The following is a 108,693-nucleotide window of genomic DNA, read 5'->3' as shown; positions in this document are numbered from 1 at the left end:
ATAGGTTTACCACTTTATGTTTTGGTATTTTAGCAACGGTTTCTCACTTATTGACCTTCTAGTATTCATATTTGTATTACGCCTACAACCAGACTTCTGACTCCATGATATCCTTTACCAGCTATGGAATGGTGGAATGTAATAATAGATTCAGTTGTCACAGAAGTTGCAAAGGCAGAACTGAACTGATGTTGAAAAATTGTGTATTTATGTATACGTGTACATACAGGATTTTCTGGAAAAAGTTGCTTAGGATAATGCGTTTATAAATTCACTAAACTTGTAGCAGAAAAAAACTAGTCCCAGCCTATAACTATTTATGCTTTGTGACCTGTTTTTCATAGATAACACTTTTAGCACAAAGTTAATTTATATTTAAAGTTAACTAAAGACCGAACAGGTATTTCAGTTACTAAAATTGATGTACTGGTTATGGCTTGTCTATGGTAAGTTAATCTATTCATATTGACTACAGATGCCAGTGATTGTAACATCCTAGAAATGCAATTGCAGATTCATAACAGTGAAAAACATGCAGTTGTTTAAATTAGAAATTGTGGCTGAATGCACATTACTGCATACCGATAAAAACTGCTTGCTTTGTGAAGTATTGCTGTCATTACTAGTATGACTGAAAGAATGCTATTAGACTGGAGTACACAAAAATGAAGAAGCTTATGGATTTTAGACTCAGTTAAGATGTTATTACAAATTGAATAATAACATTGTAAAAATACAGCTGTAAAGTACAAAACTTACTGGCACAGCTATCAGGTAGATTGTCGTGGAAATCAACGAAAGCTTTTCCGTTTGTGGATATTTATGTGTGGAGAAAATTGCAACTTTTTTGTTGCTATTAGCACCATAATGTCCTACACTACAGACAATGTCGGCAGTAAATGTGAACATCAAGACTGATGGATTATGAACATCAGGATAAACACCTCGAAAACATGGATACGGCTTGGGTACTTCTGTTCTACATACTAAAGGATAATCACAATCTGGTGTATGCAGTAAATGATGATGTGGTGCATCATCAGTAGGAAATGTACAAAGATTGAGTTTTACAACTAATGGTTTTTAAGACCTGTTTTAACACAATTTATACGATATGAAATAGGATGACGCTAATGTGTGTTCCACAATGTAGTCAACTTATAATTGTTTTTCTCACAACATGCAGATATTTTAACGTGTATACAGCAAGGACAAAAAGCTACCATTGAACAGCTGCAACCCAACACAACCTGGTAAAAAAAAATATCCTTTAATATTGCAAAATTTCTTGGATACATATGACGGTAACTGACATGTGCTCATTCTTACCAGTTATTTCATACAATTGGACAACTATCAGTTTACTTGAAATTTCAGTACAGTTAAATTTTCTAAAAGAAGGTAGAGATTTTAACACACAGTAACTGTTTTAACTGTTTAGTGGGTTGCGTTTATATAGCGGTTTTTAACATTACATATTTCACAATCTTTTCAATTACATTTGTAAGTAACTGCGAACTTGCAAAATTCTTTCTCCCATGTTATTGTGTCAATTGATTTTATTAGAACTTTCTTGCACTATAAATTGTGTCCAGCTTTGTATTTGGCTAAACCACATAAAACATCTACTGGATCCATTGCAGAGATATGCTCAGTTATCTTCAATAATAAGCTTATATTTAAGTTCTACCTTTCTCTAAATTCACACTAAAGGTTTAGGCTGATGGGTGGACAAGATAAAAGAAAATACATGAATGCTGAATACTGTCATCACCCACTATTTTACAGTTGTTGATAAGGGCGAGAGCTGCAAAATGTCTTTATAGTGCCACTGCATCAGCATTAGTTTGTTACTTTCAAGATTTGTGATATCAAATGAGAGTGATTGTAAGAAGTACAGTGTTCTACTCTTTTGTAATCAAAAAGCAATCCCTTATCCAGTCTGCTTTTGTGAATGTTGATACTGGTGGGAAAGCTGGTCTGTGGGCCTATTCTAGTTATTTACAAATTCCCTTTGATTTGAACTACGTGTTCAAGTATTTTTAGATTAAAGAACAGAAAATTCATTTTCCCTTCTTCAGGGAACTTTAACATGTTTGAATACTCTTGAAAAGTATTTCCTTTGTATAAGTTTATAATGTTCTTAATTGTGTACAAGTTTAAGTTGAAAAACATAACTACATGTACAAAATAAACTATTTCCTTAATATTGTCTTAAAATTCAAAAACTTGACCTCTGCCTAGTAACTCTAGTTATTAAAACTGGGTAAATATCCATAATTTATTTAAAGAACACCTAAAAGCCCCAAAATATTCACAACTCTTTATGACAAATATCTCATTGGCAGGTTCCCTCTGAATTATTCAAAATTCATCAGCTCGATCATCATCTTTAACTTTCGGGTGTTTAATTCTGTAGTTATAATCAAGTGAAAAGTATTGTTTCTATTCATAAGCCCTTCCAGTCAATTTACCAACAACTCTCTCGCTACATGCTCTGTCGATTAGGATGATCATGTGACCCAAACTGATTATTAGTTTCTTTACTATACCTTTGTATTTTCACGAAATATTACAAGCTTTCAGCAGACAAGGCTGTTGTAAGCTATATATTTTCTATATTAGCATTCTGACTAAAATTTTGTCCCTGAATATGTAATAAAGCAAGTAATGACTGCTCTGAAACCAAAGTGATTTTCATTTTAAGATTAAAAATAATTTTCTTCACATGAAAATTTTCAAACTCTGCATAATATATAAAACCTATTAAATAAACATTAGACTTAGTTTTAGAAAATCTGCATTTTATCTGTTGCTTTCTCTACTCAGACTCTATAGAGGGCCTTAAACTTATCATAATTTTTCTGATTTTCTAAGTGTCACAAATCTTTGAAAATTAAACTAAGCTCATTGATGCGATTCCCGTGGGAAATAATTTCAAACTCAAAGACAAAATAGACAGCATAAAAATATATTATATGATAGTTAAATTTTGGCTTTCTATTGATTACAAATAATATAGTATTAAACATCAGAAAGAAAGTCAGTTTGTGAAAGATACATGTCCCAAGAGTCTCTTCTGTTTTGTCTCCATAAACAAATAAGATTGAGAAATATAAAAATTTTGTCTGAGTAAAGACTGTATTATAATGAGTATGAGAGGCAAATAAGGCAGGATCCTTCATACTGATGTCTTGAGTTAAGTATTTAACTGTTATGGCAGCAAAATGACAAAGCTGCACGGTAACTAGTGCTTCCTTCAAGCTGCGTAGCCACACAACAAGCAATCACATGCCACGCACTTCATTCTTACAGTCGCTCACATTCTCAGTAATGGTGAGAAGTCTCAACATGTTGATGGCCTCAGTGATACTAACCTAAATAACGAACTAGTAGCATTGCCAAGCAATAGTCTAAAAATACCTACTGCCCCTGAAAAAAAGACTGATAGCAGACACCATTGCTTCGATACTGGTGCACATGAAAAATCATTTTGCACGTTGAAAAATTAGAGGAAGCATTGATGGTAACTTTCAAATTTAAAGCAATAGAAGTTGAGGGAAACCATGATAACAGAATGGCGGTACAGGAATTTGATGTGGACAAGATAAATGTTCGACATAGGCAAAAATCAAAGAGCAAGCTGAAGTCCCAAGGTAAGCAAACCAGAGCTCCTGAACATGTAATAAAGGTTCAGTACCCCCAGACTGAACATCAACTTCTGGAATATATTCACTAATATTGGTCAAGTGGATGTGCAGTTGACGCTGTGGAAATTCGTTTGAAAACTTTTCATGTTATAAAAGGTTTCGATCCCAGTACCAACTTTAAAGCATCTCTAAAGTGGTGCTACCCCTTCATGCTAAGGTATGGCATATCTATACATTGATGCACTTGAAACGTGTAACACCTGTCTGATGTTTTTAAAAATAAATTATGCAAGTACTATTGTTACATCAGCACTAAAAGAAACACCAGTACAACATTTCTCTTAATGTCAATACAAATCATACACTCCAAACATCCGACTTTCTGTTTAGTGAAACTAGGGTTATCCAAGGGAAAAATAAACCACCTTAATATCAACTGGCAACAAGAACAATTGCTTCACCATCATGCTCGTGCTGTATATAGAAATAGGACAAATTTGTCATATATTATATTCAGAAGAAAAACTCTTCCAAGGAATATTACATAGCCACAAGGTGTAATCATCCATATAAATGAAAAATTGTTGTATGTGAATATTTGGCCAAAAGACTAGTTATGCAACGTGTAGTATAAAGGCCCCTTTACAAGAACGTTTTATGCTAGGCCTGGACGCTACGATGTTCATGCATTACAGATATCGTGAATGAAGATCAAACAGATCTTACCATCATTCCAGGGAACATGGTAGGCCAGTTACAAGTGGTGGATGTCAGCTACAAACAACCATTCAAACAGCAAGATGGTAGAGAAGTTTCACTGTCTATATAGGGACAGTAATTTTAACTCAATTTTTTTGTTTTGAAAATCAAATGCAATGCAACAATAACTAGTTTTGTATTTCGAAACATTTCGAAGTGTGTATGTAAACAACTCTTAGAAATCACAAACTTGTTTCTTGATCATTTTATTTCAAAAATCATGTTTAAAGATACTGAAAACGGGAGACAATTTTCACTTATTATTTATCTGTTTCTAAAGCGTAACCCACCATTGAAATAAAACATTTCTGGCTGTAAAAAAGTAATTTAAATTTATCACCATATAGTACATGCACCCTAACCATTGCATAAAATTTTAGGGGAAAAATTCAGAAATTTTTGAAATATTATCACATCTACACATTAGTCTACACATCAAATATACTAATATACTCATAGTGAAACTTAAGATATATTTCTCAGTATCTATCCACTTTCATCATGGGCCTAGCTGAAGAAGTCCAAAAAATTGAAAAATTTTGTTTTTAACGACACGCTTTAAGACCAAGTAGATTGAGTTGCAATGGGTTCCACTCTTTGACCAAACTTTAGTAAAGATTTTCTTCTGTTACCATAAATTCATATGGTTAAACTACCTACATATTATTATTTACAGTTATTTCTGCCACTGAAGGTGGAAGCAGATTATGTTTTCAAACCTGTGTGTATATGTATGTTTGTCAGCAAAATTTCTTGAAAACGACTGAACAAAATTGAAAAAAAAAATAGACATATGAACTATGACCCACCTTGAAGTGACAATATTTTGGATCAAGGTCACGAAATTTAAAAAACAAAATCGTTATTTCTTAATACGGAGACAGATTTTTCACACTACATTTGTTCCGTAACTCAGCCAAAAATAATTGGAGTTTGATGAAACCCGGTAAATGAATGTAGAATATCATTCCTCATTGTCCTGTCAAACATGTTTTGTGTTTTGATGAAGACGAACTCGCGAACACATTTTCATACTTTTTGAAAGCCAAAAATAATTAATGCTGCGTGTCAAGTGGATGCGCTCTGCTGAATGTCCCTCTGATTAAATATGCACTACATTAGCAATTTTTTACTCTTTCATTTTGCTAACATGTTTTAAAATTCCTGGCCTATTTGAATTCGCAGCATCATAAGATCAAATTCACTTCTGAACTACACTAAAATCGACAGCTTTGTTTTCTGGATACCAAGATAACTAAATCACATAAGTTTTCAATATAATGGTTTGGAACTTCAAAAATGTTTTGATCATTCATCTTAGAGTTAATCACACTTTATTTGAGGAATTTTTATAAGTCACTATCACATATACTAGCTATAGTGCCATGGATATGTTTAAGCATATATTTCATTCATAGAAAACTTACCATCTGACAGTCAAATTCTGCCATGAGTAAACATTTAGCTGAAGAGAAGTTTCTAAGGTAAAATATTCATGCACTGAAAGACTGTTTGCAGTTATTAAAACAAGAGGAACAACAAAATATTAACTGTTTGCTGAACTCAAGCACTTCCACTGAGTTTCTGTTGTACTAAATATGAAGATGAATAACATTTTGATGTTTTGCCTCTGATTTATCTTCTGTTGCTCTTTGGAAATAAGTTTAAAATATATTTTTGACTTTGTCCTAACTAATCAAATGTTATACATTCAACACATACAATAAAATCCCTTAACATGACACCTAGAAGCAGCAATCCATAACTAGAACACTACAGATACCCTTACAATTTTTTTTTCTTATTAAATAGGTTTCACATGCAGAAAGTACATAAATAAACAAAATTCTGAGTCTAAACATGCCTTTACTACTCAGTAACACAATAATTCATATATTTTTCTTGTGCCACAAGAAGTAAACTATAATTCATTTTGACTACCTTCATTTGATTATTGTTTATGAAAACACACTTGAGGCAATATCAGCATGTTGGGTGGAATTAGATATCTAGAAAAATAAAAACAACATGTTGCTGCTTTTATATAAAGTCTTTATTTTAACAAAATAATCTCCTCAAAGAAAGGATACTAACTGTTGGTCACTTTTGTGACCTTTTTAAGCTACAGAAAAATGCACAAGTCTTTCATAAAATATTAAAAATAAGAATAAGGATTTCATATCTCTTCAGTTGCATCACTGGGACACTTATAACTTCAAATTCACTCCTTTAAAGAAGAAATTACAAATACAAATGTACATAGCAAAATAGGTTCTATGATTAAACTTTCTTAAACTTTTATCTTACGTAGCCAATAAGAACCAAGTGAAATATAAATATATTAAAGGTACTTTTGAATGAGAATGTCTACTAATTCTTTGTTAACATTCTTAGCACTTACATACCAAAGGTTAATTGGAATACATCATGGTGTTTCTAGTAGCTGACAATACTATTGTTTAAACAAAGCCTATTACAATGCATCATGTTTTATCTAATCAAAAGGAACAATTGCATCACTCATTATAACCTGATACTTCCAAGTCCCTAAAGTTGAAGTCACCTTTACATCAGCTAAAACATCACTGAATAAAACATCTAGCATTTCTGGTCAGGAAGAAAGATAACTGGATCAATAGCCAAGCATTCAAAAATTTTAAGAATCCTATTAGTTGAAAAAATGAACATTTTTCAGTGATCTTTCTCAGGAGAGTGGAACAAGTACTTCTACATTCTCCACTGTTACATCACAGAAAAAACTCATCTTACTGAATTTAACCCTGCAACCAAGTACTTCAGCACATGTGGAGAACAAACTAATTTACAGCTGCAGATAGACTACTTACATTAATAAGAACAGCTAACAGATTAAACAACAAATTATAACCATTATACACAAAAACAGTATATCATATTAGATAATCACATCACAGGGTTAATTTTTATTTTTGATCTACATAAGTAGCTTGCTCTAACTGGAAGTTAATGCTAAAAAATCTAGACCTTAATAACTTTCAGTAGCACTAGTTCTCTGGCAATAACCAAATTAAAAATTGGTTCTACAGTAAACAATGTTGGATATTATAAAAGCATGTTAGTACCAACAAGACAATCTAAAACCATTAACAAGAATTAAGGTCACAAATTTAGAAGATACTTAGTTTTACTGAAAATATTTTAAATATTGAAACAGTAAAATAATGTGTTTATTGGAAAAAGAAGTTTTAACTCAGGTTTTTAGTATCCATATCAGCTGTCACTACTATGTGAACTTTTTGTTTTTTAACCTTCGGTATACACTTGCAAAACTCTTTTTAAATAGATTTTTATATTTTTTTTTTTTACAAACATTATGGTCAAATGGTATTACCATATTGTCTGTTATAACCATAGCTTTTACTCATTTCCCATCACTTACCAGCAAAATACTACCCTATATCACATTCTACTTATTGTTATACAAATTTTTGAAATAAAACTACAGAAAATTATATTTCAACTGTACTTTTTATCCCAAAACTTGGTTAAAATAATTCAAGTTACATTAAAATACCAAACCTCTGTTTGACCTTTTCATCTGAAACAAATCAACATATTCTACCTTCAAAACACTAACTTTTACAAAATATATAGTATTACCTTAAATATAAATTTCAAACATCTAATTAGATTAAAAGTAAATGTATGAAATTTTCTTAACAATTATTTTTTCTTCATAAAGTATACAATCTCTTTAGAATATACATCTTAACAGGAACAAGCAATAGCCAATATGAAAGAACAGTGATAAAATACCATTCTAAAAAATTAAAAGTAAATAATGTACTTATCACTTGTTTTAAAAACAGTTTAAATAACACAAGCTAAAATACAAACTATCATCTATTTCCTTTCACTTATAAATGATTCATATTTAATAAATTTTCTGAAAATAAAAATTAGTTTGAATTTCCACACAAAATGTCAACGTTCATATTTTTTAAAGCAATTAAAAAATAGGTTTTCTATAACATTTTTGAATCTAAATAAGTTACTGTGATTGTTCGACACATTTTATAAATGTAAATCGCTTACAGCAACAGACCATCATAAAAATTTCACCTTAAGAAACAATTATGATTTGACATCAATAATAAATGCAGAAATGCCAAACAATTATTTGGTAGCTGAAATACAAGACAAAAACAAACCACTTAAAGTACAGCACACTGGAAGTTGTCTATGGAACTATTAAATATACACCAAAGATCTTACTCTGAAGGAAAGCATCTCGTCTATGATTTAGTTATAACCTTTACAAAAATTGTACTGCACACAATTTTTTCCAAATCCTATTGTAGTCATTTACAGAAAATGAACATAATACAAAATATTGTTTCAACACAGACTTACAAATAATACACAAACTATCCAAGCACTTAAAAAACCTGAGCTTGCTTTTCATTGTATTTATGCTTTCAACCAACACTTTTGAGTCCAATCTATATTGTGGTACCAAAAGGTATCTACTGCAAACATAATTTAGATTACATTAGGATATAACAAGGACAAACCATTGCTAGTATAGTCAAACTAACATAATAAGAAACAAATACTAAGCAATGCCATGTTAATAAAGACATACCACTGCTACTAGGTAGTCTAGTCCAGGTTATGTCATGGTAACAAAGATCACTGTCAACATGCTAATTTAGTCCAGACTACATCATAACAGAAACAGACACCTATCAATACATTAATCTTACCTATTTCATGGTATCAAAAATTCAACATCATAAAAGCTTATGTCACAACAGAAACACAGAACAATTCTGATAGTATTAATTTTAGAAATGTAAAGTCCATTGCTGTATTTTTATCAGTATATTGTATACTTTTTGTACATTTGTACTCAACACAATCATAATACATCAGTTCTCAATCAATACTACTGATAATAAAAGGAGTTTAAAAACTGGGGAAAACATTCAAGGAAAGACCTCTGAATAAAACCAATGTGATTAATAAAAACTATATTTTGTAAATATGAGAAACAAGAAAAAGAAGGTTGAAAATACACTGAGATCTAGGAAAGTGAAAGCTTGGAGGATATAATGGCACCATGATTTAAGAGTTTTTATATAAAAAAAGTAGCCTTTATATGACTTATTTACCAGCAAAAGCACACACGCACGCACACAGACGTCACAAGCAAAGATTACTCCTATTCCAGTAATCACAATGAAGATGATTTTGGTATACTGTACATAACTTGACTTTTTGTTTGAAATTACATGGCTTTCATGACATAGAGCTACATGGTATACGAGGAGAGCCCATCTGGGTTAGAACTCTGTCCAACCATTGTAGTGGCCCATTCAGGTGCAACTCAATCCAACATGGTGTAGAAGTGACAGTCTGTCGCCGATATTCTGCACCCCAGCCCTTCACAAAACTCATGCGAATTGTGCACATCCTAGTAAGCTGATAAACAGCTTCAAATCCCTGGCTGACTGACTGTGCTAATAATGCTGCAAACTCTTGATTGTTGAAAATCTTCAAGTTGCATCCTATCAGATGGAAGAGAACTTAATAATGCATTAAAACACTTTTCATACAAGATTTTCAACAAACACAGCTTTAGTTTAAAGGTTCAAAATGCAAATGTTCTAAGAAATAAAAGAAAATAACATCTATATTATTTTCATTTCACCTTATAAATAAGAATTCTAAAGTACAGCAAAGGTTTCATGGTCACACCCAATATGTTATTGGTGAATCCAAATATATTTTACATACATTTTTAGCATGTTTAACTGACAAGACAGCACAAACAGAAACCATTATAACTTAATTTCACTTCAATATACAGTTCTTGCAACTTAAAGCAATTTTCTTTCTCCTTCCTACTTTTAACAATGACATATGTACATTATTTTCTTGGATAGCATATAGTGAAACATGCCATAAAAATTTTTAATCCATTCACTTTTAAGTCACATCATAATTTTTCTTGAAATTGTACATTCCATGCAATGAACATATAGTTTCTATGTCAAGAATAATTAAGCCAGATAGTCACACTATTTATTTCATCATATGTAGTTTTTTTAAGAAATCTCTGGCTTATTTGAATATAAAAGTTACCACTGACTTACAGCCTGTATAACTGTTAACAATGGTTCTTGTTCAGTTTTACCACTATGAATTTATTTTCTGACCTTAGTATATAAATTCTAAAATATTTCTTATTCAACAGAGAGTTGAATACTCACTGTTATTTCACAGTGAAAAACAACCCTGAGCTTAGAAAAAATTAAATTTTAAGACTATAAATTCATGCTTTATATTATATATTTAATATAGCCCACAGCACAAGATTAGAAATGAAAAGCTTTTAAATTCTTAAGAATATAAAACAATACATTCATATTTCTTCCCCAATACAGACCTACTGTCAAAACTGGTTTTGGAAATTTTTCAGTTCAACTTAAATCTATAATTTGTTCAAGGTTTTAAGATAACATTTTCTTTTTGTTTATGTGAAGATAGTTCTGTTTACTATTGGAAGTTAGTTATATGTGGTACCTTTCAATATGGAATTACCTCACAAAATCAAATAAAAATCAACTTGGAGAGGTAAAAAACAAAGAGTCAGAAACAATAACTAATATACATTGAGAACTACAATTATGTAAAAAAAAAAAAAAGGTTCTTAGATACAATATGAAATGTTTAACAACCATCATTATATGAACATGTTAAACAATAACTTCAAGTGGAAGTTGTAAAAAGTAAAAATAACCTAACACTTCATGAATTTATGGAGAAGGAAAAGTGATTACTGATAGCAAATATTTGAAAATAGAATTTTGTTCATCTTATCACAGTGCCTGTCATGGAATACCATTGAATAACTTACTGATACTGACCAGGTGGGATTTTACAAACAGTTGCTGGGTGCCAGCCATATCTCTGGTTACAATTAGGGCTCTGAACAAAGATGCTGCTATCACTCAGACACTCTGCAAATACTTCCCCTCCAATGTAGTAGAGACGGACTCCTCGACCTGTTCAATTTTAAATATTTATCCTTCAGTATTTGCAATTCCATAAAAAAACCAAAGAAAAACTAAAAACTTACAATTTGCAGATGTTATCTGTCATGTTTTTAACATATCTTTATTTTTCTCCAATTGAAAAAAACTTAAATATTAGCAGCCAACAGTATTCAGAAAACTAAAAATAAAAAAATCCAATAGTCTGTATTTAGATATTTAACAATTTATATAGTTTGTTTAGTTGTTACAGCCTAAAGTTACACCTAGTTTTCTGTGCTGTGTCCACCATGGGTATTGAAACTCAGTTTTTTAACCATCAGACTTATCCCTGAGTCTCTTTCATGGAATAGTTAGTATTAAACTTGGTTATGACCAACCAGTATTGTATGAATGCTACTTTATTAGTTTCAAGTCAATGAAATGAACTGTATAATTCATTAAAGAATGTTCCTAGCAATCAAATTTACAAAGATATAAAATATGATGTTGATTACTAAACAAAAATGTTGTTTTGTGATGGCAAAGTAAAATTATCATACATTAATAACTATGTCAACCAAATGAAGGTTAAATGCACTTTAATTAAAAGGATAGTGTACCTGTTCCACAACCAAAATTACTATCTCCACCACTGTGCTTAATCTTACAGCCATTATTTCGCACAATTTGACAGTGCAATTCCAAAGCTGTGCAGTACAAGACTATATCATACATGTAACACCCCTCAATTAACACAGATTTATCAAGCTCAATATTTTCATCAAGTAAAGTATGTACACAGAAAGACACTCAAGTAAACAACACAAGTTTTCCTTACTCTAACTGCACACGAACCAGGAGCATGTTCATTGATCATTAAACAAGAAAGATATCTAACTTCACTCAGACAAGCAGACAATGTTCTTTTCTGTCAGCAAATAACAAAGGCCCAGGGCTTGCCCACTCCTGTTTTAGAGGGCAGACAGGTGTCCATATACATATAGATAAAATACTATATAATTGATATTTTACAAACTTATTGCTTTAACCTACTTTGTTATAAAATATAAATATCTATAATATACTAACAATACAATCACTAACTTCAATCATCACCAATCCAATGTGGTTGATATCATTTCAACAGAGCCATTATTTGCTCGAGCAATCACCATTATTTCATTTCTTTCTCCTACCCTTTAAAGCTTTCTGCATATTAAGTTTTCTAAGTATTATTCTTGGTTTACATTTAACCCTCACCAATCCTTTACATTCTAATATTAAATGTTGTAACATACATCTATTTTCTTGGCATAAATCATGTAGCTTTATCTTCTTTTAGCCAATATTCATTTAACTTCTGCTAAACCTTGTAATTGTTATTTAATTCCTTCTGATGAATGATTGCTTTTCAACAGGTTGTCTATATCATATCTTTTTGAATTTCTTTATATACTTCATTATATTTACACTCTTTTATATTTTCTATGAATCACCTATGTGTCTCCTCTAATCAACTACTCTGTTAATGTCATGAACATGTTAATGTCATGTTAATGTCAATGTCCACTAGTTTTTATATTTCAGAGTTCTCTATCAAAACAAACAACCTACTTCTGCACTGTCTTCACTCAATTTTCTCTTCCTTTTTCCTTCTTGCACTTATTATCCAGTATAACTCTGTTCATCATCTTCTCATACATCACAAGTCTCAATTAATGCATCAAATATTTTAACAACCCTTACTTCAAGATTATCTGTAAAAATCATTTCTGAGTTCACCGCCATCTGAACACCTATCATTATGTATTACATTTTATTTTATTTGGGACTTCATTTTCATAACAATTTTGAAAATTTAAAAATGTAAATATTTATTTGGAAAGAACCCTTAATTTTCAAACAAGTCCCTGGAATGAGTTCTAATAGCTTCAAGGACTCCTTCTGAGCACCATATGGGAACTCCAATTTCAAATATCTAAATACAGATTGTTTTTAAATACCAATTTTTAAGTTGACTCAATCAATCCTGAAAATTTCCAGAACACTTCTCATTCATCGTACTGTAGGGGAGAAATTTAAATATATTTGTATCTATTATTACTATTATTACTACTGAAAAAATCAAAGTTCTCACACCACTGGATTTTTCTTTTGCTCCAGTGAAAATTCAGGCAGAATAGACACTGGTTTCCAAAATCTAAGAATGCAGTCCACTAAAATTCTGAAACTTACTTTTAAAGATTTTCAACTGTGAATAAGCAAATAAACTCACTTTATTATTCACCACTATGCAGAATTCAAGAGAACAAAGACAGCTTTGTGTTTCATAAATAATTCACTTATGTCCATGGTCTTGCCTGCAATTATGGAATTTCAATAAAATACCAACAGTTTCAAGTATTAATTATATCCCTCAGTTTATTTCCAAATGTTAATATTTGCCTACAGTGAAAATATATTTCCAATGCATACTTACCTCTTCTCACAAAATAGGATGAATCTCACAATGAGCATATGGAGGAAACAGTGTAAAAGTTACCTAGAAGAACCTCATTCAAAAAACATCTGCAAAGTACCCAAGGAGTGTGTCATCTCAAGGAAAAGGAAACACTTTCATGAGAGATTACACCATATATGAACCAGGTATACTTATTGCACTTAATGAATAAACATATTGCAAAATGGGCAGTAAAGAGATATATCCAAAACAGAAAAAATGTTTGTGGTGTAGAATGACTATGGCACATCAGATTGTAAGCAGGAAGTCAATTCCAGTGGTGCCAAGATGGGATAAATTGGCTCATGGTAGGAGAAGAGTTCTTTACTACTCACTTCATACCAAGGAACCAGAAGAAAATAACTTCCAATTCCAAAACCCAAGTTATGATGTTTGCATATACAAAACAGCCAACATCTGTATCCCATTGGAACCCACATTAAGATGACAGTAGGAAGATGGAAATGCAACTCCAATGCAAAACCATACAGCATTGGTAGTGTATTGTCCAGTGCACAGTAGGAGGAGGGTCCCAGCCCACTCACATGTGAAGACTTATGTTGACTGGTTCAACTCCAACCAATACCTGTTGCACAAGAAATGACATTTAGGCAGTAGTAAAAAGGAATTTCCAGGCAGAGAAGTGAGCTGCTTATGCAAGTTTGATGGAAAAATCTATTCCACAGCAAACAGTATCTGGAAGAGTATGCCAGCCTCAAGGTAAGTGGTGTGACTATCTTCCTACAAGGTAGAACATCACTGTCCTATTATCAACTCACTGAAATTGAGCACAGCCTGGAAGAAGCATCCCATGCCCACCACTTTAAGTGACTAGTAGCTGGTAAGCATTAAGGATTCCTGTACTTTAACAGAAGAAGGTGGGATGCACTAAAGAATACAGAAGAATGCAATATCAGAGAAAGTGCAATGGGTGACTAAGAAACCATATTTTGTAAAGCATAATATATCCAATCGATACAATCAAGCGGACAGCAGCAACCTCATTTTCCTTTACTCATACCCAAAGCAAGACACTGCAAGAAAATATATACAAGCAGACCCACAGAACACCCATTTCAACAATGAGCATTATTAACTTCATTGGTTATACAGTCAGAATTTAAAAAAAGTTACACCTGGAATGGCACCACTTGCCACCTAGTGAGATTCAATACAGTGGGGAAGAAAATATCTTGTTGAAAAAGAAATAGACAGATGATAGAGATATGTGACAAATGTATGATAAGTGGTCCAAATGCTGGTCTGGATAATCTCCTTCAAAGAACGATGACGAATAGCAGCCAAAGACAGTGAAGTAAATATGATGTGAAGAGACATGAAAAAGGTAACGAGAATCAGAAGACAAGGAGGAACAGGTGATATGTACAAGTTGCATAACCCAGCCAATCAGAGTAATAAGAGAAAAGTCACGTAAAGTTGAAGGATTCCAGTGTATAAACAATTCAAAATGGAAACAAGGAGGGAGCCATGCAAGCTGCATAACTCCTCAGCACCCTTACTGGACACAGAAGACAGTCAGGATCAGTATGGGAATACATATATAGAAACTGAATTAAAAAAACATTGCATTCACAAGCAGAAGCAGTTTTAAGGAAAAAAGTGCACTCAAGATAAAGGAAAACATACAATTTATGGTAAAGGGTATGAGAGATCTTGAGTGCAAACACATCTGACCATCAGCATCCACAGGCCCATAGGAGAAGTAAAAAGATCTTTAAGGATAGGTAATGTATAAAACAGGAAACCAACAGTTTGAATGGAGAAACAAAAAGGGCAAGGAGGATAAAATTAATATCCAGTACGTGCGTGGTCGAGGCAAATGACAAAAACAAAAGAATCAAAATGAACAATGGTGGAAATAGGAAGAACTAAAGGTACAGGTAGAAAATCAGAAAGGTGAAGAAGTGATGAAACCCCAAAGGAGAGACCAACAACAAAAAATATGCTATTTACATTAGTATGCTAACAGAGTATACAGAGTGGGAAAGAAATGACATTATCTGTGTGGAAAACTCACAACCTCTAACAAGGAACATGACAAAAGCCATAAAAAGCAGGATTGTGGAGACAGATAGCAATGTATTATCAACTAAGATTCACAAAGAAGGGAAGGGGAAAGGGAAGAAGTAAAAGTGATGACAACTAAAGAGGCATAAGTAGAGAGAACTGAAGATGAGCTGCTCAATGTAGCCACCAGTTGGATCCAACACTGTAGCTTGGATAACAAATAGAACTCTGGAAAGAAGATGGATACTGAAGGTATAGGTATGAATATCAAAACTCAAGGATAAGGAACAAGAAACTAAAAAAAAAAAAAAAAAAAGGATATGGGGAATACTGAGCTGAAAGCCTAGCCATTTGAAAACCTGAGGGTTGAGGGACCACTCCATAGGAAGAATTTTGTTAAGATGGGTGTATGCCAGTAAACAAATGTGATGGTAATGGGCCAAGAACAGAAGGTCAACGAATGAAAACACAGGAAGCTTGCTGCATGATACAAGAAACAACTACGGAGTTGTATGGATGGATAATTACTAATTTGCCCCTCAAAATCAACAGGAAATGAGCCACTGTGTGTAAAAGTGTTTGAAATACCAGAAGATTGATATAATCAGTGATGACAAGAAAACCCACTTGTAAAGAAAAATATATGTAAAAACGGCTGGTTTGTGTTGAATAAATGTTTTATGTAAAAGAACGAACAACATTTCGAACTTCTTCGGTCATCGTCAGGTTCACAAAAAAAAAAGAGGTAACTGACCGATAGCTGACATGTTTGAAGGGGGTTGTGTGACTGAGTGTAGGAATGTAGAGGGCATGCTTAGATGTATGAATATATATTCAATATAGGTATAAAGGTGTTCCTTTGTATTGGTTTATTTTGGACTGGAGTTGTTGTACAAGTAAGGCTTCTTTAACTTTGCATTTGTTTATGTTTGTTTATTTAGTATTTGGGTGTTTTCTATGGTAATGTTGTGTTTATCTGATTTGCAGTGTTCGGAAACTTGTGAAAGTGACTTTTTGTGTTTTGAGTCTCGTTTCCATTTTTCTACTTGTTTCTTCAATATAGAAGTCGTGGCAGTTATCACATTGTGTTGTGTTTGTCAGTGTAGTGTTTACATAGTATAGACCTTAGTTTTATGCCTGGTTTTTGAATAAATTTGATATTAACTGGAATGTCATTTTGTTACTAGTTTTTGCCAAATGTTAGTTATTATCCTGCTGATGTCAGCAATATATGGTATGCAGCAGTGTATGGTTTCGTGATTTTTTTATTTCGTGGGATATATTTACTTTTGTTAGTTGATTTTACTTTTTGTCTAGGTGTGTGCATACAATATTTTCTAAGGTTTGTGGAAAAACTTAGTGATGTTGATGAAGTATTGTTTTATTTTGTCCAATTCATCGTTAATTTTATCTGGCGAGCATAGTTTTATGGCTGTATTTATTTGGTTTCTTGGTATGTTAAGTTTTTGTTTTGTTTCACATGCTAAGTCCCAAGGAATGTACAGTCCAGTATGGGTGATTTTTCAGTGGATTTCTGTTTGAAATTGTGTAACAAATGACATTTGATTGCTTTCCTCCTGTTCACATGTGAAGTTAATGTTGGGATGTATAGAGTTAATGTGATTGAAAAAATTAAGCGTGTGTTCTGTAGATGTGAATCCCATAATCGTGTCATCTAGATATCTGTACCAGTATAGTGGTGGATCTAATGCTGTGTTAATTGCTTGTGTTTCAACTTGTGTCATAAAAATATTGGCTGGAACTGGTGATACTGGGTTGCCCATGCTAAGGCCATTTGTTTGTATATAGTTGTGGTTGTTGAACATGAAGTTTGTTTTCACTGTGGGGAATTCTGTGAGGGTTGCTTATTGGTTGCTGGGAATGTCTATAGATGGGTTAGGGTCTCAGATATAGAGTTCTAAGGCTATCTTGCAGGCTTCAGCGGTTGGGACTTCTGTAAAGAGGGATGTGACATCGAAACTGGCCATTAGGGCTTTATGATTAAGTTTCAGGTTAGACTTGAAATTAAAAATCTTTGATGAATGAGCTGGCTGATGTTACATATTTGGAGAATGCCCATGCTATGTATTTACCAAGACTGTAATTAAACAATTCATATATGGACATTATTGGTCGTAATGGACAATCTGGTTTATGAGGTTTGGGGATGTCGTATATTTGTGGTGTGCGTGAGTCGGTCTTGCGTAGGTAGGAATAGTGTTTTTAAAATTGTGTTGGCTTTTTCATTTTTAGTAGTATTTTGTTTAGTTGCATTTCGTGTGTCTTTGTTTAAATTTGTTAGTGTCTGATAGGATGTTCTTCATTTTTTGGATGTATTCATTCGTGTTCATTATAACCATAGCATTTCCTTTATCTGCTTTTAGAATTTTTATGCTTTTGTCTTGTTTTAGGTTTTTAATGGAATTAATGTCTCTTTTTGTAAGATTGTTTTTTTAGTTTTGTGTTTTGTGAAATTATGTTGACAGTTTTGTGAGAAAATTCTTTGAAAAAATCATTTAAGATGTTTTTAGGTGTTTCTGGAAAATATTAATTTTTAATTTTTTCTGGGAAGTTTGGCTGTTGGATGTCAATAAAATTGTTGAAGTTGTCTTCCTTTTTTGGTTCTTTTCAGTTGTTTTTGTTTTCTGTGAAAGTATCACAAGTCTCCTGGCTAGGTCTTTTAAACATGTTTTTATTTCTAAGGTTGGAATGTACCTCAGTGGTATTGCAAAGTTTAGTCCTTTGTTAAGTAGATGAATCTCGTCCATGTTTAATTGTCGGTCGGATCTGTTAATTATGAGGTTAGTCAATAGTTTGTTGCGTTGATGTCTTTTCTGTTGTTTGCATCTTAGTTTCTCTAGTTTTTTGTTGTGGCAGATCTTTTTGTTCCTGTTGTTCCTAGTGTTGATTTGGTTGATGTTTCGTTGTGTAAGTCTGTAAATATCTGGTTTAATGCAGCATGCCACTTGATGGTCTGTTTATTTTTTGTTTCTGTAAGTCATGTAGTTTTTTGTATTTTGTGTTCAACATGGCTTTAAAGTAGTTTTTTCTGTAAATGTTGGATAATGTTTGTGCATTGATTAAAATTTTTTGATAGTTTTACTTTTACAAAATTAGGGTTAGTTGTTCCTTTCTACATTGTTGAATGAAATAGATGTCATTTCTTCTACTGATAATTCTTTGTTTTAAGTTTCTTAGTTTCTTTACGATCGTATAAGCATGTACTGTCGATAGTGGTGTAAGGTACATTATTTCAGACATAATCATTACATAGATAAGTACAAATACATAAAGAAAACACAAAAAGACTTGCACTTTTTGTACAATTGCCGTGATGAAATAATAATCAGTGATGATGAGAAAACCTACTTGTAGAGAAAAATATATGTAAAAACAGCTGGTTTGGGTTGAGAAAATTTTTTATGTAGAAGAACAAAAATGTTTTGACCTTCATTGGTCATCCTCAGGTTCACAAAGAAAGAGGTAACTGACCAATAGCAGACCACATGTTTGAAGGGGGTTGTGTAACTGAGTGTAGGAATGTAGAGGGCATGCTTAGATGTTTGATTATATTTATTAATATAGGTATAAAGAAGATTGATATTAAAAGTCCACTTGACCAATGACTAATGATCCAAGATTTCTTGGGCATCACAACACAAACCCTAGCCCAATAAGCAAGCATTTGTAAAAAGATGCATCTCTGGTTGTGGAGGAGATAGAGATACAACAGTAACTGCATTGTCCCTGGTAAAATCAGTTTGGAAGGATAGATGAAGGGAAACCAGGTTATCCAGGGGATTCCTAGCGAGGTTCCACTTATTTTGAAATACCCAATGAAGAGACTTCATGCTAGTCCAACTAAGTGGAATAACGGGTGCCAAGTAAACCCAAATCCCAAAAAAAGAAAATATCTTGCCAAAGTAGAATAGGTGAGGAATGAGCCTTTCAAGCAAGAAGCTCCACAGAATGTAGTTGGCTCAGCCCAACTGAGATGAGAAATGAAGAATATCTAAACAAGCAAGTATACAATATACCAATATTATAATTATGAATAACTACCAGTTGATTTTCCTTCTATTAATATATTTCAGATGTAAGCCCTTAAATATAGGTTGTAATTATTTCTGCTTTATCTTTTGATTATTGATAAAGAAAATTTCACAACAGAATAATGTAAAAGGGAGAGGTTTGCCTTCACAAAGGTCCACACTTTTATCATCCTACTAAATGCATTACATCACACAATTTAAGACAATAATAATATATATTTATAAATACTTTAGTTATTGATATATTTTGTAAGTCATTGAAAATTTTTGATTTCAGTCATTTTTCTTGTGAGTGAGAACACCTCTATCACAATGAATTTGAATTCAATATTTCATTATGTTTAATGCAAATCCTTTGACTCTTTCCCTGAAAACATATTTTATGGAACACTTTCTATTTTCAATATATGAAGAAAAACATTTTCTATGCAACTAGTAAAAACAGAATTAAATAACTTTAAAAAATGTTTAGAAATTGTTCAGAAGAAAATTAAAGTTGCTTACAAAAAATCTTCTTAGTATTCACAAATAACTACATATACTTGTTGCTCTTTATGATCGTAGACCTATTTTTCTACTAGAATCAGTCATTATCTTCTCTGTCAAAACAGGTGAAAGATTATCAAGCACACAAAAGAAAATTGACTGGCCTTATAACCACCAAAAATTGAAATTTTAATTACTTTTTTTTATTTCTAAAATGACTTCAAATTGTAACATGAAACTACATTCATTTATCCTAAGTAGCTTTAAACTTGCAACAGTATAAAAATATTTAATTTTTTTTTATCACCCTTTGAGCTTTCAAACCACTATTCTCACTATTGTAAGTCGTAAATGACTTAGGGAATGAAAAGCTCATTCATGCTATTGAATTATATTACCTATAAACTTGCTCACATGAATGTTTCACGAAACATTTTTATTACTATCTGCTTTACCTTATCTAACCTTAACTAACCTAAATAGATCCATATTTATAATTTAAATACTTTTATAATAATAAATACAGAATAAACATAAAAAACAAGAAATAAAGAAGTCACCTAAATCTTTTTTCTTACTGTCATTTGTTGATGACACGTAACCATACTTTTTAAACTAATGTTTAATTCAATAATGCACCAAAGAAGATAGAATAATAACATTCAAAATACAGACAATTTCCCTTAACTCTTACAATTTTTCTGGCTTCCTAACTATGCAATAAAATTATAACAAAATAATTCAAACTGTTATTTTATCCATGGGAACAAAGCTTGTACTGGCAATTAAATTTGCAATTCTTCATTCAGCAAACAATTACACAATGCATCATTTGATAGATGAAAAACTTGGTTTTCTATTAGTTATAGGTAATATAGAATTAAAACATAAGAGAGAACTGTTAATAAATCCTGAAAAAAATAATGTGACAGGTGGATGTGTCAAGAAAGATCTATTAGATGGCTCTGTAAATAAAATTGAAGGCTATCAAAACTATAGTGTGTCTAAAAAATGGCAATTTTACAGTGAGTAATTTATATTGAATTTTGTACTTATTGGATGGGAGTTGGATAAAATAGAGAAGATGCTTAAAGAAATTGTGTCACATGTCACACAAGGGGAAAATCTAGATTTTTAAATATTACTTTATAAAATTAAGAATTTGAAACTTGCAAACAATTAAAATATGAATAATTAGCTATGATTTTATGCTATAATAACTGGTACAACACATTCAAAATTTTATTAACATGTATTTTATTTAAGTCACGCCATGCAAAGAAAAGGATGTCCGTGGCAATAGGGTTAATTACCACTAGTTATTTTGATAAAAGAAAGACATCATTCCCTGCAAAAATGTATACAGTGGATTTAGGTTTAATTAAAATGATAGGACTGTAAGATATCTGGATGGATGATTACATAGGTAATCAATGGGCATGCCTATAAGATGTTTGAATCGATGATTAAAAAACTCACCAATATGTCTTCTTGTTTGTTCGACCACAGGATTCCTGTTAACATTGGACAAGAGTCCCAAGCAGAAACGTTCTGAGCTTGAAGGATCGGTAAATCCATCTACAGTCAAAGATGGCTGAGAGGCATGAAAGGTTTCTCCAACACGTGTATTGAGCTCATAGTATGAAATAGAGCACCAGAAAGCTGGTTCAGTATATGTGACTGGCTGAACATCTAAAACAGAATCAGTTATAAATGGTCTATCTGCACAGCACAAGTAAAACTGAAATTTGTTAAATCAAAATATCAGATTTTTTCAAAGCATTTATCAGAAAAATTCTTAACAGATAACTTATTGGGAGATTGATGGGATTTAATAAAATTTAAACATATTCAAAGTATAATTTAAATATGTTGTATTGATAAATTTTATTATTGCAGTCCATTAAACAGTTTAGTTCTCACCACCAAAACATAAACACGCTTGATTGGAAGCTCATATATATTTATAATTTAGTGACTTAAATTAACACCTTCGGCTTAAAGAATTTTCAGATTCTTTATTAAAGACTTACCATGCGAATTAGAAAATAAACATTTTTTTTTTTATACATAGCCAAAATACAGAAGTTCATCTAAAATAATAAAAACATTTTGCCAATTTAAAATGATGTATTGATGGCAATGCCAAAGAAAATGCAAACAAGCATATATGGATGATACAGCTGAATAAAACTCACCTCAACATAGCTCTGAATTCTAATACTTGATGTTACACTACAAAATGCATGAATGCAAGATGGTTACTAGGTCAGTGAATTTGACTAACCTCAAAAAAGAGTTTGTAATAATCAAAACCTGTTTTGATTCAATTTCATTTTCCTTGTACACAAGTCCTAGGCTCTTAGTTACACTCTGACATGACCATGATATTATGATAAACTGAAAACTAGCAGTCAAGAATATATAACTCCCAACAGGAGTAATATTAAAGTCAAGTATGCATTGACAGCCTAACTTTAAATTTTAACATTGAAAGACATGTAGGGATGACCTTTGTTAGTTGTATTATCCCTATCTTCTTGTTTGCGTTCTTCTTGGCTCTGCCATACCTACATCATTTTGAATTTACAAAATGTTTTATTACTCATTTTGTGACATTTTTTACCTTGACTAAATGTTAGTGTTTTCTATGAATATGTGAAATAAAATTTAATATTATAGTTTTCTTTTATTCTTTCACTTCATATGTAATATAGGAGTTTGGCTCCATAAATACTTCAGTTGTAAAGTGTACAAAGCACTGAGTGTTCTACATGTTCAAGTAATATACTAAAGCTCATCTATCATTGGTGGGTAATTCCCATTTCATCTTCTACTTGCATGTTTTAAATAAACACCAGATTTCTATATTTAAAAAAAAAAAAAAAAAATTCAAGATGCAATGATATCATTTACACTAGAATTATTTAATAACTACTAATTATTTTGATTAAACAAAGACAACGTGTCCTGCTAAAATGCAGAGTGGTTTTAGTTACATTTTATCTGTTATTTTCACTGCTGTATCTCTGTACATATACCTAACTAATATTACTGAAGTTGCAATGATGAGTCACACATACACTCATGTTATCATATCCAATAACATAAAACTGGCCTTTGCCTGTCATTGCTGCATTGTAATACTCATATTTTATGAACTAGTCACACTTCATTTATAATATGTTACATGTATATCCATTATTACTATTCACAAACAAGTACTTAAAATTATTTTTCTTAAAACATGGAACAGTAAATAAAGTATGGCATACTATTATCTTTTCTAGTTGCCAACTCTGTATTCATTTGCTGTTTGCCGTAGGTTGCTAAGCCTTATCAAATTTCACACATGGAAGATAATGAAACAAAATTTTTTTAAGGTTTTATATATATTTTGAAATAACCAAAAATCACAAATTAGTACATTAATAACAGAATTCCACTATAATTTATCAAGCTTTAGTAAATAAGGTGGAGTTGGGTATTAAAAAAATTATGAAATTTCAAGCTCACTAATTTCTTACCTTTTGGAATCTAGCAAGAAAAAAAAGTTTCCCATGCAAATACTTTGCAAAAGCTGAGAAAACTAACAGGGAGACACACTTTGAGCTTTTGATTGGTTATACACACGTCAATGGGTAAAGTAGGTGTATGTAAGCATGTATTTTTAGAAATTGAGAAAGTGGGTGGAGCTACCTTGGTTGACTCAATAAATATATTAGTATTACAGAAAACAGAAAAGATAGGAGTTTCATATTTCACATTCTAACTTGTCAATATTGGTAACTTGAGTATCTAATTTGTAAAAACTACAGACTTTGTACAAGGATATCACAAACATCTGATTTGAACCAATACTCCCATTCAACATAACACATGACATCGCCCCCCCAAAAAAAAAATATTTAGAATTCCTTTTATATTTACTTTTAAATTAAGAAATTAACTACAACATAATACTAAAATCTAATTATAATCTCCAGTTTGATACTAAACTTATTGACATATACTCATGGAATAGTAGTTCAATAAGATTTTGAATGAGAATCAACAAATGCAATGACATGGCCTTTGACCCATATCAGTTTAGTAAATCTCTGTCATTTGTTGATTTTTTTTTTAACATGCATACTTGTATCATGCTTATTTAGTACCTTGGCCATCCTTAAATATACTCTACCAACTCAATGAGAAAATGTTGTCATGTAATATTTGAAATTCTTTCACTTATTTGAATAACCAGCCAAACAAAATTAATGTCTTACCATAAATTGTTCAGCAGAAAAAAAGTATTTGAAGTTTAGTTAATATAATGATAAATAAATAAATAATGATTACCATCCACTCTGCAAGTGATGGAGACATGTTTCTAAGAGCCATTAGTTAAACCAAAAGAAACAATGTTGTAGCTTGTCATATCCATTGCCAGCAAAGCATTTCATCCATTACCAGGGCTCATAAGGCTGAGTGGGGTATGACAGATATAATAGTACACAGAGTTATACATATCAATTTTCATGAACTATTACAGTGCAAACCAGATTATGCAACTGAATTGTAATTAATAGTTTCATTTAAATCAATTCACAAATCAGATTTTCAGGTAAGAATTAATAACACAACTATTTTACTTAACACAGTTTCTTTGCTTTTATTGTATGTATTTTTTTTAAGTCAGTATACTATTAACTGTACTGTCATTCACAAGAGCTGACAAACCAGCCAGCTCATCATCTTGCTCTAAAGTAAGTCATGTAACTAGTGCAAACAGAAGAAATCTACATCAGTAAAACAAAGCTTGTTAAAGAAAAATATAATACACTCTTTTTACACAACTTTAACCTGTATTGCTTTTTAAATGCTGTAAGAATGAATAGCTCTCTCACCAAAAAATTGACTTAGTAACCACTTTTGTACTCTTACATTTTCCATACTAAAACTTTTAATATATTTTGTGTATCTTCACAAACTTTGGTAGACCTGTTGTAAGCATTAGGTCTTTTCTAAACAAACAAATCAGATTTTTCAATGAAGTATTTTTACTAATAACTGCCCATGAGTACATAGATTACTTCAACATACTATTTCAAGTGCTGAGTAATTTGTACATTAAGATTGAAAATACTTATTTGCATAATCTCCAAAACCTCCTAAATGAGCTTCGTATGTTTTCTTTTTCAATAAAACTTTGTATTTTAACTGTTATTTCTCTATCAGTGTTATTTCTCTACAATGTTGGACAATTTAGGTGATTTCATAACCACAAAATCTAAACTATTTTTAGAATGATTTCAGATTATAATATAAATACTACATTTCTTTATTCTATTCATTCATTCTATTGCCCTTTCAGCCCTGTTTAATAACTATTTACACTGTAAGTTGTAAATCACTTGGCAATCATGTAGCACCCATTACTCAATTGAATTACATTATGCACAAGCTACTTAAGAGAATATCTCATGAAAAAACTATTATGATATTATTTATGTGAACTAATAGTTAAATGAAGTTCAGTGATATATTTATAATCAGTAGAAAATCAAGGTGGACATGGCAAGAGGGGTTTCATTGTCTATTTCACAGTTCTGAAACCAGATAGCATTGAAGGCTATGAAAATTATGCTTTGTCTGAGAAATGATAATGTTACAATAAGTAATTTACATTAAATTTTGTACTTTTTGGAGAACTGTTAAACAAGGGATGCCAAGAGAGAAAATGTTACAATTCTCACAATACAGAAACTTCAAGACTTTTTTTGAATACTGCATTATAAATGTAAAGAGTTAAAACTTGTATATCAAATAGATAGACTATCCACTACAGTTTTAAGCTATAAAAAGAAGGTAGTGTAATAAATTTTGAATTAAAAAATTTTATAAAAATATTTCCCTTCCCAGAGTGAATAAAAAGTCATAGATGATGTATAATTAAACTTCAAGCATTTCTGAAATAAAGTCACTGTGAATAATCAACATGGTAAAAAATATTTATGAACTTATTCCTAACTTACCAAGTGGAGGACTTGGTGATGACAGGATGCTTGAATCTACAAAAAATACAATACTCATAAAAATGCACAAGTAAAAAACTGATTCACAAACAAAAATTAATCAACTTAAAATGTCAAAATGGGATTAAGAAAATTACTGGAGCACTACAAAATAGGTTATTTAAACTCACAAAGGTATTCAATAAAACTATGTTATTTCAATTTGCTCTCTGCTATTTGAAGTGTGTTTTAATATATTTGTTTATTAATAAGTAAATATACACTAGTTGCATTATGTGCATGTGCACACACACATGCATCTATGTTTCAATAAAATGAAATAAGATTCTCAATATGTTTTCAATATCTATAAAAATTTTTAGAAATTTTATTTGAAAGTAATCATAATAAATCTACTTATTTGATCAGCTACAAGACTAAAGCCCATTGCCATTAAGAATACATATAAGCATTTGTTTACCATATCTTAAATCTGTTGCTTCTTCATGTTTAGAAACTCAAGTGGGAGAAGGAAAATGTGAAATAAATTGATGCATGTTTTGTACTTCAAACACATTCAAAACTTTGAGTCACATAGTTATTAACATCAGAAGAACAAATCCACATGGAGACACTATCAGTATTCAAAAGTACTTAAGTTCTTTGCTATTATGAGTCACATATCTAGAAACATAGTGATTATAAAAGTTAATAGAATTTACAAAAACAATTACCTGACTTTTCCAGGAGCTCCACCTAAATTTCTAAAATTGCACCACACAAGACTAAACTTATATTTTCCAGGCATTTTCATTTATCAAATGTGAAATCAGTGGAAATTTCAACAGTCTTGGGTCTCTCAAATATTCACAATAACCAGGATAAAATATAAACAAACTTGATTACAATAACTAAACATTTTCATTGTTAAATTTCTTTAATTAAGCCAATTATTTTATGGTTATTTTTTTTACTAAAGCTGAAAATTCAGGATCATGACTTAACTGTACAGCAACATTTAAATCACAAATACATGGGTAGAAGCAAATCACTTTACTGGTGCTAAACCTATCCAAGCAATCATAAATAAACCTTTCCTTCTGGCTTTGCCAGCATATGAAACTCTCACTTCAAGTACACTTGTACAATAAGTTACTGCAGAGTTATGTTTTAAAATGATTCAAATACAAAAAAGCCAACCAAGCATCATGATTTTTTTATTTGCAAGATTTGTATGCACTGGTTCCATTATGACAAAAAAAAAGGGGAAGGGGAATTTCTGCACCCAATTCAGAACAATCATAAAAAAACAGACAACAGAGCCTACTAAGAAATTCTAAACACCCATAACTGAAAACAAATAAAGATACCTAATAATATGATAATCATTCACATCTACCTTATCCAGTTCCAACAAAGTCCTTCTCCCATTAGAGGGCTCAGAAGACTGTTATACGACACACATATTAGTGGTTCAGGTACTATGTACATCATTAATTTTCATACACAACTTTTATATGAATGACATTAAGCATTAATATGTAATTATCATATTTTTTTAATTAAGTTTTTTAATTGATTTAATTTTACTGTCGTTCATGAGAACTTACAAACCAGCAAGTTGGTCTTCTTGTTTCCAGAACAGGTCTAGCAGTTACAACATAAGCAAAAAACAATGGCTATTCTCTTCATCCAGTTCAAGGGAAACTCGGTTTTAAAATCTGTCCAAATTTTTCATTTTATTCTTTTTGTTTCAAAACCTTTGACATAACTTAACTTTTATCAGCAACATCATGATGTACAAAATAGAAGTGTTAAAAAACTGATGCAATGTTGTAAAGCTACTTTCTTGTGTGTGCATCACAACTCAGAATTCAAAATAACTGTTTTACATTATTTCTGTAGATTTTTGACATGCAACACTGTGACAAATAGTATAGCAAATTCTAAAAGCCTGTAATATGCATTTTATATAATAATAAAGCATCTTTGACACAGTAATGCTAATATAAATCTTCATATTCACTTAATATCAGGCCACCTAAAAATATATAACACAAATGGTAGTTATATTCAACCGTAATTCTCAATTATTCTCTTTTAGCTTTACTGAAACCTTGTAAGCTCAACACAATACCAGATAATCTAATGGCCACTTTAACACAACAATTGAGCTGCATTGATTTTGCATTGTATTTGTTGTTGATTTCAGTGCCTCAAGGTAAATGGAATAATATCAATAGTTATCAAAAAAAAACTGCTTACATATCTAACTAAAAACATCAAAAAATACAAAGTATCTTACGATTCAAGTTTCATAACGCATTTATTATATATATTTAAAAATGGCTGGTGTGGGTAGATAAGGCACTACAAGAGGACCGAATAACATTTCAACCTTATTCAGTCATTGCCAGGTTCACAAAGAAAGAAAGGGTTACTGACCAGTAGCTGACCACATGTTTGAAGGCGGTTTTGTAATTGAGTGCAGGAATGTAGAGGGTGTGTTTAGATGTTGGATATAATTATTAATATAGGTATAAAGGAATTTCTTTGTATTGGTTTATTTTGGGCTTTAGTTGTTGTATAAGTAAGGCTACTTGAATTTTGCATTTGTTTATGTTTGTTTGTTTATTTAGTATTTGGGTGTTTTCTATGGTTATGTTGTGTTTATTTGATTTGCACTGTTCAAAATCATCTGAAGGTGACTTTTTATGTTCTGTGAATCTGGTTTCCATTTTTCTACTTGTCATTATTATTTCATCACGGCAATTGTACAAAAAGTGCAGGTCTTTGTGTTTTCTTTATGTATTTGTACTTATCTATGTAACCATTATATCTGAACTAACATACAGTACACCACTATTAACAGTACACGCTCATACGATCGTAGAGAAACTAAGAAACTTAAACCAAAAACTTATCAACAGAAGAAATGATATCTATTTCATTCAACAATGTAGAGAGGAACAACTAACCTCTAACACTGTAAAGGTAAAACTATCAAAAAATTTTAATCAATGCACAAACATTATCCAACATTTACAGAAAAAACTACTTAAAGCCATGTTGAACACAAAATACAAAGAACTACATGACTTACAGAAACAAAAAAATAAATAGACCATCAAGTGGCATGCTGCATTAAACCAGATATTTACAGACTTACACAAAGAAACATCAACCAAATCAACACTAGGAACAACAGGAACAAAAAGATCTGCCACAACAAAAAACTAGAGAAACTAAGATGCAAACAACAGAAAAGACACCAACGCAACAAACTATTGACTAACCTCATAATTAACAGATCCGACCGACAATTAAACACAGGCGAGATACATCTACTTAACAAAGGACTCAATTTCACAGTAGCACCTAGGTACATCCCAATCTTAGAAATTAAAACATGTTTAGAAGACCTAGCCAGGAGACTTGATACTATCCACAGAAAACAAAAACAACCAACAGAAAGAAGACAAATCAGACAATTTTATTGACATCCAACAGCCAAACTTCCCAGAAAAAATTAAAAATTAATATTTTCTAGAAACACCTAAAAACATCTTAAATGATTTTTTCAAAAAATTTTCTCACAAAACTGTCAACATAATTTCACGAAACACAAAACTAAAAAACAATCTCACAAAAAGAGACATTAATTCCATTAAAAACCTAAAACAAGACAAAAGCATAAAAATTCTAAAAGCAGATAAAGGAAATGCTATGGTTATAATGAACACGAATGAATAAATCCAAAAAATGAAGAACATCCTATCAGACACAAATTTAAACCAATACACACAAATCTAACAAAGACACACAAAACATAACTAAACAATACTACTAAAAATGAAAAAATCCAACACAATTTCAAAAACACTTCATTCATACCTACGCAAGACCGACTCACCCACACCACAAATATACGGCATCCCCAAACCTCATAAACCAGATTGTCCATTACGACCAATAATGTCCACATATGAATCGTTTAATTACAATCTTGGCAAATACATAGCATCGGCATTCTCCAAATATGTAACATCAGCCAGCTCATTCATCAAAGATTCTTTAATTTCAAATCTAACCTTAATCAACTTAAACAAAGTTTTGATGTCACATCCCTCTTTACAGAAGTCCCAACCGCTGAAGCCTGTAAGATATCCTTAGAACTCTATATCCAAGACCTTAACCCATCTATAGACATTCCCAGCAACCAATAAGCAACCCTCACAGAATTCTCTACAGTGAAAACAAACTTCATGTTCAACAACCACAACTATATACAAACAAATGGCCTTAGCATGGGCAACCCAGTATCACCAGTTCCAGCCAATATTTTTATGACACAAGTTGAAACACAAGCAATTAACACAGCATTAGATCCACCACTATACTGGTACAGATATCTAGACGACACAATTATGGGATTCACATCTACAGAACACGCTTAATTTTTTCAATCACATTAACTCTATACATCCCAACATTAACTTCACATGTGAACAGGAGGAAAGCAATCAAATATCATTTGTTACACAATTTAAAACAGAAATCCACCAAAAAATCACCCATACTGGACTATACATTCCTTGGGAGTCAGCACATGAAACAAAACAAAAACGCAACATGCTAAGAAATCAAACAAACACAGCCATAAAATTATGCTCACCAGATAAAATCAATGACGAATTAGACAAAAAACAATACTTCATCAACATCAACAAGTTTCTTCCACAAACCATAGAAAATATCATATGCACACACAGCAAAATCAACTAACAAAAGTAAATATATCCCACGAATTAAAAAACCACAAAACCATATACTGCTGCATACCATATATTCCTGACATCAGCAGAAAAATAACCAACGTTTGGCAAAAACTCGTAACAAAATATGATATTCCAGTTAATACCAAATTTATTCAAAAACCAGGCACAAAACTAAAGTCTATACGATGTAAAAACTACACTGACAAACAACACAACACCAACATTCTTTACAAAATACAATGTGATAACTGCCACAAATTCTATATTGGAGAAACTAGTAGAAAAATGGAAACCAGATTCACAGAACACAAAAAGTCACCTTCACACATTTTTGAACACTGCAAATCAAATAAACACAACAAAACCACAGAAAACACCCAAATACTAAATAAAGAAACAAATAAACAAATGCAAAACTAAAGAAGCCTTACTTATACAATGACTCAAGCCCAACATAAACCAATACAAAGATACACCTTTATACTTATATTAATAAATATATCCAACATCTAAGCATGCCCTTTACATTCCTACACTCAATTACACAGCCACCTTCAAACATGTGGTCAGCTACTGGTCAGTAACCCTTTCTTTCTTGGTGAATCTGGCAATGATCAAAGAAAGTTGAAACATTGTTCACTCCTCTATTAGTGCTTTCTCTCCCCATACCAGCTGTTTTCAAAGATATAATTTTCTCTAGAAGTGGGTTTTCTCGTCATCACGGATCACAATGCATTTAATTTAGAGGATACAGAAAAAACTAAAGCACAAAATCAACACAATAAATATGTCACAAAATTATGTAACTGTCAGGGAAATAAAAGTACACAACATGAAATGATAGAAAAAGAAGTTACCTAATCTTCATTTCTACCCTATCATTTGATATCTGATGAAATTTTTTTATTGTAACCATATCAGTCTTTAACATAATAGAAATATATAATAAAAATCAGCATGATAACAATTTTTTAAACAAAATGTAACTTTGCAATTCCCAACAAAACCCTCAATTTGAAATTCCCTAAACCTCTGATAAATGTTCAAGCAAAAATTGATTGGAATAGTTTTAAGCCTTTTAATAATTTTATTCTTGTCCCTTTAGGTAATCTATCTTTCATACATCTTAAACATACATTAGACTTAATTTAATTTTTATTTTGACTTAAATACATATACACATCAACAACAAGTAGTGAAATAATCTAAAATGTAATGAGTTTGCATCAGTTATTTAAATATTCCAAACAAGACTATCTGTACATAAACTGACTGACATTTAGTATGACCACAACTTAATATCAAGATGGATCAACCTTTGTAGCAATAATATCTTTTACTCAACACAGCAGAAGTATTTCAAGCTCAAATGTTGAAAAAATGGACTGAAATTCAATCATTATGGCTAGAAAAAACAATTACAGAATTCAGATTCATTCTAAAGATGCTCAGTTGGAGTTTAATCTGGTAACTGTGATGGTGTTAAGAATAAACAACTGAAGTCACTATTCTCCAAACCAACAAGAAACAATAGATTACAAACTTGGAAAAACCCTTTTCCATCACAACAGACTGCATCCTTATAAGGTGGATAGGACTAGCAAGAGTTAAAGTAAACCCAGAAAATTTTTCACCCTTTGAGCAGGAAGAAACATATCTCAACCACAAATCATTAATGTCTGATCAAAGCAAGATACCTACACAGATCAGAACGTTTTTCCTCCATTGTCTGACAAAGTGTCAGACACAAAGTAACTGGTGTTACATTATACATGCACTATATGATATGGACAATGACTATCACATATTTTAATATTAATATGTATGATTATTCTACTGTAACAGTCAAGAAATGCATGTGATAAAATTGTTCTCTCATAATGCTCATAAATCCTGTATATAACATCATCAAAAAGAACTGTAAAACACAACAGTAAATTAGAGGAACCTGGATGGGTGCAAAGCTTAAAAGCCCAAAAATTCTTCTGTCTCTGAAGCAGCATCACTAAAATGTACACTTTCAATATGTTATGTGAATCATTGTTAACCACAACTTGAAGACTAATCAGCTACATCAGAGCACCTGATATTCACATTTTCATCAGCTCTGTCACCTGTGCTACTTCTGCCTATATTAACACAAGCTAATTGCAATTATCCTTATGGTAGTATTTTTTTTCTTAGTACTGTTTCTAGCTTTTATCTTTTCTTTTGACTGGATGTTTCTATCTCTCCATAACTTAATTACTGGAGTCATATCACAGGAATCAAATGGAGGACCTGCGATTCTTAGTAAATGGGTTAACTTTTGCTCACTCTAATTTTGAAAACATTTTTTCTAGTTTTGTAATTCAGACGAGAACAGAAAAAATAGCAACTTTAAATAATGTTCAGATGTTCTTCCATTTTGTTGCTACATAAGAGAACTAAAAAGAAATATCCAAGTTTAGGAGGTTGTAGGTAAACAGGACATGCCATTAGTCAATAACTTTAAAACAGGTGCATCTGATGCCAGCATTACACAAGATGGCTTAAAAATGTTCAAAATAATTCACTTATTTAAAAATCACTAAATTTCTTCATTTAATATGGGGAAAATGCAGGCTCTTCCTTTGACTTCCTATGCCAAGGAGAACTGAGCTTTAGCTACCAGTGATTGAGTTTTTATACAAGAGCAATTTTCTGTAACAAATTTACAAAGTCATCCAAATAGAAAGATATGTAAAAGGATATAGACTCGATTATTCTTTTTTAATTTGATTCCATTAATTCCAGATTTTTGTCAAACTGAACAGAGTTTAATTGAACACTACTGTATGTGTGCAATCCATTTTGCTGAACAAATACTTTACATAACTTCCCTCTATTAAATGTTGAGATTACATTTTAAAGCACTAATAGAGCTCACAATATCTATTCCTTCTTCCTAAAAAAAAAATGTTGATAATTCTCCAACAGGACATAATACATCAATGAAAGCTAGATGTGCAACAACATGTCCAGTTTTTCAAATACTTTCATTGTTATTTCTAAGGGGCAAGGTTTTGTAAATGCATTGGGTAAATGCAAAATTTATGCATCACTAATTTCAAGACAGTCAATTTGAATGAAATCCACTATGCACCACATGCTCTTTTTTCACAAAGTCAAATGAACTCTTTACATACTGAATTCTTAGTTCATGCAGTTTCTCAGAAGAAAACTACAATACAAATATTACAGTCTCATAAGCATATTGTCCACTTGCTTAAAGTATGGTGGCAAAGAGCATCCTTCATATACAGGTCTAATATATGAGCCACACATTGAAAAATTAACCATAGTGATTTCTTTTGAAGTAAGGCCTTCAGTAGCTTCATCCCAACTATTCACTAAGCTTCCATCTGTACCAAATCCAAGAAGCTTTTATTAAAGCTGATTTTCTGTTATGCCCAGAGAAGCAAAGCTTGATTGAACAGGTAATTTATTTCTACTGCATCCACTTTCATCAGATCTTTTGAGTAAAGAAACAAGAATCTGACCCTAGTATGCCCTTCAAAATACAACACGTCTTACTACATTGCAGTCTGTCACTCCCCCTATCCACACAATGTTAAATTTTGCTTGTTTCAAATGTTTCCCAACTTTATTTGTAAGATATTTGCCATGAAAATTGACAAACTTGTCACAATGAATGAGACTAATGTAAATACATTACCAATGTCAATGCCAGATTTTTCTTGAATCTAAGTCTTCATACATAGTGAAGGGCAGCTGATGTTTTGCAACAACATATAAACTTTTTTCTCAAGTGTTCTTGTACATTTGTAAAATAAGCATATCCTTCAATAACATTTTTGGATCAAGCATTCATTTTTCTGGTAAATACACTAGTTCTCCTGATCTAAAACCAACATTATGATGGAGCTGGAAAGTCTGAAGGTAGCACTCAGCATTAGAATGGTCTTTTGGGTTGGATAGCTTTGAATTTCTCAGTACCAGTAATTCAGGCATTCAAAGAAATCTTTTAAAATTTATATACATTTTTTAATACTTGTGGCATAACTTGCAATAGAGCCTTTCCTAACCAAATGCTACAATTTTCTTTTGTGATGTTCTTATTAACCTGTTTTTTGAAGTGTCATTAACTTTAGTACATTTTTTTCTCTGTAACAGTATCCTGGGTTGAACTCTGTGTGTGCATGTGTCTACATACATTATATATATATAGCCACAATATGTTAGAAATTTTAAATTACTACTTCAAGGAAAAAAGTTAGTATGCAGGAAGACACTAAGAATGGCAATATACACACACACCTGTTTGATTTTGTTTTCAAATCTAACTAGTCAAATTCACTGGTCAAATATTCAGAAGCAATACTACAAACTGAAATACTGGCCATGTTTACCATGCTTAATAATGCTCAGTACCGACTCAGTTGTTCCAAACACCATTTTTTGCCAAGCAATGACTGTGCCCCGCTACTTATTTTCAGGCTTGAAACCAAACATATCTTATTGTTTTGTAACCACAATTTGTGCTCTGAACACCACTAAAGTAAAGATTTCCTGTTGGAAGCTGAAGCAAACATCTTTTTAAGTGGTTCTTGATTAGAAGATGATTTCTTTGTTATAACTTTCAACAGTGATCAAAATATGATTACTTCTCATCATACCTTGTTCTGTTATAACAAAGAAATCATCTTCTAATCAAGAAGATTCTAATCATATTTTGATCACTGTTGAGAAAATTCTTTAATTTGGCTATGACTGGATATTTGTTGCATACCAGCAATTGAAGGTCATTGTTCTTCTTTGTGTTCCATCCTTTTGACTGCCACTACTGATACTTTGATGGCAAACACCATTGAACCAACATTCAAGGAAACAGTCTCACACTATATAGATAGTTACTATCATGATCCTTTGAAAGTCAGTGAGGTTCACACTAACTCATTGTCTTGGTTACCTTTACAGAAATCAAGCAACCACCTGATATAGTCACAAAAGTTTATTTTGCATGTATAAAAAGGGAACATTATACAAATATGTGTGGGATATATAAGAGGTCTCAGTAAAGTCATAGTCAGTATATTTTATACAAAAAGCACAAATGATGTTTTTCAGCTATTCAGGCATGGGATAAATTTAAATTCATCACAATAAAACCCTCAAAATAGAATTGACTGATTGATTGATTTAGTGTTTTATGGCACAAAGCAGCTAGGCTATCTGCGCCAAACATTCGGTAAAAAGGTAAAAATAAATTAAATGTAGTAAAATACAGAAAAGGAAATGAAGGTAAAACTAAACATCATTGAAAAACAGAAAAAGCATAAAACCAATGTTGACACCTAGTTTACAATGTTAAGAGAGAAATCAGAGTAAAAAAAGTTGTAAGGTACTTACTCTAGCAAAATGGTAATGATCATAACCTGCCAGGAAGACTAACAGGTAAGTTCAAGAACCACCGTCAGTCACCTGAAGTTGGCCTTTCCAGTCCTGGTTCTGGGTTATGTGTCATAGCAGCCATTATCAAAATGTAAAAAAATCCCACGAATACCAACATGGCCTGGTATCCAGAAAAACTGGATAGAAGTAGCAGTTAATGAAAAATGAGCCAGTCGGTTTTGAATATCAGCGAGAACAGAGTGAGAGCCAACATGTAGTGATTCCAGGGCCAGTAAAAACTAAGCGAGTCAGTATAAATAGTGCAGCTGGGTACTGCTCAGCTTCAATATGATCCAGGGCAAGAGATATGGCATACAGTTCAGCAGTGAACATAGAAGCTGTAGAGGAGATTCTGCACGCAACCACCGAACCGCAGCAAACCACAGCAGAGCCCACTGAATTACCTGATTTGGAACCATCTGTATAAATGGGAACAGAATGATTGTTTGAAAGATGTTCATTAAATAAATGACAGTACTTCCAATCTGGAGTATCTGCCTTTTTCAGATGACTGAAAGAAAGGTCACATTTGGAGGCTGTAATAAGCCATGGTGGGATGAGCTGACCTGTGGAATCTGCAATGTTATCCAAGAACAGGCCCAAGCCATCCAATTGGGCCTGGATGCGAAGGCCAAACGAAGCAATGGCAGATTGTCTGTTCTGAAAAGTACAGCCCATCGAGGAAGGAAAACACATCCCCAGGTGGGATGCTTTGGTAAGGAACGAAGTTGTGAAGAATATAGTAAAGATAATTGCAAACAGCAAAGGTGCAGAGAAGGTTCATGAGATTCAACGTATAAGCTTTGAACTGGAGAGATGCAGAAAGCCTCAGTGCAGAGTTGAAGTCCTTGGTGATGAATGGGGTCTAGCATCTTGAAAGCTGAGGGTCTGGCAGAGCCACAGACCATTGATCCATTGTCGAGTTTTGATCGAATAAGAGCATGATATACTTTTAACATAGAACATCGATCTGCTCCCCAACTGGTAGTAGAGAGGACACAGAGGATGTTCAGTGCTCTTGTGCATTTGACCTGTAGCTGCTTTAAGTGTAGTATAAAGGTCAGCTTACGGTCAAAGATAAGCCCCAAGAACTTTGTCTCAGGGACCACTGGCAGTGAAACTTCACCAATACAGAGTTCAGGATCATGGTGGATACCCGTTGGTGGTAAAAGTGCATGCAAACGGTTTTAGAGAAAGAAAATTTAAAGCCATTTGCCATAGTCCATTTCAATACACAAATAAGGGCAGTTTGTAGTTGCCGCTCAATATATCTCATGTTTGACGACTGACACGAGATGTGAAAGTTGTTAACATAGAGCCCGTTTGCAACAGTGAGAGGGAGTTGTTCGGTGATAGCATTTATCTTTATACTAAAATGTGTAACACTCAAAACACAGCTGTGAGGGACCACAAGTTCCTGTACAAAAGAACGGGAAAGTGTCAAACCCACACGAACTTGAAATCTCCTGTCCATTAAAAATTTTTTAATAAACATGGATAAATGGCCACGTAACCCATATGTATGGAAGTCTTGCAAAACGCCATACCTCCATGTTGTGTCATAAGCCTTCTTAATGTCAAAAAATATTGAAACAAGATGTTGGCGTTTGAAAAAGGCTTCTCTGAATGATGTTTCAAGTCGAATTAGGTGGTCCGTGGTGAAATGCTGTTGTCAGAACCCACACTGGGTGGGCAAGAGAAGGTTGTTTGATTCGAGGAACCAAACAAGACGAGCATTTACCATCCTCTCTGAGGTCTCACAGAGACAGCTCGTCAAAGCAATTGGACGGTAGTGTGAAGGAATCTTGGGATCTTCCCCAAGTTTAGAGAAGGGTAAGATAATAGCCTGGCACCAGGCATCAGGAAAAACATTCTCCTGCCAGATCCAGTTAAAAATAAGTAGAAGAATATCAAGAGAAGCAGGAGAGAGATAGTGCAGCATGTCATAGTGTACATCATCAGTTCCAACAGATGTACTGCCAGACCGATGGAGGGCCATTTTCAGTTCCACCAGTGTAAAGGGAGAATTATAGTCAAAAAGACAGTCAGTTCAAAAGGAAAGAGGTGAATGCTCTGCCCAAGCCTTGATGGCCAAGAAGGTGGAGGAACAATCAGAAGAGCTAGATACCTGGCAAAAGCTTTCACTTAGAGTACTGGCGATGCTCTGGACATCAGCTACCTCTTGACCATCAAAGAGCAAGATGGAGAGGGGGACAGAATTGTAGTGCTCACTGACCTTTTGAAACCTGTACCCTATGACCTTGAAACTGGTGGTAGAAGATATGCTAGTTGTGAACTTATCCAAGATTCCTTCTGGCTTTGACATCTTACCCACCGAGCATGTGCACGAGCCCGTTGGAAATCGATGCGGTTCGGAAGTGTGGGATATCTACGGAAAGTATCCCAGGTCCGTTTTTGAGTCTTCCGTGCCAAGTGGCAAGCAGGATTTCACCACGGACGAGGATATCATGGAAAACGTGTCGAGGATTTAGGAATACACTGAGCAGCTGCTTGTATAATACAGTCAGTTACCGCTGCCATACAGTCGTCTATTGATGTCTGATTCACGATGGCAGGATCAAGTTCTGCAAGAGCAGTGAAAGTGGACCAGTCTGCCTGGTCCAGCTTCCACCGGGGCACGCGGGTAGGGTGGCATCGACCACGGCCAGTATAGGAAAATGATCACTGCCTAGTGGATTATTGTCAAGCCTCCATGAAAAATGGGAAAATAATGAAGGGGAGCAAATCAAGAGATCAATAGCAGTAAAAGACTGACTAGGTGCATGAAAATAAGTGGAAGAACCAGTATTGAAAAGAGAAAGATTGTGATCAGAGAGCATACGCTCTACAGAGCAACCCCTACTATCAATAACAGCAATTCCCCAGAAAGGATGATGTCCATTAAAGTCCCCCAGGAGTAGAAAGGGAGACAGCAACTGTTCAATGAGAGCATCAATGTCTGATTGATCATATGTCTCTCCAGGGGACAGGTAGAGAGAACAAACAGCGATGGTATGACCCAAGGAAACACGGATGACTACGGCCTCCAAGGGTGTGTTGAGTGACAAAGACAGGGGGGGCACATGCTGATCAACCAATAGTGCCACCTCTCCATGTACTCGTCCATCACACAGCCTGTCATTTCTGTACAGAGAAAACTGCCAAATGGTGACAGCATCAGCAGGTTTTAGAAATGTTTCTTGTAAGGAAAGACACATGGGATGGTAGGAAACAATCAGTGTTTTCAAAATAGAAACATTATTTAAAGGATTTGGCCCTTCTATATTGGGACAGTATTCACCTATTCACTAATAACATCACATAACAGACAAATATTTACCCATGCTGTCTGTTCCATTTTGTTCTTGATTATCTCCCTCTTCACTCATGTAGCCAGGAGGAAGAGTTTCTGAAAGAAACATTCACTTCTGTAAGGAGAAGAATATGAAGTTATGCAACAAAATTTATATATTTTAAATAACTGCACAGAGAAAAGGTATTATATGTATCAGAAAACTCAGTATTAACCTGTTTGTTTCTGGTTATTTTAACACTAAAATAACACCTAAATATCCTTTTATACCAAAGACTTATTTAAAATGGCAGTGAAAATGCAGCATGCTATTAACAGCTGTAATAATTTCAACACTAAAAATTAATGTATCATTGCAATATTTGGTTTTAGACACATTTATCTTTATTTTTTTAAGTATATCACTTGCAGCCAGTATTTCTATCTGTGATAAGTAAATATTACCATTTTCAAATGACTTGTATACATTTCATTCAAATGAAAAACTGATAATTAACAATTTTAAAGTAAAATAATTCAAATTTAAAAACAAACTACAGATTCATTGGGTAGAAACCTTAGTCTAATAAGGAACAAGAACACCATGGAAGCACAAAACATTTATTTGAACAATTTGGAATTTGCATATTTCATGATATGCAAACAAGAAACACAGACACACATGTATGGTACTTATAAAACAAGTACAAGTAAGTAATAAAGAGTAGAAAAACAGCAGCAAAGGATGAAGAAAATCAGTTGTTTGAGCAAAAAATTAAAGATTAAATGCTTCCTTTAATCCTACAGTGGCATTTTATCTTTCTTTCTACATGTATTACAGTTACATTTAATTAAACCACTTTTCTACCAATGTACTTCAATAAATATAATACTTTCAATTATAATGTACAAATTATTCTTTTACTTAAAATGAAACTTCTGAAACAATAATTTAAATCTCAGCTTTTTTCTCACACAAAATACTTGTGATTACAAACATCAACTTTAAGAGCTGTTAAAAAAGAAACAGTATAGACAATCTCCCTGAGACATTCAAAGTAGAGCATATATAGGTTATTTACAAGTAATTTCAGACATACAGTCATGTGAAAAAGTTAGGACACCCTATGAAAGCCTATGTACTTTTGTAACATTTTTGGATATATAGATATTTAATCTCAATTTTAACAATACTGAAAGATTATAGGAATATAACTAAACAATAAAACTGTAAAAAAGACTAAGTTCTTCTGTAAATGCAATTCTACAAAAATGCATATTCTGAGGAAAAAGTTAGGACACACCCACATTTATTCCTACTTAAAATGGCTCAACTCACACACACGTGTATCACACCAGATGTACATAAATTATATTGAATGTCTATGTTATTGATGGGTCATTCTATGTCAAATCACCCAGATTTTGGACCCCCTCAGAATGTCTTGAAAAATTTCACATGTGCTCATCTACCCATATAATGAAAAATTGTCAAAGATCAGATAAATATCTCTAATAGTTTCTAATTTACAGCCCTGTAGAATTTAATTAATTTTTTGTTACTTTTGGCAAATTCATTTTTGGGCAACATTGGCTGCTTAAAGCTGCAAGAGTAATGGTGGTAGAAGGCTGAAATTTGCTACACTGACTGAATTAATCCCACAGAATTCAAAAATGGTCTCAAACCAAGTTTATCTCTCTTAGGATTTGCATAGTGAGGCTGTAAAATCACCTGAAAACCCAAAATAATAAAAAAGAACATTGGTTTATTTAATAAGCCATAGCTCTAAGACTTAATACGATACAAAGATGAATTTGTTTTTATAGATTTCCTATAACATAACAGTTGATAAATCAGCAATTGTTGTAATTAGAAGTCTGTTAGATCTCCTGTAAAAAATTTAGCTGCATACAACTTTTTATGATTTCGCTAAAAATAGCCTTACTTCAGGCCACAGTTTGACCATGTCACCAGTTATTCAGCCTTTTCATATTTTTACCATATATTCTTACATCTCTGAATATGATCTACAAAAAAAAATCAAGATGTTGTTCAACCTACTTTTTGAGTTATAATTTTTTAAAGTATCTTCTGACCATACGTTTTGTATTGAAAAAAAATTCAGTTCAGGTGTGGTATTGTATGCAAATATATCCATACAATTTTGAAAAATACCTGTCAGAATTTTAGAATCCCACTGAAATATTCTAACCAGCCTTTCACAATGTTAAATAATGGAGTTGTAAGAAACAAGAAAGAATTAATTCATTTCTGAACAAGTTTATTGGCATAACTAGTTAGATCACATGGGAATGCAAATATACTGTGTATGCATTACAGTTATGCAGATATGGCTGAGTTTAAGATTCATAATATGATAAATACAAAGGTAAATCAGACACAAAATGCACATTGCTACAACAGGGTATAACTAAGAAAGATTATAGTCACGCCAAACTGAAATAATCGTGACAATGAAATGTTTCAAAAACTGTTTTGGTGATAAATTAACCTTAACAACATCAAATAAACATTGCTTTGTTCAAACAGCTTGAATAAATTTCTGAAATTTGAGTCTGATTATGTTGAGATCACTTTGACTTAGAACATAGTGGCGAGCACTACTGCCTTGCACAGTAGGTGCACTTATCAGACAAAGAATATGTTGGAAAGGAATCCAGCTTTCATCTTTACATGACCTTGCAGGCCATGAGAACAGTTCGTTTCTTGATTTCTTCATAAATGAATGTTCATCTGATCTATCTTTTATGTTTCCCACCTACCATTCATTTCTAGTGTTTCAGGATGATATAAGAAAAAACGTCACTGGTCATACAGTATATGATAATTAATTAAATTAATATTGCAGATGTATTGTTTATCTGAAGTTAAACTAATATCAGCTTGCTAAGGAATAGGAAAATACTTTTGGTACTTTCCCCATTGAGCTTTATTGCATTTATATATTCACTTTAAGTGAAAGTTTTTACCAAAAGTGAATTTTTGTTTAACACATTAGTCAAGTAATACTGAAGCAATCGATAGGACTATGGTTTCCTACACTGACTGCAGAAATAAGATCTCTACATTCCCAAACAACCATTTATTTTTTTTATTTATTTATTTTTTTTTTTTACAAATATGTAATTCAAATAAATCAATTATTTTATTTGGGCTGCCTGTTAATTTATTAATTTTCACAACCTTGATTTTTTTGAAGATCATGTTCAGAGATGTAAGAATATATGGTAAAGGCTGATTAGAATATTTCAATGAGATTTATAATTTCTTTCAAAATTGTATGGATATATTTGCCCACAGTAACACATCTGAATTGAAGTTTTTGTTTTCAAGTAAACAACATATGGTCAGAGGATACTTTAAAAATTTATAACTCAAAAAGTAGGTTGAACACCTTGATTTTTTTGTAGATTATATTCAGAGATGTAAGAGTATATGGTAAAATCTGAAAGGCTGAATAACTGGTGACATGGTCAAACTGTGGTCTGATGTAGGGCTATTTTTAGCTAAATCATAAAACGTTGCATGCAACTAAATTTTTTACAGGAAATCTAAGAGACTTTTATTACAACAATTGCTGATTTATCAACTGATATGTTATAAGAAATTTGAAAACAAAATTCAGCTTTGTATCATATTAAGTCTTAGAGCTATGGCTTATTAAATAAACCAATGTTTTTTTTTATGATTTTGGGTTTTCAGGTGATTTTACAGTCCTGATATATTTATTATTTTTAATTATGTAGATTCACATCCTCCAAGTGCAAAATTTAAAAGGGTTAACAACTTACGGCAAGCAGCAAATGAGTACAAAGGCCATTGTAACTAGAAGAAATAATTGTTTGCTTATACTTCTTTATTTACTATTCTATGTTTAAAGAAAAATGAGTTTAAAATTTGTCTGTAAATAGTAATATTATATATACATATAATGAATTATAATGTTGTAAACAACATCTGAAATATATTAAGAAGGTTTTTAGAGATTACATAAGTGATATTTGAGATTTTCTTGGAAAAAGAATAGATTTTAATCATAACATGAAAATCACTTTGCACTCAGACTAATAAAAAACAGACTAATATTTTCATGAACAAATTTTTAGTAAAAAAATCTTCATTAAAAATAAGACTTGTGTACAAAAAACTTACAAACTTTACTAAAAGTCTAACAAATTTTGCGAAGGTACACATACTGCATCTAAAGTTGTAGTAAAAATACTAAATTGTATATATTATACCAGGCCCATAGCAGAAGGATCAAGCCTATACAAAAGAATTGTAAAAATTACACTAATTTTAAATCCATAAGCTAACCTAACAATGTGAAATTATCTTATGACAAAAACTAAATAAAATTCACCTGTAAGAGGGAAAGCCTGGTTCTCTAACCCAACAGGGAAGTCAGTATTATCTGGGACCGAGTTGGAGTAATCATCCAGGGAAGGAAGGTTGACAGGAATATCTCCTGTCTGACGTGGCACCAGTATTGCTGGCAGGGCTAAAAACACACAAATTTATACCTATAAAGATTGGATAAAAATTAACAAACCCTGTTTCTATAAAAACTACAAAGTTTTAACTCACCTGTAAAATACTGATGAAACTATACTTTTCTTAGTCATTTTTTTTATTCAGCATTAATCTGTTAACCAACATTTCCATGTGAAACTTAAAACCCTACTTAAATCTGTTTTACAAAAAAAAATCAGATTAAACTACTAAAACAACAAAAATTAACACTGCAATATAATTGGATAGTCACACCTATCAGGTTCTGTAAGGTTGATTCTAAGAAAAATACAAACCTATATAGTCCAGTTTCCTTTCAAACAGTGTGAAATTATTACATAATTACTCCCAATAAATAACATAAGGTTAAATCTATGCTACAGTCTTATACAGACAAAAGATAAGTTGCACAGATTCTGATATGTTATAAAGCTAAGTTTTTTGTGTGACATCCTTATAGCAGTTGCTGGTCAATGTACAATATATTTAGTTTAAATTACTTGTTTCTTTAATGCTTAAAAACCCAAACACATAGCTTATAGTTACTGAAGGAGAAGCACAACTTCCCAGAAAGCTTAATCTTATTTGTACTGTGCCATACTAGAATAGTTGCTGGTAATGCAACTGTACCTGTCATGTTACAGTTTGCTCATATATACATCACCAACAACTGTAGTTAACACTGGGAAAAAAATATTCCAACCTGTCAGTCACCCATATACCACAATAGCAGAAGAACCTCATGCTGTCACTCTTAATCCAATGCTTTGGGCTGTTCTTCAGAAAATAAGCAATGTCCTTTGGGGCATCAATTGTGGTGGCAATGATTTATCTGATGTGTAAATACTAACACCATAAGAAGAAAGCAATTCTGAGCATGATGTGACAGAAACAATCTTTATCATCACTCAAAAGTGACAGCAAAATTGTTAAACTTAGATACACCTTCCAATTTCTGTTTGTGCTACTCCTATGACACCTGCCATAAATCCATCCCACCAACATGCTTTGTTCAGTAAAGTGATAGAAAAGTTATTTCCAAAGTGCTTTGGAATACTGGGATAAGAGATGCCTGTGGTATTACTGATGAAACTTGTGAATACAAGTATATCCAGTTGTTCTTTGATAGAATACATATTGATTAACCACATTGTGAATGAAACAAAAATTTCTAGGCTTATTCTACTCGTAATGCTGAACATAGAATAAAATATATAGATGCATGGGTTGATGAAATTGTACATTTTTCAAGGATTGGTGTTGATGTTACATGTTAAAAAGTATTCAATCAAAAATTACTGGTCAACACAGCCTCCGATCAACAGTTATATTCAATAAATTAATAAGTAGAAATCACTTTGTTATTTCTAAGACACACGCTGATGACTTTGATGTAAGAAACAAGATACATTAAGTTGTGTGTTTACTTACCTAAAAAACAAATTTTCTGAAATGTTCAACCTTTTTCAAAAACTAATCATTGATAAATATTTCAAGTTTTTTTTTAAGGGATGTGGGTCTCAAACAATGCATCCCATCAAAAACACAGATCTGGGATGAAGATCATCATTCTATGCAACTTTCAGAGTGTAAATTTATTAGACATGAATGTATATACTGTGAAAAATATAAACATTGAATATTGGGATCCCATTAGGATTCTGGCGCAGAGTACAGTAGTAAAAATATGTTGAATAAATATTTGGGAAAAGGACAAACTTTGCAAGCAAGCAATTGGCATACAAACCCAGAATTATGAAAGCACCTGTTGGCAAATTGCACAGGCATGTAGTACAGTTAACTCTTATATGAAACACACCAACTTTTCCTACAAGAATTTTCCTACAACTTTTCCGGGTGAATTTCATACCAAGCATGAAGACACTATTATGGCTTTGAAATGGCATGATAAATGTGATGTCTACATGCTTCATCCATACACCTTTGTAAATGTGGTTAACACTGTAGAGGTGGACTATTATACACCAAAATTTAAGGAAATCAGGTACAGAACATTCATTTGGTAGACAAAGTAGACGTCCAGATAAAATTGGTTAAGTGAATCAAGAAATCATTTTCACACATGTATAATACTGCCATGATAAACTCCTACGATGTTTATTTAACAAACATTGATAAAAAATTCACAATGCAAAAGCTTTATTTTGGAAGTGGAGGGCACAAATATTTTGTGAGCAAATGAGCTTGTGCCAGTATGTGGGTGTAGGAAATGGATAAGAAATACAAACAGAGAAAGCAAGTGAACATTTACAATTAACAACATTTTGTACTACCTCTTAAATTTAAAATGTTTTTATTTTTCTTAGTTTGTGGAGCCCCACCTTATTTTCCTTCTCCAGCACCCAAAGGATTAAAGCAACAGAATAAATCAATGAAACTGTCATTGTTTGACTTGTAACTAGCAAGTTAAAAATATATTTTTTATTTAAAGATTTTAAAACGCTTTATTATGTGTGTAAAAATGGCTTATATGGGTTCAGAAAATTTTTATGTAAAGGACCAAACAATGTTTCGACCTTCTTTGGTCATTATCAAGTTCACAAAGAAAGAAAGAGGTAATTGACCAATAGCCAACCACATGTTTGAAGACAGTTGTGTAATTGAGTGTAGGAATTTATAGGGCGTGCTTAGATGTTTGATTATATTTATTAATATAGGTATAAAAAATTAATGACGAAGTAGACAAAATAAAACAATACTTCATCAGCATCAACAAGTTTCCTCCACAACCCGTAGAAAACATTATATGCACACACCTAGACAAAAAGCAAAATCAACTAACAAAAGTAAATATATCCCACAAATTAAAAAATCACAAAACCATATACTACTGCATACCATATATTCCTGACATCAGCAGAAAAATAACCAACATTTGGCAAAAACTAGTAACAAAATACGACATTCCACTTAATACCAAATTTATTCAAAAACCAGAAACAAAACTATACTGACAAACACAACACCAACATTATTTATAAAATACGTGATAATTGCTGCAACTTCTATATTGAAGAAACAAATAGAAAAATGGAAACCAGACTCAAAGAACACAAAAAGTCACCTTCAAACATTTTCAAACACTACAAATCAAATAAACACAACAAAACCACAGAAAACACCTAAATACTAAATAAAGAAACAAACATAAACAAACGCAAAATTAAAGAAGCCTTACTTATACAACACCTCAAGCAAAAAATAAACCAATACAAAGGAACACCTTAAAACCTGTATTAATAAATATAATAAAATATCCAAGCATGCCCTCTACACTCCTACACTCAATTACACAACCATCTTCAAACATGTGGTCAGTTACCTCTTTTTGTGAACCTGACGATGATTGAAGAAGGTTGAAACATTGTTCACTCCTCTACATAAAACACTTTCTCAATCCATACCAGCCGTTTATATATATATATATTGTTCTCTACAAGTGGGTTTTCTCGTCATCACGGAAAATGCTTTATTATTATTTCTATTATTAGAAAAGCTACTATTTATAAGATAGGGCACACAAACTGCTTAAAAAAATTCCTGGATTTTGAAATACAGTTCTATGTTTTTGCTTACTCATGCACTCAACACACACAAAAATATTTCAAATCTTACTAAAAATTTCACACATTTACCACTACTTTAACTTGTAACCTGGTTATGAAGAGTAATAAATTCTTCAAAACATACTCAGAGTGATATAAACTTATTTAACAACTGCATCTTCAATACAAGTACACATTTTTTGTGAAGAGTATTGTAAACATAACATTTCCAGTTTATTTACATCAAGCGTGTTCTCAAGAGAAGTTTCCATTTCTACTTCAGAAATAGGTATATGAAACTTCTTGTAAGTGTAAAGATTCTAAAGTTTAATTTAAAAGGTTTTTCCTCTGTTACTTTAAATTATCATATTCATTTTTGATATAAATTTATAAAACTTAATTTAGATCCTATTTTTATGTCAAACATAGAATGTTCTCTTTTAAGTTTTAAAGAATCACCTCATAATTTACAGTCCATTTTTTCATGTCCAGTAATGCTTTTATCTAAATACTACACATCTGGAAATCAGTCTGCATTGTGGTTTCCACTGTTAAATTGCTATAAAACATGGTTTCCATAATCCAGCTATCATAAGAACAGCTTTATAAGACCCATTTTAAGATTTAAAAAAAAATTCTATTCATATTTTTCAGATGCCTATAAAAAAAATTTAATATTATGAAGTTTTTGCATGGCAAAGTAAGAATAAGGAATGGGGTTTAGTTATTAAATATACAGCCTTAAAAAATATCTTTTTTTTAAAGTAACATTTGATACCTTGCTAATATTTACTTTTCACATCTTTAGAATTCAAATTTCAAAATAAATAGCCAAAGAAATATTAAGTATTTGATACTTAAAATCTAGAAAAACCTCAAAATGAATTTCAATCAAATTGTAATGATTTTTTTATATATAATGCTAAAGTAATTTTTGAACCTATCAAGGAAAAAAAATTCATTAAGATATTCTTACTCATTTACACTAAAGCAAAATTGTTCAAAAAATGCAAACAAAAACAGCAGATAAAACAAAAACATTATTTGCAAATGTGTAACAATTCCCGATTTTCCAATTATTTTTATTTATTTATTACTTTATTTCAAATGTAACTGACTATTCAAAGGATATATCAATGAAATACTAATTTGCATATGTTTATATACCTGGGCTTTCAATGCGCTGGTAATGATAAGGGTTAACACACACTTCGTCTCGCTTCAAATTGAAAGCATATTCACAATTCTCTACAGCCTGTAGCTCATGGTGACTCTGGAGATCTGACCAACGCCACAGCCTGCAGTAGATTACATGAGGCAGTCCTTTACGATGTGACACCTGAAGTCGGCCATCTAGTGATCTGAAAAATGTGTAAAATAAAGAATTGCAATAATATGCAAAATATATACCTTAACACCATTTTAGAAAACAGAAAATAAGAGGAACATCAACTATTGAGAAAAAAAGCTCCATGGTGAGCATCCAACACATTAATAATAATACAACAGTATTCAGGAATAAAATGTACACTTCATTATGTAGTTAAATTTAATTGGCTAACTATATTAATTTGCACCACTCCCTCATTTAAATAAACTTGCTAAACTACACCTGCTTTTCTGTATGTTTATAACAAATTAAAAGTTCTACATTTTCTTTACAAAATTCTGTTAGTCTTCCAAAGATATTTGTGATAGGAAAATTCTGATATCACTGGATTGTTTGAAGTATTATGCTTAATGCTGCTTTCCAACCAGAAATTAATTTTTAGACCCAAATAGAGCACAGTTTGGAAACCTGGTAAATTCAAATAGTATTGGTACAGCCATTTATAATTTTATAGTATTCACAAATGCATACATTATGTTTACAAAAATTATTTTTTCTACATCTATGTGCAAATTTTGACAAGGCTCATGATGATGATTATAAACGTACAACTCATGAAAGCAAAAAAACTTCAAAACATCATAAATAATGGAAACCATTGTTTTCCAAATACTTTATTTAAAGCTATGTGTTTTAAAAACAATTTAAACATTTATTTGAAAATTGTAACATATATAATAATATGCAAATGTTTTATGATGAAATCAAATTATTTATCTCAGGACAGATGGTATGGGAATCAACACTTCTACCAAAGTAAAACAGAGAACATTGATCTTAGGTCACCTTCAAGTTAATAAAGTGTGTGTTTGCAACTGACCATTGCCAGCACGTCTTAGGGACACAAGGGTAAACAGGTACAGGATAGTAAGAGGCACTGCAGTTTGATGTTAGGTTACTAATTAGTATAGGTATAAAGGTGTTTCTTTACAGTGGTTTAAATTTGGTTTTATTTATTGTGTAAGTAGAGCTTCTTGGATTTTGTGTTTGTTTATATTTATTTCCCTACTTAGTATCTGGGTTTCCTATGGTTATGTTGCATTTATTTGATTTGCAGTGTTCCAAAATATATGGTGTTTTTTTAAGTCTTGTTTCCATGTTTCTGCTTGTTTCACCAATACAGAAATTGTGGCAGTTATTGCATTATATTTTATAAATAATGTTTGTGTTGTGTTTGTCAGTGTTGGTTATTTTTCCCTGATGTCAAAATAATCAACACTTAAAAAAAAAAACTTAACAAAAACAACATTCCAGTAAACAACAAATTTATTCAAAAACCAAGTACAAAACTAAAGTCCATACTATGTAGAAACTACACTGACAAACACCAACATTATTTATAAAATACAACAACTACCAAGACTTCAAGTTATCCCCTATGTAGTCCAACTTTAGATTCAGAATAAGAGAAATGATTTTAAAGTCTTTTAATGTTATTTAGTAAACAATGTATGTTCCATTATTATTATTAATTACTTCCTGCCAACAATTCAGAAGCTTCTAAATGCCACTTGTATAAAATTTGTGGGGTTTGGAGGAAAAGAAGGTAGAGGGTAGTTTTGACATTATCGTGACATCTTCCATATTCTCCAGACATTGTTCCATCTACTTATCATCCATTCTGAAGTTTGTAGAACTATCTTGATGGAAAAAAGCTTGGAAAATATGGAAGATGTGGAAGTTTTTTCCCAGTCTAGTTCTTCAACCTTTGCAGATGTGATCCTTGCTGTATGGGGCTGTGCATTATCCTGATGTAACATAACACCTTTACAACTGATCAAAGCAGGCCTCTTTTCTTATAGTGCAACCTTCAAGCATTCTAACTGTTGACAACAGAAGTTTGATGTAATCGTTACACTGAGTGGCAGCAACTCAAAGTGGATCACACCAACAATATTCCACCAAATGCTTAACAAGACTTTCCTAGGGTGGAGGTCCATTTTGGGCTGTGCTTTAGCCAGTTTACCTGCACTAAGCCATTGTCTCCAGTCACTAATCTGTCCAAACAAAGCGAGTTATGTTCATGAGAGTGCAAATGTCCCCTCTTGCTCTGAAATTGGATTCTGTCAAATTATGAGGGATTCATTTTCCAAGTTTTGACACCTTTCCAAGCTGTTGCAAATGACTGTGAACTGTTGCATGGCTTGAATTAAGCTTCTGTGCTAGTTCTCCAACTGTTACAGCACAATCTTCATCAAGTGCAGTCAGCAGCAAGTCATCATTAAACTCAACAGGATGACCTGAACATGGCACATCACTTAAGCTGTTGTCACCTGGAGTTCTGAAACCACCTTTGACATTTTCTTTCATTGAGAGACTCCTCACCATAAATACCTTGAATGTTTTGTGTGGTTTCTGCTGCACTCCTTTTTTAAACTCAAAGTATTATATGCCTAGTGTACTCCTCAGACACATCCATCTTCATAAGGGTTTATTTGATTTATGACCTGAAAAAGTGGAGTTGGGCTAGTTTCGTTTATTTGTCTGAACATTTTTATACATGTCCTACTACATATTTTAGTCATTAAAGCCTTCTACAAAGACAGAAATGATAATGCACTTTCTGTATTAAATTTTCAGATATTACTTATGGGATGATGTGATATATTGAAGAAACTAACAGGAAAATGAAAACCAGATTCAAGGAACAAAAAACACCTTCACACATTTTTGAACACTGCAAATCAAATAAACACAACATAAACATAGAAAACACCTTGATATTAAGTAGGGAAACAAACACAAAATCAAAGGAGTCCTACTTATACAACTAAAACCAAAATTAAATCAATATAAAGGAACACCTTTATATCTATACTAATTAATAACCTAACATTAACTGCAATGCCCCCTACAATCCTGTATCCCTTTACCCTCTTGTCCTTAAGATGTGCCTAGCAAAAGTCAGTTGCAAACTCTTTGTTAACCTGAAAATGACCTAAGAAAGTCAAAACATTGATCTCTGCTTTATTTTGGTAAAAGTGTTAATATTCATAACAGTCATCCTGAGGCACATTTTTACTTTAAGTGGGCTTCTTGTCATCATGAAGTCATAAATTAGATTTCAGACAACTTTCAAAGAGCAATCAAAGTTACAGGTGAAACAAACTATACTAATGTTTATATTTAATACAATAAAAACTCAGTAAAAGTTCCTGACCTTGGCACATGGTTAATATTTTGTGTCTCTCCCTTTTGCTTTACTAATCACAGACAGTCTTTCAGTCATTGTTGCAACATATTCAATGGAAATGTTCTTTGGGATTTTATTCCAAACATCACTAACACACTCCTATAAAGTTTCTTTAAAGATAACTTTTGATTTGCCAAGTATTTTAAACTATCAAATCCCAGACCTGCTCAGTTGTTTGAGATCAGGGCTCTGTAGATCAATTACATCATTTGAATGACTCCAGCAGCTTCTTTCTTAATTAAGTAATTTCTCCATAGGTTGGATGAGTTTTGTGGTAATTATCTTCTTTGTAGTAGAAGCCTTTACCAACAATAGGCAAACTACTGGGTATACTATGATGGATCAGTATCTGATGGTATTTACACTGATCCATTATTCTATCTATTTTGCAAATATCTCCTGATGCCTCAGCAGAAAAGCATCCCCAAACCATCACAATGCCTCCTCCATGCTTCACAGTAGGTGCTATGTATTGAAGTAAGTATCTTTCACTGGATGTACAACCTATGCTTTGAGCTAGATATTTAAAACTTTGACTTGTGTATCCCTAACACTCTTTTCTAAACATCAACAGTCCAATATTGTAAGTTCACAAATTCCAGTCTTTAAAAATATTTGGAGATTAAAGAAAAGGTTTTTTTAACTGCTGCTATGATACATTCAAACAATCATACATGTAAGATTATTTATTTTCAGGTGCTCTTCCACCCTATACAATACTTATTCAGGTCTGTATAATCATTAAATTTTGGCCAACAAGACAGGGAAATTTGCCAGTATCACTTACTTGAGAGAAAACTTGGCTACTTTGCTTCCCTGAAGAATCCACAAGCAAATGTTGGTCACATTTGTCATTGCAAGTAAAGCAAGTGTGGGTTAACCCGTCTAATTATAACACCCTGTGACCTGTTGAAAGATGTGTCATAAAGCAGTGTATATGCCTTGGCCTATTCAAAACTCAAAGTAGAAGCATTTCCATTAAATGTAAAGGAAATTGGTATGTTACCTATCCACAATCAGCCAGTTTACTTAGATAGTTAATAACTTAACATTAGAGAGTTTATTTTATTATCAGTGAAGATTCAATTTTAAAAGTGCACATTTTTTACTCTTGCCTTTCAACATCCAATCACCCAGACAATCATGCAACATGAAATACAGAAGAGAAAAAAACCCTCCATTTTTCACCCTGTACTGTTATTCAGGACCTTTTTACTATTCTGAACTGTATAATAAAACTAAAATAGTCCATCCTCATCAAGTCTTCTTTATACTGTAGATCTGAACACTTTTCTCTCATTTGGTACATGAACGAGGATACTTAAGACCAGTACCATTTTCAAATTAACCACTCACAATCTCACAGTGTTTGGGGAGTATTTCAAGTGTGTAACAATTTGTAGGAGACTCCAACCAGCATGAGGCAAAGCTTTTATTCAAACTCTCTGCCCTGCTGATAATGCTCTATGCTTCTTTAGGCATAAAGGTATGACAATATAACTTAGTATATAGTGTTAAACACTGGTTTTGTCAAGGTTTATTTGTGGAGCACTATTATATTAATTTCTTCTAATATATACCAGTACCACATGCTACCTTCTTTCTAGATACTTAAGACATTGCATGTGATATCATGACAGTTATTTCAGACCCAAACTTTTATCAGTATGTTTATTCAAGCAGAACCCTTATGACATGCCCTTGGTATAAGAATATGGGAATTCTAAAGAACGACCAGTATTCTCACTGTGGCTTATTCAGTTGTCAGTGTGTGTGTGTGTGTGTGTGTGTGTGTGTGTGTGTGTGTGTGTGTGTGTGTGTGTGTGTGTGTGTTATACACGTGTGGTAAACAAAACCTCACGGTACATTACAAAATACTGGAAGCTACATTTATTACTAACTGCTTAAGTATGGTAAAGTAGTAAACACAATGTTCATCAGCAATAAAAACAGTGTTGTACTATCTTCCAATATACATGTATTTAAGTCACAAAACAACAAATACAATTAAAAAAACAAATAAAGATTAGACTTGTAGTGAAAATCTGTGTAAAAAAAATGAAACAAAGCATCAATATTGATGACAATTCATCCAATCCTACCAACATCCAATCAAGTTGATTATATTAAAACTAAACTGCCTATCAATAAGCAAAAATAAGTGTTGACAACACCATACAAGTCTTAAGGAAGCAAATAAATTCCAAGACTAATAATAAGAGGCATGAAATAGAAACTGTAAGCTGAGGTATAATGTTGTACAGAGCAACCCATATTTCAACTGATGCCTGGTATCAAACTATTCCATAGTTTATTATAAAAGTTTGTCCTGTTAGTGATAATAATTGTGCTTACTCAAGAAAGAAAACTTAGAAAAAAAATTTATTTAAAAAATAAACTTGGGGAAAAAACAAATGTTCTAGAAAAGAAATTACATCCATTAATACTAATTAGATGACGTATATAAAACATAAGTACATCATGAAACAAACTAACCCAGGTAGAAAGGATATGGTTATCTTTTACATCCTATACACTAAACATGCTATCAAGTTTATGTGAATGAAAAAAACAAACAAAAAAACAAGAGTTCTGAATCTTTCTCTAACAAATAAATTACATATGTACCTTAACACTAATAAAAGAAAAGATACACATTTACTAAATACTAAGTATACCTGGCTTGCTTAATTTCACTGCCCAACAACCAATATCAAAATGAACATCTGACTACAAGTATTACTGGATGTACAGAAACAAACAATCAGTTTCTAAATTAGCATATTTATATTTTCTGTTGTTATAATTATGTGACGTGTCCAAGTGAAAGTGGTTTAATGTTCAAGCTATATCAAATAGTTATGTTAGATAAGAGGAGATTCTCTCACGATACTGATGGCAACTAATATCAGGTTTCTCACTAACCTAGTCAAAGTAAAAAACAAAATTGAACACAAAGTTTAATATAAAATTAACAATCCTTATTAGAAAATAAACACAAACTGTGTATTTGTTATTACTTACACAGGACAACTGTCCTTACAGGATCACATGACTGACTATATATAAATGAAAGTTCCTGGTTATACTAAGTGTATAATTAAGTGCATTAGAAGTGGGTGCAAGAAGCATCCACAGCATAAGCATTTGGACAACAGCAACCAAAGAGTCTCCTGTACTCAATCTGAAGAAGAGCGTAGAGGGAGAATTCACATTGGAGAGATTGGAGAAATGCCCAGATCCCCATTCAACAGTTATCCTCCCAAGTGGCAGGAGTCTAAAAAAAAAACTTGTCTGAGTAAAGGCATTACGTAAGTATTAGAAGAGCATGCAAGAAGCATTAACAGCATAAACATTTGGATGATAGTGACCAAAGAGAGAAATGGGTGCAGGTGGAGAGCTACTAGAGAAAGGAAACAGCATAAACCCTGAGTACTATAAGCAATTTTTCATATGATGTTGAAATACTGTACCAGTATTAGTTCTAGTTCAACATTACAAAAGATTGATTAAAACTTCTTATAAAAATATGCATAATAAACACAACAGAATTTATTTCTTTTTTTTTTAATGAATACATATTTATGTACATATCTTCAAGTTAACACTTTCTTAATCTGTAAATATATTTCCAAAAAGATACCCACCTAATCAGACAGAAATACTATCTCCCTCAAACATCTGCCTATGATATTTACATGCCTTAAGCTCATTCCTATTTACTAGGAACTGACTAGTAGTGAGGGTCTCCCATACACCATTTGAAGAATAGAGAGAAAGATTTCACATTGGAGAAATTGTAGAAAGCCTGATCCCTATTTGACCACCAGCTGAAAGGTCTTTTGTTTTTTTACATGGTAATTCAAAGAATTGAAACTGAGTAAATTTGCATACCACAAGAATACCTCAAGTGGTCTTGTGGAACACCTCATCTCAAAATGAACACTGGAAGAGACAAAAGATAAGCTAAACACCTTCCTTTATCCTGGCTTGATGATTTTGGAAAATAAGGTACCCTGTGAGGCAAAATCAACCACCTGCTTCAGTGGAAAGGGAAGATACTTATCTATTTCAAAGACTGTGTTGACTCATGTGTGATAACTGATGCTAATCAAAATTCCACAGGAGACAAAATAGCCAGATGGTGAAGAGAAAAAGTGATGAATAAGTAGGGAGTTATCCACACGCTCACCTGGAAGATCCAGTCTACGAACCAATGAAAATACGGAAAAGATAATGAGAAAAGCAATCAATCAGATTGGAACAAATGCAAGCATCCACACCAGAGAAAAACCTACATGGACAGAAAGAGAAAGATTCATGGAAGAAGAGAGGTCCCAGGGTAGCAACAGACAATGGTGGAAACTCTGAGAAGTCTCCACTAACTAATAACGAACAACAAAGAACCCACATACACAAATTATTTGGGTCCAAACAATCACAGGCATGAGAGACAAAAGGAAGGACAGTTATCCTTCCAAGTGCCATAAATCTTTAAAAAAACTGGTCTTGCTAAGGGTGTTGTAAAAGTGCATTAGAAGAGAGTGCAAAAAGCATCAACAACACAGACATTTGAATGACACTGACTAAAACAAGAGAATAAGGTACAAAGAAATGGTTGTAAAAAGAGCAAGAAGCCAACAGCTCATATAAGACACATGTGAAAGTATAAAAAAACCATATTAAGGACCCAGACAGGCACAAGAGTCAGGAGTGGAGGTCAGTGACAAAAGAGAAATAAAGAACAGGAGACAAAGGTAAAAAGGACTGAAGCCATACAACAACAGTCCAGGTCTCCAGTGAGAAATGAACACCACCAAAGATGTCTGGTCAAAGAAAGAAAGCCCAATGAAGACCGTGTACACAAGTAGAAAGATGTACAGTAAAAAGGAATACAACTTGACAGGAAGTCTTCATATCAGGGAATCAAAGTAAATAGAGTCACAGCAGAAGTAACAGAACAGGTTAAATTGGCAGAGAGAAGGAAATGAACCACTGTGGAAAATGTCTCTGGAACACAAAGAATGAAAGGGAACGTAAAAAGATGATGAATAAAAGATGAAGTTGCAGAAATAAGTAACCAGAAAGCAAGTAATCAGATCTCTAAGTCAAATAGATACCAAAAAAAAAAAAAAAGAATCTAAAAAGAAAAGAAAGAGATAAGATTTATAAACATGAGAGAGATAAGGAATTTGAGTGCCAGCAGGGAGCTAATTTGAGAAAGGAAAATACAAAAGCCCTAATAACAAGCAATGAGGAAAGTCAAAAATCCCAAAGAGTGGGTTCATGGAGTAGAGTATCTGCAATAATAAAAGACACAGGCAAAAGATTAGCAAATTTAAAGCAAATCAAATTACATTTACAATCCAACAGGTCATTTGTGACTGAAAAGATGGGAGTACAAGGCCTAGTAACCAAGTCATGATCCATACTAAAATGAACATAGACTGCATCATGCACCAGCACACTTCATGTTTGATGTATGAACTGAGGCAAGAGTTAGTACGCAAATCTTGTAGGCAGACACCCAGGGTAAATAATATTTTTGTGTAAATGGATTAGTTAATGTCTCAGAAACAGCTAATGGCAAGATATGAAATATATTTCTGTTACTTATTAAAAGAAGAATTCTCGAATTATTTACAAAATACAAAAAGATAAATTTGTAGCAACAATACACACACATTAACAATATCAATTATATTAATGCTATTTCCAATAGTATTTAATTGTATGTTCTACTTCTAAAATATAAAACGTTACCAGAGAACTACAAGAAACTAATCCGAAAGTTCATTTTCGAGACTAAAATCAGTCACAAATGATAGCTATCTATATGGCTATTCTATCGGACCGGTACCGCTAACTAATTTTAGGTAAGAAACATTTATATCAACTCGCTAGGCTTAACATTGGCCAATCAATTACTTCACACTCACTCTGCAAAAACATCGGAAGTCAACTATGGTATAATATACAAAGATATCTTCACATTTTTAACTTACCTTATATATACTGTCACAGTTTTGAAATGGCAGTTTACTGAAGTTCTTATTCTTTAACTAATACAAGAACAGCCCTTACTACAAGTACTAATATCCCACAACTGGAATTCCTGACCCCTACTCCGGCTGAAAGAAGGTACATTTTGGATCTTCCAACACACACATTACATGTACACTCACAAGCGCTGCGCTCGCGAATTACGTACACACTGACGGGGAAGATCCATTATCATAGTGGGTAGAACAACCCATATTTGTAAATCATAGCCCAAATTATGGGTTCAAGTATGTCTACAATATAAATTAGCTTGTCATTATGAGCAGAAGATTTATCAATGAAATTGTAATGCAAAAACGTATTAATGGCCAAGTTCAGGTTAACTAGGAATAAATTAAAAATTTTAATAACTGTAAATTTAATACACACGCCCTAAACTTCTTCACCAAATGCTAAATGCATTTATTGAATTCAAATTCATAAATATTTCTTGGAGTTTATAAGTGCAAATAATGAAAAATGTATAGGTACAACTGCATTGTATCTGCTATATTCTATACCAAAGAGCCTCTCGCCTAACACCAGGTTTCATAAGGCCTGCTGGTAAACTAGATGTATAATAATTGCAAAAACTTAAATTCACAATCACCATTTGTGTTCATCCACAACTCTACTTACAAAAAACTATTGGTGGTATGTGGCAACTGCTTCATTATTTACCTCAAATGACATTTTTCACCTTAAGAATGTCAGGTAAAGATAAAAAAAAACATTTGCTTCTCTGCTATTCAATGCTAATTCGCAGTGTACAAATACAGTTATAATTTACTACTAGAATAAAGAACGTGAGACGATTTTTACTTTTTTTAATACATGCCATACAGAAATGTGCTGAAAAAATAAAAATTTATAATACAGGATCAAGGGTTTTTCTTGTAAACATTAATCCTCCACTTAAGAATAACTAATAATCACAAAAGTTCACATGCAATAGACACCGTAAGTTACCAAAAACATACCCCTTCCAGCACAGGAATCACTCATTCTCAATTTCCCCAAAAGTCTCCCCAGCAAAAAGGTCGCTACACACTGGCACAAAAGGCCCGGCCCGAAATCTCAAACTGGATTCTTGAAAAATCTAAATAAATAACCACAACTGGTATCATACTAACACCACGAAAATTCCCAAGCCCCGAATCTTTAAAGCATCATCAGTGATACCTCCTTCCCCAAGAAGCCAACGTAATTAAACTCGCTAAATAACAACAGGTAACAACAAGGTTTGATTAATTTAGGTTTTAAAAATGTTAAGTATTTATGAACTATAGAAAGTTCTCTCTTGTCTAGATACAAAATGCGAAATATTCATTGTCAACATACCCACAAAGTCAAATATACTACTTGTAAAACCGCCTAGTTGTTAAGGCATTTAACTTGTTTCAATGTGCTTTATTTCGTTTACTATTTGAAGTAGAAAACCAGAAACACACAGTCCCAAGTAGCGTTAAGTATTTTAAAGTTGAGTGTGTTTTTCTTATAGCAAAGCCACATCGGGCTATCTGTTCAGCCCACCGAGGGGAATCGAACCTCTGATTTTAGCGTTGTAAATCCGGAGACATACCGCTGTACTAGCGGGGGGCATTAAAATTGAATAAAGCCGTTCCGAGTAAAAGCCTCCGAGTAAAATAAAAAAATACAACTCTGTAATTTTCGTATTGACCTTAACTCTTAGACTACTAAACCAACCTCCAAAACAAAAGTAAAACGTCTGAAATATATTTTAAAGAAAGCAGTTACATTTTACAAAAACGTTTTCACAGAAGTTTTAAAATGAAATTTTGTTTTTTCAATAAAAAAGTTTGAAAATTTTAACATGTAAAATGTATGTAATCCCATATGTTCAACGCCTGGGCAGGTACCGAACGTAATTTTACACTACATAAGCATAACATCTAAAAGATATAAAAGTGCGCCTCCAAAACAATGAAATAATAGTGCAAATAGTGCTAATTTTATAAATAATGTACCTTTCTTTCACACTATTACATTTTAATACTCAACTTACTTCATACACAGTCTACTTGGTGAAATTTAAACAATGTTGAGTGTAAGGCGCCACATTACAGTCTTACGCTTAAATTATATGAAAAATCGTCTGGCATAGTTAGTGTGTGTCACAAAATTAGCTATAGTTAATGTACTCAAGTACCAAGTTCGTTATTGTTAAAACATTTCACTGCGATAGCAAAATCTATTTTTGTGTTCAATGAAATGCACTGACATCTATCGCTTCTACCCTGCGATGATAATGGATGTTTCGAGACGCAATACCAGCCAGAAGAAGGACAGACGAGTTCTTTGCACCCACAACATAAACTGATGAGACTTTCAGAAGGTTACGAACTCTTTTAAACTAAACAGTTTAGCGAATAGCCAGACGCATTAACGGTGGTTACTCAACTCGTTTCTAACCTTGCTACAAGTCTAGACCTTGAAATACAAGTAGACTTGTACCAAAAACAACCCCCAACTAAGTCTAAGTTTCTTTCTCTAACGAATTATTGATCACACGATGTTGCTTGCAGGTACACACACGCCTGACAAGTAGTAATATGTATTCAATGATAATGGTGTTATATTCACTTAATCGTGAACAGTATAATAATTAGTATGTGACGTTACGATTAAATCAGATTCCTTTTGCTTCAATAAGCTTCCAAAGCACAATTTCTGATAACGGCATTAACAATTACTGAAAGTTTAGCCTTCTGATCGAGTTTCATTCTGCGAGTTTATATGTTGCATCAATTTTAAGTACAATACCGCAACTTTGAGGGAAATGATTCGAGAATCTTTAACTTTAAAAAAAAGCCAAACTAGTCCAAACGTTATGTTTCCCCCGAACGCTGAAATATACTAGAAAGAAAGAATCGTATGTTCACTTCTGAACAAGTTAATAATATATTATTAAGCAATTACTTTCGATATTGTACCATATTGGTGTATCTGTAAATACACAGACAAAATGAACTTCAAAACTGCTGTGTGGTCACAGGATAAAAAGAAAGTAAACGATATTTTCGATTATTAATTTCCGTCAATAACCCTATCGCAATACGGCTTGAGTTAGAAATGCGCATATTAGCAGAACGCAAAAAGCAGCCGCCTTTTTTCTGAGGATTGTTTGTTTGTTTTTTTACTTTCAAGCAAAGCTACACGAGGGCTTCCTGCGCCAGCCGTCCCTAATTTAGCACTGTAAGACTCGAAGAAAGACAGCTAGTCATCACCATTCACCGCCACCTCTTGGGGTGCTCTTTTACCAACGAACAGTAAGACTGACCGTCATATTATAACGCCCCCACGGTTGAAAAGGCGAGCATGTTTGATGTGATGGGGATTCGAACCTGCGACCTTCGGATTACGAGTCGAGTGCCTGAGCCACCTGGTCATGCCAGGCCGGAGGATGGTTGGACGAAGGCAATTTGGGCGTGATGTAAAATACAAACATTACTTCTGGGAAGAAAAATGTTTTACGTAATAACTGTCCTCGTCAAAAGTAGTAATAAAGTATCTGATAAAAAATATACTTTAATACTGAATAAATGTTGGGATTAGAAGAAAAAGCAAATCTTAAATTGTGTCACAAATTTCCTAATTGAAGCAGGACTAAGAATGGTGGTGGCCAGAACAATGAAGAAAAAATAGTGTATAGAAACGTATGGTACAGGAATAAATTGCACGAAAGTAGTTTTAATGGTAAGCTAAGCTGTCATTATTGTAATGCTAGAAGGATCTATCTTACTGCATCATTATAAATCTACCTTCTAGAATCACGTAGCGACTGATAGAGGTGGGGACACAAAAACCAGCTAGTCAAAAAGGCACTCAAAAAGTTATGTTTGTAATTTCTTATCCTCTTTATAAATTTAAAACATTTGTTCTTTAATGACGTAAAAGTAATCAGTTAAATATAATAACTGTTTATTTACCTTCTTTTGAAATAGAACTTTGACTTCTTATCTTTATTTCGTAAGTTACAGAGGCCTGCGAATTTAAATTTAATAAGTTATTGTGATTTTAATAGCGGATTTTCTATAATTCAGCTGCACAAACTTCGAAAATACTATCCATTCTTTTTCATCGCGAAATATTTTTTCTCCAACTCAAAAGGAAAAAAAATTCTTACCGAACTCAAATTTACCATAAATATAATAGGATATGTTCATTTACACAAACCTCTTTTCGTCATAGCGACAAATAAACAATATTGAAAAGAAATTGTCTGAGCACACGCACAAACAAATAGATCCAAAAATGACATGTCAGCGGCCTGTTAACCGTTTATATACCAGCGGTGTGTTTCATGGGTGTTTTAAAAGATCAGTGACTCTCACGTTGCGATTCGTCTAGAGAAATATATACCCAGTGGTTGTCAACATTTTAAGCATATCAAAATGTGACTTGATTTCAATGATACTAATCTCGTTATGTAAAAGAACATACAAAGTTTTGTGAAAAATCTGTACGTGATGAAGAAAGATGGATATCGCTTTCGGATTCAGTGTATAGTAATTAACGTAGAGAGTGAGAAATTTTCAATACAATAAAACCATCACAGTCCTTTGTTATTGAAAGTTTCTTAACGATTGAATAGGTTTGTTTTTTTTCCCCTCCTCGACAGTGGTAACACGACGGTAACTAAGTATAGGCATTTTTATTTTAGTTTTGATGCGTGTCATCTCTATTCACGCAAATTCTAAGAATGAGCAATCCAATCGTGTAGTTATTTGGGTTTAATAACTCAAGACTGGCAAAAAATTAAGGTTATTTCTCTTCTACCTTTTCTTGACTTGTAGATAAATTTAGAGATTGCAATAATTAAAGTTCGGTAAATGAGCTATGACTTTCATAGAATTTTTATTATGCTTTGATGATCTGCCGCGGTCAAGCGAGTAGAAAAGCCGAGCACAAGACATAAGTGCGTTTGTTTTTCTTCTTGTTTAGTGGGATAAAAGTGAAGCTCCAAGTCTGTCTTCTAAGAATGCCAAATGAGCTGATTATCTTTTATTTATAAGGAGTAAGAATATAACTGGCTAAAACAGTCAACATTTTCACTGAATAATTAAAATCGCACCAAAAGTGAGCAGACTTGATCCTACTCTGCTGCATTTAACGACATCTTCTGACACTGAACAGTATCTAGATTTCACCCTTAAACAATTCCTGTAACTTCTTGCCCTCTTCATAAAGTTAAATCACTCATTCTTTAATGGTGCCATTTATGTCTAGATATAAGGAATCTCCGCTGGATCCAACAAGCCACTAGTTTTCTTTGCTATCACAAATATAAGTGATAGATAAATCCCATGCGACTTTAAAAATGGCCTTTACAAACGCTGTATCGTTAACAGTTTCTTGCTATTTCGGTAATAGAGTCATGTTTCCAAATTCCTTTCTTATATAAATTCCCAACATCCTCATATCAAATTCACATCTCTTGGCTTTGCGCTCGGGGCCTCTCGCTTTTTTTTTTTTTTTTTCACTCCTTTATTTTGTGACAATGTGTAAAATCACATGTAAATAAGCTGACAGCAGTTTGTACTAAACGTTTTGAAACCAAGGCACCACAGCGTTATAATTAAGACAGTACTATATATAATAAAAGCCACTATGTTTCGAACGCTTCCACTGTTTGAAAAGTTCAAACTGGATTAGTAGTTTGTCTGAAGCAGAATTCTAGCTTCAAAAGTCTTGTTGGGATGATTTATAACTCATTTTTAAAAAACTGCTAGCTCATAATGATTAAAGAAAGTTATTACAATATCAGGAAAAAACAAAATAACGTAACAGTCTGCTCTATGTATCGCAATTATTTTTTAACTGATTACAAAGACTGCATGTCACAGCAGTTTCAGCATTCAATTATCATGTGGAAGTCTTAAGTTCAAATCCAAAATGAGTCTGAATTTTATGTTAATATGTTCATTATTATCACTAACAGAAACCTTGCCCCACAAGCAGTTGTATTGTAGTATCCATACCTCAATAAGGAATATTTAGAAAAAATGAAAATTTTCTAAAAACAATTTTTTCTTGGGAGTACTGCACAGGAAAATAGTTTGTGTTGTGCCCTTTATTCCTATGTAACTCATTACATCAAAGTGATTCAATGTACAGAGCTCAAAATTTTTATAAATTTACCAATATAAATTAATAAACAAGTGGTACCATTTATTGAAAAATAATAGTTTTTAAGAGCATCATCTTTCCAGTACGATATTTAAAAATTGCATCAATAAAAGTATAATCAAATCCTCATGTACAATCCTTGTGAAAGTTATGTACTTGTAGTGAGGAGGGTATGCTTATTTATGTTTGACAATAAAGAAATGGTTGTTGTACATACCACAGTTATCCTTCTAATTGTGTGAATTTTAAATACCCAGTGTGTGAAATGTTTTATGGATTTTTGTTTGTGGTGACATTCAATAGATGAGGCAGGAACTTTGGTTACATAAGTAGACACTGACATACATGCTCTATCCATTAAAGTAAGATCACACTTATATTCTTAAAATCATAATACAAAACATTTTTGCATGTTCAGACAAATAAGGGATAATACCATATTATATAATAAATACAAGTGACTACATGCATCAAAGAAACTTAAATATATTTTCAATGCAATAAATAATGCTATAATGCATTTTTATTGATGTTTTTCACCTTTAATACAATTTTTTTAAAATTTATAAGCACTTTTAGTGAAAAGTTATCTCTCGTGAATTTTCCCTTCGTCTTAAAATTCATTGCTTTTGCCATCATAATTAATAAATCACAAGGTCAGACACTTGATATATGAATATTACTTCATGAATGAATTTTTCACATGATTCAATTTATCAGGCATTACAGGAAGAACAAGTCAAAGGAACATACACAAGTCAAAATTATAATAAAGTGCAACTTCAGGAGATGACTTAAATACTCACAAAAGATGCTTTTATGAAATACAAGAAAAGAAAATACACATTCTTCAAACTTATGCTGTAACTACAATGTAGCACATATTTTGAAAAAAATTCATAAAACATTTATTTACATTTAATTTTCAATAAAAAACAAAACATCATCATCTACCACCATATGACAGGCATATCGCTATTTAGACTTTAGAACAGGTGTCAAAAAAAAAAGAAAAAGAAATCTGGTTAAATATAGACAATTTTGATGAAATGAATTTCTTTGAAATTGGGTTACAATCTGTTTAATAGTGATATGTAGTAAAAAGAGGAAAAGAATTGACAATGTGAAATGCAAGATACATCATGTTCTTGATGAGGATGTAAAATACAACAGTTATTTGGTTACATCTGGATTTTTGTTATTAGTTATAAGGGAACAAGGTTTTTAGCTGAAATTTGTTGCAGACAACCAGACAAAACTATCAAGAAACTCAACATTAAGATAAATAATTCAATTCTTATTGAGGCTATAATTATGATGGATTTTAATTTCAGCCATGTAGATTATGAAACATTAAGAGTGAAATTGTGAGGAACATGGAGGTAGATTTTTTAGAAACTGTTCAGGATGGTTTACTTCATCAACTACTTAGGGAACCTATTAAGAACAGAGCCATTTTAGGTATATTGTTAACTTCTAATATGTAAATCATAGACAGAGTGGTTATTTGAGAAAATTTGGGTGCAAGGGATCATTGCTCAATTAGATTTGATGTTTTACTTCATATGAAGAAAGGGAAAGCAATATTATGGTTATAAATTAAAAAAAAAAACAAATTTTCAAGATATGAGAGAATAATTAACTGTTGCACATTGGGCAAATGAATTAACAGGAGATACAAATAAATGTGGAAACAATTTAAAAATAAATGTTTAAATATTTAAGGTAGATGTGTTCCTTATTACAAAAACAAAGGGTGGCTGCAAGTAAAAAACTAGATTGGCTATAAAGGGTATGAAGAATAAGAGTTAATAAAAGCATTGTAAACTTAAGAAGATTAAATGGAGTGCTATGATGGTAGATTTTTAAAAGATCAAATAAGGAAATCCAAAAAATGTATATGGAAAAAAAAGATTGCCTGAAAACAAAGAATTAATAGTTTGGTATTTTTTTTCAATACATTAATGAAAGTAAAACATTAGGATGGAAATAATGCCTTTGAGAAATAGTACAGTATTACTAACATCTGAATTATGAGATGGCTTAGTTGTTAAATTCTAATTTTTCTTCAGCTTTTACTGATAAATATTTAAGCAATATTCCTTTTCTTTAACAGCTACTATAAAGAACAAGACTGAACAAAATTATCCCATTACTTCTGAGCTTAGAGACCGATAGGGTACCTGGGCCAGATAATATTTACACATTAGATATTTGAAAAAGGTTAAGGATTGGATACATAAGTCACATGCTAATATTTTTTCTTTCTTCAAATAACGGGCAGACTGGAAGTTGCCTAATGGTACTCCTTTATTCAAGGGAGGTGACAAAACTTGTCCCAGTAATTATAAGTCTATTCATCTTACATCAGTGATAAAAAAGGTTTCCAAAATCTGATAAGAAATATTTTGTAAAGTCATCAAGCAAAGGTCAAAATTTGCCAACACTTTTAATAAACCCGTTAAACAAATATTCATGACAAACTTTTGAAAATATCTTTAGAAAACTTAATAAGTGTGTATAATTTAAACCAATTAATTAATGGTATACTTATTTATGGGTATCTTCCCTTGGAATGTACTGATGAATTATTTGATTATCTTCTTACAAAGCATGATAAACTTCTCTTACATATTAATGTTTTAACTTCTGAAAAATAATAATGGCCAGTATGGTATAATTTATTACATATATACATGTTAAATCTGAAGAGCAAATGCATACTCTTTTGTCTCCAATCTTAATAACAATCATAAAAAAGCTTTAAGTTACATAAAACTTTAGTTAGTTACATGTACTTTCTGAAAATTTCTGCTTTCTGATATCCTGTGGTAATATCTTCAAATGGTTAATGACTAACAATTTTGTCTCTACAGTATGCTTTATTTGTATTAAAATTACCTAATACTGACATCATTCAATAACAGTTAAGTAAATTTTATATACATAAAATATGAAGTGATAGGTGCATCTAAAAGAAAAACTGTCATGTTTCTATTTTTGCAACATGTATATAAACATATTTAATTATTACTTTCCTTCAGTAACATTGTATAGAAAAGCAGCGTGTGTGGTTATAAAATTAAATGTAATTATTTTGTTACTTTGCTATAGGAGTTCCATCTAGGCTTTGTTACATAACTGGAAACTGGATTTTACAGCCTATATGCTCTTTAACATTTTAAGTAAATCTGAAATATGTGTATCCAATCTCTTTCAATTTGTCATCACACAGTAGACAACAGAAAATGTTTTAATAATTTGAAACAAAATTATACAAGTTAAACACAAAACCACTTATTATCCACATTTCAAAAGATACAATGCACAAAAATTGAAGCATTTAAACTGTACAGCTTCTAGAAAAAAAAATATTGCTCAAATAAATCAGAAGCTAACTGAATTTTTCTATATGAAAACCACTAGAATTCAGATGATGATGCAAATCTGTTAATTAAAAAAATCCAAATATTGTATAAAAACTATTTAATACTTATCATTTAGTCATAAAACAAATAAGTTAAAAATAATATTTAAAGTAGGTGACTGTATAATACTACTCATGACATTTATATCAACATAATGTAAAATATTTGTATTCCAAGACAGATAATACAACTGACAGCATAGGCCCTGTCATGATAATCAAACTTCATAACAACACATAAATGCACACCAACATAAATTAAACTTACTTATCAATTCTCAAGAGGATTGAATTCTGGTGAATGTGAAAAGTATTCCATTCAATGGATTTATACTTTTTCTTCAAAAAAATGTGACCACCTTAAAACAGTGAGTGTTATCAACTACTAGGCCAGGGTACACTAGTATTCAATAATACAAAAAAATGTGGTTCCTGTCATATGTGACATAAATGATACATATACAATCATTAATGCTTATTCCTGCTCACAGCATAGTTTGTCATCATGATATGATCCTGTAATGAAATTGGTATGAATCTGATTCTAGATTGTCTGCAAATGAGTATAAACATGTTATTAGGTTGTAGAGCAAGTGTCAGCTTGTTCCACATACTGATGTCTTCTGTTTTGTTCCTCTATGACCAAAATGTACTTCAATGAACTTACATACAGGACAGTTTTAAAAAGTATATTTCCAATCACCAATATTGTGAAATGGCATCTAGTTGTAATTTTTAACATTTGGTTTGGTATTAGAGCATGTTCTATGCACCTGATGGAAGTCGGAAACAAAACTGTCATCTGCTTTTGTCATTGATGATAGCCTTGCATGTCCATTTAATTAACCAATTGCTGGCTTAACATTGTTTTGAAAGCTGTTTCAGATTTTGCTAATGACACTTTGTTAATTCATAGCAGTCTGTTGTGAATGGCTGATTTCCATTTGTCTGAAAGTTTTCCACAAGTTATAGATCTCAGTGCCATCACTGATGTCAAGCTATGGGTCAGAAAAGAATACATAATACAACATACTCTACAGGTAACTTCAGAGCCATGTATGAGGCTACTATATAAATACACACACATGAATGTGCATATAGCTTATGCTGAAACACACTGTGGGAATTATAAAACTGTTTACTTTTTTTTTACTACTTATAATCAATATGTATAATTACATCCTAATATTCTATTGGTTTATTGCTAACAAAACAACATTGCTTTAATGACTTGAGTAGTTTAGTTACCCCTATGAAAGCAACCTTTTCTTCAGTAATACTACTGAGCAGGTTCCCATCTATACTAAATGTGTTCAGATCAATTTCAGTATTTTCCATGGGAATGCTAATATCTTCTATTGTAAGAACAAAAAAGATGACATTTACAAGCTCAGGAACATCACAGTCTTTATCAACCTTAATAAACAATGTATGACAGAATAATTTTTTTTTTTTATTTAAAGGCAATATAGTGGTGGATTTAAGGTTCTGTGGGCCCTAGATTTCATGTAATATTACATAGAATAAAATTATCAATGGTTCCTCATTAAGACTATGGGCCCTAAATATGCCACTGATGCTATATTATATATCATGATAAATGATAATGGAATGACGAACAGTGTCATATCAAAACTAGACATACATTTCCTCCTAGTAATTAACTTTTATCAACATCTGGTTGAGAAACACAAAATTTAAATACAATTTGCATGAAATAGATATTCATTTCTTGTCTTAAAGGACCAACTAAGTAAAACTATATTTACAAAATTATACAACTATTTAATTAAATATTAATTTTTATTTTCTACATACCATCCAAATTTAAACTTAAAGTGCATTAAGTTGACTAACTACATATCTCCTTTTGCATACTAAGTTCTCAGATAATTTCAAACTATAATTGATATTTATTAATTATGCCAACGAATAAATAGTTAAAAAATAGTTCTATTAGAATATTACACATCATGATTCACATTACTACTCATTATTGTTATATAAATAAAATTGCTTTACTAGCCCCACAACACACTAACTAAACTTTGATTTAAACTTTTGTAAAATAAATTAGATAGCATAAACGATATTGAGCTGAAATATAAACTAAGTTGTTTATTAGTTAATGACACTTAAAGAAAAACAAATATTCACGTCTCTGAACTTGAAGTATGTCTACAAAATACAGCCCAAAATAATATTCTTGTACATTACCTTGGAATTGTAATGCATCTGGTTTTTGAATCTTGAGTTGTAATAGACTTTTCTAATTCATCCAACCCTCCAGTCTTCTTAAGTTTCTTGACCAAACTTTTCACTGCTTTTTCACTCCACTTGTCTTCTCCTTCTCCTTTCTTCCATCCAAGAAGTCGTTTGACTACAGGAGGAGTAACAGGAAGAATTGATGTCATGTTTTACAAACTTAAAATATCTGTAGTTTCCTGCGATATATAGCTTCAATTAAGTACTACAACAACACGGCATTATATTATCATTTTCACTGAAACTTCACACACGTAACAAATGGTATAACTTTCAAGCAGTAGTCCACAGTGCGAAAACACAGTCTGACACACTAAGTTAACTCACGATTCCGAAATCACTTCTACACTACTTGTTCCGTTTAGCACCCACAGTGAATAAACTGCCGTTTTACACGCAAATATACAACCTAAGCTGCCGCACAAAAAATTAAGTTACAAAATATAAAGGATTTTCAAACAATCAATGTTGAATATTAAAGGCAATTAGTTTCTTAAAGTTTTATATAATAGTTTTATTCTTAAATTTCGTAAACACTTTATGGCATTTTATGTTTGCAATTTGTGCCACTGTGATTCACAAAACGACACTTCTAGCGCCTGGATACACGATTTTAGTCAATAATAAAAAGTCAGCACGGGAGGACGCTACTAAAATTATTTTGAAAAAGGAATTTTTATTTCTTGTTGAGACCAAGTATATTGTAAATTATTTTTCTAACTAGTGTATAGCCCATTAAACAATGACGGGACAAGGGAATACTCTGAGGTGTGGATGGTAAAAATCAATTAGTTTAACAATTAATATGTAAAAAAGCAAGTTCGTTTTGGTAACACTAAATTTCGAAAATGCCTTTTATGTCCTGTTGCTTAACAACACAAGTGTAAACTAATATTTGATAAGGAGGAGTGTGTGTGTGTGTGTTTTCATATAGCAAAGACCTCATCGAGCAATCTGCTGAGTCCACCGAGGGGAATCGCACCCCTAATTTTAGCGTTGTAAATCCCTAGACTTACCGCTGTACCAGCAGGGAACTTATAACGAGAAAGCCACTTTTTGAAAATAAAAGTTTTGAGACCGTTTATCTAGGTTTTCTCATTACCCAGTTAAGTTGTCTCAAAAGAAAACGACCTTTACAATCCCTATATCTATATATACATATAGTTTTAATGTGTTTCGACTTTGTGGCTTCCTTAGGGTTGATATATACAACTGTTCGATATTAGAATAGTCATAAAACTGCTTGTATTGTAGTTCTAAAAAAATTTATAACCTAATATTGTTGCCAGTCTATGTACTGAAAAATATAAAATTAAATGTATAGACAAGAAAACTGTAAAAATAATTGTCGATTTATTAATTTAGCGGCTCCGTTGGTTAAATATATTTGTTGTTTTTTGTGTTTAAAATGTTGATGATATAACAAAAAGAGCTTAATTCAGAAACGATTTAAGTTTAAATTAAATCAATATCATACTTTCTTGGTAAATTTTATGAACTTGATTTTAAGCTAAGTGATCCCACACTACGTCTTTACTTTAGGCTTATTATACCAATACTCACTGCACTTATAAAGTTTCATGAACTCCGTTACAACTCTTGGCCCGGCATGGCCAAGCGTGTTAAGGCGTGCGACTCGTAATCTGAGGGTCGCGGATTCGCATCCCCGTCGCGCCAAACATGCTCGCCCTTTCAGCCGTTATAGTAGCCCAAGAGTTGGCGGTGGGTGGTGATGATTAGCACAGATATCCCTCGAGTAGCTTTGTGTGAAATTCAAAAACAAACAAACAAACAAACCCTCAGAACTCCCGTGTATCCAGTAATGAAACTATATTAACTAGACAAATACATATTGGGTTTTATGAATCCTTCTACTTCGAAAAATAGCAGATCTTCCAGGAACTCAAGTGTCAAGGCAAGGCGTTCCAGATGTTGTTGTAGCACTCTAACAAGGCGCGGGAATGATGTATTTTCAATTCAGCAGTTTTTGGTCTCAAATTCACAGCAGCTTCAACATTTTCAAGTGAAGGGATCAAGTTTCAATGCTCTTGACAAGAACAATCGATTGCTTGCATTCTGAATGACTGTATTAAGGGTTCTATGCGCCATATTACTCCAAGGAGATCAAGATGATCTTATGAACGTGATTGGAAACGACAATTGTAAGTCATCTGATGATAATACAAAACTATTCTCATCTGCCAACGATGTGCAACAAGCTCTACCAGAAAAATGTATTCAGAGAAATGTTAAACTTACACTTCTATGTCAGTCGATGACATTCAAAAAAGTGAAAGAGATATTGAAAATTGGAGAATAAGCTATTCAAACAGCCATATGGCACTTTCGTCGAATGAAGTCCAGGTTTCAGCTGGAACTTGCAGTATCACCGGCCAAGCATTACTATAAGGGAGCAGCATTGAAAACGGTAGAATACCATTGATAAAGATAATGAAAATTATCCCACTGATGTCAAATCCAAAACCTTTGCATCTAGTCTGTAAACAAAGAACAAGAATGCGAACAAATAGCCAAGAACACAACAAACTATTCTTGATCTGAGTCAAGGAGTCAAGTAGGTAAGTCAACAACATAACTCTACATGTATGCCTTCTATGTTTATTATTGTGTACTATGGGAGTCAAAAATTAGCGATAGTATCATTGAATCTGCGAATTTTTTCGTAAAACTTTGTGTGGAATTTTAGTTCGACCTGAAAACGCTAAAATAGAGTTTTAGCTCGTTCTGGAACGTTATATATTAAGCTCTTCCATACAGCCCAAATCCAAGGTGTGTGGTATTTAGATGCACTGTTAATGTAGATGTTAGCTAGAGGAAGTTACTAACAATATTCATTTAACGATTGAGAAACAAGGATAGAGTTACAAAAACGAATAAGAAGTTGGTTACCACTAATGTTCCACTTTATCCAGTGGCTTTAATTCAGTGAAGTATATTACGTTACATATTATAATTTACCTCGGACAAGCCTCCAATTTATTATGTTACGTATTATGGTTTCAAATAACCTTAATTGAGCTGAACTGTAATGTAGACTTAGAAGTTAATTAAATGCAGAAATGTATCAAATTTATGGTATTCGCTAACAAGATTGACATGCATAGTTTTCTTTCTTAATACAAATATATTTTAATATAGAAACAATAATACAGTTTACAGTAATGGTTATTACTGATAGTTATTACAAATAATGATTTATATACAAAAGCTTTACAAACTTACAAACAATATTAAGTGTTCTCTCCAATCCGGAACTTCTTTGATATCTTGTCGAACGTTCACAACGAGTGAATTAATTTTGAGTTGATATAAGGACAATTCACTTAATGAGGAACTAGCTAGCTCTTCGCCAATCACACGTGAGATTTTCACTGCTGAAGTTATATAATGTCTTTGTAAAAATACTAACGCCCAGTGTTCATCTGCTTAAGCTAAACGGTTTGTAATAGTCAAAATTCATAAACGTTCTTGTCAAATGTCTGTAGTTTCCCGATTAATCAGCATTAATCACAGTCATAGCTCTTGAGGTAGTATACCAACTGTAGCAAACCAAAAATATGTTCTGTCTACTAGCACATTGTTGGTTAACCTTATAAGCTTGAGAAGAGAGTTTTTTACAAATTTCTGCTAAGGCAACAGTACTGATGATAACTAGTGCTTTCGTAAAACACATATTATTGGTTCTTGCACTCGAGAACCTTCTACAAATTTATTGAATAAGTAGGTATTGTGCAATACATATTTAACAATATAAGTTATATGCATTTTTTGAATATATATTTAAATGAATCAGACACAGATATTAAAATAAATGTATAATATTAAATCCGTCACACTGCCTCTATAATGCCGTTTTCCAACATATATTTTTTCTGTATTTTATCGGCCTGCATTGGATTCACACCAAATAAACGTTTCACTAGAAAAGCATCATCTACATCTACATCATGAACAGCGATGTTAGTTTGATTAAGAATGTTCAGAAATATAAATTTGTATTCAATCATTAAACTAGCAAGTTAATTTTTCTCCTCAGGAGGCAAGTAGCGACCTCAAGACTTACTTGGATGAAAATAAAATTCAAACACTACAGGAAGAAGCTTCTCTTTCTGATGATAAAACTTTAATACATAAAACTACGTTTCATAAAAAGATATTCCTGCCATCTGAGCAAAAACCTGTATCTGTTCAACCCACTGACGTCGAGGATTCTTCTTCAAAAAAATCAACTCCTCTAATTCGAAATATTCTCATAGTCAGGATAAAATTTCATCAAAACAATTAAGGCCTGTCTACCATTTTTGTAAAAACCCAATTGTTAGGGTTTGAAAAATAGAAGGAAGCAACACACGGTGCGTTCCATGTTTACATATGGACATAGTTTCACCAGATCACACATGTAGTTGATTCAGTCACTGATATAAAGGCTGATGTAGTTTGGGAGGAAGTTAGACCTTTTGTGTCTGTTTTCGTGTCTTTCATAAATGACGCTACTAATTTCATACCCATACGTATTCTACATGATACTGGTGCAAGTAATCAAACTACTTTTAGTTTTGAGTTCTGCCACTGGTGAATCTGTTATTTCTCAGAGTATTGAAGATGGCTTTGTTGATGTTCCTCTTTATAACATTTATTTAGCATCAAAATTAGTTTCATGAGCAGTTCTGATTGGAATGAAACCTACTCTGCCATTTAAGAATGTATCATTATTGTTGAGAAACGATTTGGCTGGGAGACAAGTCATTGCCAAAACCAAAATGTTTAGCGAGCCAATCACTGTTTCATCTGAGGATGATATTATTGTTGAGGAGAATTCAGATCTGTTTCCTTCTTGTGTTGTGTCTGTCTCAAGCATGGACTAAGAAATTAAGCCAAACACAAATGACAGACACATATTCAGATGATATTATAGATTTATCTCAGACATTTTTGGATCTGACGGGTTCTTGTGAGTAATTATCCTGCTGACAATTTCTTGGTGAGTAAGAATGATGGACATGAATGATCTGGCTCATTTATGCAAGAAATAAACTAACTGCTGAGCAATAAAAGGATATACATATTTCTTCACTATTTACATATGCTCCTAAAAGGTGAACTGGAGAAAGTTCCAAATAGTTATTTTTTTTCAAAAATGGTGTGCTTATGAGAAAATGGAGATTACCAGATATGCCAGTTTCAGAGGACTGGGCTGTCACTTATCAAATTGTTGTTCCAAAAGTATATCATTCTTAAATATTGAAACTTGCCCATGAACTCTCTAATGGGAGGCCATTTAGGTGTAAATAAGTTATGTGACAAAATTATGAGACATTTCTTTTAGGCAATATGTTTTCAGTTTTATAAAACGTGTCAAACCTATCAGTCACTTTGAAGACCTATCCCCCTAAGAAATGTTTCAGCACCAAAGGCTTTAATTAATTTTTTTCACTTTAGTTGGTTTGCCCAAAGAAATTCAGTCTGATCATGGACCAAATTTTATATTGGAGTTGCTTCAATAAGTTGTTTATCAGCTTGGTGCTGATAAACCACCTAGAATCACAAAGTACTCTTGTGAAATTCCATTCTTCCTTGAAAAATATGATGTGGACATACTGTCTCAATAACTAGAAGGATTGGAATGAAATAATTAATTTATTATTATTTGTTAATTGTGAGATGATTCAGGAAACGTTATGGTTCAGCTCAACTGAATTGGTGTTTGGCAATTCAGTGCATGATCCCTTGAAGTTATTGAAGGAAAATGGTTGGAAGATGATCCAAAGCAAATGCACATTCTGGATTATATTTCCAAGTTTTAGCCCAGATTGTTAGGTACTTGTGAATTGCTTGAAAAAATTTGAAATCATCCTACGTTAGAATGAAAAACATTTATGACCACAAGGCTGAAGATCATAGGTTCCATCCTGGTGACAAAATCTTACAGTCTTAGTATTGTTACCCACTATGAGATATCTACTAAAAGCTAGGTGTCACGGTCCCTTTGATGTTGTTCAGAAGGTCAGTGATATAAAGGTTTCAGGTGGTAAAGCAACCATTAAGAATGTGTTGCTTTAGTGCTCTACATCCTCTTACATAATTAAGCATCTAAGAACACCCTATGACAAACTCCAAAAGAAGTTGTAGATTCTCAGCAAGTTTTCTGCTATGAACTCCTTCACTGATCACAGTTTGATATTAGCAATTGTATCAGTATGGACTGAAAATGAGTATGACTTGGTACTTCAGTATCATACCACAGCACTCACAATGGCACATGCTTCCTCACAAGTTTACTGATGTGGACAAAATCCCTCCAAAGTACCAAGTAGACTAAAATGAAATGGGAAAGAACAATTTAAGCCTTTGGTGTTCCAGAGACCACTATCTATACACAAAATATTTGCATGGATTTTTCAGCTGTGAACTCATTCTCATTGTTTCTTTTTTCTGAGAAAATTCTTACAACTATTATCATTCCCCACTGTGAAGCAGAGCAGGAGAGATTGGTTTTCTCTGTACATTCACTCATCTTGATCTTGTGTAGAGAATATCTTAAGATTAAATGGATGTATTTTGACCATATTCATACAACAGGTACTACTTACAAAGTTGTTAACCTATTTAACTTTTTGTAGGTCAAAGGTCATTTTCATAATTTTCTAGTATGTAGAAAAGTTTTTACAATCTTAAGGACATAATATTTCAATACTGGAAAAGTAAATATTTCTCAAACTTATAAAGCTGTTACTACATACAAGGTTCTTGATACAATAAGCTTTTGAAAGTCATAGGTCAAATGTCAAGGTAAATCAAATTAGAAGGAAATTAAACATACAGTATGACATAAGTATTGAAATAGGTGTTTCCGAAACAGAACTTGCATTTGTTATGTGTTATTTTTGGATTTGACTATAAATTCTTCTGGATACTGGATTTTGTAATTTACTTTATTTACCTTTGAGATACTTTTTCCAACTGTCCTTTTTCTTCTTCATCATGAGTTTTCCTTGGAATATTTCTTGCAAATTACATTTTCAGTATTAAAGTCTATGTTATAGTTACATACATTATGTTCATAACATTCTGAAAAAAAAGAAAAACTGGTTCACTTTTTTGTTCAAGTGTTTTTAAACAATTCACACACAATTACTTTTTTACATGTACATATATGGCATGATTCAACTTATTTAATAATACCTTTGGCATATGTTAGAAATAATGAGCCAAATAAATTCAGTCAGTATTACTGGTCTTATGTCTATTGAAAAACTAAATTATTTTGAGAGCACCTTTTTGTCAAGGTGCAACTAAGCTCAAATATTTTTATTGCTTTTTATTACAAATATTTTATAGAAATTGAACTAATATTTGTTGCTACAAATACACTGAAATTATATGATTAAGGATAAAAATTATAAAACCATTTGGTATTAGGTAACAAAATGATCTATTAGAAGAAAAAGGGTAAATTGATTCATAGCACAACTTCTTTATTAACCCAGAAAACTTGTACAGTTTTATGTCCAATCTTTGCAAATAACAGTCTTGCAAAATAAATTCCAAACATAATAAATATAAAACTATTATTTTATATCATCAGTAATGAGGAATGAAACAAATTTGATATAAAAGAAATATAATAACAATCTTTATCTGGAATATTTATTACAAAGGCCAATATAAACTAATAATATGTAAATGATATACAATTCAATAGAAGTAATTTGTGACAATTAACTACAAAACAAATATACAATTTTTCAGAAAAACATTTGTTATTTTAAAAATGTGCTTCTTTCGCATTTGCAAAATTTATTTATTTAAAACTTTTTAGAGACAATGATCAAGAAAACATCATAAGTTTAAATTTTAGAATTTAAATTATTGCTATGTCCTTTACCAATAATTTCAATTACTACAAGCTTAACCAGTTTTAAGATTATTTAAAAGCTCTAGTTCTTTGGTTCATCATAGAGTTAAAGTTTGAACAGTTGTTATTTCTCATACTGAGAACTTATTATCATACTGCCAGAACATTAAACAAAACAAATGAATACTGACAAATATTCTTTTAATGCCTGCATGCATATTCAAGAATGAATGGAAAAATCAGTTGTTTTTATATCCAGTAACTAAATACCAAACAAATTACCCTAAACTTGTTTTACTAGATAGTATAACAAATAACGTGTTAGCAATTAAACAAGAATAACACACAAAATCTCAGTTTTAATGAACACAGTGAAAATGGAAAGTCTATCATATAAATTTTCCTATCATAACTAAACACATCAAATACTTTACACTTGTTCCATACCATGGATTAGGGTGTTCTAGAAATACGCTTTTAAGAAAATTATTTAACCAGTAATATTTAAAATATGTACGTTAAATAACAATAAATAACATGACCCAAGATTTATGCATTAATTTTAATACACATCTTGCATGCTGTCAGATAGTATTTTACTGACACATTTTTCTTAAAATATATTAAAATACTTTTAAATTATTGGTTGTAGTAATGAACTTTTTATTAAATACTCAAGAAAGAGCAAATAAATGTCAACTTATTACATGTGCATCTGCAGGAGAGGGAATTTGGAATTTCCCCCTTACATTTCACGAAAAAATTGCACTCATTATGATATAAACTTAACATCATAGTTAAACTAAATATTTGTAGTAATTGTGTTTAAAGACACATAACACATTTTTTTTAGTTTGTTGACATACACTGTAAAAGCTGAATCCCTACATATGTGTTCTGACCCTCTTGAAAATATTTCTGTGGGCACCCACAAACAAGTAACCCTTTGTTGATTGAATAAAAAGTTGTTTTTGTATTAAAATATGATTTCTGAAATATTTTATGGAGTAAAGTTAGATTTATCAACTATTAAAGTTCAATTCAGATAGCAACTAAATCAGTCTTTAACCAGTATTACACATTTTAATGTGAAGAAATATTGAAATTAAATAACAAAAACACAGTGACAAGTTTTGCAGAAAATCATAGTAATAGTTGCAAAAAAGAAAATGTTAGTTTAGAAACTTTCTTCTTTCACAGTTGTAGAATTTAGTTATTTAAAACATTTCAAAGACAATGATAAAGTACTAGCTATGGTGTCTTTTCTCCATGAACAATTTCAAAATGTTATTTAAAGAAAGAGGAATAAATTAAAAGAAACTGTGATTATAGAGGTATGAAGTAATGGGATATTTATTGACAGCTAAGGTGTTTTCATAATAATAGCAGTCAAAGGGATATTTCTGTATATTCATTGAGTCTTTATAAACTTTTCTATTAAATATTATCCAGTATGTTCCTGCCATCCCATTTTTGTGAATTTATGTACACTTACATTTATTTTCAGTAGTATTCTAGTAAATACAGTGTATATAATATCATCAACATGTAAAGGAAAACACCCTTGGTTTACGTTAGAAAGTGGAAATGTTTTTAAAAACTAATAAACAGATGTAACATAAATAGTTTGTCAGTAATACTAGTCACTACAGAACTGTGTATGTTATAATTACACAAAATATTGTTTAATAACAACATAAACCTATGGTTTTGTAGATATCATGAGAATATTTACCTAAACAAGTGTTTGAATGTTTGCTTCTATAGAGATGGCACACATCACTTAAGACACTGTTGTAGCAGTAGTTATTACAGTTACCTTTTTATCTTCTTCATTAGCCATGATGCTTTTCTTTGTCACTTGTTCCTTCAATACTGCAGGTACGATCAGTCAAAGAGTTTGACTCATCATTTTCTACATGAACATCAGATGATTGATGGACTGCACTTTTTAAACTCAAGTGCATCTCCGTACTAGAAGAATTCACTGTACAAATAGCAAAGTACTTAACAGCATATTTTTTAATAAATAATACAATTTAATAATTAATTAATATTAATTAGCAATCAAAGCAAGTTATCTATTCAATAAATTATAAAAAGCAATCTAGTAATAAGTATAGCTAATTAAATATACTTTTCACACTCCAAATTAACTTCATTCTTAAATGAGGAAAAATAATGTGCACCAGTTATATATTTTCAGGAAAAAAAAACGAAAAACTTCTGAAACAGTTGCTTGATCCCCAAACTGATGTGATGGAGGGACTGGTGGAAATGCAAATACCTAGATGAATTCCCTTTGGGGAAAGTGAATAAAGTTGAAAGCACATAAAGCATGTAACCCTGTAGTGAGGCCTTACTAAATGGGTAATACTCATGGGATATTGCATATCTCATGCAGGGTACACTCTTCACCCAAATGAAAACATGAAAGAGAAGAGCATAGGGATGGGCATAAAAAGACATGACCAGCTGAACATTTGCACACAACAATTTGATTATACATGAGGTGTAGTGTGGCTAGAGTAATGATACGACCATTCAATTGGTTATGTTTTCCATTGTAGAATTTACTTACCTCACATACAGAAGTGGGAAATAAGTAATTTTCTGGCAGATGAGGAGAATACTTTGCCCTATATGGCTATCTAGACTACCTGGCAATTGACATATTATATAATAGAAGGTGACATGCAATATACTGATATGGACACTTCTATCCTACTTCCTCTTGCATTGTGCCTCCCATTTGACTCTCTGCAGAGGGATTGTACAACTGGAGAGGAACTTTCCAAATCAACTACCCCAGTGTTTGTGAATCAGGAATAGGAGGGATCTCCCATGTTCCACTCAAAGACTGGGGTAGGAGGAATTTACATTGGGGATGAAATCGGAGAAGTGTCCAGAGTCGATTAAATCTAACCACTGCAAAGGGCTTTTACTGGAGAAAGTGCAACGAATTAATACAAAACCTAATTTGAAAATCCAGCATACTCAAGGCAGGGAAGTGAGCAGACAGTCTCCCAGTGCTTGAAATATTTCTGGAATGAATAATGAAATATATGTACAGACACATATCACTGAAGTGATCCTGGAAATCCCCAACTTAACAGTGGGAACTTTATGAGCAATGAACTTTATGAAAACGTTTAACGTTTTCCACTTACACAGACTTGATGCAGGTTTATAAATGTAACTATACCATTTGAGGTAATACAAGCCACAAGGCAGGTTCCAAGAAGTTAGTGTGAAAACAGTATAAACAGGTAATGAAATAAAAGAGGCACTTACCCATTCAAGATAGTGAGTAGATTGGAGAAAAGCAAATGGAGAGAGGTAATATCCTGAGGGAGACAAACTTCCAAATGGTGGAGAAAATGGTAAATGTGGGGGATAGTTTGTATTCCAGTTTGCATGATCTCTTCCAAGGGTCATTGAAAGTGTTAGGCCAGAAAGTGAATTAAGTAGGAGAAATTAAGTGTGATAGAGCCTGTGAGCATATCCACACTACGAAATGGTGTTGTGCATGCCAATAAGCACCTGACTACCCAAACTGGACACTAAAGGCGATCAGGGTCAGGAAAATTATAGAGGGCTGAGATTAATGTAAGAGATATGGGAAAAAAGTTAAAATCTCTCTTTAGAGCTACCTAAGTCTTAAGAAGAAACAAGCAGTCAGAAAATAAAATAATGAACGATCTAAGATCTGTGAAACAAAGTAAGGGAGGTATCCAATGCATAAAAATCATATCCATGATTACTACAAGCAAGAAGGAAAGGGACATATGTTTTAAGAAAGAGAGACGATGTAAGGATCAAGTTGCCAAGAGTTAAAACAGGGCAAGAGTAAGAGCATGTAATCTGGAAAAGGAATCAGACAAGGGGAACAATGAATAAGGAACAACAGGAAGAAAGTTAAAAGAACAAAGAAGGAAGTGAAAAAGGCGAAATTTCAAGGACAAAGCTTTCTGACAACCTGCAATGAAAGAAACATAAATCTTGGTAGAACAACTGGATAGATATGGCTGAAAGATGACCAATAGCAGAATGGTCTGGTGGTAGACAACAGTTGATAGATCAGCAATGAAAAAAATTATAATTTCATTGATAGACAGAGAGGGTAGAAGGGTGACAGGAATACAATAAAAGAAGTTATGTGGTCAGAAATATCTGACTGGGAGCTGAGCTGTGAAAATGAAGGGATGACACTCCCTGTGAAAGAGAAATGTATGAGGTTGGAACAAGACTGAATGAGATAAAGACAGGGGTTCTGAATGCCAGCTGATGAAAAACAGTAAATCCAAAGACTGAGCCAGCAAAAAAATGTTACTGATAAGAACTAACAAGCAGTATTGCAAATCAATGCCAAGAGATATGAAAAAAGGCAAAAAGGGTTCTCAAACAGAAAGAGATGAAACCAGTCCTAAGTGAGAGCATACACAGCCAGAATTGCTGAGTGATATATTGGGAAAATTTGATATATTGAGAGTAGTAGTAAAAATATTAATCAATGATGTACCCAATTGGGAATAAATCCAACAAAATACAAGAGGATGTAGTAACCACCTATTAGGAATAATCCTGTGTGACTGAGAGTTGATTTGCTACCAAGTCCAAAGCCCTTGGAGACATGATAGGTTGTCAGATGAACTTAATGTGAACAGGCCCAAAACAGAAATTCAAAGATGCAGAAATGGGAAAATAAAGGAATAGAGGATTTACGAGGTTGAAGAACAGGAGTGTACTCACTAGGTTATGAGAGACAAGAAGTCAAAGAGGAAAAGAATGACTTGTATTGGTTCACCTTAGCCCTACACTTCAAGTCATTAGGGATACCCCTCCCTCAAGACTTCAGGGTGAAGTAAAGGAGCCAAACACATGAACAGTAGGGAAACATTTCACATCCAGAAGACCAAAACAACATAGAAATCAAGTAAGCAGGGACAAGAGAGAAGACAAAATCCTGGCCAAGGTATTAAAAAGACAAACTATAGGCCCCCAGAGATACTAACAGAATCACAGTGTATGGTTTCAGATAGGAGATGAAAATAATATAGATAATGAAGGAGAAAAATCATAAAAACACAAAAATGAGAAAAATTGAACCAAGAAAAAGTTACTAAGGGTAGGGGGTCATTCCTCCAAATGGATAGAAAGGACTCCATTGATTGGAAATGCAAGAATGGAAAATGGGGAGCAATCATAAGCCAAGGTGAAAGAATTCTGGAGTCAAGGAGGACAAGACATTTGAGAATAGGAATGAAGTTTATCTAGGAATGTGTCACATGTGCCTGGAGAAAAAGGAAAACCATATCTTTAGCATGAGAATCATGTAGCAAGAAATGTGAAGAATCAAAAAGACACAGGAGAAGGGAAAAGTAAAGAATAAACCTGAATAATTAAATCCACAAAAAGGTTTTGAGGAGGAAACTGACAAGATGAACTATGAATGGTGGAGAGGAGGGGCAAGACAGACAGACAATATCCTAAAGGACCTGAACTGACAGGATGGTTACTAACTATTAGGGCAGTGGGAGGGACAATTTTAGGTAGAGGAAAGATGGGAAGAGGTGAAAAGCAGGGAAACTGGAACTGAATGAGGAAGAGGGATGGTTGAGGTTGTAGGATAGATGTAGAGGAGCAACAATGGTAAAAACTTGGAAATAATGATGAAATGGAAGACTGATTCAGGCTGTCTCAGCAACTGATACCAGAAAATCAGTGACACTGCCAAGGAGCTCTTGATGGAGTAAGAGAACTAAACTAAGGTAAAAAAAGGAGAAGGTGAGTAAAAAGACACAGGACGATAAGGTATCTCTACCCAAAAGTTCCCAATAATAAGGAACCAAATGAGAAATGAAAGTACAAAGGAAGTCAAACATGCGATGGATGAGAAATGAAGAGTATGAATCTACCCCGTAAGCTCATTAGTACTCTAATCATAAGATGGAGAGAGAGAGGGAAGGTAACAAAGAAGCGTAATAAGGAAATTATGAAGTCAGAAAATGTAATTATTGGATAGTGACATGGTCAACTAAGAGTGCATCCTGCAGATTGCAAATCTAACTAAAAAACTGGATATCCAGGTAAGGATAGAGAGGGACATTAAGTAAGTATGCAGGAAACTGTCAGGTACAGATGACACAACATAATATTGAAAAACAAATATATGTCTTGGAAAGAATAAAGCATAAATGAAAATATTAGTAGAATGTAGAAAAACCTAGAAATTATGAGTTGAAGGTTTATTTAAAAGAAATTGAGAAGCATTATAAGTTATGGAATAAGGAAAAAAGAATGATGCATACCTTGGAAATAAGTTCTTAGAAAACCTGAAAGTAGTTTAATTTGTTCCTCAAAAAGAGTGAAGGTACCCAAAAGAAGGTAGAAGGTAGAAAGAATTGCTTCATTTCATCCACTTAACTTCAAACTGAAAATTCTGTGAAGGAAATGGTATAGCATGGATGGAAGATGAGAGTCCTGGCAGAGCAACATGGACTTCACCACAAGTTGGATGACAGCTGTCATGATCTCAACAGACAAGGAACTTTCAAACTGTTGACAATTGTGAATGATATTCTGTACTCACATCAGCATAATTATAATTCACATTAAACTGTGAATTCATATTTGAAGGTTGAAAACACACAAAGTTGTTGATGTACAATACGTCAACAAGTTTCAGTAAAAGATAATCCTTTGCACAACTGTGTTGAGAAAAAGAATGAGGATATTTGCATATGAACCTAAAAGGAGCATTTGCAAAAGGTAGTGTGTTGCCCTATTACTGGTGGAGAGTCTTGCTGCATGATATGTCATCATCCAGTATTACAAGTTCATATATTTCATGTGACAGTTATGTGGGAGTTTCCACAAAGTTGGTGACATGTAAATCTCTCAGGCAGCTTAGAATGACTTCATAAGGAAAACAGCTTTCAATGTATGGAGGTGAGTAATTGTACTGAAACTTTCCAGTTCATTAGATAATTAAGTAATTCTTAAACTTGATAACTATTTTTAACTTTAACTATTTTCAATAGTAATACTAAATTTAAGAAACTGAAATCTGATCCTACAGCATTGAAAGACAGATATTCACTAAACAGTCTTTTAAAAATCAAAAAGTAAGAATTAATATCTCAAATGACTTGTAATGAAATTAGATCAGTTTGTTCACACTACAAAATATTTTATTAAATATCTAAAGTACAAAAAAATTGTCTTATAAGACACACAGGTACTTTCACTTATAAACTAACAGGTTTTCTGGTGGTATTTTTTTATCCTTAGGCAACACATGAATTTATGGTAACAAATAGTTATGTGTTTTCCAAGATGTTTCTAAATTAGTTTTTGATAAATCTGTCCAAATTGTTAGTTCAAACACTGAGTTTGATAGTTCGAATACTGGTAACAAGCAAAAATTCACTGAGTTAAAAGATAATAACTGCATTTAGTAGCCTTGATAATGTAAGAATTCACCACATGAGATAAGGCAAGCTATGTGCACATAGTAACAATAATTTTTTTTTTTTTTTGGGGGGGGGGAAGCAAAATATCTGAAATATTAGATCTGTGAAGTTTGCATCATACATACACTAACAACACATCTGCAGCTAATATAAGGGATAGTTTTTATTAGGAGCTTTAAATTCAATAATTTATTTTCCATACCTTTCCAGGCTAAAGGATCACTGTTCCCTATGGCTATGCTACTGCTTAGTAATTATGACATATTTTAGTAAGCTGTTTAATTTTTTACAGTATAATACAAAATAGGTGTAATAAATTAATTGTATTGTACTGATCAGTTCTTTAACAATAAAAGTAATCATGTTTTAACAACTCAGATTTTAGTTCTGTGATATAAAGGTTTAACTGAACAATTTAGACATCAAAAACAGCTTTAATTAATGCTAACATTTTAAATGTTGAAGAAATGTAATAATTAACACAACTGGTAAATCTCAAAGATCATAGAAGAAGGCAGTTACTTTCCTTTAATGGTAAATTTAGGTATTTCCATATTTCTAGAAATTTCCTTCTCAGTTAGAAACCTCAAATAAATATGGAAAGCAGCCATTAAATGTATCTTTTCCAGTCATAAAATTTTTAATTTCTAAGTGTCAAAATTTACATTGTGGATTTTTTTAGTTGTAATATACCTGTACCTTCACATAAATAAAGAACTTTGTACCACTGATTCTTAAATGTTTAAAAAGTACTCACACAGTGTAGAAATCTCACTATGCTGCTCAAGTTCTTCTGACCACAGCTGATGTTTTTTGACTTCTCTTTCAAACACCTTAAGTAGAATATTTGTAATATATGTTATACATAAGTACAGAATATAAATACTTAGTATTGTCTCCAGTAATAAAACTAAAAACAATAGTTATAAACACATGATACAACTATTTTATCACAAATAAAGAAAAGTTATAAAACTTATTTTCCTCTTAAAATAACATTTTATGTAAACATAGTAAGAGAACTTATTGACACACTCATCTTCTACCAACAGAAGCTCTGAACATACCAAGTTGAAGTGTTCTCCTTCTTCAACTGAGAAATATTCTTTAATCTTTTGGTAAATTTCTTGAGCTTTTTCTTGGACTGCAACACTGTTTTTGAACTTGCAACACTGTGATAATTTAATAACAGACAAAAATATTTTCATCAAATCAAAAAAAAAATCAACTTTGAACACTATCATTTCATGTCATGGGCCATACAAAATAAGCTAACTAGCCAAATTTGGCCTGCAAGCCATACGTTGTGTACTTCTGTTCTAATGATTTCAAGATGTATATCTCTGTCAATAGATTGTATATATGGTAGCATAAAAAGATGCAACATGTTTAACACGATAACTTACATCACAATAACTAGGTATGGTGAGTTACATATAATGGTAATAATAAAATGTTCTTAAAACTTACATTAAAGAAATGTACTGAGATTCTGTAAATCTTACAATGTGTAATCTGCCTATCCTATTTGTCACCAACTTGGGTTGCAATATGTCATAGTACCCAAACATTTTTTTGTTTGTTTGTTGTTAAGCATAATGCTACATAATAGATTATTTGTGTTTTACCAAATACAGGTATTGAAACATAATTTTTAAATTTAGAAACTTTCAGACTTACTGCTAAACCACCAGAGGCCCTAAGAAATAGAGCTCTTGTGATTTGGGTGGTTTGGAATTTGGAATTATAAAAATCACATCAGAAGACAGAAAAATATCAAAATAATAAAATATAAATGACACAAAATTTCTGATACATAAAACACTTTTAATATCCAGTCTCCTGATAAAACATTTACAAAACTCGTTTACCCAAAGAAAACTGTAATATCCTTCATGCAGCATTCAGTTAGTAAAAATCAATACTTGAAAACTGTCAACTAAAATAACTGGTCAGTATCTTTGCTTTCCAACCAGAGCACATTTTGGTTTTGCCATGATATAAAAACAGTCTTTTTGAAGATGGTAGATGTCATATGTTAATAACTAGAAATATATGCATATAATGTGTATACAAAAAACGTGATGAACAAAGACAACTGGTTTCTCATTGACACTTTTCATGTTTTTATTGAGCTGTATTCTTTATAAGAGATGCCTGTGACTTGTTGGCAATAAATTTCAACAAGAAACAAATAGCACACAATCCACATATTTTAGAATATATCCAAAACAAGTCAAACATATGTACAAATCTCTGTTTCACTATTGGTTATCACAATTGTATCGAGAGCTTTAAATATTTGTCTCTTTTTCGTAAAAGCCCACATAGGCAGATTCAGTTACTTTAGAACACCCATGATTCTCTTCTGTCTCTGTCATTACAATTCAAGCTGTAAAACTCAATTTAGAAATTGTCTGTTACACCTACACTGATCCACACTCACTCAGATGATTTGAATAACATGATGTCAGTTCATAACAACTGAACCATACAACAAATGACTTGTAAACAGTTATGTAAGCAAACCTGTGATAATTATCACTTCTGAAAATAGTTCATTTTATCATTTGCACTGTATAAACAAAATAATACTCTCACATTGAACTTCAGATGTACACTCATCTATATCTAATGACACTACCATAAGCACTAATATCTCAGTTTTTTTTCTTTCTCATTTATATGTTTTAAATAAACCCTTTAAATGATTTCCATTAATAACACAATATTTATATTCACTTCATAACCAATATTACTGCTAAAATACTAACTTTCCTAACTGTCTGGACAATATCTGGTTCTTTGGCCAAGATGGTTTGGGATAGCGGAAGCTTACTGAGTTCATTCATGGCTCTCAAACATCCTTCTATATTCTGTGAAATCAATATTTTATGTTATTGTTAACTTTTTTCTAACGATCATGTCACAGACCTTTGAACATCAACTTAATCTTTCTGTTTAAAAAAAAAACCTGCACAGATAACTTTCTGGTTAAATTATACCTTTTATTAAGTATTAGTTCATTTAATCTGAAAACTAAATATCACATACATTTATGACATATATTAGTTAATAATTTAATTATAAAATTGTGTATTATAAATGTTTCACAAATAGTTTAGATTTTTTTTAATGTTTTGACTAACTCAATTAAATTAACTTACTAAATTTGTGTAACTTAAGCTGAATTTGATGGCTTCATCAATTTCACAAAGCTTTGAACCTACAGTTTGATGAGTAAAATAAGAATTAGATCAACGTACTATTTTTATCATAAAAATCCATATATTAATAACTCTGTAAATGTGTACATAAAAAAAATAAATGATGGATTACAATTAAAGAAACCTGAGTGTTTGGGAAAGGTAGTACCAACTTTCCCAATTCACCTCAACAAAAAGTTTACCTTCCAAATATTGTTTAAATTACTGAATTTCTTTCACTTGAACAGGATTCATCTACATGTATTAATTAATATTCAACAACACCAATAAATAATCTTCTCAAACAACACTGAAGTTTGAAATATTTATCACTGATCAGTTTCATCACATTGTATAATGTGTTGTGAAAATAATAATTTTTTCTGTAATTTTTTTTATTTATAACATTACAGTATTACTTTGAAGTTCATAGATAATGAATATCCAATAAAATAAAATGAACTTACACTTTTTACTTATTTTTTTTATTTTCTTCTTGTGAGTCACATTATCTTCTTTTAATCTAAATGCAAATTAAATGAAATATGTAAACATTTTAAACCTCTTTTGCAACGAAAAATGCTCAAATAATGTATATTTATTTTTTCCCAGTAATACATGCAGTAAACCTGTGCACTTGTTACACAATACACCACAATTTATTAATGAAATTAACAAACACAACATATCTCCGCAAGGAATTATTCATATTCCTTTAATGAACCAAAGAAGATGTAAGTAATATATTTAAATAATCACATATGTTATCAGAAACAAAACTTTACGGTATGATGTCTTTAACTGTCTCTTGTTCACCACAGTATCTATATTTATAGAGGTTGAAAAATGTGTGGCATTGATGTTACTTATTCATTCTTCTGGATTGTCCAACAGACAAGCTGTTTAAGATAATAAAAATAAATAAATAAGAAGCCCACCCTATCATGCAAGTTGTACTAATTTGGGGGAATTCCATCCCTTATCAATCACTCTTGGCAAGGGCAAATAAAGCCTCAGAAATACTATTAAACAGTATGAACCAACCAAGACACATTAAAATCTTGCAAAAATATTTACTGTTTTTGAGAAACAAACTTGTAAAGAAATGTACCATATCAATAAAACAAATTTAAATTTGTTTGTCCTAAAATAAATTTCAGTGAAATTAGATTTTTACCTATGCTTTCTTTAAAACTGGTAATTAAGAAGAAAGGTTAATTTTATACACTGGGAAACTCAATGCAAAATGTTTCAGAAGGATTTTCTTGGAGCAGCAGTAGTTCACATTAAGGTCTTCCATGTATCTACAAGATATCACATCAGTGTAAGGTTATATTGTACTATTCACAAATATAATGCTATAAAAAAACTTACACAGTTGGATTTGCACTTAAAGCACCTTCATTTTGTCCTTCCTGCAAATAAAAAGGATGACATGAAGCCAGCATATTTTCTAAGTCACTGTTTGTATGATCTGTACTATAATATCAAGGAGCGAAAAACACCAGAATATCATTTTAACACTGAAGAAATTTTTATCTTTAATTTAAGCAATTCATTGAAACAGTTATTGCTAAGATAAGCACATCAAAGGTCTCTTCAGTTAAATTTCACATACATTAGTAATTCAATTATGATACACGTGAGAATGACTTAAACTCAGATTATGACCTGATTTATGTACATCATGTTTTATTATTTATTCATCTGTAACAATAACTTTTTATACTTTTTTGAATTTAAAAACCTGATACTTCAAACAAAGTTAGTATTATGGAAGATCATGTGAGGAGGTACAACTAGGGGCCAGTATGTTTCTGTTGCTGTTATATTCAGTATTGAAATTATCAATTACACTGAATTTTTCTCCTATCACATGGATTATATATCATTACATTATACAAAGGGTTCACTATATTACACTGAAACAGTGCAAATCACTGAGTTACATAACAACCAAAACCAATATAAAGTTCCAGTGGAACAAAATGTATCAGAACTAATTCTTTGTATCTCATGATACTTTGTAGGTAGTTTATACCACTGAAAATTAACTGATTTTTGGAGGGTAATGTAACAGCCCTTTCCACCACTAGATGTTCATAAACTTGTGTGATAATATATTCATATTTAAGATTTATAATTTCCAAGAAAGCAAGATCCCTTGTTGTTAATTGCATTGAAAAATAAAGGAGTTTGAATCAACTTTGATAACCACCTTCATCCAAAAAGTGACTTGTAATGAGTTGTATCCCAGCTTCAGCAAGAAGCATTGCCTCATCTTGTAATAAGTAACACTACACAAACATCATGATCAGTAACAAAAGCCATATGTTCCAGGCAACAGTACACAAAATTATCAAAAAAGATCTGAGGTTGGAAAAGTAACACCAGCTACTTTATGGCATATCCATTCAACTGTTGCATATCTTAATCAAGTGGAGAATGAAAAGGTTATTCATGCTATTTCATATAAAGACTTCTGGTGAAGTTGCTAAACACAACACCTTTGAATTTCTGTGCATTAAACATGTTGAAATGGACAGTGGGAAACTGTCACCTTTGTACACTAGATGGCCTATGGAAAGCACAAGGAGAAGTAGTAAGTTTTTGACAAGACAGTTGTACAATGGAACCATTCCATTTGCAAAGGAAACTATGCTGCAGAGGTGTTTTCATGATGCATGGCTATCAGACAGAGCATGACTGGAGATGTTGATATGGAGTATAGCAATATGTTAAAGGTCCAAAAACCACTTGAATATACAATACTAAATCTCTATACAATAATTTTTCATAATAACATTAAATAATTTTAAATCTGTAACTATTTATTATTAAACTACAGTTGATATATGTTATAAAAATAATATTTAATACTTTACATTAATTGTTCATAAATCTATGAGTAAGTTCGTTTTTGTTTGTTTGTTGTTCAGCATAAAGCTACATAAAGAGCAATCTGTTCTCTGCCCACCTGAGGTATGAGAACCCAATTTTTAACATATGCTGATTCACTGGGAGGGGCCTACAAGTAAGAAAGCAAAAATAAATATACTAAAAATAGCATTGTGATGTGGTGCTTGATTAATCCTGGAAAGGGTTGTTAAACATAAAACTAATCTGAAATTAATATGTCAAATAAAGTTGACATTAGATATGAGTAAAGTTAAACCTGCTTACTAATTTATAGATATTCTATTTTTGCTGAATAATTAAAAACTGAACCAACATCAGAATGGCATTCTTTGTACACGTGATAAGTTTGTTTATTTTTGAATATTTGTGCAAAGTTGCACAATAATTGTCTGTGTATAGCTGCTCATAATTTTTAACTGATAGACGAAAGAAAAAGCAACTGTAGTTAATAACACCCACCACCAATTACTGAGATTTTATTTGTCAGTTTAGAGCATCACTACTGTAGTAAACCCACTGTCCCCAAAGTACAGATTGCTTTTTCTGCAACAATAGCAAACACTTCATGTTTGCTTCACAATCTAGAAATGCTAACCACTACATCATGCCCAGCCTCACTATGTGTACAAGAAAAGTCTTTGTAGCATAACAGCAGTAGATAAAAGATTCAGCTAAATTCATAATTATTTAAAATTACTTAGAAACTAAATACAAAACATTTTTGAGCTAGCTGCTCAATTTGGTTATTGTTACAGTAGTTTTGTTTAAATCCTGTATATTATTAGGTGTTAAAACAAAAGAAGGAATAGTAAGGTACCAACAAGGAGCAGCAGAAAAGTCTCTGGTCCTAATACCTGTTGTTCCCAGTACAAACAGTGTGATTAAAAAATAAATGTTTTGTCCCACAGAAATTATATATATAAATGATAAAGAAAAGTGTTCATAGTCCATGGTGGTATTACAAGAATATATTCCTACTTTACAGTCCTTTCTCTCACCCACCCTGTGATATTCTCTTTGACACTGTGGTTACAGATTATTGTTCTATAGGAAGATTTTACCTTAATACTCTTAATACATTAATTATACATTGATGATAACTTCTGAGTGCCTTCTGAATAAACCAAAGGCACAAAAGTTTGTTGGAAATGTGAATGGTGCAGCACAACTTTGTTTTAATGCTTTTATAATTAAGAAGCTTGAAAGTATTACAATGTAATCCTCCAAGAATATGTGAATTTTAAGCAACATCTATACTTGCAAATTATAATTTTTCAACAGAATTGCAACAAGAAAATCAGAACTTTTAACATGTATAATCACAGCCTACAGTGTTGGCAAGGGACAAGTTTATTGTTCTTGTAATTGTTCATTCACATAATAATGTATGAGGACTGTGTGTAAGTAGTTGATACATGGGAAAATTTTACAAGAGCAGAGAATACATTTAATTTATAATTTGTGAAAAAAATAAAAGGAGAGAGGTTAGAACTACTGTAATATTGTGCATAAGTTTCCATTTTCTAATTACACAATACTATAGCTAAGAATATCCTAAAATTCCACAACAGTAATTAATAAATTTAAATTTTGAATCTAGTACTAGCATTGTTAGTAATGGATTTTAGTAGATGAAAAAAATGGATGAAACACCATGGTATTTATACGTTAATGAATTAAACCAAAAAGTACATGCATTAATGGTACATTGTAATGTTTCTTACAGTTGTGGCCATACTGAATGTCTTCAACAGCTGAGGGACTTTCACATTGAAATGTGGTTAATGTTTCATATTACTTAATTTCTGAATTTTCTTTGACAACAAATCTCTATCTTAACCAGATAAAGTTTCCTAAACTATTTTCAGACAGTTAAATCTAGGGCTATGCTGTATTTTATACAAATTTGTACAAGTACAGTTTATTTTATGATTAATTAAATGGTGTAGATCAAATCTGAAAGAGATCAAAGTTACACTGATATTTTTTTAGGGTTAGTTGGAGTGATGTAGGACTAAAAATTGGCTTCTGGTCATCATTTGTAATTTCACTAAGAATATACTTTGTCTTAAAAAAATCTTATATCAGTTATTCCAAACATACAAATGCTAGAAGCATCATTTTCATAGCTGACCTGTAAGTGTAAGGTGACATATTGCTTAGAATGTTACTAGTGAAGCAGATGTGGATGTGATCACAATATGATACCTAAGAACAAAAAATGACATAATTGAGATCAAACAAGGGTTATCGCTGAAAAAATGATGATGCAAATAAATACTAAAAGCAAAGAACCTGTACCAAAATTTTTGCCTTCAAGGAAATTCCAAAAGAGATCCCTAATCACAAAAAGAGACATATTTAGAAAGATGATGGCAGATGAGCAATCAACAGTATTGGTAAGCTGCTACCATGTTCATATTGGCTTGACTGAGGACCATCATTCAAACCTGGTTTACTTTGGTTATTTGACTCTTTTACCCATATAGACTTCAACCTTTCTATTTGCAGCAAAGTGATCAATAGGTTGTACCCTACCAATCCCTGTAAGATACTTAGCTTTTGCATAATTTTGTTTTTGGTGGGGACCATGGGTGCCCACTGGAAGAGGCAAGAGGAGGTATAATTCCCCTCTTAAATTTCACAAAAAATTTCACTTATTATGATGGTAACTTATTTTCAGCATTTTTTCTCATTTTTATTAAAACTATAAATTTGCATTTAAGCACACATAACACATATTCTTTTTGTCTGTTGACTTGTACTGTAAAAAATGATCCCCTACATTCATATTTTGCTCTGCCTTGAAAATATTTCTGAGGCTGCCCATGGTGGAGACCCAACTCAACAATATTTCTCTGATTAGTTAAGAGATCATACAATGATAATAATAAATTGCATACATAGTATCGAGTTTTAATTTTAACAAACAATTAACACTTACATATCCACTTTGAAATTAAGTCTACTTTAAATGCAGATCTGTAGCTCTAGAAAGACAGTAATCTATGTATATATGAATTACCTTCTCCTTCACACCAGCTGTTGACATTACAAGTTTCTGAAACTTTACAAAGTTCACATATAAGAAATTCCTCCACCTATAGATAAAACATTTAAATCTGCATGTACTATAGACCACTGAAGATATGTAAATAGCTGCTGTATTTACTCTCACCATTGACAATGGTCTTATAATCAAACTATCTTTTTTTCAATATGTTTGTCTTTCTTTGATTAACATCAGTTTACTTTTTAATGTCACTTATGATGCTGTCTCTTCACACATATATCATAAATAATTAAATACAATTTTACAGTGGCTGACTAACAATACATTCTAGAGATGTCAGTAGTAACGTAAGTGAAAGCAATTAATAAGCCATAGTAGAGCATAATCTCTAATTATAAAACCTGTATAGTACTTTGAGTTCATAATTAATTAAAATTTTAGAAATAATAATAAAACTTAAAGAAATAGTTAAAAGCAATCTTGGATTTTAGTATCTCCTAGAGGAGACTGAATGCTTGAGTTTTCTGACCTAAGGGAAGTATTCCTTTTATATATTTTGTGATAAATAAATTTTGGATTCAATCTCTTCATTCCCTTGTGACATATTATTAAAAATGCAGCAATTACTTTATTCCAACTTTTTTGGAAGTCTTATTAATAATGAGGCATTCTTCTGAAAGACTGTGGTATGTTTCTTTGTTTGTTTTTTTATTTTGTGCAAAGCTACACAAGGATTATTTGCACTAGCTGTGCCTAATGTAATAGAATAAGACTAGGGGGAAGTCATTACAACCCACAGCCAACTCTTGGGCTACTCTTTTACCAATGAACAGTGTGATTGACTGTAACATTATGATGTCCCCATGGTATAAAAGGCAATCACGTTTGATGTAATGGGGATTCAGATCAGTGACCCTCAGATTACGAATCAAGTACCTTAACCACCTGACTGTGCTGGCCTGACTGTGGTATGTAAGGGTATATTAATGCCTTACAGAAAAAGCAGCAAATATTTGTTATACATAAGATTTCAGAAAGATATGGAGAAAATAATTTTGAATACAGACAGCTAATAAAAGAAATCACAAGAGTATAAATAAAACAAAAATCTTTACACATAAAACAAAATTACTGATACACCTTCTCTTATATAAAAATTTTAGGATTGTTGATTAAACTAAATATGAATTACAAATTAAAGGAACTAAACAGAACTGTCAAATAAACATAATTTATGTAAAAGTAAAATAATATTAAATACAACGATGCCTACATTTATTGCAAACAAGAAATAAAATGTTAATAAAAATCATGGAATAAAAATAACTAAACATATTTAAAGTGAAAATATAATAAAATACAGTAATAAAATAAACAGAACTGAATAAAAGACTAAAACTAAATACAAAATTACATTATAAAGAAAAGAAACCCAAATGCAGGAAGAAGAATATTATAAGACAAAACTACAAGGTAAATAAAATTCGCTAAACACTAGCACAAAAAGGCCACTGACTAAATGAAAATACAGAATAGAATAACGGCCAATTGAACAAAATAATAATACAAAATAAATCTTTGTATGAGCTGTTCATACAAACAAAATTAAAAGTCACAGAATACAAATTATAATGTAAACACACACAAATAAAACTGTATTTAGGATGAGGTTTAAACTGAAACTGAACTGATTTAACTAAGCATAGTTGCAAATACTGTAAAAATAAGGAAAACTGTGAAATATAAAACAGAATAAACCAAACAAAATCCAACTAAGGCAGAAATGAAAGAAATTCATCAAATGAACCAAACAGGAAAAAATTAAATAATATCCCCAAATTTAAAATCCAAATATAAATGGAACTCAACTGAAAAAATCAAATAAAAAATTGCAAAAATTAGAAGAACAAAGTACAAAATGTATACATATTAATACTAGAAAATAAACTTATAATATAAAACTGTTGTTTTTTTTTAATTGAACACTCAACATTTCTCTTTACAGCTTCTTCAGAAGTGTTCCCCTGAAACACAAATGATAACCAGCAGTACAAAGCTTCAAATGGTTTAAGTAATAATTTCTAATGGAGTCTACAGAATGCATTTGACATATTATGTTGTAAAGCTTAGTGATGAAATAATGAACTGTTATTTGTAATAAGCAAAAGTTCTATCCAAATTATAGATTAAAACAATAAAAGATGTGATGAAATAATAAAATATTTAAAATTATAGGCACTATCATTTCTCTCTATTTATCTGTGGTTATATATGTTTGATACCAAGAGCTTCTTTCAATTTTCTGTCAGTGTACTTGGTGGTTTTGGTGAGGATCTGTATGGAGATTGGTGGTTTCATGTCATATGTTACTGTCTAAGATTAGTTAAAAAATATCTGCAAATGTGCTTCTTTCATGTTGTTGTTTATAAAGAGAGTCTATATGTTCCACTATACTTGTGTATAGAGTTCTTCTAGCTTCCACTACATACATATGACAGCAGATGTTACATTTAAGCTGGTACACAACATTGGAGAGAAGACATCCATCTTTAGGTTGTAAACACAATTTTATAAGACAACAGTTTTTATTACATCATAGGGTTATGTACTGAGATTGTAAAAGTTGGTGATTTAGGATTAGACTTAGACATCCTATAACTTTAATTGACAGATCAGATTTCTTAATTATATTTTTCATTTTCTTGGAGTTAGCTTTATCATTTAGAGGTGTGATAAAAATAATACATTTTTGTGTTATCTTTGGAAAACTGGTTTTTCCTCCTTGGATACCTGTGTTTTTTTCATGTTGAAAGTGCAGTACTGACTTTTAAGTAATTTCCTTGAAAATTTGTTTGTTGTAAAAAAAAGTTAATATTAATTGTTCAAAGAAGTGATTTTAGTTCAGAGTGTATATTGTTTTTCTCACTACAGTTTCATATCAATTCTCTTTAATTCTTCAGTAATTGTGCCTTCCTTTGAAGCATTTGGATGATGGGAAGTGAAGTTAAAGAAGTTAACACTTTCCTAAACTGAAAATGTATTTCCAGGAGATATTTATCTCTTCTCATAAAGTAGCTTTTCTCGATTAGTACTGCCAGCTAATGGTATAAATTTTCCATGCTTGCCACTAGCCTTCCACCTTCTCTTACTGCATATCCACATGTAAATTATCATGCAGCAGCACCCTCTCCACAGTTGCACTCATTAATCACCTCAAGCTTGGTTAGAATAGCTACAACTACATATCACCAAATGTGGGGAGGCTAGGCAGGAAATGTGAATGGTGGTATTTTTCTGAAATAGATTTTCAGTTTCTTACCTGCACTCACAAAATAGCTGGAATCCCACAATGAACTGGTGGAGGGGCAGTGAAAAAAATTAACCCCTTTAAGAAGTGCTCAAAGAGAAACCATGAAGTAAAGAACCACAAAAGAAAATATCACATCTCAGCAGGCAACTGTACTACATTTGATCCAGGTACACTCTTCACTACGTCATGAATGTCTTGCAAACATAAAAGGCAGAAAAACATGAATAAACCCCATATTACGTATTACTAATTAATGAGACCCTTGTGTGTTGAGTGGCTAGGTGCAACATACCATACTGGTAGTTTGACCTCATCCAACATTTGATGGTATCCAGAATTGCACATCAGTTCCACAGTAAGCAGATAATCACCTACCTCTTCACCTCAAAATGGTAATTGGTAGGGTATGTGTTTTCTTATAGCAAAGCCAATTGGATAATTTGTAGGGAAGATGAGTTTCCATGTAAAAATCTGTCTGATTTCCAACCCAATTAACACCCGATCCATCACAAATCAACATCCAGTGTATGGTAAAAAGGTGGAAAGTTCCAGAAAGATGACATGTCTGGTCTAAAACCTAGCAACATTGGGTATAGTTCTTCCAGTTTGCAGTAGGAAGAGGATACTTAACTGTAACAAATGGGAATATGTGTGCTGCATCCAACAACCAGAGGATAGTAGAAAATGGGACTGCAAAGTTAGGGTGCATCTCCAATCCAAAACCTGGCACTACTGACCATTTTTTCATCCAATCCATAGCAGGAGGAGGGAAACCAGCCAGAACACTTGAGAACTTACTTAGTTGAGCCATCTCCAACCAACACTTGATACCCTTTGGAACTACTTTCAGAAGATGATAGGTAGGAGAAACATCTTAACCTGAGGGGAAAACTGTGATTTTGGGTGGAACCATAAAATGATTTAAAGATGATATATCTATGACTAGTTACCAGTCTCCCAGCTTTTTGGGTAAGATGAACTTACAAAAGTAAAATCCTGGTTGAGAAGGTTTCCCAAGTTCTATGGCCTCTTTCTGAAGTAAGTCTCGAACTGCCTCCTGTAGATGCTGATGAAAAACAGGATCCCTTGATGAGGAGAGGTAAAGATGAGGGGGCAATGGAGATGGAAGTGAATGGCCAGACCCTCTGAGAGAATGTGTAGGATCCATGGATCTGTTGTAAATAGGTTCAGATATGGTGAAAATGATAAAACCTGGTCCCAACTATGAGGTCAAGTCACTGATGCCTTAATCCTCTGAAACCCTTTTGAAAGAAAGCTCAATTACAAAAGGATGAAGAGTGAATAGTCAGTAAAGTGTTGGTCGACTGAATAGGACAGGGAAACAATAGGAGGAGATTGGGGTAAATGAAAAGATAATGAAGATAATGAATTATGCAAAAAAGTGGACTTCATTCTGACTTCCAATAAGCCAGGAAAACACTCAAATACCTCTTCATGTAAAAAAGGTGCCAGGTGCAAGTTGCACAGGGAAGTAGCAGGTAAACATACTTGAGAAAGAATGACATCCTGATCCAGAATATCCCTCCAGCATATCAGTCACATCTGAAAAGTCATGGACAAAGATAAAAGGTGTACCATCATAGTAAATAGAAGAACATGAACATCATCTGAAAATCCTTCAGAAGACAAGTGAATTGCATGGGCCAGCAAGTATAGTAGATAATGCATAAAGAATTGTGAACAACAACAGCCTAATAAGGGAAGACTGAAGTTGTGAGAAATTCACTGATGCATTAGGTTCAAACCACACAAATATTGGGAATCAAGACAAGGGAATGAAGATATCTCTAAAATCAATAAACATATCTTCAGATGAATGAGGAGGATGAGGCATACTAACTCCCAACTGATTTTGGTCCTCAAAACACTGGGTATTAACCCTAGCATCAGATGAGGGAGAGAACACTAAATATTGACTTATAGATTATTAAAAAGGAAGGTGGGTTTAGAATTATAGAAAACAGGAGATAATGAATAAATGAATAAAATAGCACAAACCTGATTAATTAATTCCACAAAGGTTAAAGGAAGTTTGAGTGAATCCTCCAATATTACACATAACTGGGTAGCACATTCAGAAAAGGTGTGTGTGGACAGAATAGGTTGTTCAAATTCTTGTCCTCCCTGTTAGACACCCCAGGAATAGGCATGAGAAGATATGGTAGTGAAAGCTGTATAAACATGAGCATTTGCAGTTGAACAACTGCTGTCATATCTGCAGCTGATAATGGAGTACTCACTACAGCAATAGTGGTTGGAAAACCAAAGGGAGCAGTGAAAGGTGTGGTCGTTGTAACTACCTGAAACTGTGAGCACATTATGACAATTCCAAACTTAAAGCAAAAAAAGAACAAAGTAAGAGAAGCTGGAAGAAGTAACCTTACACAATTTAAAAATGTGAAAAATTAAAGAAAAATGAAGTGTGTGGTATGAAAGAAAACATCTACAAATTTGCCAGTAAAAAGAAGCACATCTATACAGTACAACTGCCAATTGATTAAGTGATTAAAGAATGCAAATTTGGAGAATGTGCTGGTTATGACAGAGGTTATGTCATGCTCCTATTGGTGGATAGCTGCTACATAATCATCATTTGGATATGCAAAAGTTTAAAGTGGAAGACTAATGTTAAGTGTTTGCACTAATAGAAGGCAGTAATAATCAAGAGAAGCTATTTTGTGAGTGAAGGTAAGATATATATCAAAAGATAAGATTCTTAATTGGTACACACAAAGATGGCATTTCCTCCCAATACAATTTTGGCATTTTTCTCAACTTTCCAGATGTTTAACATGCCATTATGAATGTAGCATGCATCACTTGGAAAAATGTTCTTGATATGTTCTGTAACACTTACAGGATTATAATAAGCTGCTTGGACCTTTACAAATATTGTGGTGTGTGACAACATAACTGCACATATCATATGCCAAATACCACTTGCATAACTTTCAACAGTTACTATTCCACTGACCTTTGTGTTTTGGGAGAAGTTTATGAACTGGGTTCTTGTGTTATATCTATAAACCTAAATCCATATAATTCAGTAAAATCATGTTCACTCTTTCTGCTTTAGCTGCAATGAACTGCTGGTTTCTTGAATTACTGACAATGATAAGCTATTTAATTTTCTTCATTACCACTTCTGTGAAACTAGTAGCCAGTTGTAGTTTTTTATTTTGTTCTTGTGGAATTACACATTTCCTTGCTTTACAAATTAGTTCAACACTAAAATTTTGAAATGCTAAAATTTCGTACACTGTATGCTTTTTCATTCCTAAATCCTGATGTGCTTCTAGAAAGGTTCAGTTTTAAGTAATATTCGTAAGTCACCAAAATGAAATGCAGTAACAGAGTTGAAGCCTTTATTCTGTATATTCACAGGCAAGGGGGATGCCAGAAGTAAGTTGATTGTACATGGAAATAATGAACAATTCTATGTTGTTGGAATAACTTTTGTAATTTTTCTGTTTGAAAAATTTATTTCTAGCATATCTCTCTCTGTGTGTGTTTATGTTTCTAGTTAGGCTTTAAAAAGGTTACAATGGCTATGAATAACAGATGAAGGTTTTAATTTCATTGCTAAGTACTTTGGTTCAAATTATTTCACTTCTTAAGATAACTTGGCACACATTTTTGGAATATTTTTTCTTCTCTACTTGACTATTACTTGCCTCTAATCTGCATATGAGCCAGATACACACACCACTTCTTGTCATGTAACACACACACACAAAACACATATTCTACAGAATTTTTCAAACTACAATTATTTAATAACCTATATTTTATTTTGAAGAGAATTTTGTAGTTCACTTAACTTTCGAAAAAAGATTTTTTATGATTCTTTACTAATAAGGAAAGATATCCAAAAATATGAAAAAGTTTGTTGGGGTTTTAAATTTGATGAACAAAGAGATGAAGTCTAATTTTGAAAGAAACAGTGAAGCCTTGCCCATTTCAGACGCATTGGTAAGAGTATCAATAGAAAAGAATAGTATAACCAATATTTGATACACACATATATATTTAATATTTCAAAAAACCTTGTAAAGGCAAGAAAGAGAATCACTGAGAACTAAAACTGCCACACAGAATCACCTTTTACAGTAACATAAATAAAGTAGTTTAGAAATGCCACAATTTCTATAACTTAATTTGGAAAACACACAACTTAAATTTATGTGTTATACTGTGCTTTTTTCAGAGCAAAATCAATCAATAATTCCTTTGCTAAAAGTTTAGGTAACAGAATTATGATCTACACCTGTGTGAGGGTGTATTGTATTCATCCCTTTTCTCTTGATATCACCACAACTCATAACACTAGATATAGTGGAAGTGCTTGACTCAGACCTTTTGAACACCTGCACTGCTTGTTGTGTGTTGAATTTTTTCTTTTCCTTCTTTCTAAAACATTTATTATATTTCAGTCTTTCACATAAAACTGTGACACTATCATGGATTTCTTCTTTGTAAAATAGTGTGTGTCATTTACTCAGTTGTGAGCTACAAGGCTTACAGTGTTAGTATCCAAAGTTTGATCCCAGCTGATAATCCATTGTTCAGCTTTAGGCAAAAGCAAAAATATATATATATATACAAAAGAAATGAGATATTGTGACTTCTATCGTGTATCTTCTCTAAACGTAATTAGTTACAAAAATTGTAACGTTACTGATTATTTATTGTACAACAGAAAAAAGTTTAGATTTAAGCTTCTAAAAATTAAAAGCAATTACTATAAATTTAAATGCAAGTTTCTGAAAAGTCCAAATAAGCTTCATACTTGATTGAAAATATGCTCTTTTGTAACATCTTAGCTATAATTTTTTTTTTACTTTGACCTTGTGGTTCTGCTTTTCATCATTTTCACTCATATGTTTGGCCAAACTTTCTTCATCCTTTTTTCTTGTTTGATCAAGGACCTTACTAAAGAGAAAAAAAATGAAATTTTCTTGAAAACTTCCATGAGAATTTAAAAATTATTTCAAGTTAACAAAATTCTACTTTTCTGATATATTTTATAACAATAGTCCTGATGTTAACACTTTAAGGAACAAATGGCTAATAAGTTCATTGAAACTGAAAATTTAAGCATTTGATAACAAAAATTTAGTTGATTTTTCAATCAAAAGTTGTCTACAGCTTTAATAAAACATAGCATTATAAAGTTAAGGACAGCTTCCTGACATTAATTTTACTGGAGACAGGTTTCAATACATAAATGGCTGTATTTTCCTTAATTCTAAAAATACCATTATTTCAGAGTTATAGCAATAACTTCCAGACTTAATAGGAAGAAAACATGGTGTTTTACTACAGTTGTGGTAAGTATGAGAACACCAAATTCAACAGCAACAGAACAGAATTATATTAGTCTTCATGTCAATGTGTATGGTAAATTGTCAATAACACACGAGTCTACAATTTCATATCATATAGTTCAACTGTGTGATGATAATGTAGAGAAGTACAAGAAATTTGTGTTTAAAAATGAGATTTCAATTAAATTACTTTTATACTCAGGCATTATATTATAATCACCATTCTAATAATATCATAAAGAGAAAACCAAATAGAAGTATATACTTAATTAAGAAATCAAAACTGTTACAATCCATGTATGGAAAAACAATAAAACTATTAAAAAGAATAAACATAATTAAGTTCTAAATATCAGCAATTAATATAAAAAAATAATTTCAACATTTATTACAATGTTTATGCTTACGTTTTTTCTTCTGGTTGTGTAGCATTCACAGCTTCAATCACAGTCTTTCTTTTATAATTCTCTGGGTTTTATAACAAAAAATAAACATAAAAATTTAATATTTTAAATAAATTGCTGTTATCAAATACCTGGGAAACAACTGATACCAAGATTGTTGTAATCTTAAAAATACATAGCTCTTGTTGTTTCTGCTGAAATAGAAAAACTACAAACAAAGAATTTTGATCTTAAAACAAACCTCCTCACACTAATAGAGGCAAATAAAACTTTAATATCTGTATTAAGTTTTGTAAGAAATTATAAATTATGGGATATAATGTATAAAGGTAGAATTCTGAGTTAATAAACTGTAATAAATGATTGGATATATGAATAAGAGAAAATTAAAATAGATTGAAAACTATACACTTGAATAAGGGTTCACAAACAATTACTTTTAGATTTTAGAGTAGTCAACATATTTATAAACTCCTCAACTAGATTTCCTTTAATATTTCTTTTTTCAAGAGAAAATTATTTCAGATATTTTTATCCTTTACCTTCCAGGTATAATCCTATTAGCCCTCTTCTGAACTACTTAAATTTCAAATTCCTTCTTAAGTTAAAGAGACCAAGGCTGAACATAATACCCCAAATGTGACCTATAAAATGAAATTATATCCACTTCAGAATTGTATTAAGGGTTTCAGCAGATACAATCTACAGTCCTATTTGGCCTCTCACTCACAATAGATATTGCTTACATGACTTAAGGTCAACTGTTCAACAGGAATGCCAAGATCCTCTTCTTCTTTTGATGGTTATCTCATCAAAATTACATTTTAATTCAATTTATAACATCCCATGTGCATACCCTGCATTTATTATAATTAAGAACTACTTGGGTTTATTTATCCAACTTGTCAAATTATTAAAGCGATAGCATTCTCTTCACAACCAGCAACATCCAAATCCTTAACATCATCAATAAATTTAAGTGATTTATTGGGTATTTCTTTGTTTTTGTCATTAAAGTACATCAAAAAACAACAAAGAGTCTTAACAGTTATTTCTTAAGTACCCCACTTATGGCATTAATCTAGTTTGATTGAACTGTATTTATAACAACCCTCTGCTATGTTCCATCCAGTAAGCCAACCTATCTCCCACATGTACAGAGACAACTTTTTAACAAGCCTGTTATGTAACATCTTATCAAATACTTTATGAAAATCTACACCCATCCCCTCATTTACATAAGCACCAACCTCTTCAAAAATACCAAAAATTTTGTAAGGCAAGATTTTTTACCTAAGTAAAGCCATGTTACCAATCCAAAAATAATTTAGACTTTGTTAAATGACTTTACAAAACATCTTTCATCAAACTTTCAAAAACGTTTTTTTACTACTGATGTGAGACTAACAGACCTATAATTACTGGGGCAATTTTATCACCTCAAGTAGATGTAGCATTAGCCAACATCGAATCTTCTGGCCCCTTCTCACTATTCAAACTTACAAAAAATATTATCTAGTCCAAAAGCTTTAATATCTATTTTGAATATTTAAAAATTTATTTTTAAACTTTTTTTTCCATATTTGATTAGTATTCCCAATTAATTCATTGTCCAATTAATAACAGATAATTCTTGTCACTCCCTTCAAATCTCATTATTCCTTATCTCCATATGCAACAAAAAATCAAACCTACATGAGTAATGATCATTTGCAACCATATGTTTCCCCAATTTCCATCCTGTCAACCATTTCTATATTAAAGTTAACAACATATCTAAAATTGCACTGTTCATAGTAGGTTTCTTGACCAATTGGTGAAGAAAACCATCTTGAACAGTTTCAACAAATCTGTCTCCTTCATGAATTTATTTTAACATTTCCCAGTCTATACATATATATATGCCTAAAATTAAAATCCCCCATAATCATGACCTCATTAATAGACAAATTCTTCATCTCACTATAGTTTTTCACTAATTTCTTCATTTTCATCTAGTAGCCTAACAAATTCCAACCAAAAGCTTTCTCCCTATAGAAACACTAACAGATTAGACCTCACTGCTCTTAGCTTAGATATTCTCAACTTGAGCAGGATGTAACTCACATTTTATATATAAAGCCACTCCTTCCCTCCCTTTTAGCACTCTAACAATATAACCTATAACCCCATATTTCAAATAAATTTCTGGCATCAAAGTTGTGTACATTTGTGTTAGTTATTCCCCATACATCAAAATCCTCCATTATGACCAGTGTTTTAAAGTCTTTTATGTTATTTCTTATAGTTTAGTATTACAATAGCAACAGGTTGGCCTACTACTAAAAAAAATACTTATGAACTTTGTTCCTATATTATACTTTCTCTATACCTTACTTTTTATTCAGAGAAAAACCAGTAGGAAAGGAACTATTCAATAGCTTCTATTTCCAACTGTTAGGATACTTTTGTTTAACCAAACAGTGGGATCTAACCTTTGAATTCACTTAACAGGAACACTAACAGTTTGACCATGCCCATTACAAGAAATCAAAACATAGACAATATAACCGTTAAGAGTGTATGTGTATGTCATATATACATGTAGAGAAAGAGACTGAGATACTAATAACATATTTATGATTTTCTATTTTTACATGGTTACTTTTCAAGGTAAAAATCACATAATTTAACATCACAAACTAGGAGACAGATTGTTTTATACTTTTAGTTTTGCTTTAAAAAAACTTCCTGAAAAGGAATGGGGGATAAGTGCTTGCTGGAAGATCTCATTTCTTATTTCTATTACCATATCTCACACTTCACATTTAGCGTCAGAGCACAAGCAGTCTTCTGTATGGTTACTACTTCGATTAGAAATACTGATACTAGTTCTTAAAATGTCAATTACCTTTTCACATGCACCTTTTAAAGATATATCTAATGCCTTGAAGTTCCACTATTATTGCTGCATCTGACTAACATCTTGGATTATCAAGTTTGACAGCATTTTAAGAAAATCAAAATGACTTTCACTTAAATGTCAAACGAAAAACTAGGGTTTAACTATGTACTTATCATCTTGAATCACAATGTATCCTATAATAAAATATGGCCTAACATGACGTTATACCAAGGTAAGATTGTTTTTAAGATATTTTACCTGAAATATGACCAAATAACCTTTTTATTGTACTTTTTACAGAAACAAAACAGTTCATTATATATATATATATATAAAAAGAACCTTCCCAATCTACTTTTGGGTTACATATTAAATATGTTATATGACTTCTGAACAAATTCCACTCACCATCAGTGACCATGATAAAGGCAAACTGCCAAATGAGACAGGTTTCTCATAATAATGAATGGCAGTTTAAGTATATAGTTCTTTTAATATCATAAGTAACCTGTATTAATACATGTACTTAAATGCTAGGTAACATGAATGTTCTCTTTTGTTAAAATAAATAATTTTGATGAGAAACAATTTTCTTTTAAATATTATTTTCATTGAATGTGTAAGAATTAACCAGTAATGTTAGTTACTTATTCTTTAATAAATATAAATGTAGCGTGCTTGTGGTGAATAAAGAAAATTACAAAACATATAATACAACATTCATATTGCTAAAGATTTTTATTCAGTAATAATAAAGTTTAGTGACAGTTTCAACTAATCATAAATTGTCTATAGCCTATAAGAATTTTTACACTATATAAAGTTTACTTACTACAGTTTAAATTGCATGTAGTGTTCACAATACTAAACATGAATAAATATTCTCATAAAAGAAGATTTCAAGTTCATTGTGAGCCATTATCTCAATAACAAAATAAGATTAATTTGTTATACCATTTATAAAAGCTATACATTCATCCTTAAAATTTACACTTATGACATTTTCATCATTATAAAATATGAAGTTTACTCTTGATACTGACAATTATGATAAAATGAACATTTTCTCATATTTATCCTCAACTTGTTTTATATTTTCCATGGAGGTAACAGAGAATTACAGTTAAAACGTTTTTCTAGCTTCTTACTCTTTTTCCATTGCCAAATGTTCAATTTGTATGCTTTTTAAAAGGTATAAATTGTTTATATAACAAAAACAAATTTTCAGTTTTTCAAAGATTATTATACCTTTCTAGTAATGGAAATAAGTGTGGCATATCATTACTATATAAAAAAAATATTACAAGATTTAAGGATATCCATAGGGTCCTCAGTCCATTTTACCAAATCATATTTAACCTAAATTAATTTAAGTATGTAAATAATATTATATCATTTTGCTGAATTCATTATTTTATATTCAGACAAACTGTTTAATGACTGGTCTTATCAAGTGACATCAACATCAGTCAGGTTTGATGAGTTCCTACCTTGTGGAGAACAAAATATTTAACTGAAAAGGACACAGCCGAAGATATAAAAATAATGAAACAGCAAGGCCAAAGACCCAATACCACATTCAAATGAAAACTTGTCTCACTAGCTGAAAAGTAATATTGTAAAAAGAAAATACTTGTCACCAGTCTCAAAAATAATGGTGGCATTTATGCCTTATTGATATCATTGCATAATTAAAAA

General features: G+C 32.0%; 2 protein-coding genes across 6 annotated transcripts; both read right to left on the bottom strand.

Annotated features, from left to right (window-relative positions):
• Positions 1-6,444: 6,444 nt before the first annotated feature.
• LOC143249260 (mothers against decapentaplegic homolog 3-like) lies at positions 6,445-71,057 on the bottom strand. 5 transcript variants are annotated; one of them, XM_076498784.1, is made up of 10 exons: positions 58,682-58,853; positions 55,701-55,953; positions 53,464-53,582; positions 49,261-49,454; positions 44,379-44,516; positions 40,042-40,110; positions 26,512-26,547; positions 21,974-22,186; positions 11,321-11,458; positions 6,445-9,958 (listed from the first exon to the last, which is right to left on the bottom strand). In XM_076498784.1, exons 3-10 carry the CDS (start codon positions 53,529-53,531, stop codon positions 9,690-9,692), a joined length of 1,125 nt encoding a protein of 374 aa, XP_076354899.1. In that variant the 5' UTR covers positions 53,532-53,582; positions 55,701-55,953; positions 58,682-58,853; the 3' UTR covers positions 6,445-9,689. The 5 variants fall into 5 exon arrangements, with proteins under 5 accessions (XP_076354899.1, XP_076354901.1, XP_076354900.1 ...); XM_076498786.1 differs by lacking the exons at positions 55,701-55,953; positions 58,682-58,853 and adding an exon at positions 70,513-70,645; XM_076498785.1 differs by lacking the exon at positions 55,701-55,953.
• Positions 71,058-78,421: 7,364 nt separating this feature from the next.
• On the bottom strand, positions 78,422-89,131 carry LOC143249258 (uncharacterized). The gene is made up of 5 exons (XM_076498780.1): positions 89,079-89,131; positions 88,686-88,787; positions 86,979-87,083; positions 86,669-86,744; positions 78,422-80,423 (listed from the first exon to the last, which is right to left on the bottom strand). The coding sequence occupies exons 2-5, from the start codon at positions 88,761-88,763 to the stop codon at positions 80,272-80,274; spliced, it is 411 nt and encodes a 136-aa protein (XP_076354895.1). The 5' UTR covers positions 88,764-88,787; positions 89,079-89,131; the 3' UTR covers positions 78,422-80,271.
• Between the last annotated feature and the right edge of the window lie 19,562 nt (positions 89,132-108,693).

This window comes from Tachypleus tridentatus, chromosome 4 (genome assembly GCF_004210375.1).
Source record: "Tachypleus tridentatus isolate NWPU-2018 chromosome 4, ASM421037v1, whole genome shotgun sequence".
Classification (NCBI taxonomy): domain Eukaryota; kingdom Metazoa; phylum Arthropoda; class Merostomata; order Xiphosura; family Limulidae; genus Tachypleus; species Tachypleus tridentatus.
The sequence above is the reverse complement of the archived record's forward strand: the minus strand, read 5'-3'. Positions and strand labels throughout refer to the sequence as shown.

Coding starts and splice junctions, on each gene's coding strand:
- LOC143249260 (XM_076498783.1), bottom strand. CDS start 70,709: ATGACATCAATTCTTCCTGTTACTCCTCCTGTAGTCAAACGACTTCTT. Junction 44,517..49,260: donor CCAGCGCATTGAAAGCCCAG/GTATATAAACAT, acceptor GTGTGTTTTTAG/CCCTGCCAGCAATACTGGTG. Junction 40,111..44,378: donor CCAGGCTTTCCCTCTTACAG/GTGAATTTTATT, acceptor TGTTTCTTTCAG/AAACTCTTCCTCCTGGCTAC.
- LOC143249258 (XM_076498780.1), bottom strand. CDS start 88,763: ATGAATGAACTCAGTAAGCTTCCGCTATCCCAAACCATCTTGGCCAAA. Junction 87,084..88,685: donor TTGTCCAGACAGTTAGGAAA/GTTAGTATTTTA, acceptor AAATTATCACAG/TGTTGCAAGTTCAAAAACAG. Junction 86,745..86,978: donor AAGGAGAACACTTCAACTTG/GTATGTTCAGAG, acceptor ATTCTACTTAAG/GTGTTTGAAAGAGAAGTCAA.